The sequence below is a fragment of the Taudactylus pleione genome, unplaced genomic scaffold (genome assembly GCF_031769625.1).
Source record: "Taudactylus pleione unplaced genomic scaffold, aTauple2 ptg000486l, whole genome shotgun sequence".
Lineage (NCBI taxonomy): Eukaryota > Metazoa > Chordata > Amphibia > Anura > Myobatrachidae > Taudactylus > Taudactylus pleione.
Window position 1 is genome coordinate 1230641 of NW_028284888.1, and position 144179 is coordinate 1374819.

Below are 144179 nucleotides of genomic sequence, written 5' to 3' on the forward strand. Positions count from 1 at the left end.
TTAGGCTACAGGAGGGGAGGTTAGGTTCTAGGAGGAGGGTAGGCTATGGGAGAGGTTAGGTTTTAGGAGCAGGTTACAGGAGGGGAGGATAGGGTTAGGCACTAGGAGGGTTAGGCTACAGGAGGGGAGGGTTAGGGTTAGGCACAAGAAGGAGGTTTAGGCTACAGGAGGGGAGGTTAGGCTCTAGGAGGGTTAGGCTACAGGAGGGGAAGTTAGGGTTAGGCACTAGGAGGAGGGTTAGATTACAGGATGGGAGGTTAGGCACTAGGAGGAGGGTTAAACTATGGGAGAGGAGGTTAGGCACTAGGAGGAGGCTTAGGCTACAGGAGGGGAGGTTACGGTTAGGCACTAGGAGGAGGGTTAGGCTACAGGAGGGGAGGTTAGGTTCTAGGAGGAGGGTTAGGCTATGGGAGAGGTTAGGTTCTAGGAGCAGGTTACAGGACGGGAGGATAGGGTTAGGCATTAGGAGGAGGGTTAGGCTACAGGAGGGGAGGGTTAGGGTTAGGCACAAGAAGGAGGTTTAGGCTACAGGAGGGGAGGCTAGTCACTAGGAGGGTTAGGCTACAGGAGGGGAAGTTAGGGTTAGGCACTAGGAGGAGGGTTAGATTACAGGATGGGAGGTTAGGCACTAGGAGGAGGGTTAAACTATGGGAGAGGAGGTTAGGCACTAGGCGGAGGGTTAGGTTACAGGAGGGGAGGTTAGGGTTAGGCACTAGGAGCGTTAGGCTACAGGAGGGGAGGGTTAGGGTTAGGCACTAGAAGGAGGTTTAGGCTACAGGAGGGGAGGTTAGGCACTAGGAGGGTTAGGGTACAGGAGGGGAGTTTAGGGTTAGGCACTAGGAGGAGGGTTAGGCTACAGGAGGGGAGGTTAGGCTCTAGGATGAGGGTTAGGCTACAGGAGGGGAGGTTAGGGTTAGGCACTTGGAGGAGGGTTAGGCTACAGGAGGGGAGGTTAGGGTTAGGCACTAGGAGGAGGGTTAGGCTACAGGAGGGGAGGTTAGGGTTAGGCACTAGGAGGAGGGATAGGCTACAGGAGGGGAGGTTAGGGTTAGGCACTAGGAGGAGGGTTATGCTACAGGGGGGAAGGTTAGGTTAGGCACTAGGAGGAGGGTTAGGCTACAGGAGGGGAGGTTAAGCACTGGGAGGAGGGCTAGGCTACAGGATGGGAGGTTAGGGTTAGGCACTAGGAGGAGGGTTAGGCTACAGGAGGGGAGGTTAGGGTTAGGCACTAGGAGGAGGGTTAGGCTACAAGAGGGGAGGTTAGGCACTCGGAGGAGGGCTAGGCTACAGGAGGGGAGGTTAGGGTTAGGCACTAGGAGGAGGGTTAGGCTACAGGAGGGGAGGTTAGGGTTAGGCACAAGAAGGAGGTTTAGGCTACAGGAGGGGAGGTTAGGCACTAGGAGGGTTAGGCTACAGGAGGGGAGGTTATGGTTAGGCACTAGGATTAGGGTTAGATTACAGGAGGGGAGGTTAGGCACTAGGAGGAGGGTTAAACTATGGGAGAGGAGGTTAGGCACTAGGAGGAGGGTTAGGCTACAGGAGGGGAGGTTAGAGTTCGGCACTAGGAGAAGGGTTAGGCTACAGTAGGGGAGGTTAGGCTCTAGGAGGATGGTTAGGCTACAGGAGGGGAGGGTTAGCGTTAGGCACTAGGAGGAGGATTAGGCTACAGGAGGGGAGGTTAGGTTCTAGGAGGAGGATAGGCTATGGCAGAGGTTAGGTTCTAGGAGCAGGTTACAGGAGGGGAGGATAGGGTTAGGCACTAGGAGGGTTAGGCTACAGGAGGGGAGGGTTAGGGTAAGGCACAAGAAGGAGGTTTAGGCTACAGGAGGGGAGGTTAGGCACTAGGAGTGTTAGGCTACAGGAGGGGAGGTTATGGTTAGGGACTAGGAGGAGGGTTAGATTACAGGAAGGGAGGTTAGGCACTAGGAGGAGGGTTAAACTATGGGAGAGGAGGTTAGGCACTAGGAGGAGGGTTAGGCTACAGGAGGGTAGGTTAGGGTTAGGCACTAGGAGAAGGGTTAGGCCAGAGGAGGGGAGGTTAGGCTCTAGGAGGAGGGTTAGGCTACAGGAGGGGAGGTTAGGGTTAGGTTACAGGAGCGGAGGTTAGGGTTAGGCACTAGGAGGGTTAGGCTACAGGAGGGGATTGTTAGGGTTAGGCACTAGGAGGAGGTTTAGGCTACAGGAGGGGAGGTTAGGCACTAGGAGGGTTAGGTTACAGGAGGAGGGGTTAGGGTTAGGCACCCCTAAAGGAGAGTTGGGGTTAGGAAGGAGAATAGGGTTAGTTATACCTCCCTTTTTAGCTGTCGGGATCTTCACCCCTGCCAGGCTTCCGCTGTCCGGATTTGAACTGCTGGCCATGTGGCCGGTGGTATTACATACTGATTCTGGGAGGTTAGGGTTAGTCATACTTACGGAAGCACCGCAGGATCCACCAGAAGTCATCAGGACGTCTCCATCGGACCCAAAAGACACGGCTGGAGTCCCTGGTTTAGATAAGTCACCTCATGACTACCAGGGACGTTTTGTGGATATTCTAATGAATGTCGACTTGCTGCATGTTGACATTAAGACCATTTCGACCGTCTCATGTTGACATCATCGATGTTGATAAAATACACCATACACCCTCACAGACATTGGCACACAGGGCAGAAAAACTATGTGCGCATTAGTTTTGTGGATCCCTAAACAGCACTCACAGCTGCTGGGGCCCATTAGCGGATTCGTTTTGTTTTTTGTTTGTATATTATGTTTTTTAAATGCAAAGCCCTTTAAGTCCTACTGGGGGAAAATGTTATATAAATACCATTATTATTATTACTGGTCGTGCAGAGCCTGCATGTCAATGATCCTATACAGGAGTCCGTCATTAAAAACTCTTAAAATAAGTACAATGCAGAATGTAGTATTAATTATTTTCCAGCCAATACAGTATATGGATTCCTACCTACCTATACCTTCTAAAATTGTCGCTATTTAGCATAATGAGTCGCACAAGAAATAAATGCTTTCAGACTTTGAGTGTGGTTTCAAAGCACAAAAAGTTATTATTCAATATAAAAACAGATGGTTACAGGTTGTGATCTAAATACAATTAGCGCAAATAAATCATACAGACCCAAGGTACAGATGTTACATACGCACGTGCTCTGGACCCAGATACCAGCATCAATATAGAAACCTCCGTCAACAGCAAGGCAAGAAGACTGGCATCCAAGTTTAGAGAGCCCATATAAATACTCTTACAGGGATAGGCAATACAATAGAACAGCTTGGCATGATTCCATTGGTTCTTCTTCCTGGTTCTTCTGTTACAGTATAGTTCATAGGTCATTTCGAATGGACACAAACCAGCCTCCAACAGCCCTTTGTGTCCTTTTTCCCGCTGCATACTAAATCTAAGCTGGTAACATTACAGAGTACATTTTAATGTTTAACTCTCTATAGTCCATAGTTTGCAGACACATGTTGCGATCTTCTCACCGATGGTACCAGAAATCTGCAAAGACACAGTGGATCAGTACAACACCAAACATTCTGCTTACCATGTACTAAACCTTAGATATCAAATTACATTTATTTCACAACATTAATAATACTGAATAAACCTTGAATATTAAATTTTAATATTAGGGAACCTTTTATGTAAGTGTGCAGTGTGTAAGTATTGGGGTTTTGGAAAAAGACGCTAGCTAGCGTTGTGCGACTACGTGTTTGTGGAGTACACCTTCGTACGTGTTTTACAGGGTTAATCATTGTATACGCTTTAGTGACTGTCTGTATTTATATGGTGAGGACTTTCAACTTCTTTCTATTGCATGGGAATCGCATGACGCTAAATAATAGCATCGCCGTATTTACTTATAATGGGCGATGTTCACTAAAATGGCGCTGGGCGGCCAGTTGCAAAATGCCGTCTCATTGCCATTCGCAAAATGGCGTTGCGCAGATTTAATTTTAAACCGATCCTGTCTCAGCCAATTATCCGGCTTCGACAAGTATATGTTGTAGGTTTAGTTCAGATCGTGCGCTCTTATTTATTGTGTAAGCAGCTGTCTAATAAATTTAATCAGTAAAACTAATTACCTAAATTCCAAGATCTCACTATAGACGCGCTTGTCTTATGAAAGAAAAAATGTAGCTATTTGATGAAGTGTGAGATATTCTCAAGTGATACACTGTGATAAAATATAACCACTATGTCACTGCGATGATTAATTAATAATAATCAGTGGGGTAAACGTAAAAAAATAAAATTAAATTAAATATAATAAAATAAAACAAAAAACAACAATATGTATAAGTAATAATAATAGACCGGCAATGCCTGACAACCTGTGCGCTAAATATAGGAATAGAGGAAGTTTCAGCACACGAGGAAGAAGACTCCCGATTTCGGCGTGACCCAAAAAGCCAGGGAGAAAGCATACCCCGGACCAGCACGAGCGGGACACTCACAGCGTGCAGCAGATCACACTTCCTCTGACAGCTGTTTGCCCATTACAGCTCATGCTGCCGTCAGGGAAAGATAGGGTGAGTCCGCCGGTGCTCCGGATCCTTTTAACAATTTACAAATACGGGACTCCCTAACTGACAAACAATTCATCGAATTAATTTATGTTTTATATTTAGCGCACAGGTTGTCAGGCATTGCCGGTCTATTGTTATTACTTATACATATTGGTTTTTTTTTGTTTTATTTTATTTTATTTTGTTTCATTTTTTTTTTTTTTACGTTTTGCCCAGTGATACTTTATTAATCATCGCAGTGACATAGTGGTTATATTTTATCACAGTGTATCACTTGAGAATCTCTCACACTTCATCAAATAGCTACATTTTTTCTTTCATAAGACAAGCGCGTCTATAGTGATACTGTATGTTGTAGGTTACATTTTTATCTAAGTAAAGAAAATGACTTTCTTCACATCTAAAATGACCAAGATATAATTTAAATTAATACAATCAACAAAAAACTGAAGCCTATAGGTGCATACACACACAATGATTTTTTGAACGATTATCGATAACGATATCGTTTATCATTGAAAAAATCGTTCACTTTCTGAGTTAAAACGATGAACGATTATCATTCATTCGCGTTCACATTTGGAGTTCAATCAGACTGACCAAATCAAAGATTTTCAGTAAGGGAATATGAAAAAATCTTTGTAGTTCAAAAAAATCGTTCATTACATTTAGTACATGAACGATATTAGTAAACGATTTTCGTTCATTTTTCCCTTGAAAAAAATGAACGAAAATCGTTTACTAAAATCGTTCATTTACTAAATCGTTGTCTGTGTATATGCAGCTTATCAGTTTAAATGACGTTACAGTTATTAAACATCAGTAACTCTTGTGTGCTATGAGGACCTGCAGCACGTTTAGCCCTGTACAGACAACAGAGCAGGAAGTCGCACCACTTCTGAGGCCCAGTGCTAGTTATATCCAGTCCTGGGATACACTAACAGCTCATGTTATTCATATCTCCTTGCTGGAGCACAGGTGTATTCACTACTGACTGCCACAATTAAAACATTCCATAGATGATTACAATATAATTGTGGGTCTTTGAGGAGATCTGGAAAACATGCACTGTTAATGTGTCCTGAAGACTGTATTTGAGAAGCACTGGTTTAGAATATAGATAAAAAGCACACGGGACCCCTGGGTCTAGGGGGGCCCATACCGCACACCTTGCAGCCACATAATTATACTTACCGATCCGGAGCCCCTTTGGCACTGCAGCAGCAGAAATCACTGGAAAAATGGCGTGCCGCCTATTTTTCACGGAGATTTGTGCATGCGCAGTAGAGAAGCCTTCGGGAACAAGGAGGGGGCGCCATGTTCCCAGAGACCCGCATATGCGCAGTGCGACACAATGCCTGAGTCTACTGCACTGCATGGGGCCTGCACACGAGCCCCCTCCTCCGCTAAAACCACCCCTGGTAATAGTGCTGTGGTACGTGCACTCAAGTGGGACATACTTACATCCATATGAGTGGGTAAAGCTGGCAGAGCTGGCAGGCTGCACCTTGGCATTTATTCCATACACCCTGATAGCAGTGACGAGTCTTTTGCTTTGACAGCCTACACTGGCAGAACAGGATGCTGTTTAATGGGAAAAAAGCTTTTTAATCAACATGACCAACTTTTTGATGGAATGTCCAGTAACCAGGGATAATAATTATAAAGACTGGCATATGAAGAACAGTCCGATCATCCGGAGTATCAGCTCCTCAGTGCCCCCATGGGTATATTAGAGGGTCCTAGGATCCCTTCCTCCATCAGGCAGATGTCACCGAGTTCCTTGGAACATTTAGGACAGAGAGTAAAACTTACACAGGGCCCGACGCAGAGCTGAACTTTGCCGCTTTATGGAATGCAAAGTGCGAATATTGCACCTTGCAGGCCCACAAAGAGAGGGCACGCCTATGCCCCTATCAGAATTGCGCACATCTTGCATTTTCTCCTTCAGACAACAGGATCGGCAGAACGGAGGACAGAAGGGGCATTCACGCACTTTCTATACTACATTTACTCAGGGGAGTATAGAGGGTGGTTCCAGTGGAGCATGAGCTCCGGGCGAAAAAATGGACAGAGGGCGCCATTCAGGGTTCCCGAATTCATAGGGCGCTGCACAGTATGACAGCCACCTGTTATTTTTATCTTGGCTTCTTTTCTTTATATTCCAAATAAGTTACAGATCTGAGATTACCTCCCGTCCGGCCCTCCCTCCTCTGTGATCATCTTCTGTTACCTCCCCTCCGGCCCTCCCTCCTCTGTGATCATCTTCTGCCACCTCCCCTCCGGCCCTCCCTCCTCTGTGATCATCTTCTGTCACCTCCCCTCTGGCCCTCCCTACTCTGTGATCATCTTCTGTCACCTTCCCTCCGGCCCTCCCTCCTCTGTGATCATCTTCTGTCACCTCCCCTCCGGCCCCCCCTCCTCTGTGATCATCTTCTGTCACCTCCCCTCTGGCCCTCCCTCCTCTGTAATCATCTTCTGTCACCTCCCCTCCGGCCCTCTCTCCTCAGTGATCATCTTCTGTCACCTCCCCTCCGGCCCTCTCTCCTCTGTGATCATTTTCTGTAACCTCCCGTCCGGCCCTCTCTCCTCTGTGATCATCTTCTGTCACCTCCCCTCTGGCCCTCCCTACTCTGTGATCATCTTCTGTCACCTTCCCTCTGGCCCTCCCTACTCTGTGAACCTCTTCTGTCACCTCCCCTCCGGCCCTCCCTCCTCTGTGATCATCTTCTGTTACCTCCCCTCCGGCCCTCTCTCCTCTGTGATCATCTTCTGTCACCTCCCCTCCAGCCCTCCCTCCTCTGTGATCATCTTCTGTCACCTCCCCTCCGGCCCTCTCTCCTCTGTGATCATCTTCTGTCACCTCCCCTCCGGCACTCCCTCCTCTGTGGTCATCTTCTGTCACCTCCCCTCCGGCCCCCCTCCTCTGTGGTCATCTTTTGTCACCTCCCCTCCGGCCCTCCCTCCTCTGTGATCGTCTTCTGTCACCTCCCCTCTGGCCCTCCCTCCTCTGTGATCGTCTTCTGTCACCTCCCCTCCGGCCCTCCCTCCTCTGTGATCGTCTTCTGTCACCTCCCCTCCGGCACCCTCTCCTCTGTGATCATCTTCTGTCACCTCCCCTCCCTCCTCTGTGGTCATCTTCTGTCACATCCCCTCCGGCCCTCCCTCCTCTGTGATCGTCTTCTGTCACCTCCCCTCCGGCCCTCCCTCCTCTGTGATCGTCTTCTGTCACCTCCCCTCCGGCCCTCCCTCCTCTGTGATCGTCTTCTGTCACCTCCCCTCCGGCCCCCCCTCCTCTGTGATCATTTTCTGTCACCTCCCCTCCGGCCCCTCTCCTCTGTGATCATCTTCTGTCACCTCCCCTCCAGCCCTCCCTCCTCTGTGATCGTCTTCTGTCACCTCCCCTCCGGCCCTCCCTCCTCTGTGAACATCTTCTGTCACCTCCCCTCTGGCCCTCCCTCCTCTGTGACAATCTTCTGTCACCTCCCCTCCGGCACCCTCTCCTCTGTGATCATCTTCTGTCACCTCCCCTCCGGCCCTCCCTCCTCTGTGGTCATCTTCTGTCACATCCCCTCCGGCCCTCCCTCCTCTGTGATCGTCTTCTGTCACCTCCCCTCCGGCCCTCCCTCCTCTGTGATCGTCTTCTGTCACCTCCCCTCCGGCCCCCCTACTCTGTGATCGTCTTCTGTCACCTCCCCTCCGGCCCCCCCTCCTCTGTGATCATCTTCTGTCACCTCGCCTCCGGCGCCCCTCCTCTATGATCATCTTCTGTCACCTCCCCTCTGGCCCTCCCTCCTCTGTGATCGTCTTCTGTCACCTCCCCTCCGGCCCTCCCTTCTCTGTGATCGTCTTCTGTCACCTCCCCTCCGACCCTCCCTCCTCTGTGATCATCTTCTGTCACCTCCCCTCCGGCCCTCCCTCCTCTGTGGTCATCTTCTATCACCTCCCCTCCGGCCCTCCCTCCTCTGTGATCATCTTCTGTCACCTCCCCTCCAGCCCTCCCTCCTCTGTGATCATCTTCTGTCACCTCCCCTCCGGCCCTCCCTCCGTGATCTTCTGTCACCTCCCCTCCGGCCCTCCCTCCTCTGTGATCATCTTCTGTCACCTCCCCTATGGCCCTCCCTCCTCTGTGATCATCTTCTGTCACCTCCCCTCCGGCCCTCCCTCCTCTGTGATCATCTTCTGTCACCTCCCCTTTCCTGTCACAATGATTACATTCACTTCTAACCTCTTTACTTCCCTCCCCTCTACCCTGTGATCGGCTCTTTGCCCCTGTCCACTCCTTTCTTATTGGCCTCTGTCACCATCCCTCTCTGATCAATTCTTTGCCCCTCCGCTCTTTTCTAATTGGCTTCTGTCACCTCCCCTGTCTGATATACTCTTTTCCCCTCCCCTCTCCTTTCTTATTGGCTTCTGTCACCTGCCCTCTCTGATCGACTCTTTGTCCATCACCTCCCCTCTCCTTTTCTTATTGGCTTCTGTCACAACTCCTCTTTGATCAACTCTTTTCCCCTCCACTCTTTCCTATTGGCTTCTGACACGACCCAATCTCTGATCGACTCTTTGCCCCTCCCCTCTCCTTTTCTTATTGGCTTCTGTCACCTCCCCTCTCTGATCGACTCTTTGCCCCTCCCCTCTCCTTTTTTATTGACTTCTGTCACCTCCCCTCTCTGATCGACTCTTTGCCCCTCCCCTCTCCTTTTTTATTGGCATTTGTCACCTCCCCTCTCTGATCGACTCTTTGTCCTTCCCCTCTCCTTTCTTATTGGCTTCTGTCACAACCCCTCTCTGATCGACTCTTTTCCCCTCCCCTCTCCTGTCTTATTGGCCTCTGTCACCTCCTCTCTGATTGACTCTTTGCCCCTCCCCTCTCCTTTTTTATTGGCTTCTGTCACCTCCCCTCTCTGATCGACTCTTTGCCCCTCCCCTCTCCTATCTTATTGGCTTCTGTCACCTCCCCTCTCCTATCTTACTGGCTACTGTCACCTCCCCTCTCTGATCGACTCTTTCCCCCTCCCCTCTCCTTTCTTCTTGGCTTCTATCACCTCCCATCTCTGATCGACTTTGTCCATCCCCTCTCCTTCTTATGGGCCTCTATCACCTCCCCTCTCCTTTTCTTATTGGCTTCTGTCACAACTCCTCTCTGATCGACTCTTTTCCCCTCCACTCTTCTTTCTTATTGGCTTCTGACATGACCCAATCTCTGATCGACTCTTTGCCCCTCCCCTCTCCTTTTCTTATTGGATTCTGTCACCTCCCCTCTCCTTTTTTATTGGCTTCTGTCACCTCCCCTCTCTGATTGACTCTTTGTCCCTCCCCTCTCCTTTCTTATTGGCTTCTGTCACAACCCCTCTCTGATTGACTCTTTGTCCCTCCCCTCTCCTTTCTTATTGGCTTCTGTCACGACCCCTCTGATCGACTTTTCCCCTCCCCTCTCCTATCTTATTGGCTTCTGTCACCTCCCCTCTCTGATCGATTCTTTGCCCCTCCCCTCTCCTGTCTTATTGGCCTCTGTCACCTCCCCTCCCCTCTCCTTTTCTTATTGGCTTCTGTCACCTCCCTTCTGTGATCGATTCTTTGCCCCTCCCCTCTCCTGTCTTATTGGCCTGTCACCTCCCCTCTCTGATTGACTCTTTGCCCCTCCCCTCTCCTATCTTATTGGCCTCTGTCACCTCCCCTATCTGATCAACTCTTTGCCCCTCCCCGTTCCTTTCTTATTGGCTTCTGTCACCACCCCTCTCTGATCGACTCTTTTCCTCTCCACTCTCCTTTCTTATTGGCTTCTGACACCACCCAATCTCTGATCGACTCTTTGCCCCTCCCCTCTCCTTTTCTTATTGGCTTCTGTCACCACCCCTCTCTGATCGACTCTTTCCCCTCCCCTCTCCTTTCTTATTGGCTTCTCACCACGCCTCTCTTATCGATTATTTGCCCCTTTCCTCTCCCTTCTTTTTGGCTTCTGTCACAACCCCTCTCTGATCGACTCTTTTCCCCTCCCCTCTCCTTTCTTATTGGCTTCTGTCACCTCCCCTCTCTGATCGATTATTTGCCCCTCCCCTTTCCTGTCTTATTGGCCTCTGTCACCTCCCCTCTCCTTTTCTTATTGGCTTCTGTCACCTCCCCTCTCTGATCGACTCTTTGCCCCTCACCTCTCCTATTGGCTTCTGTCACCTCCCCTCTCCTATCTTATTGGCTTCTGTCACCTCCCCTCTCTGATCAACTCTTTGCCCCTCCCCTCTCCTATCTTATTGGCATCTGTCACCACCCTTCTACTTTTCTTATTGGCATTCCCTCTCTGATGGCGCTTTCCTCTCCCCTCTCCTCATTGTGCTTCAATGGACTTAATAGTTACACATCTGAGGTAAAATCCTAAACTTCAATTATAAGGTAGGAGTATAAAGAAAGTCACTGCTTTGCTATGTAATGTAATGAGGTGTCCCCAGCCATGACCACACAGTGTTATTTGAAAGGTCTTTTAAAAATTTCTAGAAGACCTGAAATAATAATTATGGTGGTAGACATGACATGGTTAGTAGTACTCACATTAACATAGGCGCAATGTATATATGTAAAGTAGGAGCATAGCTGAGAAGGGAGCTTCCCATAGGTGTCCCCACTCCAGTGACAGCTGCCTGGGGCAGTAATTGCAGTAATAAGCTGTGTACCCTGTGTAATCTCACTCTACCCATTAATGTGAGATTCTATTCCCCCAATGGGGCCTCCATGCCCCAGCATAATACTGTCACTGTTTGCGGTTTTTCTCTTCACTTCAGTATTCCCCTACAGGCTGGCCATACCTCACTGGCACAGGTCAGTACAGGGAGGGGGCGCTATGACATGCACTTTCTCCAGGCACCATGGTCCCACGCTACTCCTCTGCATTTACTATTTGTGTCTGTGCAGGGAAAGCAGCTTCCCGACTGTCTAATCCCGGCAAGGGTTGAATGTCGAAATACCGACGCCTGTCATCTTCCCTAAGCCGAGAGCCCGACACGCGTGTTCCGATCAAAGGTAACCCAGGCGCCGGGCGTGGACAGCTGTGGAAAAGGGGGGGGGGTTAAGTTTAGGGTTCCCTGGGGGAAGGGACTTAGGGTTAGGCAACCCCCTCGGAGGTTAGGTTTAGGCTAGGGGAAGGGACGGTTAGGGTTAGGTACCCCCAGGGGAAAATTAGGGGTAGGCACCCCTCTGGGGAGCTTAGGCAGCAGGGAAGGAGGGGGTTAAGTCTAGGTACCGCCAGGGGAGGTTAGGGTTAGGCACCCCCTGGGGGATTTAGGTTTAGGCACTTGGGGGGGGGGGGGAGGTTACGGTTAGGCCGGCGGTGAATCATACTAAATCCCTGTGCAGTCCTACTGTACACACGGTATACACACTACAGTCCTACTGTACACACGGTATAGGGAGCAGTAGAATGGACTAGGCCGGGCTTACTACTGTACACACGGCATAGGGAGCAGCAGGATGGAATAGGCCAGGCTTACTACTGTACTAACGGTATAGGAAGCAGTAGGATGGACTAGGCCGGGCTTACTACTGTATACATGGTATAGGGAGCAGTAGGATGGAATAGGCCGGGCTTACTAGTACAGGGAGCAGTAGGATGGAATAGGCCGGACTTACTACTGTACACACGGCATAGGGAGCAGGACGACGGACTAGGCCAGGCTTACTACTGTACACACGGTATAGGGAGCAATAGGACGGAATAGGCCGGGCTTACTAGTACAGGGAGCAGTAGGATGGAATAGTCCGGGCTTACTACTGTACACACGGTATAGGGAGCAGTAGGATGGAATAGGCCAGGCTTACTACTGTACACACGGCATAGGGAGCAGGAGGACGGCATAGGCCGGGCATACTACTGTACACACGGCATAGGGAGCAGCAGGACGGAATTGGCCGGGTTTACTACTGTGCACACTGCATAGGGAGCAGCAGGACGGAATAGGCCGGGCTTACTACTGTGCACACTGCATAGGGAGCAGCAGGACGGAATAGGCCGGGCTTACTACTGTACACACTGCATAGGGAGCAGCAGGACGGAATAGGCCGGGCTTAGTAGCTTTCTGTCTGTATTTCTCTAATTCCTTTTATTGTTTTTCAACCCAGATGAATAATGTGCTGCCGCTGCCTTGCTGTCACCTTTATGTACATGGGGCTGATTCATTACGCATGCAGACGGACGATTGTTGTGTACTCACAGGGAGCGTGCGTAAAGGCATCACTGCAGTCACAGAGACCAGGCAGACCCATCGTAGAGTGACTGACAGGAAGTGTTTGGGGGGGGGTGACGGGGGGCGGTGAAACGCAGACGTGTCAGTGCAATGAACGCCCTTACAGGGTCGTGCATAAATTAACCACTGCGATGGGCTACACAGCCTGAGCTCTCACTGCGTACTGGAAGGTTCGTCATTTCTGACCTTGTGTAATTGTGCGTGAGGCTCCGATGGTACCGATGTTTCTGCAGACTTGCAAAGTATTACGGATGTGAGTAAGCGAAAGCGGGCATCTATGTTGGCCTGCGTCGGCATAGCGATTGCAAACATTAGCATATTTTCACAGCACATCTGCGTAATCACAGCTGCGATACATAATGAGTCAGAAAGAACTAAACATGTTCCATGGATCTCTTCAGCAGCAAGATTCCCCTCTGGCCGCCAGCATTCATGCAGATGTCATCTGTCCAGGGGTCGAGCCACGACCCCCTCCCCGCGGCCTCCGCTGCAAATGGGCGGTTGGCCGATCGCCTGGACACACAGCACGATGTCCCAATATATCTGCAGACATATTGAGCATCGGCTGTGCAGGAAAGCCGAAGTGATAGGTCTGTGACCGACGTCATTCACAGACACATCGCTGGTACACACTGGCCAACGCAATTGATCGGCCAACATATCTGCCAGTGTGTACCGAGCACAAGACGACCAATAGGCTCCAGACCAATCAAAATGTAGACTACATAAAAGGACCCAGCATATGCCTCAGCCCCGCCTCTCACTGTCTGACCCCGCCCCCTCTCGTCTCTGCATGAGCCCAGCAGACTCCAGCACTGTGCCAGTCTACCATGCATGCGACGACCTCTGGGACCGTGGCATTTTCCCCATGATCGCTCCACTGCGCTTACACATCTCTCTGGAATCTTGTGGCTGACAGAGAGATTTTGAAAAGGAGATAATTTGTAGGCTATCAGATGCATGATTAAAAAGGATACTTCACGTGCTATTTAAAAGAGAAAAAAAAAATATATGTGGGAAATTCTGATTGGGACAACCGGACACGTGGCCACCTGATGCGGGCACCCAGCACTTACCTTCTATTCCCATCACAGGGTACAGGGTCTCTACTATGGAGGTCTAGGTGCCTCCAGTTCAGTATTCTTCTCTGGGATCCAGTCTGAGTGGCTGCTGGCACCTTCCTCTAAAGCAGGGCGCACGACTCACTGCTGAACTTCAACTTGAGGCCTCATGACCATTAGGCACCAGTGGCACCAAATTCCAATCCAGATCACACTGGGCAGCATTTGGTGGCAGAATATTAGGTTCAGTCCTTCTTCTATCCTGCCGGTGGTATCGGGGTACCAGACTATTGCCTGTCCTCTCAGTCACGATCCTACGCTGACATTTGTTTGTGTACTGTTTGTGACCCTGTACATTGCGCTGCTCTATTTGTGCTTTGCAGAGAATTGTCACCTGGCCGCAGGCTCCCGGGTGCAAAGACCATACCACCCTGCATTAGTTGTTGCTGGAGACCAGGGAGCTTGCTAACCACAACCCCTTGAGCACTGCTAGTGAACACCCTAAGATGCTGATTAGAATCCATCAAACCCGTCCGCGCGTGACCCTGCTTTAATGCGTGTGAGAGTTTATGTATCTATTGCTCCATGTTACTACATGCTTCATTCAATTTCAATGTTTTAATGCACGTTTGAAACCAACTCAAGCCGAGGTAACTTCACAGCAAGATTTATTAATACATCCAAAAGAAATGAATCATTTTGTCACACTATATACAGATAATACACATTTTTTATACACATATTACATTGGGGATTGTTATTTTTTTTCTCTCTCTCCCATTTTCTTTCATTTCTTACACAAGAAAAAAAATATACATAAAAATGTAAACTTCTGTGTACAAAAACCCTCAAACTAAAACAAAGACCAGATAAAATATTCTTTTTTTTCTGCAATTTTTCATTTAAAAGGAAAGATGTTACATTCGCTGCCAGAATAGTTGTGAAATGCTGAATAAATGACATTACGAAGCAGACTACGTGAAGGAACCGATATACTTCCTTATGCAGGCAGGCGCTATAGGTAGTAGGAGTACTAACCCCCTTCCTCGTCAGTGCCGCTACATAGCCATTAGCGGCCTCACTTTAGCGCAGATGGTAAAAATCAACGACGCGTTTTACAGCAGGAGCGTAGAACACACTTGGATGTACGTAGTACGCCTTCTTATAAAACTATGTTAATACATTGATTAAAATAAACTGGAGGTGAACCATTCAAAATGTTTAAAGCTCCCCAAGCCCACATTGTAAAAGCAATCGATCACCTCACAAGACAATATATGTACCATGACCAACTTTTAGCCGATTTAGGGCATCCACTGGCACCAAATAGCATGTAAACTGGTATGGCGATAGACTCCATGGGTTAACACGACTCCACCGTGCCTTGGAGCATGCATTCAACGTATACTGGTTTCTGCGGTCACCCTACAGGGAACTACATTTATCACTTCCAACAAAAGTTCAAAGCTCGCTCAAGTATTCGTCGCCTACGCATGTGAAAAGCAACCGATGTATGGCGATACTGATATTTAACGCAACATCAGTGAGTGACCAGCCTGGAGCATCGGTGGTTTATTTCCACATTTGCTGGCTAAAGCCAAAAGTTCCAGAGGCCAAATAAGTCTAACAAAGAAGAAGTTATTCGCAAAACAAAATAATTATTTTCAGTTTAATAGGTGCTTGGATTTGCTTTTCGGTCTTTTGTCAAACAGTAACAAACCCCCCCCCAAAACACTGGACACTAACAGTTCAGGGGTTACGTCAAGTGCAATTGACAATTTGTTTAAATTAATTTTCTGCTAGAAGTAGAAGCCTCAGCGCATACACGTAAAGGTACGCCACCCGTGTGTTTCCAGGCGGTGCCCGAGTACACTGCAGATTGGGGAGCAGTAGGCTACAACTGGCATCGAAGGGTTAACACACAAACCATAGCAGAAGTCTGGCGTAAATGCAATATTATATCCTTGCTACCATGCAGCTAGTTCATCATTTATCCAAACAAAGGAATCCATTATTTTATTCAGTGGATTACAATACTAATTTTTATTCCCATTGGCATTCTATAAATGAAACCAGATAAATTAAAATGGCACATATAGAATCATTGAATAATAATAATAATAGATTGTTTGCATTAATGGTTTTTGAGAATTCAATTCTCAATTAAAATGTTAAAGCAGCAATCCCATGATAAATAAAATTAAAAAGGTAGTATTTACCATTTTAATAGATTTTCTTTTTTTTTCAGACTGCTATGATTGGTTTATGACTTTCAACTACAATGGCAACCGTAGTCACATGGCACACGATACAGAGAGCAGAGATGCTTTGGAACAGCCCTCTTCGCTCTAACTCATAGGTTCTCAAAACTCGGTCCTCAGGACCCCACACAGGTGACGTTTTCCAGGTCACCTTGTTGGTGCACAGGTGTACTCATTACTCACTGTGATCTTACTTAACTGTGACATCACCCCCCCCCCCCCCCCCAAATATGGGATTGCTGCTTTAATTAAATGTATCTCCTGTCTCCCATTGTGGAAGAAATAAGAGCACGGCTTCACAGGGTGCTATGCACAACTACAAGTGTTGTAAGCTACAGGATCCAGGCATTGCCTCTTATTACCCATACTGTACCCTGAGAAGCTGCATTCTGTGTGTTACAGTATCAGGCATTGCCTCTCATACTGTACCCCGAGAAGCTGCATTCTGTGTTACAGCACCAGGCATTGCCTCTTATTACCCATACTGTACCAAGAGAAGCTGCATTCTGTGTGTTACAATATCAGGCATTGCCTCCCATACTGTACCCTGAGAAGCTGCATTCTGTGTTACAGCACCAGGCATTGCCTCTTATTACCCATACTGTACCCAGAGAAGCTGCATTCTGTGTTACAGCACCAGGCATTGCCTCTCATACTGTACCACGAGAAGCTGCATTCTGTTACAGCACCAGGCATTGCCTCTCATACTGTACCCCGAGAAGCTGCATTCTGTGTTACAGCACCAGGCATTGCCTCCCATACTGTACCCCGAGAAGCTGCATTCTGTGTTACAGCACCAGGCATTGCTTCTCATACTGTACCCCGAGAAGCTGCATTCTGTGTTACAGCACCAGGCATTGCCTCTCATACTGTACCACGAGAAGCTGCATTCTGTGTTACAGCACCAGGCATTGCCTCCCATACTGTACCCCGAGAAGCTGCATTCTGTGTTACAGCACCAGGCATTGCCTCTCATACTGTACCCCGAGAAGCTGCATTCTGTGTTACAGCACCAGGCATTGCCTCTCATACTATACCCCGAGAAGCTGCATTCTGTGTTACAGCACCAGGCATTGCTCTCATACTGTACCACGAGAAGCTGCATTCTGTGTGTTACAGCACCAGGCATTGCCTCTCATACTGTACCACAAGAAGCTGCATTCTGTGTTACAGCACCAGGCATTGCCTCCCATACTGTACCCCGAGAAGCTGCATTCTGTGTTACAGCACCAGGCATTGCCTCTCATACTGTACCCCGAGAAGCTGCATTCTGTGTTACAGCACCAGGCATTGCCTCTCATACTATACCCCGAGAAGCTGCATTCTGTGTTACAGCACCAGGCATTGCTCTCATACTGTACCACGAGAAGCTGCAGTCTGTGTTACAGCACCAGGCATTGCTTCTCATACTGTACCCCGAGAAGCTGCATTCTGTGTTACAGCACCAGGCATTGCCTCTCATACTGTACCCCGAGAAGCTGCATTCTGTGTTACAGCACCAGGCATTGCCTCTCATACTGTACCCCGAGAAGCTGCATTCTGTGTGTTACAGCACCAGGCATTGCCTCTCATACTGTACCCCGAGAAGCTGCATTCTGTGTTACAGCACCAGGCATTGCCTCTCATACTGTACCCCGAGAAGCTGTATTCTGTGTGTTACAGTACCAGGCATTGCCTCTCATACTGTACCCCGAGAAGCTGCATTCTGTGTTACAGCACTAGGCATTGCCTCTCATACTGTACCCCGAGAAGCTGCATTCTGTGTTACAGCACCAGGCATTGCCTCCCATACTGTACCCCGAGAAGATGCATTCTGTGTGTTACAGCACCAGGAATTGCTTCTCATACTGTACCCCGAGAAGCTGCATTCTGTGTTACAGCACCAGGCATTGCTTCTCATACTGTACCCCGAGAAGCTGCATTCTGTGTTACAGCACCAGGCATTGCTTCTCATACTGTACCCCGAGAAGCTGCATGCTGTGTTACAGCACCAGGCATTGCCTCTAATACTGTACCGCGAGAAGCTGCATTGTGTTACAGCACCAGGCATTGCTTCTCATACTGTACCACGAGAAGCTGCATTCTGTGTTACAGCACCAGGCATTGCTTCTCATACTGTACCACGAGAAGCTGCATTCTATGTTACAGCACCAGGCATTGCCTCTCATACTGTACCCCGAGAAGCTGCATTCTGTGTGTTACAGAACCAGGCATTGCCTCTTATACTGTACCCCGAGAAGCTGCATTCTGTGTTACAGCACCAGGCATTGCCTCTCATACTGTACCCCGAGAAGCTGCATTCTGTGTGTTACAGCACCAGGCATTGCCTCTCATACTGTACCCCGAGAAGCTGCATTCTGTGTTACAGCACCAGGCATTGCCTCTCATACTGTACCCCGAGAAGCTGCATTCTGTGTTACAGCACCAGGCATTGCCTCTCATACTGTACCCCGAGAAGCTGCATTCTGTGTTACAGCACCAGGCATTGCCTCTCATACTGTACCCCGAGAAGCTGCATTCTGTGTGTTACAGCACCAGGCATTGCCCCTCATACTGTACCCCGAGAAGCTGCATTCTGTGTTACAGCACCAGGCAATGCTTCTCATACTGTACCCCGAGAAGCTGCATTCTGTGTTACAGCACCAGGCATTGCCTCTCATACTGTACCCCGAGAAGCTGCATTCTGTGTGTTACAGCACCAGGCATTGCCTCTCATACTGTACCCAGAGAAGCTGCATTCTGTGTTACAGCACCAGGCATTGCCTCTCATATTGTACCCCGAGAAGCTGCATTCTGTGTTACAGCACCAGGCATTGCCTCTCATACTGTACCCCGAGAAGCTGCATTCTGTGTGTTACAGAACCAGGCATTGCCTCTCATACTGTACCCCGAGAAGATGCATTCTGTGTTACAGCACCAGGCATTGCCTCTCATACTGTACCCCGAGAAGCTGCATTCTGTGTGTTACAGAACCAGGCATTGCCTCTCATACTGTACCCCGAGAAGCTGCATTCTGTGTTACAGCACCAGGCATTGCCTCTCATACTGTACCCCGAGAAGCTGCATTCTGTGTGTTACAGAACCAGGCATTGCCTCTCATACTGTACCCCGAGAAGCTGCATTCTGTGTTACAGCACCAGGCATTGCCTCTCATACTGTACCCCGAGAAGCTGCATTCTGTGTTACAGCACCAGGCATTGCCTCTCATACTGTACCCCGAGAAGCTGCATTCTGTGTTACAGCACCAGGCATTGCCTCTCATACTGTACCCCGAGAAGCTGCATTCTGTGTTACAGCACCAGGCATTGCCTCTCATACTGTACCCCGAGAAGCTGCATTCTGTGTTACAGCACCAGGCATTGCCTCTCATACTGTACCCCGAGAAGCTGCATTCTGTGTGTTACAGCACCTGTACTTGAAGTTGCCTACACACCAGCTTTCATAAATGTTCCCCTCTATGTTTTACTTCATAATAAAAATCTTCTTCTAGAGTTTTCAGAGATCTGGGGAACGATACTGCTGTGGGACATGGCAGGATTTGGCACATCATGTAGAAGTTGTTGCACAGACATATCTTCTAATAATATCAACATGAATTCACACACAACAAATTAGCACCACTTTACATACACACGCATACATTAAAACTACACAGTCTCCAATACCTCTTGCATTTTATATAAATATATATTAAAAAAAAACTTTACCTACACATTTTAAATTGTTGGAGCTTTCAGTCAAGACTGATGAGATTTTTTAAACCAAATTATCAATATATATTTCACGATTTTTTATTTTTTTTTTATTATTTTTTTTTTGGGGGGGGGGGGGGTTAGTTTCCCATAGCAACTAATCAGCTCCTCCATATCATTTTATAGAATGTGCCGATTGGTTACGATGGGCTGGAATAATAAATCTTCACTGAGCTCCAATATTACATTTATCCTGCAGAGTATACATGAAGTTTTAGCTGACCGCCTACAGATGTGCTAAATACTGATACACACCACATAACAATGAGCAATGCCACCTGGCCGTAAACCCATTTATAGCTGCAAGTACAGATCCCCCCAAACAGATCTGCAGGGTAGCAAGGAGGACACTTACACCTTGACACGGCGTACCGTAATTCCAGTGTAAAAAAAATGTTTTTTTTTTTTTTTTTTTTCTTTTTATATCTCAAAAGTAAAATAAAAAGCTTGTTTATAGATATTTTAATATAGTTATCAAATACACATATGCAACATAATTCAATACACTCAATACAGCTTTAGTATAAAATGTATAATTTACGAGGCAATGTTAGCATAAATTAATATAACTTTTTCTCTCTTAAAATCTAATTTAGGTATTCAGAAAGTTCAAGACAGGGGAACATATAAGGGGATATCCTTAAATAAAACATTAAAGCTGAGAAAAAAAAAAATATAGAAAGTTAACCTGAAAAATAGAATGAGTGACAACCACAGACAACCGCCACACACAGCCACACACAGCCACACACAGCCACACACAGCCACACACAGCCACACACAGCCACACACAGCCACACACAATCTCATACACACCATAGCAAAATTAATTAAAAAAAAAAATTTTGTTAACATTGTAACTGCCCTTGTTTCCACCAAGGGGATTCCCTGAGAGACACCAAATTCTACAGCAGCTACTGGGGTACAAACGTCACACCTTCAGCACCCTGGGAAGAGGCAGATCATGGTAAAATAACACCGCACCCCGGCCACGTCCAGGCAACATGGCGCTGTCAGAGAACAGCAGACCACCCGGTTCCTACCAAACCATGAGAAAATAAAATCACTGCTATAGTGTAAAATTCACCTCAGGTGCCAAAGACTGGTGATATAATGACGGCACGGCTCTAGGTCATTGTAGTGTTGCAGTCCCCATTCTGTAAAAGGCTTTGAAAATGCAACGTTCCCACAAAGAAGAGAAACAATATGTTGATCACTATTTCACTTTAGGTTTGTTTTACTATGGGACTAACCATGTGTTATTTATATTTATCTTAACTTCAAAATTGTATTTACTATTAATATTCACAGGAACACTTAAAATAAGATTTGTTCACTTAAAACTTTTGTTCCGAAAATTCAATTATTACAAAATTATATTTATATATTTTATTTTTTTTTTATTAAAGGGTGGCAGCGAAAGTCTGTGTGTCAGAGAAACTCAAAGCAAGGGTGGCGCTAAGTGACAGCTACATCCTTCACAGGCGCATACAATGCAAGCACTCGGAGGCGCAATGGTTTACCCTGTATCTGCACATGTTTTGCCTTGTAACTGTGACGCACATGAATAATTTATCATTCAATATTTTCATATATATCTATTAAGTTTTATTTTAACAAAACACCTATTTCGTATTTCTAGATTAATAGCTTCGGGCATGGCTTAAAACACATTGTAACACAATTTATTTAATATCTTAAAAGTACACGTAAGTTATAGCGCTTGGGGGATGGGTGGCAGGGGTTTAAGATCCATTTAGAGTGTGCGTGCACAATATACAAAATATATATATACGCGACATTATAGACAGTAGTATCTTCCACGAAATAAGGACAGGAGTCTGATCTCTGAAAGTATGAAGGGGATAAGGGGTGTGTATGTGCCGTTATAATTACCATAATTCTATATACAATTTTCAACCAGAAAACCATTCAAAATAAACCCAAAGTAATTATATGAAGCAGTATTTAGCGTAATCCACAGATCGCCATGTATAGGAGTGTACAGTGTTTATATGGCCAACACAGATTTCTTTTCCTGTGAGTACGATCTGTCACGGCCATAGATTCTGACTACACAAAGATACAAAAGAGGACAAAGAAACATTACAGAACATAATGAAGGTGACAAAGGGAAGTAAGATGCAAGAAGCTTTTTGAAAAGTCGGAAGACCTGGGGGTAGATTTACTAAAGCTACTTAAACAGACAAGTGGTATCACCCATAGCAACCAATCAGATTATTTCTATCATTCACTATCATAGAGAAATTACAGCTGGACTGTAATTGGTTGCTATGGGTAACGCCACCCCTTTTAATTTTTAGAAACTGTAACAAATCTCCTCCCTGGTCTTTAAGCGGACTACACATTTGCTAATACGCTCTTGGCCCATAATACAGTGTTTGGCCCTAAAATAAGATTGTTGCCCGTCAGTCATTTGTTAGGCACGTCACAAAGATTACGGCCATTGGCCGCGGAATGGGTCTCATCTAACAATCACGCTAACAGGCTCCAGTGTCATCTGAGAAATGAGCAGCCAGATCTCAACCAATGGAACCACCCGGCCCTGGCAAAATTGTACAGCGATCCCATGAGTGGTAGGAGCTTTGGGCACAGAGGTTTAATCAATGCTACTAGAGGCCGCGTTCTCCCTCAGATTAATTTCACGGGTGCCTCCATCGAGCTGCGCTTACGTTACTGGGACAGACACTGTAAGAGTTCCCTCACCCATCTTTAAAAGGCAGGGTGGGGTTTGGATTTAATAATGATTTAATATAACGTTGTTATTCTCTAGTTCGAATCAATGTAAGGAAGTCAACCGTTTTCATTATTGCACATTATTATACTGCCCCCGAAAGGCTACTTAATGTCACCTGCCTGCAAAATGTGCTGGGGAGAACACTGCACTTAAGATGGGCTGTAAGAAATCCTGTAGAAGACAGATGTGCAGTAAAACCTGGAGAATAACGGAGGTTCCCATGAGGAGAGTAAGTCAGCGATTCCATAGGGTACATTTTGGTTTTGGAGGCATTTGGACCCACTTCTATTTTTCTTTAGAACCGTGTTTTCAAAACTTTACTAACATCACTATACTAACCTGTAACTCTAGTATCGCTTAGGGACTTTCATGTTTTCATAGTGGAAAACTACATCCAAAGCATGTTTAATATAATAGGAAAATAAACGCTCAGATATATTTGTAAAATCTTCCAAAAAAAAGATGAACATTTACATGGGGTCATGTGGGAACATCGGGCATCCCCTCAGTAAAATGCTGGAAGGACGGAGCTGAGAGCTTGTAAAACCAACTACAATATGGAGGTCTACAGCGTTTCATTCTGCAACATATGTTACCAATGTTTCAGAAATAAATTATTTCATTTGCACTGTTAAAAAAAAAAAAAACGTCCAAAAAAAATGGCAGCCACAAGCTTTGCTTTACACATGAGAATCTGAAATGGTGCAATTGTGGCAATGAGGAACTCAATAATAATCGTGTAATGTCTGTCCCGTCTCTAACACACGTGTGCCCCGGCGGCTCCCACTGCTAGGGAGACGTGCCGCTGGGAACACGGTTAAATATAGGAGCATGACAGTGTGCCTAGGGGGTGCGTTTCTGTGTGTGGGGGAGGGCAGAGGGTGACACAGGAAAGGGCAGGGAAAGATTTGGGTACATTACAGAGCAGAACCGAAACACACTGAGGTGACCCAGCTTATGCCGGGTCATTCAGTTACTAAAGTGTAAAATGCAAAACACCTACGTGGTAAAAACACAGATTCTTTTCTTTTAATACGCCACAAGAAGCGATGCATTTCCATACTTCTATTGTTTACCATTGATTTATAATCTACAAATGTTGTTCTGTTTCTGTACAGCAGGGGGTGGGGAACCTTTTTTTTATGTCTAAGGCCATTTGGATATTTATAACATTATTTGCAGGCCCAGTGCAGACCACGCCCCCTCTGGGTGACATCACACGGAGGGGGAGGGGCCACAATCGCTGGTGATTATAGCAATGTCTGGAGCATCCTGAGGATGCTCCGGGGAGCTGTAAGGGCAGCGGTGTGACCGTCTGAAGTGTCCTAAGGACGCTCCAGATAGCACTGCTGCATTGCTTCTGGCTGCAGGGGGACATTCTAAGCACCCTGCAGGCCAGATGAGGTTAGCAGAAAAAAGCTCCTAGATTTATTGAATTTCGAGGGCCAGACTAAATGATTTTGCGGGCCTTGTACGGCCTGCGGGCCGGATGTTCCCCACCTCTGGTGTACAGGCATCATTGTAGTTAGGAACAGTAAGGGTCACCAATGGGGGCTTAATGAAAAGTAAATCCCAGTAATTTTTAGAAAATAAAAAAATCTGCTTTAACATTTATTAGAACATTTGCCCATTTTATAACTTCCAAATATCCCAAATCACCGAATCCAGGAGCTTGTGTCATCATGTTTCTGTTAGCACCACATCAGCTATATAAGCTCTAATGCCAAGCATGCCCTAACCCAGAGTTCTAAGGTCCGCATGCCAGCTATATAATATTCTAAATCATGCAACATCCACACCTGCCACATGCGGATTAGTGAATTCATGTCATCTGCCTTCAGAAACAGCAAACCCAAATTCTCTTTGTGATATGGTCTTATCTATATTTATATATGTATATACACAAATATAACATTTGCATAATCAATAATATTTAAACACTATATAGTGCATTTTCAGATTCCCCGATTCTGGCAACAAAGCGATCCTCCTTCATTTACAATCATTACACCAATATGTCAAATGTGTCTTTATGTGATGTATTACGCAGTCTGTGTGTCTGTTTTTATAGACAATTATTAGGTTTGTAGAGTGATTTGAGAAATGAGCAACAAAGTGAACAAAAGCGTAAAATAAAATTAACTAGTTTATTCTGGATACCAAAGTAAGAATTCCATATGAATAAATGTAAAGCTGCACGAGGTGCTAATCCTGTGTCGGGCACGGCGTTTACTTTACATCGGTCATGTATACATTGGACGCAAGACGTGTGGAAACGCGTGGGGTCATCAGAAGAACGGGCTGAAATCCAGCACTAGGTGCACACAGAACAGGTGTACTAATTACTAGAGCAGGACGCTCGCAAGCGGGTCGATGCTCCCCCACTGCGCATGCGCACGACGGAGGGAGCTCCGTTGTGCGCATGCGCGAGACACGGCGAGCGACGGGCTCTCCATCACTCCGGGTCTCGCACCAAAGGGGGCGTGCTGTCGATGTTGTTTGACAGCACGCCCCCTTTGGTGGGCGTGCCGGGGGCCTACCGTCTGAATCCAGCCCCACTGACATCACTAGTGATGTCAGTGGGAGTGATTTTGGCTCTGATAGAGCCAAAATCACTCCAGGGCTTGCGGCAGTGAGACCCTACTGCAGGGTCTCCGTCGCAAGCCCGTTGGTCGCGATGGTGAAGACCATCGCGACCATCATCATGGACGCTCGCATATGCTGTGGGTGGTCACCCACAGCTATGTGAGCGGCCAGGAGGCCGCTCCATTTTCACGGAGGAGGGCCCTGATTCAGAGCGAGTGCTCTGGTCAGAGCGTTCAGGTCTGAATCAGGCCCAAAGTTTCTCAGTAATTGCACATATTCCCATAAGCAGACCACCACAAGAATCACCCCCAGCCCCCCATTGTTTCCGCTAGGTATAGTCTGGAATCGGTGTGAAGTGTTAAGTCTCCCTTTGGAGAGTTTATCTTCCAGGCAGATTTGTGTATAGTCAATGCCCTTAGAATTAAATGGCCGACAAGACCGTCTATGTACTGGATGCGGTTCTACCTACACATCAGGGTTCTTTTGTTCTACCCAAGAGAAATGAAAAATAGGGACATTATTGAAAAAAAAAAATCTTACCAAGACATTTTATCAAAATAAGAAGCGTGTGCTGTAATTTCCCGGCCTTTAATAACGCAAGAAAACAGCCGACTGACGATGTACTCTTAGGTGCATAATTACTAAAGTGCGGGTTTTTAGAAATAGAATATCTACTAGAAGGAGCCAGATAAATGATAATAGCTACAATCTGATCGGTTGCTAGGGGCAACATCCCCACTTCTAAACACACCAACTTTAGTAAATATCCCCCTTATTTTCTACTTTTAATTTTTTTGTTTCTTGGAGAGTGCAGGGCTAACCTATGATGACAAAAATATATATATTATTACATTTAGTGCAGTAATATTCTGCTTGCAGAAGTTTCAGTGACAACCAGTGCTGTCCATTCATGTTATATGTAAATATGAAACATGATCTTCCATAAAATGTATTATAAAAACAAAAAAGTAATAAAAAAGCTCCCACAAAAAATGAATTCACAAAGACTAAAGTACACGATGACAATAAGTCGCTTCATATATAAATTAAAGAAAATTATAATTCTAAAATAGAGATAAATAGCAAAATAATGATCTTGAATTTGATGCATTAAAATATGACTTTTCAAGTGTAACTATAAGTAAATATGTAACAGTGTATGTAACTGTTTCTTGTGTGCACAACTGCAATTTATATCTGGATTTATAGACTGCAAATATTATAATTATATTGTTGGATGATTCTCGGCAATGTGTTTATTATGCTGAGGATTATTTAAGATATACTTGTATTACAATATGTCGCTTTCCTAATGGGGGGTATCCACTTAGCGATATACAAATGACAACACGATTGCGACATTGCAATCGTGCTGTCGTTTGTATAGCTAGTGATGTGCCTAGACTGAACGTTCACTCGTTCAGTCCCGGCACAGCCCTCATCCCCGCACATGCAGAACCTGAGGAGATCGTCAGGTTGACCTGCGTGTACGGGCAATGTCGGAAGCGACCTGCGGGCACGCGCATCGCGGGTCGCTTCTGTCAAAAGCATGCCCGATGCATGCGCAATTTGCAAGCGATTGCACGATAACGACATCATTATCGTGCAATCGCTTGTTTAAATCGCTTAGTGGATACCCCCCCATAACAATAAAATATATTAAAAAAAAAATATATGACTTTTTCTTTTGTTAATGTGCGTAGGGCAGGGGCGGCAGAGCAGGACTGACTGACCGGAAGACTAGCAACAAAGCTATTGATCCTTTGTAGATATAAGATACATTACCCAATATTTATTGAGCTGTATTAATATTATTATTAAGTGTCTTATATTGTCCAAAAGTATAGAAATAGCAATTTTACTTTGTAGTTTATAGGGTTTGCATTTTAGTCCAGTAGCTTCACAAGCAGTTCCCACTCTGGAAAGCTGGGTACACGCCTGAACGACGGATCGGCTGAGTGCCCAATGGGCCGACTGATCCAACGATTTGGTAAGTGTTCAGCACAAACGTAGTGTGCCAATCTGCTGGCCGATATGCCTGGCCACAGGAACCGGTAGTGATGTCATTGTCAGCGGTTCTTGTGGCCAGCATATGGGTGGGTCGGCGGGTCGCCTGTACACCTATGCAGATGTACCGATATCTGCAAGATATCTGAACAATGTCGTTAACAGACATATCGCTGTACACACGAGCCGATGCTCTTAGCGATATATTGTTCATCGGCTGTACGAGCGATATATTGCATAGCGTGCACCCAACGTTACGGTTAGTATGGGAAGCCTGATTACGTACATACAGTGAGCCTGGAGCAAAATTGGCATTTCTTACTCATAAGAAGCATGCACAGAAAGAATGCGTATATTCACCTATATACGGAGCTGTAGGTAATCGCGAGGTGTGGCCATATCTGCGGCTACTAGTCATCACCCTGTACCTGCAACCAGCTCTATACTAGGTGCAAAAGAGAATAACTCCAAAATGACGAATTTTCACTTATGTCCAGGTCGGCACAGCCCGCAACTGCGTCAACAGGCACTCACTGAACTTTGTCTACGCGAGAACTCCCAATCACAACCCAGTTCTGCCTCTAAGGTTACAAGTATAGATGGCTCTCCATGTCCAGGCTTGTGTATGCCCATTTTCTGAGCGTGGCAATAGGGCATTTCTGCGCCAGGGACTCTACATTCTTATGTTGGGCGAAGTACTTCTCAGCCTACAATATTTCTTCCAATAAAGCTGAACACTATCCCTCTCTGTAAACGATGATCCCAGTTATGGACGATCCCTACCGTCTGCCCTACGCTATTCATTGAACTTTAGGGCGTCTCGCGATACAAGAAGCTTCCACCCCCCCCGTCTGCTGTTTGGAGGCCTGAACAGGGTATTGTTACAGAACTGGAGGACAGAAGACAATCAGCCCGTCTGCGCAGTGATTTTCAGCGAGACCCAATCCACGGCGTCAGGTAACAGAATTGGACATCGCCTTTATACTTTGTTCAGACTGTAGAGAACATCGTAGAACTATGGGCCTGATTCAGAGCCGCTCGTAAGCGGCCGCTCGTTCGCTCCGAGCGATGTTTGCCCAACTGTGCATGCGTACGGATGGTAATACGCATGCGCGAACCAGTCAGTGCGGCCGAAAATCGTTTGTTCGCTAAATAGTGAATGCCTGCTATTTTGAGTGACAGAAAGAGGCGTATGTGGGTGGTAACAGGGGAAGGTGCTTGAAAACGGGGAGTGGAGATCCGAACGCAGGCGTGCTTAAAGGTCAAAACGGGCGTTTTAAGGGTGTGCATAATTAATACAGCAGCGTCACTGACCACGTCACTGGGTTATTTTATAGTCAGGACTGCTCGCAAGATTGTGGTAGGAAAAACCAACCCCAAGAATAGCGAGCAATTCATACGCTGGTCGATGTACTCGATTAATCTAATAAATAGTGGACATGACGTAGGATGCGAGCGGCCAGGGGGGGGGTATTTTTTCAAAAACGACCGCAAGTTTTGTTCGCTCGTTCAGACAGAGGCGTGAACAGACCGCAAAGAGCGAACGGTTCATTTGAATAGCCACCCCTTTTTTCAGGACGAACGACCACAAATAGCGTCCGGCTCTAAATCAGGCCCTATGTCTGTATATGTAAATCCTGATCCTGGCACAATTAAGCCCTTTCAATTTTTGGGGGGTGGTTTTTGGAGGTACCGATAACAAGAAAAAGGAAGAATGTATTTTCCCTCTAATTAGAATCTGTAATTCAGACTAATCCAATTCAGCGGAAACACAAGACGAGCAGAACACACCCAAATTTCACATCTGAGAATACGAAAGCGTTACCCCACCACACCAGAACATTAGCACAAATACTGTCTAGATCAATGAGGAGTCATTTTTTTTTGGAAATGTTTATGACATTTTTAGAAAGGAAATGAAGAAACAAAGATGGCCACTTCCCTTTTAGTGATTTAGCGCCAGAATGTCCCTTCAGCTGCTCACACGGGGGCCTCCTGACATCTTTCCTAATAATTCTCATGTCCCAGAGACCATAAATATTACAAACCATAGTGCGATAAAAACCATGACATTTTTCTTTTTGACGATTGTTTTGTAACGAAGGCAACATTGCCATTCAATCCGCCCCTTGCGGCTGTACTGTAGGTATCTGCCCCCCTCTTTAGGTCACTGGGGCACCTGTGGGAGCAGATTCCCCCCCCGTAGAACGGACGGGCACAAGAGATCACCTGACTAAAGTACAAACGATGGCGAAATCATTTCTCATGCCTTAAACAAAACATAGTATGGAATTATGTCTGCTGATCCGCGTGTTCCAGGTTTTATTCAGGGCTAGCTTAGCGGACTGCTTTTGCGCACACACACAGGGGGAGATGTACTAAGCCTTGGATACTGATAGAGCAGGAAACTCCCCACTGACATCACTGATGATGTCAGTGCGGCCGCCCACAAAACGGTAGGCGTTTGTAAAGGAACGCCCCCCCCCCCCGGCCCGCCTACAAAAAGGGGCGAGCTGTCGATCAACATCGACAGCCGCCCCTTTTGTATCAAGCTCCGGAACGACAGTTTCTCTGTCATTCTGGGGCTTGCGCACGCGCAGTGCTGGCCGCTGCGCGTGCGCAGGACTAACCATCGAGTCGATTACGAGCGCCTCGGCGCTTGCGACAGACTCTGAATGAGGTCCAAAGTACCAACTAATCAGCTCCTGTCATTTTTCAAACAACTGACAGGAGCTAGTTGGTTGGTATTTTATCTCTCTCCACTTTATCATGTTACAGGGTTTAGCACATTTTCCACACATCCCCCTGTAGGCGTGTGGCGCTGTCGCGGCACAGAGACCACCACCTATCTTCTCAGCTGAAACGGGTTTGCTGCGGCTTCCTATCGCTGTACTGAACATCGCCTCCATGTCTGTCAGAAAAGACGCCAACCAAAAATAACACCCAAAAAAGGGAGGGCACCAGAGCGGAGGGGGCGATATATATATATATATATATATATATATATTTATTTTATTTTTTTTACTAAACAACAAAGCTCGCCTTACTTTCTTTTAAGAGACTGAATATTACTCTGCTAAACCAAAAATGTTTGAAATTTACTATGATTTCATGATAAAATCACAATAATTTCCCTCTAGGGTCTTCATGACAGCAACTCCGGGTTTATAATTAAACATCAAGGGGATCATTTGAAAACACAAACAAATGTAAGAGGTTCCACGTTTTAAGGTTTGCACGAGACCATTGTTCCTTAAAAAAAAGGAAAGGAATTAGGTTATCAAATATATTTATTTAACAGAGGCAAACTGGCCACCGCCAAAGTCTGCAAAGGCGGAAAAACGCCCCATCAATACTTTCAGTCCATCAGACACCTGCCATCTTCATATAGAAGCCCCCTCACCCTCCAGCCCACATGCATTATCCCCAGCGACAAATCAGGAGATCACATACCATGATGAAGTTCAAATTTTAGCTAAAAGGATTCAGTAGCATAATCATCGTATTTACCACAAATTAACGAGGGCCGATGTGCAAAATCCTGACAAACGCCGTAACGAGGGTGCGCAGTAATGGAGCTTTGTATTCAACGCATCAAACAGCTCATTACATGCCGGCTCCCCCCAATCACTGAGGTCGTCCATGTCCTAAATGTTACTGTGACGGCTTAGTCCGTGTTACGATCGGAGCACTTAGTGGAAAGTCCAAAAGACAAACAAAGAATTGATGCAAAATTTGGAACAAAACATCTGGTGATACCTAACCCCCACCCCACCCCACCCGGAACTTTTCTATGACACGCGCACATACATACACACACATACATACATGCACACAGCACAATATAAGATTAGCTTAATTTCTGGAGGAAAGAAGACTGGGCTCATACTGCCTTACATAGGAGTGTCAGGTAATGCACGCTCTTCCTGTTACACACCAGACTCATTTCCCCGGGGTGACAATCTGCCTGTACACACCGACCGATCCCTATGCACTATGTACGGTCAGAATACAAAGAGCGGCTAGCACAGAAATGAGGCATCGGAAGTCACGTGAGAACCCAACGCCATTCCTCAGGGAGAGGAAAAATGGGGGAGCCAACAAACAAGGGTCATAGGAGCACCAGTGCTATCAAAGCACAAGGACATTGCAGAGGACAAACTACCCCCCACCCTCCCCCCTCCCACCCATCGTCAAAGTGAACAAAAATTATTTCAGGGTCAACGTGATGAGCGCAAAAAAACAAGGAGCATAAAATGATCGTCATTTCCCAGCCAACATCTCTATTTACGAAACAGGCGGAGAGGATCAATTGGGTTTGGTGAAAGAGGAGGAGGTGTTGTTGGTACTAGTAGCGGTGGCACCCGTTACGGCGAATCCTGCCGGGGGAGCGATGGAGCTATGGCTGGGTTGCAGGTCTTTGGGGATGCCACTGTGAGAAGTCAGCTGATGGCCAAAGGTTGCGATAAACTGAGGGAGCTGTTGTTTGGGAGATGCGGAGTCCATGAGTTCTGAGGGTGGGGGGCTTAGGCCGCTGAAACCGGTCTGCGGTAACCCCGGAAGCATGTTGGAGCTGTTAGGGGTCACAGTGGAGAAGGTGGGCTGTGCGGCCTCTGAATGAGAGACAGCCTGAGGGGTGGACAGAGACGTGGAGAGGAGGTGCCCATCGGAGCTGATGAAGGTGCTGAATGCGGATGGGTCGCTAAGGTTCACCGGAAGGTTTCCCCAGTGAGTTCGGGGATTTACCACCCCGCTTAGAGGTACCTCCATCTGGGTGGTGAGCAAGTGCTGTGTAATAATGGGAACCTCTGAAGAAAAGGTAGCGGCTAAGCCATCGCCAAAGGCAGCGGCATGCGGGGACGTCATTTGGTCGCTATATGGTGACGGCACATGCTCGCTGTCATAATGGCTTCCGTGGGGGGACGAATGTGAATGGTCGCTGCTGTATTGCTGCTGCTTTGAGGTGATTACATTTTCTGCTTTGCTCATAATCTCTGCAGGTAGAGGCCTCTGGGACGCATGGCTGCTGTCATGTAACCCATGATATGTACCCGTGAAAGACCTCTCTTCAAGCGAGCTGTGGCTTATCAGAGTGGCAGAAGTAAGGCCAACATTGACGGAGGATGGGAACTGCCTCTGAATATGTCCGATCAGAGGCGCGGAAGGGCTGGACAAGGTAGCGCGACCGAGGAGGTTTTCATCCAGTTCCAGACTGGTAAAGTTTTCGTGAACCATGCGCCCATTGAGCAGCTCTCCGAGGTCCGCGTGATCTCCGCGGCTCAACGACTGGATCTCCGGGCCCCCAGCACCTGTAGAGAATGACGGCATCCCGCGATCGGAGAGGTCCTGACTAGCAGCGCCATCGGCCTGGGCCAGCACCACTATGGAACTCAGGCATTCCAGAGATGTGACTGCTTGCAGAGCCCTCTCCAACTCTTCAGCCTCCTCGGTAGTAGGGAGAAGTTCTCCATTCTTACCTACAAGACATCGTTTAAACCAGATGTTAGATCATAACAAAAAAAAAACCATTAAGAAACGTTTGGACCGGGTGTTGCCGTGAAAAAAAGGCAAGGAACTAGGGCGCCGCCATCTGCGAAAGCATGGGAACCACTGCATTAGCTAGATTTAAATAAGGGCTCAGACCATGAACTATGATGTGTTTAGATAAACTTTTACAAACAGAGGAGCTCATTCAGAGCCGCTCGCAAGCGGCCCGATGTTTGCGCACTGCGCATACGCCGCGTCCGGCGTGTGCGAGCCCCGCTGAGCGACTGAAGTTCAGTCGCTACCGGGCTCGCAACAAGACGGGGCGGCAGTCGTTGGTGAGTGACAGCTCGCCCCGTTTTGTGGATGGGTAGGGGGGGGTGGCTGGACAACAGCCCAACAGTGTTGTTGGGCGGGCAAACTGACATCACTACTGAGCAGGGAGTCCTCTCGGCCTTGCGGCAGCCTAGACCCTACCGCAGGGTCTTGTCGCAAGGCCGATGGTCGCGATTATCGCAATGGTCTCCTGGCCGCTCGCGCAAGCTGTGGGTGGTCTCCCACAGCTTTGCGAGCTGCTGGAGGAAAAAAAAAAAAGAAAACGCCCACAGACCCAGCGAGCGGCCAGCGACTGCGAGTGGGTCTGAATCAGGGCTCGAGTGTACAATGATAAAGGAAAACAACCTTTGGTTAATGAATTGCCCTGTACTGGGCAATTAGCGTCTTTAGAAATGTATTTGGTTTAGAATGTTGCACTTGCATTCTCCTAATGGATGTACAGCCACCTACAAAGGACTACAAAAAAAGGTTCAGCTTTAAAAACTAAAATAAAAAATAAGACGAAAACATTAAATAAAAAAAACAAAAAAAGAAATCTTACGTATAAATTTAAACTGTACATACTTTATATTATTTTAGCAAAGGTTTAACTAGTTGTTCAACTAAACAAGACACAGTCCAACAAATAGAGTGACTACTGGCATAGAACACGACAGCACCTTCAAAGAAATCAAAGTCTTGGAGGTCGTCAGGCAGACGCGGGAGGACATCCGAAAAATCTTCCTGATTTAGTTCCAAATCATGGGGAATGTCTGTGATCTCACTAGTGATGTCATCAGGTAGTTCTTCTGCACTTAGCTCCGGAGTGGACGGGCTCCTGCAATACAGCAATATTATCGCTTCACCTTTTCACATGCAGGAAAGAGAAATACAGTTTAACAAACACCTGGGTAAGATTTAGGGGCCAGGCCGTCCTTAGGCACAAAATTAATGGCCACCCTCATGCCCGATCTTTATGGGTGGGCCACATGGGCAACCCTCTAATAACTTGGCAGGGACCTGCCAATCCAGCCTGCTAATTGGCCAGCCCCCAGGCCAAGTGCACGCTAATTGGTTCATCCATTTCTTAGTAATTACAAAATATTTCCATGATGATGTACCGAATGTATACCCTACCTGTCCACACTGCACTCAAGATAAAAGGACCTGTTTCAGAGGCGCTCGCTATTTGTGAGCACTCGCTCTGAATCAGGGCAGGCCGTTTTTTTTTTCTTACCCTAGCCTCCAGGCCGCTCGCTAAGCTGTGGGTGACCACCCACAGCTTTTGCGGGTGGCCTGGCAATGGTCACGATTATCACGACCATCGGGCTTGCGACGAGACCCTAGTAGTAGGTGTCAGTAAGGCCACCCACATACGGCAGGCGTTCCTAAGGGAACGCCTCCGTTTGTGCAGCCACCCCCCCCCGACCCGCCTACAAAACGGGGCGAGCTGTCGATCAACATCGACAGCCGCTCTGGGGCGCGAGTGCGCACTGCCCGACCATTGACCCGCTTGCGAGCGTCATGCGTTCGCGAGCGGGTCTGAATCAGGCCGAAAGTACGGTGCGGTACGGTGAAAATATGGGACCGACAGGAATAAAACAAGCATCCCCCAGTAGATGGCGTCCGGTGGCTCCGGCCTCACATTTCTAAAGGGAAATTCACCACTCCCAAGATCTGCATGAAATAGTGGTGATAAACAATGCCTGACAACCAACCAATCAGAAAGCAGCCAGCTTAAGAAGAAAAAAAAACAAAACATAAAACTTTTGGGCCACGATTCCCAATGCTATATATAAAAAAAAAAAAAGCTACATTGTCCTTTCCTTAACTCACTGCATGAAGTAAATCAACTAGGATTCCATGGGCCAAGAGGATCTGCTGGAATCTCCCCGGCTAGCTAGGAAGGAAAGCTCGCCCGTTTTTGCCGGAAGGTGCAAGCCAAAACAAGCAGGGTATTCCGTCCTGTAATCACACACATGGGGTGAGCTGCTCAGTTAAATCTACCCCTTAGTGTCCAAAGCTACAGTGTCAAAGTGGAAATGACATTTCTTGAGCAGTTCACTCTTCTTTTATAGGATGTCTACTGATTTTGGGTTCTTTTTGGCTCTCTTCGCCTCTAGGGTGGTCCTGGGTGGAATGTATCTCCAAGATATAAGCTGGGCTGTGGTATATCCGCCTATATCTTTAGGAGAACTACCGCTTTCTTTGTATGTACCAATGTGTAATTTTGTATTCCATTGTGTGGAGTTGCGGACACATATACAGTCAGGTGCATAAATATTGGGACATTGACAGAATTTTCAGATTTTGGCCTCTATTCACCACCACAATGGCTTTGATATGAAACAAACAAGATGTGCTTTAACTGCAGACTTTCAGATTTAATTTGAGGGCAATTACATCCAAATCAGGTGAACGGTGTAGGAATTACAACGGTTTCTATATGTGCCTCCCACTTTTTAAGGGGCCAAAAGTAATGGGACTATCAACTCAAAAGCTATTTCATGGACAGGTGTGAGCTATTCCCTCGTTATTTCATTGTCAATTAAGCAGGTAAAAGGTCTGGAGTTGATTCTAGGTGTGACATTTGCATTTGGAATCAGTTGCTGTCGACTCTCAATATGAGATCCAAAGAGCTGTCACTATCAGTGAAGCAAGCCATCATTAGGCTGAAAAATCAAAACAAACCCATCAGGGAGATAGCAAAAACATTAGGTGTGGCCAAATCAACTGTTTGGAACATTCTTAAAAAGAAAGAACGCACTAGAGAGCTCAGCAACACCAAAAGACCCGGAAGACCACGGAAAACAACTGTGGTGGACGACAGAAGAATTATTTCCCTGGTGAAGAAAAACCCCTTCACAACAGTTGGCCAAATCAAGAACACTCTCCAGGAGGAAGGTGTATACGTGTCAAAGTCAGCAATCAAGAGAAGACTTCACAAGAGTGAATATAGAGGGTTCACCACAAGATGTAAACCATTGGTGAGCCACAAAAACAGGAAGACCAGATTAGAGTTTGCCAAACAACATCTAAAAAAGCCATTACAGTTCTGGAACAACATCCTATGGACAAATGAGACAAAGATCAACTTGTACCACAGTGATGGGAAGAGAAGAGTATGGAGAAGGAAAGGAACTGCTCATGATCCAAAACATACAACCTCATCAGTGAAGCATGGTGGTGGTAGTGTCATGGCGTGGGCATGTATGGCTGCTAATGGAACTGGTTCCCTTGTATTTATTGATGATGTGACTGCTGACAAAAGCAGCAGAATGAATTCTGAAGTGTTTCGGGCAATATTATATGCTCATATTCAGTCAAATCCTTTAGAACTCATTGGACGGCGCTTCACAGTGCAGATGGACAATGACCCAAAGCATACTGCAAAAGCAACCAAAGAGTTTTTTAAGGCTAAAAAGAGGAATGTTATGCAATGGCCAAGTCAATCCCCTGACCTGAATCTGATTGAGCATGCATTTCACTTGATGAAGACAAAACTGAAGGGAAAATGCCCCAAGAACAAGCAGGAACTGAAGACATTTGCAGTAGAGGCCTGGCAGAGCATCACCAGGGATGACACCCAGCGTCTGGTGATGTCTATGCGTTCCAGACTTCAGGCTGTAATTGCCTGCAAAGGATTTGCAACAAAGTATTAAAAAGTGAAAGTTAGATTTAGGATTGTTTAGTTTGTCCCATTACTTTTGGCCCCTTAAAAAGTGGGAGGCACATATAGAAACCGATGTAATTCCTACACCGTTCACCTGATTTGGATGTAATTACCCTCAAATTAAATCTGAAAGTCTGCAGGTAAAGCACATCTTGTTTGTTTAATTTCAAAGCCATTGTGGTGGTGAATAGAGGACAAAATATGAAAATTCTGTCAATGTCCCAATATTTATGGACCTGACTGTATGTATACACTTATATATCCTTTATTGTACATTTGACTACTGTAAATTGATGTGATGCTTAAATAAAAGTATTTGGGAAAAAAAAAATATATATATATCTATATATATATATATATATATATATATATATCTTGAACAATAGCCACAATGTACAAAGTTATAATAAATAAAAATAATAGTTTGGATATTTACTAAAAATCTATGTAAAATTCATGCTGGCGATACAGTGGGGACAAAGGCCCATCTGCTGGTTCCACTACGCCAGTCGCTTGGACATTTCAAGTGAAAGCGCTGTGTGTAGATACGGGGAGGAGCAGGAATGTTAACGTGGTCCTGGTCTCCTGAACGGGTCTCTCCTGGCACGCGCTCCCAGTACTGACCTTATACTGGCGACCGCCACTGGCAGTGACAGGCTGCTGGGCATGCAGAGGTTTCCTTGGGGCACTGCGGGTGGAATGGGTTTCTGAGGCCTTCTGGGACCCCGCCTCCTCTTTTTCTTGTGTTTTTTGGTAAGCGCAGGGGGCTTGGTCTTTTTTCTGGGTTTCCGCTGCTGCTGGTGCTGAAGTTTACGTGAATTGTCCCCTCGGAGGAAATTATCCTGGTAATGAGACAGGAGACGGATGAGTATTAGTCTCCGATATATGTGCTAAGCAGACTCCTAAAGTTACTACTTGTAACATAGGGTGTAGTAGGTATTACCGCAGGCCGCAATAAGGAAGCCCGGCAGGGTTGAAGATCCCGAACGTCAAAATGTAAGTATTAACTAACCCTATTCTACCCACAAACCCTAACCTTCCCTTCCCCGCAGCCTAACCCTAAGTCTCCTGGGGGGGGGGGTGCCTAACCCTAAGTCTCCCGGGGGGGCGCCTAACCCTATCCTCACCCCAGGGGTGCCTATCCCTAACCCCCCCCCCTTCCTTCCCCTAGCCTAACCCTAACCTCCCGAGGGGGGTGCCTAACCCCAAGTCCCCCCCGGAGCCCCCTAACCTAACCCCCCCCCCCCTGTGGCTGTCCGTGCACGGCTTACCTTCGATCGGTAAGCCGGGTGTCGGGATCCCGGTGTAGGTCTAATGACAGGCGTCGCGATTTCGATGCCTGTCATTAGTACCACGCCGGGATCAGAAAGTCGGGAAGCCGGCAGTCGGGATTTAGACAGTCGGCTTCCTGACTACATCCCGTATCATAGAAGAATAATCATCTAGTTACCATAAAGAATGTAACATGTAATCCAATTACAGGGTAATAGAAATGTACAATACACGACAGAAATACATATAAAATAATAAAGCTTAAAGCAACGGACGGCGAAGTTGTGTATTATATGTGGCATAATGTTCTCCCTTTGGGCTCTATTTACTACAATCCGCATTTAAAATGCAGATTGTAGTGTGAAATTACCGACTGAATTCGCATTGCGAATTCAGGCAACATCACAGGGATTTATTAACAATTCCTTGTAGGGACAGAGCTTGCGATAAAGCTCTGTCCCCACGAATCCCCTCCGCAGGCTCATCACTGTATTTTTCTGAAAAAATACAGTGACGAGGTGTCGCGCGTGCGCCAACCAGCCGATGCTACCCCCATCCCCCCACCCTGCCCCCTTCCCCCCGCACGCGAGCAACCCCCCCCACCCCCTCCTGATAATATCACATACCTCAGCAGCTGACCGGATCACAGTGCAGGATGGGAAACAAGCTGACCGGAGCAACAGGGCACCAATCTCCGGTCCCTGGATGCAGGTAAGTTTTTTTTTTTTACTTTTTTTTTTAGCAGTGATCACCGTGTGGTGTGTGTAGCAGTGATCAGTGTGTGGTGTGTGTAGCAGAGATCAGCGTGTGGTGTGTGTAGCAGTGATCAGCGTGTGGTGTGTGTAGCAGTGATCAGCGTGTGGTGTGTGTAGCAGTGATCACCGTGTGGTGTGTGTAGCAGTGATCAGTGTGTGGTGTGTGTAGCAGTGATCAGCGTGTGGTGTGTGTAGCAGTGATCACCGTGTGGTGTGTGTAGCAGTGATCAGTGTGTGGTGTGTGTAGCAGAGATCAGCGTGTGGTGTGTGTAGCAGTGATCACCGTGTGGTGTGTGTAGCAGTGATCAGTGTGTGGTGTGTGTAGCAGTGATCAGCATGTGGTGTGTGTAGCAGTGATCACCGTGTGGTGTGTGTAGCAGTGATCACCGTGTGGTGTGTGTAGCAGTGATCAGCGTGTGGTGTGTGTAGCAGTGATCAGCGTGTGGTGTGTGTAGCAGTGATCAGCGTGTGGTGTGTGTAGCAGTGATCAGTGTGTGGTGTGTGTAGCAGAGATCAGCGTGTGGTGTGTGTAGTAGTGATCAGCGTGTGGTGTGTGTAGCAGTGATCAGTGTGTGGTGTGTGTAGCAGTGATCAGCATGTGGTGTGTGTAGCAGTGATCACCGTGTGGTGTGTGTAGCAGTGATCAGCGTGTGGTGTGTGTAGCAGAGATCAGCGTGTGGTGTGTGTAGCAGTGATCAGCGTGTGGTGTGTGTAGCAGTGATCAGCGTGTGGTCTGTGTAGCAGTGATCAGCGTGTGGTCTGTGTAGCAGTGATCAGCGTATGGTCTGTGTAGCAGTGATCAGCGTGTGGTGTGTGTAGCAGTGATCAGTGTGTGGTGTGTGTAGCAGAGATCAGCTAATCACTGGGACCGGCTTCGGACTCTGGCCCCCCCGTTAGAGCAGAGTAGGAGCCCGGTAACCGGGGGAGACCCTGGATAACGCCACCTCCAGGTGACGTTATTATCACAGGGCTTTCCCAGGTATTTTTTCACAATTTATTTTTAGTAACTTTGTTCAGATCACATTTCTTATTACAATTATGGGAAATGTGATCTGATTACTAAAAATAAGTGATAATTAGGGGTTGGAGTAGAATTTTACTAATTCTCCTCCAAATGCCCTTTAGTAAATATAGGTGATACTAAAATAATGTAAAAAGGGTGTGAAAGCACAAAACAGCCTTTATCACTTTATTTTAGTAAAAATAATTGTAATAAATAGAGGCCTTAGTGTGAGTAATATGGATAACAAGAGATATGGTAAGAACTTACCTTTGTTATCTCTGTTTCTACGAAGTCCATAGGGTCCACAGGGTTGACCTTGGGGTTATAGCTGGAACAGGATCCATGGGCACCACACAGTTAAGCTTTTAGCTCCCAGGATGCACTTGGGTCCTCCTCTATACCCCGCCCCCGAGCCACAGGCACCCCAGTTGGTAAGCAGCCTAGGCCGGAGGAGAATATGGAACAGAGAGAAGGAAGACTGGAACACACAAGAAACCATACTCACAGCAATAGGAGACGGAAAACCGGTGACCAGCCACACAGCCCATTTGAAGCCAGGTGCGTCAGGGCGGGCGCCCTGTGGACCCTATGGACTTCGTAGAAACAGAGATAACAAAGGTAAGTTCTTACCATATCTCTTGTTTTCTACTTCAGGGTCCATAGGGGGTCCACAGGGTTGACCTTGGGGATGTCCCAAAGCAGTACAACTAAGGGCGGGGACGCTCCTGTGCTGAAAGGAGTACCCGGCGCCCAAAGGATGCATCCTGAGAGGCAAAGGTGTCAAACGCATAGAACCTCAAAAACGTTTGAATTGAAGACCAAGTGGCCGCCCTACACAGCTGAACAGCAGAAGCGCCACGTCTAGCAGCCCAAGAGGGACCCACAGAACGAGTGGAATGAGCCTTAACAGAGGCTGGCACAGGTAAGCCCTCCTGTGCATAAGCCTCACAAATAACGGAACGAAGCCAACGGGCTAACGTTTGTTTGTTGGCAGGCCAACCCCTCTTGTGAAAACCAAAGAGGATAAACAAGGAATCAGACTTCCTAACCGAAGCCGTCCGGTCTACATAAATTCTAAGCGCCCGGACCACATCTAAGGAAGTCTCACCAGCTGAAAGATCAGGGGACTGAAAAGCTGGCACAACAAGTTCCTGATTAATATGGAACTTCGAGACCACTTTGGGCAAAAACTCAGGACGAGTGCGGAGCACCGCTCTGTCCTGGTGAAAAATTAGGAAAGGAGGGCGACAGGAAAGCGCCCCCAATTCAGACACCCTCCTGGCCGAAGCAATTGCCAGGAGAAAAACCGTCTTAAATGTCAGCCACTTGAGCTCCACCGCCTCAAGAGGCTCAAACGGAGGACCCTGCAGGACCCGTAGCACCACCGCCAAGTCCCAAGGAGCCACCGGAGGCACAAAGGGAGGCTGGATCCTGATAACACCTTGGAAAAAGGTGTGAACGTCTGGTAGTATTGCAATCCGCCGTTGAAACCACACGGACAAGGCGGACACATGAACCTTCAGAGATGCAAGGCGTAAGCCAAGATCCAATCCTGACTGAAGAAATTCCAAGATCCTAGAAACTCGGAACACCTGAGGATCATAAAGTCTGGACTCACACCACTGAAAGTAAGTGTGCCACACTCTGTGATAAATCCGTGCTGAAGCAGGCTTGCGTGCCCTGAGCATCGTACCAATAACCGAACTGGAGAAGCCCCGAGACCTCAAGACGGCTGTCTCAAGAGCCACGCCGTCAAAGACAGCCGACCCAGATCCGGGTAAAGGCAGGGCCCCTGAGACAACAGGTCCCGACGTTGAGGAAGAAGGTACGGAACGTCGATGGAGAGGCTCCTCAGATCGGAGTACCAAGGACGTCTGGGCCAGGCCGGAGCTACCAGCACGAGCATGCCGCCGTCCTGCTTGAATTTCCGCAGAACCCGAGGAAGCAGGGATATCGGAGGAAACAGATACGCCAGGTGAAACGTCCATGTCAGCGACAGCGCGTCCACCAGACTTGCACCTGCGTCTCTTGTCCTTGACCCGTAAACGGGCAACTTGTGATTGTGACGGGAGGCCATCAAGTCCAGCTCCGGCAGTCCCCACCTGTCCACGAGTAGCTGAAACACCTCTGGGTGAAGCGACCATTCCCCGGGATGCACGTCGTGACGGCTGAGGAAGTCCGCCTCCCAATTGAGGACTCCGGGGATGAAGACCGCCGAGATCACTGGAATGTGACCCTCCGCCCAAGACAGGATACGAGACACCTCCGACATCGCTGCCTGACTGCGAGTTCCGCCTTGGTGATTGATATACGCCACCGTGGTGGCGTTGTCGGACTGCACCTGTACCGCCCTTCCGTGAAGAGCGGGGCCGGACGACTGCAGGGCCTTGTATACTGCCCGCAGTTCCAGGATGTTGATGGGGACAAGTGCTTCTTCCGCTGACCAACGACCCTGAAGCGACAAAGAGCCGGTCACTGCCCCCCAACCCCGGAGACTGGCATCCGTCGTGAGCAGGACCCAGTCCGGGACCCAAAATGGGCGCCCCTCGACCAGATGAGCTGTCTGAAGCCACCAAGCCAAAGATAGCCGAACGTCCGGAGACAACACCAGCACCTGAGAGCGGATCCGGTGAGGTAACCCGTTCCATTCTGATAGAATCAGCCCCTGCAGGGGCCGGGAATGGAACTGGGCAAATTCCACCATGTCGAATGTCGACACCATGGACCCCAGAACTCTCATAGCCGAATGGACCGACAGGCGGCAACGGCTCAGGCAACTGCGTATCCGCAGCTGTAGTGAGGCGACCTTCTCCGGAGTCAGGAAGATCCTTTGCTGACGCGAATCCAGCAGGGCTCCCAAATGAACCATCCGCTGTGATGGAATCAGGGAGGACTTTTTCCAATTTATCAACCACCCGTGTGCTTGCAGGCAAGCGATCGTCAGGTGGAGATGTTGAAGCAGTACCTCCGGGGAGCTCGCCAGCAACAGGAGGTCGTCCAGGTACGGTAGTAGCCGTACATTCTGGTTCCGAAGATGTGCGGCCATGACCGCCATAATCTTCGTGAACACCCTCGGTGCCGTGGAGAGACCAAAGGGTAGCGCCCGGAACTGATAGTGGTGTTGAAGGATAGCGAACCTCAGATACCGCTGGTGTGAAGATGCTATCGGAACATGGAGGTAGGCGTCCTGGATGTCCAGGGACACCATGTAATCCCCCGGTTCCATCGCCAGAATGATGGAACGTAACGTTTCCATCCTGAACTTGGGAACTCTGAGGAATTTGTTCAGAGACTTCAAGTTGAGGATAGGGCGATGAGAACCTTTGGGTTTCTGCACCAGAAACAGAGACGAATAATACCCCGTCCCTCGTTGTGATAGAGGAACGGGAACAATGACCCCTGCTTTCAGCAAGGACTCTATAGCCTCCTGAACCTGTAACGCCTTGGTCTTGTCCTGAGGACTTGTGCAGAAAAACTGGTGGGGTGGTCTGTGCCGAAAAGACAGGGCGTACCCCTGGGAGACCACTTCTCGAACCCAGGCATCCGTGGTGGTATTGTGCCAGCACTGGGCAAATAGAAGAAGTCGGCCTCCCACTCTGAGGTCCCCCAGAGGGAGGCCCGTCCCATCAGGCCGCAGGTTTATCTTCCTGCTTGGAAGAAGGGCGCCGAGCACTCCAGGCTTGCTTCTTGGGTTTAGAGGCCGTCTTACTCGCAGACTGTCTCGGGAAGGACTGACCTTTCGCCTTACCCTGAACCCGAAAGGAACGAAAAGCCGAACTCCGAACCTTAGCAGGCAGTGCCGCCGAAGGGAGGAAGGCCGACTTGGATTTAGCCAGGGTGTCCACTATTTTGTCCAAGTCCGGACCAAATAGTAATTCCCCATTGAAAGGTAAGGCCTCCAGACCTTTCTTTGAATCAGAGTCCGCTCTCCAGGACCGCAACCATAAGGATCGGCGGGCAGACACCGCTGCAGCCGATACCCGCGAGGTCAGCAGACTAGCATCTAAAGAAGCTTCTCCAATGTAAGAAGCGGCGTCCCTCATTTGTCCCAACAACGCCCGCTGGACATCCGGAGCGTCGTCCGGGAAGGTATCTTCCAATGCATTGGCCCACCCCTCAATGGCCTTGGCCACCCAGGAAATGGCCATGGACGGTCGGGCCACCGCCCCGGAGAGAGAGTAAATAGACTTTAAGCAAGTCTCAACTTTCCTGTCCGTGGGATCCTTCAGCGAGGATATCGACGGTAATGGTAAGGTGGCGCCCCGAGTTAAACGGGTGACATGGGAATCCACCGCCGGTGGAGTTTCCCATTTTTTACAATGTGCCTCAGGGAAGGGGTAATTAGAAGCCAACCGCTTCTGAGGAAGGAATCTCTTACTGGGCGCCTGCCAAGCTACCGCCATATGATCCGTCAACTGATCAGACAGGGGAAACACCGCAGAAGCCACCTTAGTTTTTTTGAAACTAGGAAACTTCGACCTAGGAACCGGTGCCTCATCCTCTATAAGAAGAATAGCTCGCACCGCCCTAACTAGTGCTCGCACATTAATGGACGACTTGGTATCCATTTCCTGGACCGAGGCGTCCGAGTCAGTGTCATCAGGGACCTCCCCATCATCTGAGGAACCCTCTGAGTCCGATACCTGAGCAGCCCGTGCCATGAGTTTAGAAATCCTAGAAGGCATGTCAGTCTGCAACATTGACTGAAAAGCCGAGGAAGCGGCCGCCAAATTTTGCACGGAGTTGGAGAGCACATCCACCCATGGTGGAGGCGTTGCCATAGGGGCCTGAAAAGGTACCACAGGCTGCTGCGGCACAGGGGAAGCCTGCATATACATAGGCAACCCCCCAAAGGGACCAACTGATTGAGACCCAGGAGGACTCCGCAATAACTGCGGGACACCCGGGGAATGGGGGATGGTCGGCTGGGGCACCGCCCTAGTAGGGAGAGCAGTCGGGACCGACAGACGGTCCGCAATAGACACCAGCACTTGAGAAAACATCGCCCACGGTGGTTCCTGCGCCAGAGAAGGTCTGGATGGGCCAGGAGCCACCTGGCATCGACTACACAGGCCATCCTGTGACAAATCCTCCCTATCTACTCCTGCAGAACAGCGTCCGCAGGAGGCCAACACCGGAGCCACTGAGCGCTCAACCTCCTCGTCTGACATGACAGAATATATTATATATCTGGCACCAGGGTAGAAGTAAAACGCACTCACCGGTGTGCTGAACAACAGCCCACAATATGGCACTGAGTAGCACACAACTGTATGTGACGGACCTCACAAATACGTGATCTATATAAGTGAGGTCAGTAGAAACGCCCCTCCCCCACACACCTGCAGGGCTTGTAGGAGAAGTAAAGGGATAGGTATAAGCTGACAGTAAGCGGAAAATAAGCACAGACAGGCAGCACTAGCAAAAAGTCACATACCATGCAGGAAGATATACTCACTGCACCTTTACACTACAATCAACCTGCCCAGATTCAGTGTCTGGGAGGGCTATAGTGCTGTGTACGCTGTCCTTAATCAGGGGAGAGGTACACAGGGGGACCGGTCCGCGTGCTCCCTGAGATCTGCGCTGCCACTGGGAAAATGGCCGCTGGAGACCTCAGAGGAGGAGTGGCCGAGGAATCTGCAGCTCAGCGACGCCAGACTACGTGCTGAAAGGCGCGCTGAGCTGAGGGGAGGAGCCGCTGACAGGGAAGGCTTCCTCCCCTGGCTGGCCATTAACCCCAGGGATGCTGGCTTCCCGCTTGCCGGTTATCCCTGGTGGTCTAGTGGTCCCACGGGTTATGGGGGGGGCCCGCCGCCACTGCCAGCAGCCTCCGGTCTGTCCCCCGGACCGGAGGCTAAAGGACTGCATTTAAGGCATTCCGCGCGCCGCCGCTAGCCAGCGACGCGCGGCTTACCTGAATCCCCGGCGACTCCGGCAGCAGTCCTGGGAGGTAGACAGAGTCCGGCTAGTACGGACTCTGCCCTCCCGCCGCGATCCCCAGATCAGTACTGGCGTCGCGGCGCCAGTCGGGGATCAGAGCGGCAGCGTGGGCGTCTGTACAGACAGCCCTTCGCTGCCGTCTGTAGTAAAAATAGATTAAAAATAAATAAAATTTAACTTAAAATAAAAGCTTTTGGGGGCTGCTCCTGCAGCCCCCCTGCGCGGTGACCGACTCCGGCCGGGCACCAGCTTACACTGGGGTGCCTGTGGCTCGGGGGCGGGGTATAGAGGAGGACCCAAGTGCATCCTGGGAGCTAAAAGCTTAACTGTGTGGTGCCCATGGATCCTGTTCCAGCTATAACCCCAAGGTCAACCCTGTGGACCCCCTATGGACCCTGAAGTAGAAATAAGAAGTCACAGAGGAGTTATGTATGTGACCATATAGGAATACAGGTTGAGTCTCCCATATCCAAAATGCTTGGGACCAGGGGTATTTTGGATAATGGAATATTCCGTATTTTGGAATAATTGCACACCATAATGAAATATCTTGGGAATGGGACCCCAATATACACACAGAATGCATTTATGTGTTATATACACCTTATACACACAGCCTGCAGGTCGTTTTATACAATATATTAAATAATTTTGTGGTTCAAACAAAGTTTGTGTACAGAAATGAAATTCATATATGTTTCATTATCTCAGTCATGCCAAAATGATTCCGTATTTCGGAATATTTGGATATGGGAGACTCAACCTGTACAACGTTATGGGCCAAGAGCTTTTATACAGGTCACCGAAAGCAGAGGAGACTTCTAATCCCATAGTTTACACTAGTTATTCCTTATAATACACATCGGATTTCATGATACGCTGTGAAATCAGAACGCGCAGTATACACAGATATTGCAATCAGGTATACAGATATCACCAGCACTTCTGCAGTAGAAAGGAATAGTGTATCCCATAGTAAATAGAAAATATATTTACTGGGCTGAAGGCCCCCATACATCAGCAATCTAAAGACCACAATTGAACAATTTGAAGATTTATTGCCCGATCTTAGGATTTCCCAATCGCGCAATCTGCGCCCATACACTACAGATCTTTTTCAGTGATTTGCAGATCGATTGCAGCAAACACAGATCTGGCAATCTTGAAGGACCCATCATTTCGCTAGAAACGGTCTGCAAATCTGCTGATCATGTCCATACACTAGCAATCTACAGCCCCAATCATTCTGTGAAATCCAACATGTTGGACAATCTGATTAAACAATTCCAATCACTTTTTGGTTGCAATCTGCGATCTGTGAAGCCCATACATTGCAGATTTTTATACGCAATCGATTGCAAATTGCAGGATTGCCACAATCGATTGCTGATGTATGGGGGCCTTCAGTCTGTAAATCTGCTGATCATGGCCATACCCTAGCAATCTACAGCCCCAATCCATCTGTGACATTCCAAACACATTTTGGTTGCAATCTGCGATCTGTGAAGCCTCATACATTGCAGATTTTTATACACAATCGATTGCAAATTGCAGAATTGCCACAATCGATTGCTGATGTATGGGGGCCTTAACTGGCTAATCTCCAATACATTGGATACAAATAGCTATTACAAATAGCTTATTGCAGGTATTTTACCAAGAAACAGCTCACTTGGGGATTCCTTTTAAACTATCCACAAAATGTAGTATATTTGATAAGACCAGCTGTTTAATGCAGTGGCTACATGGAGAAAGATGTAGAGTTCAGCACATAGAGCACGTCGGGTAGCTTACAATAGCTTATCAAAGGAGTGACTTAATGAATGAATGCACCTTAGTCTTTCTCACTGTGAACGTCCTGTGTGCACATGATAATATCCGATTCCTGGCAGTAAATGCTGCCCGCAGCCCGGGTGATGAATCGGGCTGTCCAGGTGCAGCGTAGTGACGTGTGAGTCTCCGGTTTCTGCGGCTGATAGCGGTGAGAGGCCTGTAGCGATGCAGTACAGGTCACCGCGTATGAGTCGTAGCACAGAGATGATCAAACGGAACCCCCAGTGAAGACAGCAGAAACGTTTTTTTCCTATATAAATTTGCTACTGTTATCCAAATTGCAGCTTGGCAATTAGGAGAATTGAAAATATCTTTGTGTCCTCTTTTGGCTCATTTAACCTTTGCTGGATACTTATTGTTGCATTGAATTTTATGTTTTTATAAAATAACTGGAGTCTGATCAACTCCTTTTATGATGACGATTACTATTTTATTCTAAGGAATGTTTACATGTTTCCCTTTCTAAAGATTTGTTTGTATGTATGTGACACTTGGTACAAATTGCAATATTACTATACCTTGTTTGCTTATCTATTGATGAAATATTGTGCTAAAAAAAATAATTGTTTACATTGGTTTAATTGATGTCCCAGGAAGGGCGTGTAAGCGCAGTTTTCTGTGTTTTTGGTATGAAAATAACGTCAGTTTTTTTACTCTCCTTCTCCCAGGTGTAGGTAACAGGAACAGTGCGTCCTGCGGCCACGGCTATATAATAAACGTACATTAAAAATGCTTAGTTTCAATAGTTTACTTCTAGCATACCATCTTCTTGGCATGTTCTTCACATAGAGGCGTCTGATGTGTGATGTCGAAGACGGGCACAGAGCACTGCTGACCATCTGCAAACTTTGCTGTGCAACTGGTGAAGAGCTGCTGGGAGCTGCTGGACAGGATATCTGTGGTGCCGTTATGGACAATACTCTCAGCTTCTGTCATTGGGAATTTATTTCACTAGACATATATTGTTATTAATCAAAATGAGAAAGCAAACAATTATCAACAGCAAATCGCGTCTCCATAGCGCGTCTCAGGACGGCGGCGATTCTGTAATTTATGAAAATATCTACACTGAAAACGCGGTTTCCCAACACAAAATTGTTTAACACTTTCACACTGTAAGTGTGCAATTTTATCCCATCTAGATCCGGCTTTATCGAAGAAAGGACCCTGATGATGATGATAATACTATCCCAGACATGCTACCACAGCATCAGGGTACCTTCACCTAGAGAATATACAAATTCCCAAAGTGAAATCACTCTACCAAGTATGGAGGCCAAAATACAATGGACAAGGCTAATGAAGGCCCCCATACATCAGCAATCGGAAAAACAAGAGATATGGTAAGAACTTACCTTTGTTATCTCTGTTTCTACGAAGTCCATAGGGTCCACAGGGTTGACCTTGGGGTATAGCTGGATCTGGATCCATGGGCACCACGCAGTTAAAGCTTTGCTGCTCCCAGGATGCACTTGGGTCCGTCCTCCTCTATACCCCGCCCCCGGCCACAGGCACCTCAGTTGGTAAGCAGCTAAGGCCGGAGGAGGAGACTAAACAGAGAGAAGGAAGACTGGAACACACAAGAAACCATACTCACAGAAATGGGAGACGGAAAACCGTTGACCAGCCACACAGCCCATTTGAAGCCAGGTGCGTCAGGGCGGGCGCCCTGTGGACCCTATGGACTTCGTAGAAACAGAGATAACAAAGGTAAGTTCTTACCATATCTCTTGTTTTCTACTTCAGGGTCCATAGGGGGTCCACAGGGTTGACCTTGGGGATGTCCCAAAGCAGTTCAACTAAGGGCGGGGACGCTCCTGTGCTGAAAGGAGTACCCGGCGCCCAAAGGATGCATCCTGAGAGGCGAAGGTGTCAAACGCATAGAACCTCAAAAACGTTTGAATTGAAGACCAAGTGGCCGCCTTACACAGCTGAACAGCGGAGGCGTCACGTCTAGCAGCCCAAGAGGGACCCACAGAACGAGTGGAATGAGCCTTACCAGAGGCTGGCACAGGTAAACCCTCCTGTGCATAAGCCTCACAAATAACGGAACGAAGCCAACGGGCTAACGTTTGCTTGTTGGCAGGCCAACCCCTCTTGTGAAAACCGAAGAGCACAACCAAAGAATCCGACCTCCTAACCGAAGCAGTCCGATCCACATAGATTCTAAGTGCCCGGACTACATCTAAGGAAGCCTCACCAGCTGAAAGATCAGGCGACTGAAAAGCTGGCACAACAAGTTCCTGATTAATGTGGAACTTCGAGACCACTTTGGGCAAAAACTCAGGACGAGTGCGGAGCACCGCTCTGTCCTGATGAAAAATCAGAAAAGGAGGGCGACAGGAAAGCGCCCCCAACTCGGACACCCTCCTCTCAGAAGCAATTGCTAGGAGAAAAACGGTCTTGAACGTCAGCCACTTGAGGTCCACCACCTCAAGAGGCTCAAAAGGATGACCCTGCAAGACCCGTAGCACCACCGCCAAGTCCCAAGGAGCCACAGGAGGCACGAAGGGAGGCTGTATCCTGAGAACACCCTGGAAAAAGGTGTGAACATCCGGTAGTGTAGCAATCCGTCGCTGAAACCACACGGACAAAGCAGACACATGAACCTTCAGAGAGGCCAGGCATAAGCCGAGGTCCAAACCTGATTGAAGGAACTCCAAGATTCTGGAAACCCGGAACACCTGAGGATCATAGTTTCTGGATTCACACCACTGAAAGTAAGTGCGCCACACCCTGTGGTAAATCCGTGCGGAGGCAGGCTTGCGTGCCCTAAGCATGGTACCAATGACTGAACTGGAGAAACCCCTAGACCTCAAGACGGCTGTCTCAAGAGCCACGCCGTCAAAGACAGCCGACCCAGATCCGGGTAAAGGCAGGGCCCTTGAGACAACAGGTCCCGACGCTGAGGAAGAAGGTACGGAGCGTCGATGGAGAGACACCTCAGATCGGAGTAGCAAGGACGTCTGGGCCACGCCGGAGCAACCAGCACGAGCGTGCCGCCGTCCTACTTGAATTTCCGCAGAACCCGAGGAAGTAAGGATATCGGAGGAAACAGAGACGCCAGGTGAAACGTCCATTTCACCGACAGCGCGTCTACCAGACTGGCGCCTGCGTCTCTTGTCCTTGACCCATAAACGGGCAACTTGTGATTGTGACGGGAGGCCATCAAGTCCAGCTCCGGCAGCCCCCACCTGTCCACGAGTAGCTGAAACACCTCTGGGTGAAGCGACCATTTCCCGGGATGCACGTCGTGACGGCTGAGGAAGTCCGCCTCCCAATTGAGGACTCCGGGAATGAAGATTGCCGAGATCGCTGGAATGTGACACTCCGCCCAAGCAAGGATGCGAGACACCTCCGACATTGCTGCCCGACTTCGAGTTCCTCCTTGGTGGTTGATATACGCCACCGTGGTGGCGTTGTCGGACTGCACCTGAACCGCCTGTCCGTAAAGAGCGGGATCGGACGACTGCAGGGCCCGATAAACCGCCCGCAGTTCCAGAATGTTGATGGGAAGAAGACTCCATGGAGCCCAAAACCCTCATAGCCGAATGGACCGACAGGCGGCAACTGCTCAGGCAACTGTGTATCCTCAGCTGCAGGGAGGAGACCTTCTCCGGGGTCAGGAAGATCCTTTGCTGCCGAGAATCCAGCAGGGCTCCCAAATGAACCATCCGCTGAGATGGAATCAGGGAGGACTTTTTCCAATTTATCAGCCACCCGTGCGCTTGCAGGCAAGCGACCGTCAAGTGGAGATGATGAAGCAGTACCTCCGGGGAACTCGCCAGCAACAGGAGGTCGTCCAGATACGGTAGTAGCCGTACATTCTGGTTCCGAAGATGTGCGGCCATGACCGCCATAATCTTCGTGAACACCCTCGGTGCCGTGGAGAGACCAAAGGGTAGCGCCCGGAACTGGTAATGGTGTTGAAGGATAGCGAACCTCAGATACCGCTGGTGCGAAGGTGCTATCGGAACATGGAGGTAGGCGTCCTGGATATCCAGGGACAGCATGTAATCCCCCGGTTCCATCGCCAGAATGATGGAACGTAACGTTTCCATCCTGAACTTGGGAACTCTGAGGAATTTGTTCAGAGACTTCAAGTTGAGGATAGGGCGATGAGAACCATTGGGTTTCCGCACCAGAAACAGAGAAGAATAGAACCCCGTCCCTCGTTGTAATTGAGGAACGGGAACAATGACCCCTGCTGTCAGCAAGGACTCTATAGCTTCCTGAAACTGTTAAGAATTGGTCGTATCCTGAGAAGGACTCGTGCAGAAAAACTGGTGGGGCGGTCTGTGCCGAAAAGACAGGGCGTACCCCTGGGTGACCACTTCTCGAACCCAGGCATCCGTGGTGGTATTGTGCCAGCACTGGGCAAATAGAAGAAGTCGGCCTCCCACTCTGGGGTCCCCCAGAGGGAGGCCCGTCCCATCAGGCAGAAGGTTTATCTTCCTGCTTGGAAGAAGGGCGCCTGGCACTCCAGGGCTGCTTCTTGGGCTTAGAAGCGGCCTTGGTCGTCGACTGCCTCGGGAAGGACAGACCTTTTGCCTTGCCCTGAACCTGAAAGGACCGAAAAGCAGAGCTCCATACCTTGGTAGGAGCAGAAGCCAAAGGGAGGAAGGCTGATTTAGACTTAGCCAGAGTGTCCACAATTTTGTCCAAGTCCGGACCAAAAAGCAACTCCCCATTAAAAGGTAAGGCCTCCAGTCCCTTTTTAGAGTCAGCGTCAGCTCTCCAAGACCTCAGCCACAAGGACCGACGCACCGACACAGCTGCAGCCGACACCCGAGAGGTTAGCAGGCTTGCGTCTAACGATGCTTCCCCAATGTAGGAAGCCGCATCCCTCATTTGACCTATCAACGCTCTCTGGATCTCCGGAGCATCTTCCGGAAAGGTATCCTCCAAAGCATTGGCCCAGCTCTCGATGGCCTTAGCCACCCAAGAGATGGCCATAGACGGACGGGCCACCGCCCCCGAGAGAGAGTAGATAGACTTCAAACAAGTCTCCACCTTCCTGTCCGTGGGATCCTTCAGGGAGGAGATCGACGGCAAAGGCAGCGTAGCGCTTTTAATTAAGCGGGTAACGTGGGAATCCACCGCTGGAGGAGTTTCCCACTTCCTGCAATGAGCCTCCGGAAACGGATAGTTCGAAGCCAACCGCTTCTGCGGTTGGAACCTCTTGCTGGGCAACTGCCAGGCCCCTGCCATATGATCCGTCAATTGATCGGACAGGGGAAAAACCATCGAAGCTACCTTGGCCTTTTTAAAATTTGGGTATTTTGACCTGGGGGCAGGCACATCCTCCTCAATGTGAAGGATGGCCCGCACCGCCCTAACCAATGCCGGCACATTAATGGAAGACTTAGCCTCCATCTCCTGGGCCCCGGCATCCGAGTCAGAGTCTTCATGGATCTCCCAGTCATCCGAAGACACGTCCGTGTCCGTGAACTGAGCCGCCAGTGAAGCCGGAACGGAACGCTTGGACGCCCGTGGGGGCAAATCACTGTGCAACATATGTTGAAAAGCCGATGACGAAGCCACCAGACTCTGAACAGAGCTGGAGAGGACGTCCACCCAAGGCGGGGGTACTGCCTGAGGATACCCCTGAAAAGGTACCATCGACTGCTGCGGCACCGTGGGGGTTTGCACGTCCACAGTCTGAGACCCGGGAGGAGACTGCACCAGACGAGTCACACCCGGGGAACGGGGCATGGTAGGCTGTGGCAACGCCCTAGAAGAGGCCGCAGTCGGGACCGCAAGTCGGTCCGCGATTGACGCCAGCACTTGCGTAAACATTGCCCACGGAGGATCCTGCGCCACCGGGGGTTTAGAGGGTCCAGGTACCAACTGGCACCGCCCGCACAGACCGTCCTGAGTCAAATCTGCCCCGTCAACCCCTGCCGAACAGCGTCGGCAGGAAAACAACACAGGAGCCTCGGAGCGCTCATTCCCCTCATCAGACATGACACAAACTTTTTTGCAAAAAAAGTGTCTCACCGAAACGAGGTAAGGCGTATAACACCCACGCACTCCCAAGTATGCAACACAAACATCCCACAATCTGGTACTGAGTAGCACACCGCAGTATGTGACGGACCTCACAAATACGTAGATTTATATAAGTGAGGTACACAGAAAGAACACCCCTCCCCCACGCACCTGCGGGCCGTAGGAGAAGGAAAGGGATAGGTATAAGCTGACAGTAAGTAGAAAATAAGCACAGACAGCAGCACTAGCAAAAAGTCACATACCATGCAGAGAAGTTATACTCACTGCACCTTCCGCTACAATCAACCTCCCAGATTCAGTGTCTGGGAGGGCTATAGCGCTGCGAACACCGTCCTTTGCAGGGGGAGAGGTACGCAGGGGGACTGGTCCACTGGAAGCCTGCCTGGGAGCTCTGCGATGCTGCCTGAGGAAGATGGCCGCCGGAGAGCTCTGAGGAGGAGTGGCCGAGTGAGAACAGCCCAGCGACGCCAGCACACATGAGAGAAGGTGCGCTGGGCTGAGGGGAGGAGTGCTGAAGCAGGGAAGGCTGCCTCCCCTGCTAGTACTAAACCCCCGGGGGCCAGCGGACATGCGGGGTATTCCTGAAGAGGGGGAGCCCGCCGCCGCTACTAGCGCCGCCGGTCTGTCCCCAGAGACCGGCGGCATGAAGACTGCATTTTCCCCGCGTGCAGCGCTGACAGCGCTGCACGCGGCTTACCTGGCCCCTTCAGTCCGGCAGCAGTCCTTGGGAGGTCCCGAAGCCATGCTAGTACTGACTCCGAGGTCCCGCTGCGATCCCCGGATCAGTACCGGCGTCGCAGCGCCAGCGGGGCTGTTGGAGCGGCAGCGTAGACGTCCAGATGGACAGTCTGATGCTGCCGCTCTGAAGACAGTAAAAATAAAATAATAAAATCTTCTTCTTTTTTTTTTTTTTTTTTTTAAATAAAGAATAAAGCTTAGGGGCTGCTTATGCAGCCCCACTGCGCAGGGTGACCCGACTCCGGCCGGGCACCAACTAAAACTGAGGTGCCTGTGGCCGGGGTATAGAGGAGGACGGACCCAAGTGCATCCTGGGAGCAGCAAAGCTTTAACTGCGTGGTGCCCATGGATCCAGATCCAGCTATACCCCAAGGTCAACCCTGTGGACCCCCTATGGACCCTGAAGTAGAAACCACAATTGAACAATTTGAAGATTTATTGCCCGATTATAGGATTTCCCAATCTAGCAATCTGCGCCCATACATTACAGATCTCTTTCAGTGATTTGCAGATCGATTGCAGAAAACACAGATCTGGCAATCTTGAAAGGCTCCATCATTTTACTGGTCACGGTCTGCAAATCTGCTGATCATGGCCATACACTAGCAATCTACAGCCCCAATCCATCTGTGAAAGGAAACATGTTGGACAATCTGATTAAACAATTCCAATCACTTTTTGGTTGCAATCTGCGATCTGTGAAGCCCATACATTGCAGATTATTATACACAATCAATTGCAAATTGCAGGTTTGCCACAATGGATTGCTGATGTATGGGGGTCTTTAGGCTAGAGTACACAGGGACATATAGGCACAGCTTGGGTAGGCGGGGAAGGTACCAGCAAGATTTTGGGGGAATTACTTTGCTTTTGGTTTCCATCCTGCTCAGCATACATAACAAATTTAAATATGGGAAACAAATAACCTTATTTCCTTCTTAAAAGGAATGGACAGCACCCCTCCTGGGTACAATGGCATTTATGTATAGCAATATTTTTATCCATTTCTAGCTTATTGAATGCCAGAGTGCCAAAATAAAGGTACAGGGCTCGCATGTAAGTCAGCAGCAATTACATTCGCACTGGTCAAAATGTGAATATCGGCCTGTATACAGGGCTCTACGTACCTATATCCGATCCATGCTCGTCACTACCAGCGCTATACCTGTGTACAAGATCCATCTGAAATCAGACGGAAACCTGTGTGCTCAGAACTCTGCATAAACCGTAAATGTGCCAACATGGCAATGGAACACCAATGATACGCCAATGACACGGCAATGATACGCCAATGACACGGCAATGATACGCCAATGACTCACTACAGCTACGTGCAAACGCCCCTTTGCAGTCAGGTTATCACCAAGATGTTATTATTTTGGCTCATGTTATGAATCACAACAAATGGATGCATACCTCACTGTGTTCCGAATATGACAGGTGGAGGGAAATAGCTGGAATAATGTTATAATCATTAAGAGGAATGCAGTAACTTACCTGGTGACGAGGAACTTTAATTATACTTCTGTACCTGGTCAGTGCTGTATACAGTCAGGGAGAGGCGTGTGAGGACCTGGTCAGTGCTGTATACAGTCAGGGAGAGGCGTGTGAGGACCTGGTCAGTGCTGTATACAGTCAGGGAGAGGCGTGTGAGGACCTGGTCAGTGCTGTATACAGTCAGGGAGAGGCGTGTGAGGACCTGGTCAGTGCTGTATACAGTCAGGGAGAGGCGTGTGAGGACCTGGTCAGTGCTGTATACAGTCCGGGAGAGGCGTGTGAGGACCTGGTCAGTGCTGTATACAGTCAGGGAGAGGCGTGTGAGCACCTGGTCAGTGCTGTATACAGTCAGGGAGAGGCGTGTGAGCACCTGGTCAGTGCTGTATAAAGTCAGGGAGAGGCGTGTGAGGACCTGGTCAGTGCTGTATAAAGTCAGGGAGAGGTGTGTGAGGACCTGGTCAGTGCTGTATACAGTCAGGGAGAGGTGTGTGAGGACCTGGTCAGTGCTGTAATACAGTCAGGGAGGTGTGTGTGAGGACCTGGTGAGTGCTGTATACAGTCAGGGAGAGGCGTGTGAGCACCTGGTCAGTGCTGTATAAAGTCAGGGAGAGGCGTGTGAGGACCTGGTCAGTGCTGTATAAAGTCAGGGAGAGGTGTGTGAGGACCTGGTCAGTGCTGTATACAGTCAGGGAGAGGTGTGTGAGGACCTGGTCAGTGCTGTATACAGTCAGGGAGGTGTGTGTGAGGACCTGGTGAGTGCTGTATACAGTCAGGGAGAGGCGTGTGAGGACCTGGTCAGTGCTGTATACACTCAGGGAGAGGTGTGTGAGGACCTGGTCAGTGCTGTATACAGTCAGGGAGAGGCGTGTGAGGATCTGGTCAGTGCTGTATACACTCAGGGAGAGGTGTGTGAGGACCTGGTCAGTGCTGTATACAGTCAGGGAGAGGTGTGTGAGGACCTGGTCAGTGCTTGTCTGGATGTGAACAAGCCTCTGAACAGGCGAAACGTACGTCATCAGTAAGAGTGGTCATGTGATCTGGGAGGCAGGGCACCCTCCCGACTGATGCACACAGGGATTTCCCTGGAGCGCACCGCCGCCCAATCACAGTACGGCAGCCGCTATTTCCTGCCCTATACAAGGGTTACATATCCGGAAGGCAGGGCATCCTCCCGACTGACGCGCACTTGGGATTTCCCCAGCACTTCACCGCCGCCTGGACACAGGACGGCAGCCGCGACCACATGTCCTGTATGGACACATCTCATTAGAAGTTGCCCTGATCTGCACGCTGTGCAGCAGCACAAGGTATTTCAATCCCCGCACTTTGAGACATCTAACGGAGCTGTACGGTGATTACAGCATACCTGTCCGGGACTCAGTCATTACCTATGGACTGTAATTATATGGACACACTATATCAGAAGCTGCTCTGATCGAGTATCAGCAAGGGGTTATTTAATCCTTATACCCACAAGCAGTATATGGAGCTATGTGGCACATGCCCTTTATATCCAACACATGTGAAAGCAGCTATTCACTCTACTTTCACTAATTCACCATTTGCTGAAATTATCTGACTAAAATATCAGCTAAAAAAATATATATGCAAATTTCCTTATATTATGTGGAATTAAACTGCAATCTTATGCTACATTTTCATTGTTATTTTTCGCACTCTCTCATCAGCCGACCGGCCCTGCCTGTCCTGCAATGTCCCTGATATCAGGATAGCCGGGGTTTGTGCACACTGACAGCAGAAGTGCTCATTTCCTTCCTTCCCACCAGCTGCCAACCCCACTCTCTCATCCCTTGTCCTCTGTCCGATACAAGACTAGGTGACAGCAGAAGTGGGGTAGTCAGGATCTGGGCACCTCTCCTTTATTCTGAGATAACTCTGATAAGGTATACCTACTGAATCCTCAGAGAATTAATCTGATATATTAGACCTAATCCAATCTTTGCTCCATAGGTGACAATTTTTGCTGCTTAATATCCTATTCTTCCAATTGGGATTGATATATTGTTATATTGTTATACTATTATATTTAGATTATTTCCAAATTATTTAAAATATCTATACATGCTATGTTATTGTCAACCCTTTTCCCACAGGTATTAGAATATGACATATTTACCTTCTTATGTTACACTGCAAGTTGGTACATGCGGGACTCTCCGTAACATCCAATGCTGACATATGGGATTGATATACTGTAAATTCCTTACACTGTGGTTATTTACAAATAATTTGGAATATTTATGCATGCTATTCTATTTCCAACTATCTCCCACAGGTATTAGGATATGACGCATTTACTTGCATATATTATATTGCAAGTTAGTGCATGAGGGATTTTTCCACTATATTCTATACTAACAAGTGGGACTGTTATACTACAAAACTCTTATATTGTGCTTATTCACAACATATTTGGAATATCTATGCATGCTACCTTAGTATTTTTAGTCCACAGGTATTAGGACATAACATATTTATTTATGCATATTATATTGTGAGTTGGTGCATGAGGGATCCTCTGTGCATGTGGGCACTCTATATGTGTACTTATTCACATCATAAACGTCAATTAGTGTTCTGGCAATTTTTCGATCTAATAGGATCTATAATTATATATGGTTACATTTAATTATTATATAGATCTGAAATATCTTCCATGAACAAATTGACCTTTATTATTCAATATTCGCCATTATTGAGTATATTTTACTTCATGAGAATTAATCTCACCAAAGTTTCCCTTTAGATATATATCTGTCAATAGGTACAGATAATAACATATATGTCATATGAAATTTTTTTATATATATTATACAATGTACGTCTATCCTACATTTTAGAAATATTATCAATAAAAGTTAAATTTTATAATCTTTAATTTCAGTTATATACATATTTTTTGAGTGCCTCCAAAAAAGAGTCTTCTTTCTCTCCGTTTTCTACATATTCAGTGCTGTATACAGTCAGGGAGAGGTGTGTGAGGACCTGGTCAGTGCTGTATACAGTCAGGGAGAGGTGTGTGAGGACCTGGTCAGTGCTGTATACAGTCAGGGAGAGGTGTGTGAGGACCTGGTCAGTGCTGTATACAGTCAGGGAGAGGCGTGTGAGGACCTGGTCAGTGCTGTATACAGTCAGGGAGAGGCGTGTGAGGACCTGGTCAGTGCTGTATACAGTCAGGGAGAGGTGTGTGAGGACCTGGTCAGTGCTATATACAGTCAGGGAGAGGTGTGTGAGGACCTGGTCAGTGCTGTATACAGTCAGGGAGAGGCGTGTGAGGACCTGATCAGTGCTGTATACAGTCAGGGAGAGGTGTGTGAGGACCTGGTCAGTGCTGTATACACTCAGGGAGAGGTGTGAGGACCTGGTCAGTGCTGTATACAGTCAGGGAGAGGTGTGAGGACCTGGTCAGTGCTGTATACAGTCAGGGAGAGGGGTGTGAGGACCTGGTCAGTGCTGTATACAGTCAGGGAGAGGTGTGTGAGGACCTGGTCAGTGCTGTATACAGTCAGGGAGAGGCGTGTGAGGACCTGGTCAGTGCTGTATACAGTCAGGGAGAGGCGTGTGAGGACCTGGTCAGTGCTGTATACAGTCAGGGAGAGGTGTGAGGACCTGGTCAGTGCTGTATACAGTCAGGGAGAGGCGTGTGAGGACCTGGTCAGTGCTGTATACAGTCAGGGAGAGGTGTGTGAGGACCTGGTCAGTGCTGTATACAGTCAGGGAGAGGCGTGTGAGGACCTGATCAGTGCTGTATACAGTCAGGGAGAGGTGTGTGAGGACCTGGTCAGTGCTGTATACACTCAGGGAGAGGTGTGAGGACCTGGTCAGTGCTGTATACAGTCAGGGAGAGGTGTGAGGACCTGGTCAGTGCTGTATACAGTCAGGGAGAGGTGTGTGAGGACCTGGTCAGTGCTGTATACAGTCAGGGAGAGGTGTGTGAGGACCTGGTCAGTGCTGTATACAGTCAGGGAGAGGCGTGTGAGGACCTGGTCAGTGCTGTATACAGTCAGGGAGAGGTGTGTGAGGACCTGGTCAGTGCTATATACACTCAGGGAGAGGTGTGAGGACCTGGTCAGTGCTGCTGTATATGCAGAATAAAGCCTAACCTCTATTTATAGACATGGCGGCCGTTTTGCAAGGGGGAAGGACCACCCTAGGCATGGATCCCTGTAAAGGTTTAGGTCTTACCTAGGCGTCGTTCAGACCATGACAGAGCTCACACAATATACAGCTGCCTGGACTACGGTAAACGAGCAAGAAACATGAGGTCAATCATTGTGCAGCCCCCTTACAGGAGAACAGAATCAGGTCGTCTCTCTTGGAAAGGATACGCTGAAAGCAGTGCCTGGCGTACGGGAGCGCTCGGTTTGCGCATGCTGTGCTCCTCACAGTTGCGCTGCAGAGCGTTGGTTCTGTTTCTCTGAGTTCTGGCTGAATAGGTCTGTAACTGAAACAACTCAAATCGTTAGTTCGAATGAAATCTACAGACGTCAGCAGAAGACTGAAACACGCAGCTGGTCTATAAGGTGAGAAAGAGAAATCCGTATCAACATGTATAAAATACAGTCCAACCCCCATTGTAAGCTAAACCCAGAATGCTCAGCCACCACCAGTTTATTTTATCTGGGCCAAAACCAGGATTTGGCAAAATTATGAGAACTCTGCAACAGACTGCGGAATGGATCTAGCCCAGGCCGGTTCCACCAGAGAAGCGGCAGGTCCTGTGGGCATGTGCTACCGCCGTCTGTCATCTGCACATAAGGTATCAATGCCCGTCTGTCTGCTGACCAGCTTTGCAGGATATTATAGGCAGGTAGAAATGGTCATCAAAGAAGAAGCCCCCCAGATCTTGGTCAAAGCATGAATTATTTTTTCGACAGGACTGACGCAAAACGGGGATAAAAGGCAGATTCAGGGTAAACGCAGTAGAGAAAGTGACCACTGTAAACAGACATACACAGATGCACACACACAGACGCACGCACACACACACACACCCCGGCTATAGAAATGATTGCCTGACGTTTGGGGTACACAGCAGAAGGAGGAAGAGCTGCTGCTGAAGACAAGTCTTGTAGCTCGGCTGCAGCGTACACACTAAGGAGCTGATTCGGACCCGCTCGCTACGGCGCGATCGCTCGCTGTGAGCGATTTTCGCCCATCTGCGGATGCGTATATTTTTCACAGTGCGCGTGCGTAAGCCATTCGTTGCTATCTGATTTAAGTTGCTCGTAAGCCTCTCTCAGGTCGCTGCTTTGAGTGACAGATAGCGCCGTTTGTGGGTGGTAACAGGGGAAGGTGCTGCGAATGCAGGAGTGTCTGCCCATCAAAACGCTGTTTAAAGGGCGTGCATAATTACCAAAGTAGCGTCACTGTACACGTCACCTGCATGTATTTCAGCCCGCACTGATCGCAGTGCTTGCGGCAGGCTAAGGCAACCCCAAGGACTGCGAGCAGCTCCGATGGCTGACGATGGTTCCGATTAATTATTTATAACCTGGAGATGACGTGTGTTGTGAGTGGGAAGGGGGCGTCTTCAGACACTTGCGAGCGCACTTTGCCGTAGCTCGCTAACACACAGTGGGTATCCTTACGCGACGCAGTGCGAGCGCTTAATTTACATATCCGGCCCCTTTTTGCCAGCGAGCAATCGCAACTTGCGAGCGTGTCTGAATCAGGTCCTAAAGCCCTCCGGGGAGACGGCGTTCGGCAAATTACACGCAATTGTATGTGTATGTCTGTAGACTGGAAACATGGGGGTAGTAATATTATTATTATAAACAGCAAAAGCTACAAGTGTTATTCTGTGTCCCCTCACCTGGTCCTGGAGCAAGGAGCCCTGTGAAGATCCTGCATCATCTGCCCGGTACACTCAGGCTCGCTGCTGGCCGCTTTCTGCAACACTTTCCGGAATGTGTGGCGGTATTTCTTCTGGCAGGAGTCTGCCCGCTCCAGGCGGCAGAGGTGCTTGTATTTTTGTTGAAAGTAAGTGCAAAGTTGTGCAACCCTGGAGCTCCTGCTGTGCGCTACCTCAGCGTCATACCTGCAATCACATGGCAATATGCGCAGCGTCAGCTTCCTACTAAAACACATCTGACCAGAACTAGTAAATCTGTTGTAGGAGAGAGGAAGGTAAATTATAATTTCATTCATTAATTCACTTATTACATAGTATTAGCGGATGAAAAACAACGTGTACATTTCATATACCTGGTACGCAGAGGCGTGCGGTGAGATCAGTGGCTAGTGACGCACTGGCTAGTATCAGAGCAAGATTTACACACACACACACACACACACACACACACGCACGCACGCACGCACGCACGCACGCACGCTCTTGGGGTGTTCGACCAGTGCGGTCGAACAGGGACGCCACCCCATAGAGGGTGCACCCCTCCCCAACATCCCGATTTCAGTGGGACAGTATTGTCCCGGTGCCAGACCCCAGAGTAGCTGAATAGTTGCTGCGCGCATGCGTGCGGCATCCATTCAGTGCCGGGAGAGGGCTGGGGGTAGCCCAGCTACTGACGGAGTGCTGGGCTTACCCCCAGCCTGACGTTATTTGGAGGCGTGCCATGCGGGCATGCCTTCAAATAGCGTCACTTAGGGGGTGTGGCTTATTGTGATTAGGCCACACCCCCATTTTCAGTAGTATTAGTATTGGGCGCTATTAACTGAGCCGGCACAGGGTGCTCTGACCCCTGGAGCCGGCCCTGACACACATGATGATACACACATGATGATACACACATGATAGTGAGTGTACTGAATGTATTATACTAAACCCTCACATGCTGCCTGCCTGGGCCCAACAGACTGCTGGCACTCTCCCAGTCACAGAGCACAGCACAGACACTGTCAGTGCTGGATCTGATGCCCAATCACATCTGCCTACTGACAGGGAGGGGTGTGCTTTGATGTGGGCTGAAAGCACGTCCCTGTCAATGAGGCTCTTGTAAAGATGCCGCTTCTCCTGCTTTTTGAATGGGCTTTTACTGTCTGCGGCTTGGCCCAGTCTCCTGCTTCATCTCCTCTGCTATTAATCATTAATGACAGGCTCTGCCTCCCCTGACTGCACGTCCCTGATATAATTCAGTTATCCCTAAGGAGGTACTCCTATTGCGATATACAGTCAGGTGCATAAATATTGGGACATTGACAGAATTTTCAGATTTTGGCCTCTATTCACCACCACAATGGCTTTGAAATGAAACAAACAAGATGTGCTTTACCTGCAGACTTTCAGATTTAAATTGAGGGTAATTACATCCAAATCAGGTGAACGGTGTAGGAATTACAACGATTTCTATATGTGCCTCAAACTTTTTAAGGGGCCAAAAGTAATGGGACTATCAACTTAAAAGCTATTTCCTGGACAGGTGTGGGCTATTCCCTCATTATTTCATTATCAATAAAGCAGGTAAAAGGTCTGGAGTTGATTCTAGGTGTGACATTTGCATTTGGAATCAGTTGCTGTCGACTCTCAATATGAGATCCAAAGAGCTGTGACTATCAGTGAAGCAAGCCATCATTAGGCTGAAAAATCAAGACAAACCCATCAGAGAGATGGCAAAAACATTAGGTGTGGCCAAATCAACTGTTTGGAACATTCTTAAAAAGAAAGAACGCACCGGAGAGCTCAGCAACACCAAAAGACCCATGAAGACCACGGAAAACAACTGTGGTGGATGACAGAAGAATTATTTCCCTGGTGAAGAAAAACCCCTTCACAACAGTTGGCCAAATCAAGAACACTCTCCAGGAGGTAGGTGTATACGTGTCAAAGTCAACAAGAGAAGACTTCACAAGAGTGAACATAGAGGGTTCACCACAAGATGTAAACCATTGGTGAGCCACAAAAACAGGAAGACCAGATTAGAGTTTGCCAAACAACATCTAAAAAAGCCATTACAGTTCTGGAACAACATCCTATGGACAGATGAGACAAAGATCAACTTGTACCAGAGTGATGGGAAGAGCAGAGTATGGAGAAGGAAAGGAACTGTTCATGATCCAAAACATACAACCTCATCAGTGAAGCATGGTGGTGGTAGTGTCATGGCGTGGGCATGTATGGCTGCCAATGGAACTGGTTCCTTTGTATTTATTGATGATGTGACTGCTGACAAAAGCAGCAGAATGAATTCTGAAGTGTTTTGGGCAATATTATATGCTCATATTCAGTCAAATACTTCAGAACTCATTGGACGGCGCTTCACAGTGCAGATGGACAATGACCCAAAGCATACTGCAAAAGCAACCAAAGAGTTTTTTAAGGCTAAAAAGTGGAATGTTATGCAATGGCCAAGTCAGTCCCCTGACCGGAATCTGATTGAGCATGCATTTCACTTGATGAAGACAAAACTGAAGGGAAAATGCCCCAAGAACAAGCAGGAACTGAAGACATTTGCAGTAGAGGCCTGCCGGGAGCATCACCAGGGATGAAACCCAGCGTCTGGTGATGTCTATGCGTTCCAGACTTCAGGCTGTAATTGCCTGCAAAGAATTTGCAACAAAGTATTAAAAAGTGAAAGTTAGATTTAGGATTGTTTAGTTTGTCCCATTACTTTTGGCCCCTTAAAAAGTGGGAGGCACATATAGAAACCGTTGTAATTCCTACACCGTTCACCTGATTTGGATGTAATTACCCTCAAATTAAATCTGAAAGTCTGCAGTTAAAGCACATCTTGTTTGTTTCATTTCAAAGCCATTGTGGTGGTGAATAGAGGCCAAAATATGAAAATTCTGCCAATGTCCCAATATTTATGCACCTGACTGTATAACATTCAGTGCCTCAGCCAGTGAACAAATACATTTGGTTGATTTAGGGATTATTGTGCAATGTTCAAAAATATGTGTCAGAGTGCAGGAGTTTAACACTCCTGTGGCAACAGCAAGGTACTGGGCACTTTACAAACGAAAGGATAAGTCCACTTGGCACCCCTCTGTTGCCAGTACATGCAGTATTAATATGTATTTGCTGTTTGATGGGTGTTCAAATAATTTGAGTTACTTTTCTTCAGAGTCACCTGGCAGGCGTCACTAGATTCCCAAACATGTTTCCAGTAAGAGCTGCTTTTATTAGGAGGCCTGGAGATACCTAGAAGAGCCCAACTCTAGCTGGGACGTACTCCACTAGAAGTCATCCACGCTGTCATGGAAATTTTAAACTCCAAAGACTATTCTCCCAACTCAGCTCCCTAACATCAAATTTGTCGGAATATCTGGACCTCTTCCTGCAATCATATGCACAACAACCACCATCATCATACTTACAAGATAAGACACAGACTCTAAATATACTACAAGATACCGCTTGGGACAATCAGTCATGGTTAGTGACGGCTGACATAACATCATTATATTCAATCATAGAACACAAACAAGGAATTGAAAGTATAGATGATCATCTAAAGAAAGACCCAGAGATGACAGACATCCAACGACAATTATGCTTCAAGATGAAATTTACGCTCTCCAATATGAATTATGTCTGGTTCCAAGATAGCTTCTTCCTACAAACCACCGGCACAGCAATGTGTACGAGGTTTTCCCCAAGTTACGCAAACTTGTTTAGGAGTTGGTGGGAGGACCATGCGATATGGTCCAATGACAAGCTTGGGGCAAACCTTGTACTCTGGTGAAGATACATCGACGATGTACTCTTCATATGGAGAGGCAAACTTCATTGATATTCACTACAAATCACAGCAGAACTAGTGTTGATCCTCGATCTGAGGATTTTCATAGAGGACAACCAGATTCATACAAATACTTTCAGGAAAACGGTTGATGTGAATAGCTTTATTCTGTCCATCAGCTAGCACCACCCTAATTGGTTAAGAACAATACCAAAAGCACAATATATAAGACTCAGAAGAAAATGTGCTAAAATAGAAGATTACAGGAAACAAGGTGAGAAACTAACAATACAATTTCAAGAAAAAGAATGAGGAATCTCTACTCAGACAGACTTTCAAGGAAGTAGAAGAAATAGAAAGAGGGAATCTACTAAAGTACAAAAGCAAAGAAAAACACAGATAAACAAGGTGTACTTCATAACCGATTATTCGAGGGAAGCCAAGCAAATATAGGCAAGTTTGAGAAAACACTGACCGATCTTAATAGAGGATGAAACATTGGCAGATCAACTATCAACAATACCAAAAGTAGTATTTAGAAAAGCTCCGGATATAAGACAAAAATTGGTAAAAAATATGAGATATGGTAAGAACTTACCTTTGTTATCTCTATTTCTACGAAGTCCATAGGGTTCCACAGGATACCTTGGGGTATAGGTGATGACAACAGGCATCGGGCACCATAGAGTTAAGTTTTCAGCCTCCCAGGATGCATTAGGGTCCCCCTCCTATACCCCGCCCCCGAGCCAAGGCATCTCAGTTACGTACCAAGCCATAGGCCGGAGGAGTAGAAGGAAGAGAAAGAAAAAAGATCTGGACAAACACAAGAATCACATTCTCACCAGAGGGAGATGGAAAAACCGGTGACCAGAACAAAGCAGCACAGGTGCGACAGGGTGGGAGTCCTGTGGAACCCTATGGACTTCGTAGAAATAGAGATAACAAAGGTAAGTTCTTACCATATCTCATATTTTCTACTTCAGGGTCCATAGGGTATCCACAGGATAGTATCCTTCAAGGGTGGGGATGCTCCTGTGCTGAAAGGAGAATCCGCCGCCTGAAGGAAGCATCCTGAGAGGCAAAGGTGTCAAACGCGTAATACCTCACAAAGGTATGGACAGAGGACCACGTGGCCGCCTTGCAGATCTGGACTGCAGAGGCACCACGTCGAGATGCCCACGAAGGACCCACAGACCTAGTGGAATGAGCCCTCACCGAAGATGGAACCGGCAGGCCTTCATGAAGATAAGCTTCTGAAATTGCCATACGGATCCAGAATGCCAAAGTTTGCTTTGAAGCAGGCCAACCCTTTTTACTGAAGCCATAGAGGACAAACAAGGCGTCAGACTTCCGAAACGAAGAAGTGCGGTCAACATAAATCTTTAAGGCCCACACAACGTCCAAAGTGGCCTCACCCATTGAAAGGTCAGGTGAGTTAAAAGCCGGCACAACGATTTCCTCGTTGATATGAAACCGGGAAACAACTTTGGGAAGAAAATCATGACGAGTGCGCAGCACCGCCCTGTTCCCATGAAAAATCAAGAAAGGGGGTCTACAAGATAGAGCCCCTAAATCAGAAACACGTCTGGCCGAAGCGATGGCCAGAAGGAAAACTGTTTTGGCTGTCAGCCATTTAAGATCCACTGAGCCCAGTGGTTCAAACGGCGGTCCCTGGAGAGCCCTCAGGACCACCGTCAAATCCCAAGGCGCCACAGGTGGTTCCTCCTTGCCGATTTATGTAAGCCACGGTGGTGCCATGACCGCCATAACCTTGGTGAACACACGTGTTGCTGTCGCCAAGCCAAAAGGTAACGCCCGGAACTGGAAGTGATCGTTGCGGATTGCAAACCTGAGGAACTGTTGATGGCGCGAAAGAATAGGGACATGCAGGTAGGCGTCCTGTATGTCCAACGACACCGTGTAATCCCCAGGTTCCAGCGCAAGAATGATGGGCCGTAGGGTCTCCATCCGAAACCTCGGCACCCGCAAGGACTTGTTGAGTGCTTTGAGGTTGAGGATCGGACGGTACGACCCATTGGGTTTCTGCACCAAAAACAGATTGGAATAGAAACTCAGGCCCCTCTGAGAGAAAGGAACAGGCACTATAACTCCAGCCTGGAGCATAGTGTGCAAAACCTTCCGCAGTTCTGTGGCTTTGTTCCAGTCTGATGGAAGTCCCGTGGTGAAGACGGGGGCCTGTGCCGGAAGGAGAGGGCATACACGTGAGAAACCACCTCGTGAACCCAACTGTCTGTCGTGGTGACCGACCAACACTGGGCGAACCGTAGCAGGCGGCCACCCACTTTGGGATCCCCCAAAGGGAGGCCCGGACAGTCAGGCCGCAGGTTTGTCATCAGACTTAGGGGCCGGACGTCTGGTACTCCAGGCCTGCTTCCGGGGCTTGGCCGATTTCTTGGGGCCAGCCTGTCGGGGAAAGGACTGAGCCTTCGGTCTACCCTGGGCCCTGTAAGCCCGAAAGGACTAGGTACCTGAACTGGAAGGAACTGCAGCAGACGGAAGACATGCTGATTTGGCTGCCGCCAGCGTGGCTACAATTTTGTCCAGATCCAGACCAAATATGACTTCTCCATTAAAAAGCAATGCTTCCAAGCCCTTTTTGGAATCAGCGTCTGCCTTCCAAGATCGCAACCATAAAGTGCGACGAGCCGCCACCGCTGCCGAAGAAATCCGAGAAGTCAGGGTACTGATATCCAAAGCCGCTTCATTAATGTAAGTGGCCGAATCCCGGAGATTGCCCATCAACTCGGTCTGTTCAGCCAAACAGTCGGAATCGAAAGACGCCTCTAAACTATCTGCCCAGCGCTCCATAGCTCTGGCTACCCAACAAATGGCCATAGCCGGCCTGGCTGCCACCCCCACGAGGGAATAAACGGACTTTAGGCAGATTTCCACCTTACGGTCCGTAGCATCCTTTAAGGAGGACATGGAGGGCATGGGCAACGTGGCACTTCGGACCAGGCGGGTCACATGGGAATCCACCTGTGGCGGGGATTCCCACTTAGCAAAATAATTGTCCGCAAACGGATACGCCACTGCTAAACGTCTTTGAGGCTGATACCGTTTGCCTGGGTGTTTCCACGCCTCCTCTAAGTGGTCCACTAATTGACCCGAAAGAGGAAACACTGTGGCGTCACCCTTAACATCCTTGAAAAAGACATATTTGGATTTTGATACCGGAGGCTCATCATCCTCAATAACTAAAGCTGTGCGGACTGCACGAATAAGGCCAGGAATATAAACCTTAGACTTAGCGTCCGACTCTTTAGAACGGAGAGGTTCTTGGTCAGATAGATCCAGAATCTCCCCATCATCGGACGTCCCGTCGTCATCCTCATAAGGAGCAGACAGAGACGCCACCGGCCGCTTGTGAGGCCGCAAAACAGACTCCCCTTGTAACACGTCCGACAAATGCTGTACAGAGCTTGTTAGCGAATTAACCTACGTAGGCTCCTGAGAGACCTGAGGAGGGGAAATAGGGAGACTGTGGGGTACCATCAATTGTCTCGGGAAACCCTGCACGGGTGACGACACCACTGACTGCTGGGACAATCCCATCAGTGGAAAGGCAGGCTGCGGAGCTAACTGGCCCACGAGGGTTGTAAGCGCTTTGGCGAAACAAGCCCTGGGCGGCTCCTGTACCGGAGCCGTGACAGTAATTGGCCGCGTCACTAAATAACACTGCCGACATAGCCCCTCCGCGTTACCCTCCCCCTCCGCTATTGGTACATTGCACTTAGTACACATAAGCTGGAGAGGAAATTCACTCTCAGACATGATGGTAAGTATGTGACCCCTCTCACTGATACTCGTTAGTATAGTGGGAGAACCACCCTGAAATCACCGCACCGCAAGGGCTTTAGCAGAAGAACAGGGACAGTGAAAAAGCTGACAGTAGAAAGTGAAAGTACAGGCAGCAGACGCTAGCATAGGTCACATACAATGCAAAGAAATCAATTCCTGCACTATCAGCGCTGACACTCAACTACGCAGACACAGAGCCTGGTTGGACACAGAGCTGCATACACAGACCTGAACCAACGGAGGAGAGGTATGCCAGGGGACCCAGACTGCGATGCCACCGATCTTCAGCGTCCAGCAGCGCTCACCATGCTTCCAGCAAAAGATGGCCACCGAGGAGCAGAGAGGAGGCCGGCCTGGGGGAGGAGCGCTGCCACAGGGCCAGTCAGCAGAGCGGAGAGGGCTGTGTGCAGCGGGGGAGGCGCCAGCTGTGTTACAGGGAAGGCTCGCTCCCCTGGCATGCAATTAACCCCTGGGACGCCTCAGCGCTACCGCTCAGCCGCGGTCCGCTGTCCCAGGGGGGTAGTGGAAGCGCAGGTTAGGTGCCTGGCTCCACGCTGCAGCCAGTCCCCAGGGAGCCCCCTGCCTGGGGACTCTGGACCATGTTTCAGCGGGGACCCACCACGGGACCCCACTGCCCCCTTGAATCCGGCCATGGTCCCAGACATCTGGGGTCACCGCTAGCTGTGACCCCAGATGCCTACCAGCATCCCCGGTTCAGTACCGGCGTTCTGGTACCGGCGGGGGTGTAGGAAAGACAGCATGGACGTCAGTACTGACTGTCCCTGCTGTACATCCAGATGAGCAGCCACAGCTGCTTGTAGAAAACTTCAGGGGCTAATTCTAGCCCCCCCCTAACAGGTGCATCCGACTTCGGCAGGGCACCAAACGAAGCTGAGATGCCTTGGCTCGGGGGCGGGGTATAGGAGCGGGACCCTAGTGCATCCTGGGAGGCTGAAAACTTAACTCTATGGTGTCCGATGCCTGACGTCATCACCTATACCCCAAGGTATCCTGTGGATACCCTATGGACCCTGAAGTAGAAAAAACCATATAAATTATAAAAAATTCACACAAAGAACCTTAGCGATGAAAAAACTGAAGAACCTATTCTACGCATGCGGGACAAGCCAGGGATGTAAAACTATGGGCTGTCACAGTACCAACCTAGAACAGAATTCCATTCAACAAATACGGGGAAATCATACGCCATCAAAGAAAGACAGCAAAGGACTCATCTACCTTCTTGAATGTCATGCCGAAGGCAATATGTGGGGAGAACGACAAGACCCCTGAAAACCCGTATCACAGAACACATACGAAACATCAGAAAGGGAGTAGAAGACCATAAATTTATCAAGACACTTCAAGGAATTCCACAATAGCAATCCCGAGACACCTTAGGCATCCAAGAGGTGAGGCCAAACTGGAGAGGAGGGAATTACACCCACAGGATAAATGAAATAGAGTTAAGGTGGATGTACGAATTAAAAACCTTTGCACCCAACTGGACTTAATCTTGACAATGAAATAAAAGCAATAACATGCAAGAAATAACAAAGATGATATGCAGACATTATATATGCGAATACCACAATCCAGGTTACCAGGGCAGTATAAAAAGCAACACCAACTGACTGAGGACCATGAAATATGCGGAATACAATTACACTATCACAATAGGAACAACATGTCAAGGGTCAAGAAAGAATATACTAGTTAAAAAGCGTTGGGAGTTGGCGGCTGGGAGCACACCGCACATCCCACGGCATCCATCACGCTAGAGACGCCGGGAGCTCGGTGTTCAGATACACCTGCCGCTACCCGTGAGTGACCTCTTCTCTCCGCGCTGCTATCAGCGCTCCTGATTCCAGCGTTTATGCCCAGGCTGCAGGACGTATTACAGATCCCGGGAGACCATTAGTGGACACTGACCCACCGCAGTACATCGCGGCACACAGGACGGGACGGGCGGAGAGAAGCCGCACTGGTAGGGTAAGATAGGGAGAGTTTTCCTTCCATGGTCCCTAGCTATATGGGACCTACACATTCTGAGAAGAGCTATAAGCATTTTTATGTGATGTTTATCCACTGTGCTTTCTCTTGCTGAGTATTTCATTATTTTATTTCCTTTTTTTTTTTTTTTATATTTTTTACATTTTTTATATTTTATTAGTTGAATTTGTTCATTATTTATTGTGTGGCCTCCGTGGTTGGCAATTATATGCTTTGTTTTATTTTTCAGATTTGGATTTTTCATTTCTCTCGTTTCTATCTCTTATCTTGTTACTTTCTCTAGTTCTAGTGCTGCAGCTAGATTTAGATACTGACAGTACATACTGTAGATAAAATTGCTCATATATGTAACAATTTTTCTTTTATTCCAGACATTACATAGATACAATTGCACACATATGTAGCGCTTTCTCATTTGTTTTTTAATACTGGCAGGCTTGCGCTGTCTTTATAGAAAGCAGCTCACACTAAATAAAAGGAGCGCAAGGGTTATACCTTGTTATATATATTTTATTATCAGTAAATCTGTGTCAAAGTGTATTTATTTGGAGCCTGACCAGGTATGCACTGTGTCTATTTTTGATGGTTATTATAATTTTGTCTTTAAAAAAAATGCTTTAAATCCTGTGGCAAAAAAAATAATAATGGAAGAAAGAAAAACTGCAGGAAATCTGCAATTCTGACGTTATTAAATCAAACCCTTTGCATTTCCTTTTAAAAGACATTCCCTAAAGGCCGCTAAGGTGCTGAGAGTGTTCCTACGCTGAGCTGTGGGTATCACAGACACATATAGCATACTTTTTACAGCCGTGTTGCAGACTCTCTCGGAATGACCAGGCAACGTGGTACGGAGATGCTTGATCCGAGTCCTCTTGTTCCTCACTACTGTCTTCTGACCAGTCCAACCCTGCGGAGAAGGAAACAGAGAGGGTAGTGAAATTCAGAGCCAGGACTCATTAATCTGCAATGTGACCAACGCACCGCGGCAGCTGTATACATAGGAGCTCATTTTACACACATCTTCGCTAATGTTGCAGCTCAACCTGATCAAGTGCATGTTTTCTAGTGCATGGGCGCCAATGATACTGTGCAGGCTTCCAAAAGGTCTGGCAAGTTTGTGTGTTTTTATATAAGAGAAAGGGCTATCTGTTTAGGGGGTATGTAGTCAGGAAGCCGGCGGTCGAAATGCTGACCGCTGGCTTGCCGACTGTGAAATCCCGGCATGAGACTAATGATAGGCGTCTAAACACCGATGCCTATCATGAGCCCCACGCCAAAATCCCGAGCCCCCCCCCCCCCGGGAGGGTTAGGATTATGCTAGGGGAAGGGCAGGTTAGGCACCCTCGGGGGGAGGTTAGGGTTAGACACCCCACCAAGTTCACGCTGCAATCAGAATTTGGTGCTAACCACAACGGAAGTGTAGGCCTATAGTGCCTGGGAGCAATGTTCTGCTTACACCCGGCAGGTACAGGCGCTGGACTAGCAATAACCCTGGCTGCACCCTGCACTCTACACTTACCAGCCCTGGTCGGGATCTTCACTGTTCGGGCTTCTGGCGGCAGTACATACCGATTCCATGGCCATAATGTTGTTTTTCTAACCCTCACAGCAGCCTGACCCTAAATCTGTAATGTTGAAATTGTGACCGTTGACCTCCACAATTTCGACATGAAGTCCAAGTGGACATTGCAAATGTTGACGTGTTCACTGGTGACATTCTGAATGTAGACATAATGACTACATACCAATATTACCTGTCAAAATGTATACTTCCATACGCTCAGTCACTTATTATTACAACAATGGGATTGTTTCCAGATTGATGGCAGCAAGTGATTGACAACATATTGACTTGTATTTGACACATAGGCCCCAGGGTTACAGCAACTTCATAACACATTCACCGATTAATATTGAACAAATATAAACTTGCAAACCAATATCCGATATCAGTCACCAGTGTTCCTGACGGATGAGGAACCACATTGATCAAACACACCAAGGACAACCCTATCCCAGTATCACAACTGGATTATTCCCCTAGATGTTGCATTAGAGCTACATACTGTAGAGGTGGCATCTGATTGGTGGGCATCAGCTCACTGTCAATAAGATGCCACCTTCTATGCTGCTGAAAACCCCCAATGGCCTTGCATAATACCGGTAGTAGTGAGGGCACGGTGGCCATGTACTAAATCACACGCAATTTCCCCCAATATATCTGCAGCATCTTCCCCACATCTGCACCTTGTGGTGTGGTTACCGTTTTCTTCATGTATTTATATGCTACATGATTTAGAGAATTATTGGGCCTGATTCTGAGCTACAAGCAATGGCGCTCTTCACGTAGCTGGGCGATTAATTGTAACTGCGCAAGCGGCACATTTTTCTGAAAACCCCTACGGCGCATGCGTTACACAGAGTGTACGCATACGGGCGCTGTTGCGATCAATTCAGACTGTGGAAAAGTGATGGCCGTTCCTGGGCTGTGGCTGCATGCACAAATGGTCCGCTCGGTGGGCGTGTCATGGGCGTGTCAGTGGGCAGTGACTGGGAGGTGGCTATATCTGCATGCACAAATGGTCCACTCAGAGGGCGTGTCAGTGGGCAGTGACTGGGAGTTGGCTACATCTGCATGCACAAATGGCCCACTCAGTGGGAGTGTCAGTGGGCAGTGACTAGGAGGTGGCTACATGTGCATGCACAAATGGTCAGCTCAGTGGGCGTGTCAGTGGGCAGTGACTAGGAGGTGGCTACATGTGCATGAACAAATGGTCAGCTCAGTGGGCGTGTCAGTGGGCGGTGACTGGTAGGTGGCTACATGTGCATGCACAAATGGACCGCTCAGTGGGCGTGTCAGTGGGTGGTGACTAGGAGGTGGCTACATGTGCATGCACAAATGGTCAGCTCTTAGGGCGTGTCAGTGGGCGGTGACTGGTAGGTGGCTACATGTGCATGCACAAATGGTCCACTCTGTGGGCGTGTCAGTAGGCAGTGACTGGGAGATGGCTACATCTGCATGCACAAATGGTCCGCTCAGTGGGCAGGTCAAGGCAAGCAGCTGCGTTCCCAGACGCACAGCCGCGGGCATAGGAGGCCGTGGTCAGACCGAGAAACTGCACCTGCCAACGGGCGACCAATGGTGACGTATAAGGATGCATCAGTATTATAGCGTGCACGGGCGCTTAAAGTGGGCATTCCAGTACATTCATACGCACTAACGTACACAAGGGACGGAGTTTGTAGGCCATTTTATGGGCGTGCACTAACAGACACTGCTGTGTGCGACTCATGAATTGGGCCCAGTGCTTGTGATAAAGTACCCACAGGTGACAAATGTGCTGAGAAGGCAATCCGGTCTCTGATGTGGACTTACCCAAATGTGGAAAGAGATCCTTGTCCAGCTGGTGTTTGTGCGTCCACAGAGTCATAAGTCTCTGCAACCGGCTCACACAGGAGGAGTACATGGGTAAGGCTGAGGCTGTCACCTGAATCCGGTCTGAACGTGGCGGCTCTGTGGAGGGTGGTGGGGCAGGAAGGGGTCTTTTGTTAGACAGATTCCTTATTTGTGCTAGTGTGTGCGTTACGGGCGACGCTCCCTGTACTGGTAAGCTGGTATTCTGAGGTTGAGGTGACGTACAGGCCAGGTTCTGCGTTAGCCCAGTGGATTTCAGCGATGTCGGCGCTGGTTGTACCGACACGTGCTGCTCTTGGAGCGACAGAGGTTGCAGCTGAGAAGGTGCAGGGTGAGGGCTAAAGTGCTCTTGATGAACTTTTAATATCTCGGTCTCTTTCTGCCGCTGGCGGTTCTGGGCTAGCTTGCTCTGCAGCTTCTTTTTAATCGATGATCCTTTCCGCAGCTCTTCCTCTTCTTCCTCAAAAGTGAAAGAGTCGTCTAAGTCCGTTTCCAGGTAGTGGAGGGGGAGCCTGGCTCCGGGAGGAGAAAGGGTCATACCATCTAGTCCATTGGGCATCTTCAAGGCCAGGGTGGGCACTGTTAAGCTAAAGGCCACGGTTTCCATTTGAGGTCTGGCCTTTACTTCCTCCAGTGCATCATTCTTTTTCTTCCTTTCCTTTTTGGGAATAAAGCCGAGTACCTGCAGGTGACTGTTACAGTACCTGGGAATAAAAGGAGAAAAGAATCAGCAGCAGCAATGCCAATAGCCGGGGAGGTCAGACAGGAGCACTGCGGGCAATACGGCCTGCAAAAATGTAGTAAAGTGAAGTATATTGTGCTACCTGTCATCCCCAGGCTCAGTTATATGATGGGGGCAGGATTGTGCTTCTGTTTGTCCACATATTTACATTACATTAACCATAAAAAATTTATTTGGTGCTGGACTACCAACCTGAGGCACCCCTGCAAGTGTCCTGAGGCACCCCAGGGTACCGCGGCGCAGTTTGGGAACCACTGTACTAGGGGTAATTTTGTTGGGAGCCAATTAACCTACGAGTATATTTTCGGAGTGTGGGAGGAAACCGGAGCACCCGGAGGAAACCCACGCAAGCACAGGGAGAATATACAAACTCCACACAGATAGGGCCATGGTGGGTATCGAACCCAGGACCTCAGTGCTGTGAGGCAGTAATGCTAACCTTTACACCGTCTGTGCTGCCCGTATGAGACAGAAGGGTCTATATGTATTAAGCCTTGGGGGAGAGATAAAGTGGACGGCGATAAAGTACCAGCCATTCCTAGCTGTCACTTTACAGGCTGTGTTTGAAAAATGACTGTTAGGAACTGATTGGTTCGTACTTTATCTCCATCCACTTTATCTTTTCCAATGGTTATTACATAGAGCCCAGTGTATCCCATACCGTAATTGTAAGACTATTGAACGCTACTTTTTTAGCTTCTGATGACTTGTGGGATTTTATACAGGTCATTGAAGCCACATTGTATGAAGTTCACGGATTCCCGCTATACACCAGACAACCTGTGAAGCGGTTATTCAGCGGCTGCTCTCTTTTCAATTACCGGCACTGATTTACAGACTGCACCAGTAGCTAACACTATATTGGCACTGGTTGCCATATACAATCTGGTTTATAACAGTACAGACGTTTGGAGGTAGTAATACCACAAAAGAACCCCGGCAGAGGTTGATGACAGGCGTCTGCCCCAGTGGCCTATCGCTCTGGGACACCCCCTTGGTATCCTGACGGTAATTATACCATTCATACTGTTATTCACGAAAGCACCACCTGCATCTATGATTACTGTATAGAGATTGACGAGGACGACACCGACAGTCCCCACGGTATTATTCCTTTACTTTGCTATATCACCATGTAAAGGCTAATCAGGATTTCTTAAAGCCCCACAAGTTGTGTCGTTTAATACACTGACTGTTATATATTTGAGAGCTTTTGGATCACACGGCCTCATTTTATGAGACTTTATAATTTGGCAACTTTGTTTCTTATAAAGAGACCTACATTATAACTAGCCACAGTGTATTTCTCTTGATTACTATGCCAGGTTCATTATATACCATTCATCTGTGAAACCCTGTAAACAGAGCCGGCCCTAGGCATAGGCACTCTAAGCAAATGCCTAGGGCGAGTGGAATGCCCAGGGGCATTCAGCTCTGCAGCTTCCCCCCAGCCCCGGAGGTCACTCAGCTTTTCCTGCTTTGTAAAACACACCAATATCACGTGAGCTGCTGGCATCCTTTGCAGTCAAAGGATGCTCTGCAGGGGCTGCTGGGAAATGTAGTCCCTTCCACCTCTGTGACCAGCGTTACAGTGATGGAAGGGACTACGATTCCCAGCAGCCCCTGCGGAATATCCTATGCATGATGCAAAGGATGCTGGGTGGCTGGTGTATTCGGGGGAAGGAGCCAGCGGCATGGATACCGGCCCTGGGGGATCTGACTCAGTCTTACCGGAACAGTCACCATACAGCCACTGTCACTGCTCCGTGCTCCAGCAGTGCATCGGGACTAACAACCACACTGACTCCTCCCCAGAAGGTCACATGGTTGTGACATCATCAAGGTTCTTTGCCCATTTGATGGTAAGTACTAACTACAGTAACTCCCCAGCAGTGCTGCCGTTTCCCCCTGTTTATAAATTGTGTGTATAAGCATGTGCTGTATGTATGTATGTATGTATGTATGTATGTATGTAAGTATGTATGTGAGTATGTGAGTATGTATGTGAAGTAAGCCTACATATGTGCCTGTTTTTTTACTGGGACTGTATGTTGTGTGCATGTGTGCTACGTGTGCTTGTGTGCCGAGACTGCATGATGTGTGCATGTGTGCCGAGACTGCATGATGTGTGCATGTGTGCCGAGACTGCATGATGTGTGCATGTGTGCCGAGACTGCATGATGTGTGCATGTGTGCCGAGACTGCATGATGTGTGCATGTGTGCCGAGACTGCATGATGTGTGCTGAGACTGCATGATGTGTACATGTGTGCTGAGACTGCATGGTGTGCTGAGATTACATGGTGGTTACATGTGTGCTGAGACTGCATGGTGTGCTGAGATTACATGGTGGTTACATGTGTGCTGAGACTACATGGTGGTTACATGTGTGCTGAGACTGCATGGTGTGTACATGTGTGCTGAGACTGCATGGTGTGTACATGTGTACTGAGACTGCATGGTGTGTACTGAGACTGCATGGTGGTTACATGTGTACTGAGATTACATGGTGGTTACATGTGTGCTGAGACTGCATGGTGTGTACATGTGTACTGAGACTGCATGGTGTGTACATGTGTACTGAGACTGCATGGTGTGTACATGTGTACTGAGACTGCATGGTGTGTACATGTGTACTGAGACTGCATGGTGTGTACATGTGTACTGAGACTGCATGGTGTGTACATGTGTGCTGAGATTACATGGTGGTTACATGTGTGCTGAGACTGCATGGTGTGTACATGTGTGCTGAGACTACATGGTGGTTACATGTGTGCTGAGACTGCATGGTGTGTACATGTGTACTGAGACTGCATGGTGTGTACATGTGTGCTGAGACTGCATGGTGTGTACATGTGTGCTGAGATTACATGGTGGTTACATGTGTGCTGAGACTGCATGGTGTGTGCATGTGTACTGAGACTGCATGGTGTGTACATGTGTGCTGAGACTGCATGGTGTGTACATGTGTGCTGAGATTACATTGTGGTTACATGTGTGCTGAGACTGCATGGTGTGTACATGTGTGCTGAGACTACATGGTGGTTACATGTGTGCTGAGACTACATGGTGGTTACATGTGTGCTGAGACTGCATGGTGTGTACATGTGTACTGAGACTGCATGGTGTGTACATGTGTGCTGAGACTGCATGGTGGTTACATGTGTGCTGAGATTACATGGTGGTTACATGTGTGCTGAGACTGCATGGTGTGTACATGTGTGCTGAGACTACATGGTGGTTACATGTGTGCTGAGACTGCATGGTGTGTACATGTGTGCTGAGACTGCATGGTGTGTACATGTGTGCTGAGACTACATGATGTGTACATGTGTGCTGAGACTGCATGGTGTGTACATGTGTGCTGAGACTGCATGGTGTGTACTGAGACTACATGGTGTGTGCATGTGTGCTGAGACTGCATGATGTGTGCATGTGTGCTGAGACTGCATGGTGTGTACATGTGTGCTGAGACTGCATGGTGTGTACATGTGTGCTGAGATTGCATGGTGGTTACATGTGTGCTGAGACTGCATGGTGTGTACATGTGTGCTGAGACTACATGGTGGTTACATGTGTGCTGAGACTGCATGGTGTGTACATGTGTGCTGAGACTGCATGGTGTGTACATGTGTGCTGAGACTGCATGGTGGTTACATGTGTGCTGAGACTGCATGGTGTGTACATGTTTGCTGAGACTACATGGTGGTTACATGTGTGCTGAGACTGCATGGTGTGTACATGTGTGCTGAGACTACATGATGTGTACATGTGTACTGAGACTACATGATGTGTACATGTGTACTGAGACTACATGATGTGTACATGTGTGCTGAGACTGCATGGTGTGTACATGTGTGCTGAGACTGCATGGTGTGTACATGTGTGCTGAGACTGCATGGTGTGTACATGTGTGCTGAGACTGCATGGTGTGTACTGAGACTGCATGGTGTGTGCATGTGTGCTGAGACTGCATGATGTGTGCATGTGTGCTGAGACTACATGGTGGTTACATGTGTGCTGAGACTGCATGGTGTGTACATGTGTGCTGAGACTGCATGGTGTGTACATGTGTGCTGAGACTGCATGGTGTGTACTGAGACTGCATGGTGTGTGCATGTGTGCTGAGACAGCATGATGTGTGCATGTGTGCTGAGACTGCATGATGTGTACATGTGTGCTGAGACTGCATGGTGTGTACATGTGTGCTGAGACTACATGGTGGTTACATGTGTGCTGAGACTACATGGTGGTTACATGTGTGCTGAGACTGCATGGTGGTTACATGTGTGCTGAGACTACATGGTGGTTACATGTGTGCTGAGACTACATGGTGTGTACATGTGTGCTGAGACTACATGGTGGTTACATGTGTGCTGAGACTACATGGTGTGTACATGTGTGCTGAGGCTACATGGTGGTTACATGTGTACTGAGATTACATGGTGGTTACATGTGTGCTGAGACTGCATGGTGTGTACATGTGTACTGAGACTACATGGTGTGTACATGTGTGCTGAGACTACATGGTGGTTACATGTGTACTGAGATTACATGGTGTGTACATGTGTACTGAGACTGCATGGTATGTACATATGTGCTGAGACTGCATGGTGTGTACTGAGACTGCATGGTGTGTGCATGTGTGCTGAGACTGCATGGTGTGTACTGAGACTACATGGTGGTTACATGTGTGCTGAGACTGCATGGTGTGTGCATGTGTGCTGAGACTGCATGGTGTGTACTGAGACTGCATGGTGTGTGCATGTGTGCTGAGACTGCATGGTGTGTACTGAGACTGCATGGTGGTTACATGTGTACTGAGATTACATGGTGGTTACATGTGTGCTGAGACTGCATGGTGTGTACATATGTGCTGAGACTACATGGTGTGTACTGAGACTGCATGGTGGTTACATGTGTACTGAGACTGCATGGTGTGTACTGAGACTGCATGGTGTGTGCATGTGTGCTGAGACTGCATGGTGTGTACTGAGACTACATGGTGGTTACATGTGTGCTGAGACTGCATGGTGTGTGCATGTGTGCTGAGACTGCATGGTGTGTACTGAGACTGCATGGTGTGTGCTGAGACTGCATGGTGTGTGCATGTGTGCTGAGACTGCATGGTGTGTACATGTGTACTGAGACTGCATGGTGTGTACATGTGTGCTGAGACTGCATGGTGTGTGCATGTGTGCTGAGACTGCATGGTGTGTACATGTGTGCTGAGACTGCATGGTGGTTACATGTGTACTGAGACTGCATGGTGGTTACATGTGTGCTGAGACTGCATGGTGTGTACATGTGTGCTGAGACTGCATGGTGTGTACATGTGTGCTGAGACTGCATGGTGTGTACATGTGTGCTGAGACTGCATGGTGGTTACATGTGTACTGAGACTGCATGATGTGTGCTGAGACTGCATGGTGTGTGCATGTGTGCTGAGACTGCATGGTGTGTACTGAGACTGCATGGTGTGTGCATGTGTGCTGAGACTGCATGGTGTGTACATGTGTACTGAGACTGCATGGTGTGTACATGTGTGCTGAGATTACATGATGTGTGCTGAGATTACATGGTGTGTACTGAGACTGCATGGTGGTTACATGTGTGTGAAAACTCTCAGTCCATAACTCTGTGCCCTCTGCCTGGAGCAAACCCAGCATAACAGATATTTGAAAAGTTAAAATAATGTCCCATATACATTATAATGGGGAGCTGTGTCACTTTGTGGTTATCAGCTCCCTGTTCTTAGTGTATTGAGCTTACCTCTGCAGTGTGCTTGTATAAGTGCGGGCATGGGGTTATCTGTGCCCCTTTCTGTACGGACATGATGGTTATCTGTGCCCCTGTCTGTGTGGGCATGGTGTCACCTGTCTGTGGACATGTGCCCATCTGTACAGGCATGGGCGTACCTATTTCCTTGTCTGTGAGGGTATAGGCGTACCTGTGTCCTTGTCTGCGGGCATGTGGTTACCTGTATGTGCCCCTGTCCGTGAGGGTATAGGCGTACCTGTGCCCCTGTCCGTGAGGGTATAGGCGTACCTGTGCCCCTGTCCGTGAGGGTATAGGCGTACCTGTGGTTACCTGTATGTGCACCTGTCTGTGGCTGTTTTGTTAATCTTTTGTATTGTATTTTGGGGACATATTGACAGACTTATATGATGGAGTCCAGTAAGAGAACATTGTTTCATCTGCACCAGACATGTCATACTCCTGGGCCGCGTGTGGCTGCTATTGCATATTTTTGTGGCCCGATTTAGCTATACTAGCGAAAGTGCAATGAATTCCGGCTGCCGCTGGACTGGAGGAGGGGACCATACAGTGATATATAAGGGGGAATAACACAGGTTTTTTTTTTTCTTGCGCCACACACACTCATATCTTTAGGTGTGTATACAATCTCTATCTGTCCAATCTGGTGGGAAGGAAAATCTGGTTCATTTTCCAGTGTTTGGGAGCAAATTTCTATTATTATTTGCTCCCATACATTACCAGATTTTTCTTCCCACCAGACAGATTGGACAGATATATCTGTAGGTGTGTATGGGCCTTTAGACCATGAATATTTGCCCTGGCTGGGATTTTGAGTTTGACATGCCTGATCTACACCTTTCTGTTCACTATTACCCCCTTCTGACCAAGCCGTTCTCCACTAGCCTCTACCTTAATCCCTTTCGGTACCCCATTTCATACGATCCATTTGTCCGTAATTGTCCCTCCCCGGATCTGCCACTGCTCCTACTGGTCCTGTTCCTTCTCCTAGTTGCCAGCAATCCTGCCACAACCTACAATTTCAGTTTCCCCTTAATTGTGCACTTTTTGGAAAGTTAGATTTGTCTTTAAGAATCTGGCCTCCATTCATAATTTTTTTCGGGCCTGCATGTAGGTCCTATGGGCAATGTTGCGCGGGAGTGCGCATCGTCAGCGACAGAGCGGGTACACACTAGACAAAGTGCCCAATATGTCATCCGAGCTGGCCGTATTGGATGTCATATTATCTAGTATGTACCCGGTATAAGATTGGTGATGGGATTATCTACTAGGGGGCACCAGCCAAAATTTCGCCTAGGTCACCAAAATGGCTAGGGCCAGCTCTGCCTGTAAATGTTGTTTGGGACGCACTTTTGCAAAATAAATATGCTGTTTTTTATACTCCCGGAGAATACATGTTATATAAATGTAATTATAATAAAATATACATTGTATTTTTTATGCTTTTTTGCACATTTAGCAGCGCACATGCTGTGTTTCCAAATACATCTGCGGATATATGGCAGCGCGGCAGGGAGAGAGAAAAGGGGGAGGGGCACTTTACAAACGCAACCTCTGCCTGCACAGGTACCAGGAGGGTCCCCCCCCCCTGCACACAGGTCTCCCCCCCTGCACACGGGTCCCCCCCCCCTGCACACGGGTCCCCCCCCCCTGCACACGGGTCCCCCCCCCCTGCACACGGGTCCCCCGCCTCTCTTACTAAGCATCTCAGCAATGACTGAAGTGATGGCAACATTGAACATTCCGTTACATATGGGACAGTGCACTGACTACTGTAGCTTATATGTATATTAGTTGTCATGTTGTGACCATTTACAGTACATTACAGAGCCAGAGGTCCCCTCTACTAATCCATAAACATTACAATTATGGGGCAATTTCATTCATTTATATTTTTTTTTTTTTATAAAACAGTAGTTTTCTCAGTGAACGTGGACTGATGATGTCAGAGCTCGCTACTTATACAAACGCCATACGTATAATATCTTGTAAATGATAAGATCACTTGTGCATGGTAAAGATATGAAATTCCCAGAAGTGTAATAGAAGTGACAGCAGAATGTACATATGGTGTGGGGGGGGGGGGGGGGGAGTATAATTTTACCATTACAGCAGGCAGCGGTCAGCGCCCAACATACCTACGGTCCTCTGATTTGGGGATGGGATTAGTGCAGCGCTGGCTGTTGTACTTGGCCACATATTCACATTGCTTGAAGGGGGCGGTCTTGTCCTCCAGAACGTGGCGGATACAGAAGGCGTAGCCGTTGAGTCTTCTCTGCTTGCAGAGTTTGGGGCTGTAGGAGCATAGGGGCTTATTATCAACCTCAGAGAAGTGTATGTGTTTGCCTTCATACATCACGTGACTCGGTTCCTTGTGAACATCAGCTGGGAAAACAAAGAGGACAATGGTTGGAGGTAACAGGTGACTCCATTGTGCGGTGAGGTCGCCCCGAGGAAATTAACCCCGTACACATTAGGAAACCGACGCCCACTGGACGTACCTTACCTGATTTTAAACCTTATGCATCTTCCCTGTGTTATAGATGATGCGCCCCCCCAAGGACACCTCCACAAAGGACTGTTCCAAGAGGATTCCTAAGGAAACATGAAGAGTTACAATAAGAGCTCATGACCATAGAGAGTAACCACATGGACACAGACATTAAAGAGCCGAATCAATAAGCCAGGAGACGGGCGAAAATTACATAATGCGGGTTAAAAGCTGCGGCCGCAACAATTTGCTATTCAGTTAGGAGGGCGCGTTAGGGTAACGCGAGTCTCAATGGGGGTTACAGCGAATTTTAGTTCACAGTTTCAGACTAGGGGAAAAGTAGGAAAACCCCTTTTTTACGGGAAAAAATGTCAGGACACAGTGCAGGACCCCTGGGACACCCTCCCAATGAGCAATTATGAGGTTTTTAAATAAGAAAATATGATCAATAAAAGAAATTTTTCAGAGGATTTTCTCTATTAAGTATAACAATTGCTCGAATGATGTGGGACATAAAAACATAGAATATGACGGCAGATAAGAGCCACTTGGCCCATCTAGTCTGCCCCCTTTTCATTTATCCCTTTGGTAACTTCAACGTTATTTGCTCCTTAGGTCTCTCTTAAGGATACTCTTATGTCTATCCCAAGCGGGTTTACATTGTTCCACCATCTTTGCTTCAACCACCTCTGATGGGAGGCTATTCCACTTATCCACTACCCTTTCTGTGACGTCATATTTCCTCACATTTCCTCTGGGTATGCAGTTGGGAAGCCGGCTGACGTAATCCCGACAGCCGGCTTCCCGACTGCTTTATCCCGGCGAGGGTTAAATGACAGGCGTCTAAATCTAGACGCCTGTCATTTTACCGATGCCGGAAGACCGGCGCCCGGCATCCCGATCGAAGTGTTTCCTGGAGCGCCGAGTGGGAACAGCCACGACGGGTTGGGTTCAGTTTAGGGCTCCTGGGGGGGGGGACTTAGGGTTAGGCACCCCCCCGGGAGGTTAGGGTTAGGCTAGTGAAAGGGAGGGTTAGGGTTATGCACCCCCGGGGGGAACTTGGGGTTAGGCTCCCCCCCCGGGGGACTTAGGTTTAGGTGGCGGGGAAGGGATTAGGTTTAGGCACTTAGAGGGGGGATTAGGTTTAGGCACTGGGGGGAAGGTTAGGTTAGGCACCCCTAAGGAGGGTTAGGGGAGGGAATTAGGTTAGTGAATACTTACCTTAGGGACGATTGGGATTTTCACCCATGTCGGGCAGCTGCTGTTGGGATTCCAATCATACCAGTTCCTTCCTCTGAGCCTACTTCCCCCCAGTCTCAGTGCATGTCCTCGTGTTCTTGTACTTCTCTTCCTATGAAGAAGGCTTCCCTCCTGTACCTTGTTATAACCCTTCATGTATGTGAAAGTTCCTATCATGTCCCCCCTTTCCCTTCTCCAAACTATACACATTAGGATCTCTTAGTCTTTCCTGGTAAGATCTGTGCTGTAGGCCTTGCACCACTTTAGTTGCCCTTCTTTGTACAGTCTCTAATGTATTTATATCCTATGGCCTCCAGAACTGAACACAGTAATCTAGCTGAGGCCGTACCAAGGACTAATATACAGTGGTATTATCACTTCTATCTTCCTGCTACTGACTCCTCTCCCTATGCACTAGCACTTGCCTTCCTCATTGCTTTGGTGCATTGCTTACCTGCCTTCAAGTCATCTGAAATGGTGACTCCTAAATCCCTTTCCTCCTCTGTATTTTCCAATACTGAGTCCTTGATACTATATTTAGCCTTTAGGTGACTGAGACCCAAACGCATGATTTAGCATTTTTTTTTTTACATTAAACTGTAGTTGCCATGTTCTTGCCCATTCCTCTAGTCTACCCAAATCCTCAGTCATTTGGGTACTTGTGTACTGTACAGACTCATTGCAGAGAGAACCCAATGAATGTTTTAAATGGTACTTGTGTACTTTACGTTGTCCCCACCTAAAGAAGAAAGTTGTGCGCTCGCCACGCCTCGGTGGCTCGCAACAAGGTTATATTCCCCCTCTATGCCCACTTGGATGGCAGGGAATGACACTGGTTGATGACGTCAGGGTCCACTCCGTGAAGGGGATTTAGACATTACCATGATGGATAATAATAATAATATGAGTGTAGGACACTTGGGTTCTCTCTGCAATGAGTCAGTAAAGTACACAAGTACCATCATTTGTTTTACCCCTCCTAGTGTGTCTACCCTGTTGCATACCTTTGTGTCATCTGCGATGCATGTATGTAGAGGTGTAATGATATAGGACATGTATGTAGAGGTGTAATGATATGGGACATGTATGTGATGTGGGGCATGTATGTAGAGGTGTAATGATGTGGAACATGTATGTGATGTGGAACATGTTTGAAGATGTGGAATGATGCATGTATGCATAGGTGTAATGATATGGGACATGTATGTGATGTGGGGCATGTATGTAGAGGTGTAATGATGTGGAACATGTATGTGATGTGGAACATGTATGAAGATGTGGAATGATGCATGTATGTAGAGGTGTAATGATATAGGACATGTATGTAGAGGTGTAATGATATGGGACATGTATGTGATGTGGGGCATGTATGTAGAGGTGTAATGATATGGGACATGTATGTGATGTGGGGCATGTATGTAGAGGTGTAATGATGTGGAACATGTATGTGATGTGGAACATGTATGAAGATGTGGAATGATGCATGTATGCATAGGTGTAATGATATGGGATATGTATGTGATGTGGAACATGTATGTAGATGTATAATGATGTGGGACATGTATGTTGGGTGTTGTATTTATGGGCATGGGGTTTTTGAACTTGTAGATGGAAGTTACGTTTATTTTTATTTACTCAAACTTGTATATACACACTTATACAGTATATCAGCATAGGTACATCAAAATACTCAAACACTTATTTGCTGAAATACACTTGGTTGCGATCAACCCTGTGACTCCATGTAACAGCCTGCAGTACTTTGCTCATGGACACTAACAGCCTCCAGTACTTTGCTCATGGTCACTAACAGCCTCCAGTACTTTGCTCATGGTCACTAACAGCCTCCAGTACTTTGCTCATGGTCACTAACAGCCTCCAGTACTTTGCTCATGGTCACCAACAGCCTCCAGTACTTTGCTCATGGTCACCAACAACCTCCAGTACTTTGCTCATGGTCACTAACAGCCTCCAGTACTTTGCTCATGGTCACTAACAGCCTCCAGTACTTTGCTCATGGTCACTAACAGCCTCCAGTACTTTGCTCATGGTCACTAACAGCCTCCAGTACTTTGCTCATGGTCACCAACAACCTCCAGTACTTTGCTCATGGTCACTAACAGCCTCCAGTACTTTGCTCATGGTCACCAACAACCTCCAGTACTTTACTTATGGTCACTAAGGGTTCCGGACTATAGATGCAGTAAAAAGATTGACAATATCTAGATAGACACCAATAGGTGTCCTGGGACAAAAAGGCCTACACACTAAAGGTAGATATGTAAGAAGGTTGACAGGTACAAATGGTCAACTGTCAAAAGGTAGGCATAAAAATGGTCGACCCATGATTTTTTTTTTTAGGGTTAGGTAGTTACCCCGACAGTGTAGGGTTAGACACCAGGAGGGAGGGTTAGGGTTAGGTACTTACCCCGACTGTTAGGCACCAAGAGGAGCGTTATGGTCAGGGTGAAGATTAGGGCTAAAAAGCATAAAAAAGTGTCGACCATTTTCATGTTGACCATTTGTACCTGTCAACCTTCTTACATGTCTACCCTTAGTGTGTCGATATATTGTCCCAGTCGACTTATTGCATTTGTAATCTAACATCTGGTGTCTATCTAGACACTGTCAACCTTTTTACTATCTGATAATCCACACCTGGCTGCTAACAGCCCCCAGTACTTTGCTTATGGCCACCAACAGCCTCCAGTACTTTGCTTATGGCCACCAACAGCCTCCAGTACTTTGCTTATGGCCACCAACAGCCTCCAGTACTTTGCTTATGGCCACCAACAGCCTCCAGTACTTTGCTTATGGCCACCAACAGCCTCCAGTACTTTGCTTATGCCACCAACAGCCTCCAGTACTTTGATTATGCCACCAACAGCCTCCAGTACTTTGCATATGATCACTAATAGCCTCCAGTACTTTGCTCATGCCCACCAACAGCCTCCAGTACCTTGCTTATGATCACCAATAGCCTCCAGTACTTTGCTTATGGCTATTAACAGCCTCCAGTACTTTGCTTATGTCACTTTCTGGGGGGGGGAGGGGGGGGGAGAGTCAGAATGATTTCCCCACTCTATCATGTATGTTGCATAGGGCGCACACTGCAGAGTTAATATGCGACATCTGCGACTTGCTGTTTCTAAGTAAATTGCCTGGTTAGCATGAGTGCGCTTCATAAAAATATCCCACGTAATGCAGGTGGTAATGTTAATCCCTGCGCACAAGGCTAATTATATAGGTCCCTAAATGAGGCTCTGCTTTCAAAAATTGGTTTCCACGTTTATTATCGTTTACACAAAGAAAACTGAAGGTGTTTTTTAGGGATGTGCAGGCTCGGATAGGTTCGAATTGGCATGCCATGTTCGGATTTTTCCTTCCAAAAAACGGGACTCAAAAAGAGGCAAAACATCATCTTGCATGGACAAACATCATCATTCCTAGACAAAAGTCCAGGAATGATGATGTTTGTCCATGCAAGATGACGTTTTGCCTCTTTTTGAGTCCCGTTTTTTGGAGGGAAAAATCCGAACTCGGCGTGCAAACTCGAACCTATCCGAGCCTGCACATCCCTACTATTTTTCGATCTATCTATTCTACTCTCCCATGTCCTCGGTTACAATAGAGGATATCAGGCTCACATGCAACATGTAACAGGCAATAAGATGAGAGGGGATTTGGGAAACCAGCGGGTGATACAGTGAATACACAGAACGATCTCTCTGCAAGTTCCGAGGCCACAAAAGGTTCTAAGTTTAGGTCTATACATCAGCCATACTTTAAAATAACCTCAATCTAATGGAATCAGCATGAAATACCGGCAGCCGCATGGCCGGCGGTCCGATTTCCGGCAGCGGCAGCCCGACAGATGAACAGATCCCGGCAGCGGCAGCCCGACAGCGCTGGAAATCCCGATCGCCCTCAGGTAAGTAATAACTAACCTAACCCCCCTAACCCTCCTTAGGGGTGCCTAACCCTAACCTCCCCCACAAGTGCCTAACCCTAATCCCCCCTGTAAGTGCCTAACCCTAACCCCCCCTTCCCCGCTGCCTAAACCTAAGTCCCCCGGGGGGTGCCTAACCCTAAGTCCCCCCCGGTGCCTAACCCAGATATGCCGATCACCATCAAAAAATTATCGGCGGGCCACCCGAGATCTGTCGGGTGGCCCGCCGACCGGTGGGAGCTGTTCCCTGCAGCCAGCCAACAGGCTCCATTTGCCGGGCGCCCGCTGAGATTTGTTACCAGCGGGCACCCGGCTTCCTACCTGCGCCACACCGCCAGCTGGAGGCTGGAGCTCATCCTCTCTCTCATAGTCCAGACAGAAGAGCAGACGCGGGAGCGGAGTTTAAGGCAAGTAGTATTTTTTTTTTGTAAGCGGCTTCACTACTGAGGGCACTACTACCAGGGGGCATTACTATTAGAGGCACTACTACTAGGGGGCATTACTATTAGAGGCACTACTACTAGGGGGCATTACTATTTGGGGCACTACTACTAGGGGGCATTACTATTAGGGGCACTACTACTAGGGGCACTACTACTAGGGGGCACTACTACTAGGGGGCACTACTACTAGGGGGCACTACTACTAGGGGGCATTACTATTATGGGCACTGATATTAGGGGGCATTACCATTAGGGGCACTACTACTAGGGGGCATTACTATTATGGGCACTGATATTAGGGGGCATTACCATTAGGGGCACTACTACTAGGGGATATTACTATTGGGTGCACTACTACTAGGGGGCATTACCATTAGGGGCACTACTACTAGGGGGAATTTCTATTAGGGGCACTACTACTAGGGGACATTTCTATTAGGGGCACTACTACTAGGGGGCATTACTATTAGAGGCACTACTACTAGTGGGCATTACTATTAGGGGCACTACTACTAGGGGGCACTACTACTAGGGGGCACTACTATTATGGGCACTGATATTAGGGGGCATTACCATTAGGGGCACTACTACTAGGGGGCATTACTATTATGGGCACTGATATTAGGGGGCATTACCATTAGGGGCACTACTACTAGGGGATATTACTATTGGGTGCACTACTACTAGGGGGCATTACTATTATGGGCACTGATATTAGGGGGCATTACCATTAGGGGCACTACTACTAGGGGGAATTTCTATTAGGGGCACTACTACTAGGGGGCATTTCTATTAGGGGCACTACTACTAGGGGGCATTTCTATTAGGGGCACTACTACTAGGGGGCATTACTATTAGAGGCACTAATATTAGGGGGCATTACTATTATGGGCACTAATATTAGGGGACATTACTATTAGGGGCACTACTACTAGGGGGATTACTACTGGGGGCACCACTAATGGGGGCATTGCATAGGGGGCAATGTATAAGGGACATCACTTCTGGGGGCACTAAAAAAGGGAAACTACCACTACTGGGGACACTGCATAAGGGGCATTACCACTGTGGGCTCTACATAAGGGGCAGCACTACTGGGGGCACTGAATAAGGGGTACTACCACTAATAGTGGAACTACATAAGAGGCATTACCACTGTGGGCACTGCATAATGGGCAGCACTACTGGGGGCAGGGAATAAGGGGTACTACCACTACTGGGGGCACTGCATAAGGGGTAGCACTACAGTGGTCACTGCATTAGGGGCACTACTGCAGTGGACATTATGTGTAAGGGGCACTACTGTTGTGGACGTTATGTGTAAGGGGCACTACTGCTGTGGGCATTGTGTATAAGGGGCACTACTGCTGTGGGCATTGTGTAAAAGGGGCACTACTGTGTGTCATACATGAATAAGGGATACTACTATGTGGTGTAATGTGAATTGGTTGAATCAAGATTGTGCTACTGTGTGGCGTATAGCTTAGTGGCCCTCGGGCTTCGTTTAGTGGCCCACACTGTGTAAAAGGTTGAAGACCCCTGCCTTACAGCAACATTAGAATAGGACAGCCTTGCCTTGTTTTTTTTTCATTTTATGGAAAGCCAAGCTCTTATAGTAACACAAATCCACCCTTAAAATAGTCATGTTGACATCTTAAGTAAAAAATTTCAAAAATCGATAATTTAAATCACAATTGAATTTAAAGGCAGCGCATTGGGGCTCCCTGTTACAGGGTGTGCAGAGAATCCTGCCGACAGGAAGAAAATTATTGTTGCAGAAATATAAGTACGTGTCCCGGCTGCTACAAGAACCATGAAAGGTTACCAGATGCACACTGTCCTATGACAACTATTTGGGACATTAATTAAATTTGGGTAGATAATAAAAGGGCAGATAGAAAGTGTTGGTGCATCATTAGTCTTAAACGACACTTAATTTATTTTTACTTTAGATTCAGATATCAAAACGAAAACAAGACCCTGAATGGGAGCGATGTTTCGTCTTACAACAGTGAGCTCCCAATAGAAGCACAGACGGGGCATCTGTGGCCCTCTCCGTTACATGCCCTGCGACACTTGAGAGGTTAGAAGTAATCATCCGTCCTTTGTTAGTTCCAGGGTTGTCCCGGACCACAGGCTTTACACATGGATGCCTGTATTCAATAGCCGGCTAAGTGGCTATGGAGCTTTGTATCAGATGGGACAGTTGCTGGAACAAACAAATGTCGGCCACACAGCTGACATAAATAGACCCATACCCTGAAGACTGCCTTGGGCATAGAAGGAGCGCAGACGACATTGTGCGTGACACTTAGCGCGCTGCAGTTTAATCCGGACAGATTTGTGAACGTTAGGTGCCATCAAAGCAGGACTAAAATCGGTCCAAATAAGGATACATTGTATCAACTGTGCGTGTTAAATGTTACACTGAACACCGAAAAAATGGCTACATATTGCACAATGATATAATGGGATTCACATGTACAGTAGTCACATCCCCCCCTCCCTCCAAAAGGGACACGCTTAATAACAGCGCATTACTGGCAAATTAAAGCAGTTCACTAATTACCCTTTTGACCTCTAATTTATTACAAAAAAAACCCTGGTTCCCTCTGGCTTGTGCCGTGTGTGCGATCTTTTATGCCGGGTATGAAAGTGGACAAAGGTTTATAGTCACGCCTATAGATAGCCAATTGGAATGCTGGGATGCACGTTGGTCAATACCATCTATAAAATTCACTGTTCCATCAAAAGAAACACATTAAAACCATCAATTTCTACATAAATGGGGATTTTTTTTGTGGAGTCTCCGCTCCAATTTTGTTATTAAAAAAAATAACAATAATAACTGTTTCCAAAAAAATCTAAAAAGTCACAATGACCAAAACACAAGATGATATTTTTGTACAATAAATCGTATTGCCGCTTGCTCGTTTAGTGGCTGCAGCCTAAGTAACAAGGAAATCTTATAAAACCGAAAAGGCGCAGACCTTTATACTAGGCTTTTAAACAATAACCTTAAATAGTATACTGTAACCTACTATTCCAACTCATAATAATGTAACTATTTAGACATCAAACTTGACTGCTCAAAGCCACCTCAGGGAGCAAATAATTTAAGCTGGGCATACACTATACAATTATCTGTCAGATATCTGTCCAATCTGGCTGGTTGGAATGAAAACCTGGTAATGTACGGGAGCCAATGATAATCATCCATTTGCTCACAAACACTGGAAAATAGCCAAAAATGGTTGTTCAGACAAATTGGTTAACAACACACAATATTAACCGGGAAACAGCCGGGAAGCCGGCGGGCAAATGCCAACCGCCGGCTTCCCGACTGCTAAATCCCGGCAAGGGTTAAATGACATGCTTCGAAAAGTCGACGCCTGTCATTTTACCTACACCGGGAGATTCGCGCCCGGCATGCCGATCGAAGGGATGCCGGGCGCGGACAGTCGCGGGGGGGACAGATGCGGGTTAGGTTTAGGGAGGTTAGGGTCAGGCTAGGGGAAGGGGGGGTTAGGCACCCCTGAGGGGATTTTAGGGTTAGGCACCCCCAGGGGGACTTAGGTTTAGGCAGCGGGGAAGGGGGGGTTAGGCACTTGGGGGGGAGGTTAGGGTTAGGCACCCCTAAGGGAGAGTTAGGGGGTAGAATAGGTTAGTTTATACTTGCCTTCCGACGTTCGGGATTTCCACCTGTGTCGGGCTGCCGGGATTTGAACCGCCAAATCCATTTAACCAATTTTAACAATTTTTTTGTCCTTTTTTCAGTGTTTAAAACCATATGATCGACTGTCATTTGCTCCCATACATTACCAGGTTTTCATTCCAACCAGCCAGATTGGACAGATATCTGACAGAAAATTGTATAGTGGATGCCCAGCTTTATGCTAAGGCTTCAACCAACTTATGCCCCAGACAGGACTGAGCTCTGGACAGAGATCTATATGTGCTGCTGCGAGAGGCGTTATAAGCTCCGTGCTCGCTCCTCCTTCTCCCACACCAGTAGCCAGGAAACACTACTCCGTGTAAGGGGCAGTAACGAGAGACTCCATGATGAAGCCCAGATTTCTGACCAACAAGGAAGCTCTGGGTAGTTTGTGGAGAGCAATATTCGTCACTGGGAAGCCACCGGCCCCCAGGGGTTAAAATTTGTGAGTAGCTGAGTGGTGACCTTGGCGCGTGCTGTCTTGGCCAACCAATGTTTAAAGCATTGGCAAAGAGCGGGCGTCACTAACAGCACAATCTCTCCTGCTGTGGATTCCCGCTACACACCCAATATCATGTCTCGCTCACGAGCATCTGTGCCCCAACACAGCTCAGCACCATCGTCTCTGGAAATACTCTGCGCTGCGATGAGCAGTCTGGTAAACGTAGGAGATGCCAGTGTGTGTACACCTCTAAAGAACCCAGGATTAATCTTACACACAGGACCCCTTTTGTACACCGAGTGGTCAAAGTATTAAGACTACTGGGTTAGTTCTCTTTGTTGAGTCACCTTTTGCCCTAAACACAGCTTAAATTCTTCTAGGCATGGATTCTACGAACTGTCCACACGAATCCGAGGGCCCAGATACTCCCATGTTTGCAGCAGATAGCAATGGCGTACGGCCAGGCCTTCTGCTTCTATAGTCCATATAATGAACGTGCTGCGTACCGTTCACTGAGAGGCCACCTGATTGGCCCCCGATTCAGATTATCCATTATTTGAAGCACTGTTGCCCATCTGAGGGACTGAACAAGTCTGTCTGCTCTCCATTCTGCTTGGACCATTGTAGTGTTCACTCTGGGTCCGGCGCCGGACCTAGAAAGGGGCACTCCTGCGGTGCGCGCCCAAAAAGGGGATGTGGCCACTAGAAAAGGGGGCATGTTTTTTTAGACGAACCCCCTTTCATTAATCTTGGGGACGTGCCCAGCACTTACGAACATGCTAGGCTGCCCCCAAGCTTCTCTGTGAATAGATACCGGGCGCATGCAGCCCGCTGGGCGCTGCCATAAGGGCACCTTTGCCTTTCTGTTCTTTTACAGATTCATCCACGTCTGCATTTTCTGTGAAACAGCTACTTCGCATAAAATCGCCTGGTGGTCATAATAATTGGGCCACTCCCTGTACAATGGCAGCTTGTTCAGTTTATAAATCTAAATTATAATTACGGAAATCGTGTAGAAGCATACCTCACTGTAATATTCAGCACTGATATACAGTATATCAGTAACTGGACTTCATTCACACAAAAGCGCTTTACGCATTAAATACTCGCAGACCTGGTTACATTAATAGCAGGGAGATCTTTAGTTTACCTGTGATAGCCTAAGTGGGGTACACACAGACCACTACAGACAGGATTACCGCACGGTCTAATAAAGCAATACAGCAGAATGTATTCATTACAATCTTAACCAGTACTGCATAATGCCAGTACTAATCTAGAAGTAGTTAATGCTGTGTGCCAGATATTTTTCGGGAGAATATGGGTCACATTATTCAGAGACTTGATCCTACTTATAGTTCAAATTTTTATATATACAGGTTGAGTCTCCCATATCCAAATATTCCGAAATACGGAATATTCCGAAATACGGAATATTTTTGGCATGACTCAGATTATGAAACCTTTGATTTTTGATGGATCAATGTACACAAACTTTGTCTAAGGCACAAATTATTAAAAATATTGTCTAAAATTACCTTCAGGCTGTGTGTATAAGGTGTATATGATACATAAATGAATTTCATGTATGTACACAAACTTTGTTTGAGCCACAAAATTATTGAAAATATTGTATAAAATGACCTGCAGGCTGTGTGTATAAGGTGTATATAACACATAAATGCATTCTGTGTGTATATTTGGGTCCTATTCCCAAGATATTTCATATGATATGGAATTATTCCAAAATACGGAATATTCCGTTATCCAAAATACCCCTGGTCCCAAGCATTTTGGATATGGGAGACTCAACCTGTATCATAAAATGTGACATGAGATTTTGAATTGAATCGGACGGCCTCAGAATAGCCCTGATGGGTAACATATAGCCATGCTTTGCTGGCTTCATAACTGCTTTAAACATTGGTTGCAGGCAGCTCACCTCCAACCTAATTGTGGAAATCTATGGAACTGTATGTTACAGTGGTTTCCATTGACAACCAGGCATGTGAACAGCTCCTGTAAGCATCACACAGAAAATAAAAACTAGTGGTAGTGTTATGGATGGGATGTAAGGGAAGCCACCGAGTCATTTACAAAACATAATGAACGTGCACGCCACGCAAACCAAATCCCAGAAATGTAATTGGACTTAGCAGAGCACATGTCATATTGGCTTTGCAACTTAATAAAAGCCGGATTTCTACCAGGGTTGATCCTAGCACCCTTTCAGCTAAAGGACCCGGATACGCCATCGAGTGATGACGGAAGTGCGGTTCCATGCCCTGTCAACTGTAGTATCTGGCTACCAAGAGTAACATTTTGTACCGTCGATTCACTCGCTACAGATCATTATTCCAGCTCTATGTCCACGTGGATAGAACCTGATGCAGTCAGGGTCCTGTAGCTGAAGGGGATCTAGCTTCTACCAGAGCACAGCAGATTTAGGTCCACTTCCAACATGCATACAAATTAGGAAAATTAGAAACTTCCCTTAACCTATTTGAGGCTGTGAAGCCAGCATGAACTCACTAAACTATGGTAACCTTAACTTGGAGATGATCCCTGAAAGAAAAAGAAAGCAATAGCCATATTTTGCATAATTAGGCAGGATAAAGTATAATTAAATTATGTAACCTGAACAAAACTACAATACACCTTACCAAATCTGTCTGAGTGACATGGGCTATTTCTGTGCGTCTCTAGGCCTAAATGCTAGATGGATAAGTACAACAAACTCACTCCAATACAGCTTTCTGTCTCTCCATACCACCGTAACTGCCCTCACCAAGGTTACTGAATACCTCCCCTCAGCAAAATCAAGGGTCTTTTCTCTAAACTTGTCCTCCAGATCCTCCACTCCGTCAGCCTCCCCAGTACAGCACTCCCTTGGTTCCCCTCCTAAGTGTCCAATAGCTCCTACACTGTCTCCATAGCTACCTCCATTCCACTAACAACCCCATACTCATTGGTTTCCCTCAATCTTCTGTCTTTGGCCCCTTATCTTACCACTCTACACCTCTTCCCTCAGGGAGCTTAATTGTTCTTTCAGCCTGCAATAGCTCCAGTATTACGACGATGACCACTCCTACCTACATCACCTACTGTTGGTTAGCCATCATCTTCTGGATGTTCAGACGCTTCTTTAAGATCAACATATCTAGAACAGATGGCATGGTCTTTTCCCCTGCTAAGGTTCCGTCTCCACTGACAATGTCTCCCGCTCATATGACCCCAAAGTCCGCTGCCTGCGTGTTATCCTCAACGCTGGCCTCTCTTTCTCTCCCCACATTCAGTCCCATTCCTAATTCTGCCAATTCCGCCTCCATAATACCTCCGGAATCAGGGCTCCTCTCTCCCTGGAAGACACTAAACCCTCATTCACCCCCACATCATCACTCACCTAGTTTACTATAATCTACTCCTCTACAGCAGGGGTGGCCAACCAGTCAGAGTCCAAGAGCCCAAAAATATCTGTATGTATATCAAAGAGAGAGATCATGCGCGTGCCGAAGGCGTACATGCAAAAAGGGGTATGGCCTTGTGCCAGCTAGGCCACATCCCTGGCATGATTGTTGTAAGAGTATGTAAAAGCGCATGCATGCAATCACCATGGAGGTAACTATTAAAAGGGAAAGAAAGAGCCAGAACAATATAAAAAAAAACATTGAAGAAAACAGATCAACATAAAATACACTGAAACAAGCCAGATCCGCATAAAATACACAGAAACAAGCCAGATCCACATAAAATACACAGAAACAAGCCAGATCCACATAAAATACACTGAAACAAGCCAGATCCCCATAAAATACACAGAAACAAGCCAGATCCGCATAAAATACACAGAAAACAAGCCAGATCCGCATAAAATACACAGAAACAAGCCAGAGCCACATAAAATACACAGAAACAAGCCAGAGCCACATAAAATACACTGAAACAAGCCAGATCCACATAAAATACACTGAAACAAGCCAGAGCCACATAAAATACACTGAAACAAGCCAGAGCCACATAAAATACACAGAAACAAGCCAGATCCACATAAAATACACTGAAACAAGCCAGATCCACATAAAATACACAGAAACAAGCCAGATCCACATAAAATACACAGAAACAAGCCAGATCCGCATAAAATACACAGAAACAAGCCAGATCCGCATAAAATACACAGAAAACAAGCCAGATCCGCATAAAATACACAGAAACAAGCCAGAGCCACATAAAATACATTGAAACAAGCCAGATCCACATAAAATACACAGAAACAAGCAAGAGCCACATAAAATACACTGAAACAAGCCAGATCCACATAAAATACACTGAAACAAGCCAGAGCCACATAAAATACACTGAAACAAGCCAGAGCCACATAAAATACAATGAAAAAGCCACTTCCACAAAATATATATTGGAAAAAAAAAACAGATTCACATAATACAATCCAGCCCCTCCATGTGTAACTCCAGCGGCCCCTGACGTGTCACAACAGCAGCCTCTCCATGTGTCCCTCCAGCAGTCAGTGTCAGTCAGGGGAGCCGCATCAGGACAATGGAAGAGCCACAGGTTGGCCACCGCTGCTCTATACCCTTCCCAACACCCACTTCAGTCTATCCATAACTCTGCAAACCTGCCTCATTTTCCTCTCTCGTTGGTACCTCTTCTGCCAGTCATTCCATTGGCTCCTTGTTCTCTGCATAATCACAGCGCAACGCTTCACACTCACCTACAAAGCCCTTCACCACTCTTACCTGCATCTCCAGCCTCACCTATGTGCATATTGCTGTTTGTTTTATCACTATGTATAGAGCTACAGAGCCCCTGCAGTGTATTATAAATAAAACATAATAAAATACAAATCTGCACCTAACCTACAACTTCAGCATTTATCTTTGATCACCATGCATACAAGTCCTTTGATCAAGTCCTCTTCTTATCTCTATCAGAACTAGAGCATGCCAAGTGAAACAGGGAAATTATATTTTTAGATCTTCGCAATAGTGTGTAGTTAGTGAAGAAAACACGATACCCATTTTCTGGCCATGTTCCTATTTAAAAGGATAACGCCACTTACCACTAAGAGGGGGAATTCAATTCCAATAATCCATGCAATGTGCTGTTCCGGAACGGCACATCGCATCCTGTTGGTATCTCAGGTTTACTATGACTATGGGAAAGGAGGGGAAATAAATAGTAGAAGGACTAATGGTCCCAACAACACAGAGAAAAGCGTAGCTTGGTCCGAGAGGCTGCAGCGATCCTTAGATGGCGGTAGACGCTTTACGCCTATGGAGGCATTTCTGGAGGAAAACTATTCGTCACCCGCAGCCTCCGTCTGGCACTGAGGAGCTTCACATACTGACACTGTGCACATGCGCGTTTCAGTCACTGTGGAGGAGTCTTTCAAAAACACGAATGACTCCTCCAATGTGCCGGGAAGTATTGAAACTGCTGTCCCTGTAGAAATTGTTAGTACATAGCAGGAATAATAATGTAAAAAACTATTATTCCTGCTACGATATGGCTCGAAATAAAATTGTGCCACTTTCACAATCTCTAATACATGGGCCCCTTATACCCCTTTCAGACATACGACCCGGGAAATTTCCTGCTCAGACCCGGGAATTTATCCTGTGCAAAATCCTGGGTATTTGGTCGAGACCCCCTTTCACACTACAGAGTCTACCCGGGAAATTCCCAGGTAGACCCCTTTCAGACAAGAGCAGGGTTTTATAGATTACCTGCATCTCCTCTGCCATCTGCCCCTCCTAGTCTATCCCCTCTCCGGCTGCCGCTGATGAGGTCATCAAAATGCACCAGCCAGTCGGCCACTCCCAATCCAGCCATTTTTTTTATTTCATTTTATTAATAAACTATTTGTTTTATATCCCTATATTCCGTACCCTCCCCCGAATGGGGAAGAGATAGAACACCTTTCATTAATGTACTGCCCTGGTGGTCCAGCGGGGAAGCGTACGGCCTGCTGTGCCAGAGACCTGTCGGCGGTCTCCAGCGCTGGCGGGTGTCCCCGGCGTCCGGCTGGGGTCCTCTGTGTCGCGATCTGCAGCGACACAGCCATCGGCGCGGGGGGTGGTGAGCGGCAGCGCTGAGTGTCCTATAGGACGCTCTGCGCTGCCAACTGAAAGCAGTAGCGCTGAACATCCTATAGGACGCTCTGCACTGCCAATTCAATGTAAAAGCTGCTTGGTGCAGTCCGGGAATAGTAAATTCCTGGGTAGCTCCATTCAGACATAAGAAGGTTAAGTTCCCGGGACTTAAGGCTGGGAAATTCCCTGGTCGATTGAAGGGTCGGCTACCCGGGAACGTGTTCCCGGGTAGGTACCTATCAGACATACGCAGCAACCCGGGAATTTGGCTGAGGCAGGCCAAATTCCCGGGATTCTCAGTATGTCTGAAAGGGGTATTAGTGAATTGGGTTGCTAGACTGAAATAGGACAACCTAAAGGGAACGAGACTTATCCTGCTCCTCCAAAAGAAAAAAAAAAAGAGAGACAGATATTTAGAGAAGTCCTGGAAGAGGGTTAGTCCCTTTCTGTCCAGTGACAACTCTTCTGGCTAATTAGAAATGTATTCAGCGATCAATTATATGAAGATACAGATAGCATCAATAGCCACTAAGATCAATAAACTACCCACATAGAGGGGGGGTTAAAGTAGTTATCCTTAAAAAATAAAAACAGATGTTTGACATCTTATTCTATATGGCTCTGTCATAAGGGACTATAAACCTAGCGCTGCTAACTGCAGGGACACAAGCTGCACCACCAGCTCAGATGCACAAAGACTAGATCTGTGGTTTGCCCATATACATGCATGCATAAATAAATATGTTTACATGATGGAGAATAGTTAAAACAAGGAGATGGACTACTTACAGAGAATAGATAAAACAAGGAGATGGACTACTTACAGAGAATAGATAAAACAAGGAGATGGACTACTTACAGAGAATAGATAAAACAAGGAGATGGACTACTTACAGAGAATAGATAAAACAAGGAGATGGACTACTTACAGATCTGGACACCTATGGTGCAATTACTGTTGATTCCTTGTTTGTATTGGTGGACTCTCATCCCAGTATTTAGTTTTTGCCAATTTACATTATTTTTTATTTGAAAATAATTGTTTGAGATAGGGTGATATATTGTGGGCGATGAGCACTCCTTTTAGACATATTTTATTAAAACGTGATGTTTAATGTTTATGTATGTTATTTACCATGGTTTATTGCTGCTGATGATTCTATTGGTGCAAGGTCACATGACCTATCAGTTAGGTATAAATAGCTGACATGGGCCCTCATTCAGAGCCGGACGCTCTGAGCAGAGCGCTCGCTCTGAATGAGGGCCGTCCTCCATAAAAATGGAGCGTCCTCCTGGACGCTCGTATAGCTGTGGGTCACCACCCACAGCACATACGAGCGTGCAGGATGATGGTCGCGATGGTCTTGACCATCGTGACCATCGCCAGTGCGACCAGAAGCCTGTGGTCGGGGTTTTCGACCACAAACCCTGGAGTGATTTTGGCTCTATCAGAGCCAAAATCACTCCCACTGACATCACTAGTGATGTCAGTGGGGCCGGCTTCAGACGGTAAGCATTCCCTTGGGAACGCCTCCGTCTGGCAGGCACGCCCCCGGCACGCCAACTAAAGGGGCCTGCTGTCAATCAACATCGACAGCACGCCCCCTTTGATCAGACACAACGAGCGAAGGAAAGTCCTTCGCTCGTCGCGTCTGGCGCATGCGCACGACGGAGCTCCCTCCGTCGTGCGCATGCGCAGTGCACACCATCGACCCACTTGCGAGCGGACAGCCGCTTGCGAGTGGGTCTGAATGAGGCCCATGGTTTGTTATTCTATACACCATGAGGAAGGATTATATATCTGAAACGCGTTGGTGCTTAGAGAAGGACACCCCTAAAACCTTTTCCACTGGGATTAAGTATACCATATTGTTTATTCCAACTTTTAGCCCTTTTTATTCTATCTATATCCGCCATCCCGTTCCTATACCCGGGCAGAGACGGTGGGTGAATGTCCCTATTTGTGGCTAATTATCTTATGGTATAAGATGGAACAAACCATCAGGCTTGGGGTGTCATATGTAATTTTTAGATATATGTTTTTATATATATGATTGGTTTTATATACATGATCCGTTTTTTTGTGGAGCGACTTCTATTACTTGTTTCAATTAACTTTTTTAAGGACTGTTACTTGTGGAGCATATGTATTGACTCAGTTCTTTGAATAAAATACTTTTTTGAATCAAAATTGGAGAACTCCAAGCGTTCCGTTGGATATACCCTAATAAACTAGTAAGCTGTGAGAACCCCTAACACTAAAGAAACCTTTATATGAACGTCTGCGACAAGTAGAAGGTAAGTGTTATTTTATGTGGGGATTGAAGTGCGATATTACCGTCATAAGAGTTAGAAGACACAATGAAACCTATTGATGAGCGCATTTAATTTTATTTTGGTGAGTCTAAAGGTTCCTTTCCTGAGAACGATTGTTGTCTCTATATACTTGACAAGATTTCCCCTTAATAGTTTTTGGAGAAATATAGGACGTCTTCAAAGAAACCTTCAGTGGAACAGAGTGAATCGCTGACTTTATGGCTAACGGCGCTTGTGGGACCACGCCGTTCCTATTAATGTCTACATATATGGCCTTTCTAAACAAACAACTTTGCATTTTGGTGGGGATATGATCAAATGCATACACCAAAGGTTCCCAAATTTTTTTGAATCACGGCGCCCTAGAGTATCGGCATTTTTTCCACGGCACCGCTGGGCCGAAAGTTTCTTATTGAGAGATTCAGCAAAAATTAAATGAAGTAAATTTTCCTTATAGGTCACCCTTAAGCTGCATACACACAACGATTTTTTGAACGATTATCGTTTAACGATAATCGTTTGAAAAAATCGTTCACTTTCTGAGTCAAACGATGAACGATTATCGTTCATGCGCGTTCACGTTTGTAGCTCAGTCAGACTTGTCAACTCAACGATTTTCTTTAAGGGAATATGCAAAAATCGTTTGTAGTTCAAAAAAATCGTTCATTACACTTTAAAAAAATCTGACAGATAATCTGACAGAAAATCGTTCATAAAATCGTTGTGTGTGTATGCAGCTTTAGGGTCAGTTGTGTGGTGGTTGATAGGGCTGCGCTTATTTTTGTCCACATATTTTTTTTTTAATTGGCTGTCATTAGCACTGGTGTTGCCTAGCACACCGACTAAAAATCATTTTATTTGGGACTGGACCACTAACCTGAGGCACCCAGTTCGGAATCACTGGTATACACTAATCTGATTAGAATTGCAGTTTTTTCAGTCAGTCCAATCAAAATGAGGTTTGTCAACACACAAGCATAACCAAATCAAAGTTTGTAACACTATTTCTCCATGGCAGCAGAAAACCCATTACTGAATGTAATTATAACTTTAAAAAAGACCAGTTGAAATAGCCAAACCTCCATGTTGTTAGAAAGTATTGGGCAGTAGAGCCAGGGCTACTAGGGCAGTCTTGCTATGTTATAACAACAGCTGCATGGCAAGATGTCATTGAAACATTGCAGGAGAGGTGGGGTACCATCTGTGTGGAGTCTGTATGGTCTTATCTTGTTCACATGTGTTTTCTCCCCAGATTAAAATAATATACTGATAGGTCCAGGGCCGTTACTAGGGGTGAGAACTAGTGCCACTGCCAAGAACACAAGGTTGAGGGGGCCGACACAGTCCCTGCCCCTTTGTCAGGTCTGGGATGCCTGTAAGGGCACACCACTGCTTGGAGAGGTGGCACCATCCTTCCGGCACCTCTCTGCCACGACATCACATGTGCAGGGGGCGAGTAGAGTGGGCAGCTAGCACAGGGAGCTTGTTCTGCAGACCAGCTGAAGATGGGCTCCATGCTGACATGGGCTAATCGTATGACCCTACCAGATCATCCCATTAAGAGCCATGTATCAAATTAATTAATTTGATTATATATATAATTATAATATATATAATTAAATTATAGCATATTTAGGAGTCTTCTATTAACCAGGAGGAGACTCACCCCAGCAGTAAGTGTGCCCGTATAGCACACACACACCAAACTTGCAGATATTTGTTCCCAGCGCCATATTAGGCGTGTGTACAGAGATCTGCATGTACGTGACATCGGGACGCAAGGTGCTGTAGCAACAGCAATTCGCCCCCTTGCGACTAACCAAATAATAAGGGGGTCACCCTTATTAGCGTTTATTACATACATATCATTTGCGGGAAATTACTTTTTTAGCAGCTACTTTATGGGAAATGAGAATGATTTGCCGCGTATCCTCAGTAACCCTGGCAGCATAAAACCTGTCACATACACTCCAGAGGGCCGTAGCTAGGGTAGTGCGGCTGGTGCCATCGCACAGGGCACCACAGGTCAGGGGGCGCTGTTTGGGCCTGTCAAATTTCTGTTTTTCATCATTCTTGCTTGATTGTAGCTTCCTCTTATTTCATCCCCAGCATCTCCTGGCCTCCCCTATCTCTTCCCTGGCCCTTCCCCATGAGGCCATGGCCCTCTCTCAGGTGCACTATATTATGTCCCTATTTATCCCCAGCATCTCCTGGCCTCCCCTATCTCTTCCCTGGCCCTTCCCCATGAGGCCATGGCCCTCTCTCAGGTGCACTATATTATGTCCCTATTTATTCCCAGCATCTCCTGTCCTCCCCTATCTCTTCCCTGGCCCTTCCCCATGAGGCCATGGCCCTCTCTCAGGTGCACTATATTATGTCCCTATGTATCCCCAGCATCTCCTGGCCTCCCCTATCTCTTCCCTGGCCCTTCCCCATGAGGCCATGGCCCTCTCTCAGGTGCACTATATTATGTCCCTATTTATCCCCAGCATCTCCTGGCCTCCCCTATCTCTTCCCTGGCCCTTCCCCATGAGACCATGGCCCTCTCTTAGGTGCACTATATTATGTCCCTATTTATCCCCAGCATCTCCTGGCCTCTCCTATCACTTCCCTGGCCCTTCCCCATGAGACCATGGCCCTCTCTCAGGTGCACTATATTATGTCCCTATTTATCCCCAGCATTTCCTGGCCTCCCCTATCTCTTCCCTGGCCCCTTCCCCATGAGGCCATGGCCCTCTCTCAGGTGCACTATATTATGTCCCTATTTATCCCCAGCATCTCCTGGCCTCCCCTATCTCTTCCCTGGCCCTTCCGCATGAGGCCATGGCCCTCTCTCAGGTGCACTATATTATGTCCCTATTTATCCCCAGCATCTCCTGGCCTCTCCTATCTCTTCCCTGGCCCTTCCCCATGAGGCCATGGCCCTCTCTCAGGTGCACTATATTATGTCCCTATTTATCCCCAGCATCTCCTGGCCTCCTCTATCTCTTCCCTGGCCCTTCCCCATGAGGCCATGGCCCTCTCTCAGGTGCACTATATTATGTCCCTATTTATCCCCAGCATCTCCTGGCCTCCCCTATCTCTTCCCTGGCCCTTCCGCATGAGGCCATGGCCCTCTCTCAGGTGCACTATATTATGTCCCTATTTATCCCCAGCATCTCCTGGCCTCTCCTATCTCTTCCCTGGCCCTTCCCCATGAGGCCATGGCCCTCTCTCAGGTGCACTATATTATGTCCCTATTTATCCCCAGCATCTCCTGGCCTCCCCTATCTCTTCCCTGGCCCCTTCCCCATGAGGCCATGGCCCTCTCTCAGGTGCACTATATTATGTCCCTATTTATCCCCAGCATTTCCTGGCCTCCCCTATCTCTTCCCTGGCCCCTTCCCCATGAGGCCATGGCCCTCTCTCAGGTGCACTATATTATGTCCCTATTTATCCCCAGCATCTCCTGGCCTCCCCTATCTCTTCCCTGGCCCTTCCGCATGAGGCCATGGCCCTCTCTCAGGTGCACTATATTATGTCCCTATTTATCCCCAGCATCTTCTGGCCTCTCCTATCTCTTCCCTGGCCCTTCCCCATGAGGCCATGGCCCTCTCTCAGGTGCACTATATTATGTCCCTATTTATCCCCAGCATCTCCTGGCCTCCTCTATCTCTTCCCTGGCCCTTCCCCATGAGGCCATGGCCCTCTCTCAGGTGCACTATATTATGTCCCTATTTATCCCCAGCATCTCCTGGCCTCCCCTATCTCTTCCCTGGCCCTTCCGCATGAGGCCATGGCCCTCTCTCAGGTGCACTATATTATGTCCCTATTTATCCCCAGCATCTCCTGGCCTCTCCTATCTCTTCCCTGGCCCTTCCCCATGAGGCCATGGCCCTCTCTCAGGTGCACTATATTATGTCCCAATTTATCCCCAGCATCTCCTGGCCTCCCCTATCTCTTCCCTGGTCATTTTTTAAGGTGCATTATGTCCCTTTGAAAAATGAGGGGTGCCAATGCTCTTTCTGGCACAGGGCACCAAAAAGTCTAGTTACGGCTCTGCACTCCAGGTCCCATTCTCTATCCACCTCCGAACACTTCCACAAACGTGCAATAGTCACATCCCCGCCAGAATTCCAGTATGGCATGTACACAGTACCCACACATTAATATCAATAGGTTAAAAAACCAGATGCAGCGGCTAATAAATGATAGATAATAAATAGCAACCAGGAACTGAAGTCCCGCTATAGTATGCACTGTACTGCAGCAGCTACAGAGGGAAAATCAGCATGCATGAAGAACAATAATGACAATAATAATGATAATATTGCACATCTATAGAAATGCTGCATGCAATCCTGATTATGCACAAACATTGCAAATAACTCATATAATCACATTACAGAAAGGGGGGGGGGGGGGTAACAGCAATTAGAATCAGCCTAAAAGACGACTTCCTGTCACCTATGTACAGTGCATTAGATACAGTAACAGGACAGGGAGCATGAAATGCAATAACCAGAACAAGATTGGGCTCTGTGACATGATGTGCCAGCCGGGGGCCACAGGGGCCCGAGGTGGTCAGGGGGCAAAGCAAGGCAGTGAAGCAGCTATATATATATATATATATATATATATATATATATACACACACACAGCAGAGGAAGGGTCAGCAGAGGGGTGACATTAGGAGCCGGTCAGGGCCCCGGGCGGCAGAGGGGTGACATTAGGAGCCGGTCAGGGCCCCGGCAGCCGGTGGTCAGGGCCCCGGCAGCCGGTGCCAATACTCCCCCTCCTCACACAGGTACAAACCGGCCCCTAGCTCCTCACCGGGGCCCTCACTGGCAGCACACGTACGGCCACAGGGTGCAGGGTGAGGAGAGAAAAGAACCGCTATCCCCGGCCTACTGAGGCCTCCGGATCCCCGGCCTCCCGTGCAGCCCGCGCCCGCCCCAGCCGCACCTCCCGCCGGCCTCACCGCCCCACTTTAGCCCGGGGATGCGGGGGCGGCCCTGTGTTCTCCGCTTACCTTTCCCAGCTGCCTCCTCTCCTCCCGTCTCCCCCCTCTTCTGTTTGGCTGTCAGATGGCAGGAACCTCCCCAGCCGGCTGCGCTCAGGACCGGGGGGCGCTGCTGCTGCTGCTACCGCCGCCTCTCTGGGTCTCCTCCTCCCGCACAGACCCCCCCCTGTGGTGGCGGCACGATCCCAGTTACCGGGGGGAGAAGGAGGAGGGGGGGAGGTCACCAGGGGCAGCCAGTGACGGTGCAGCAGGCACGGGGGGGGGGGGGGACACACTCTGCGGCGGCGGCACCGGGGGAAGGCTGGGCACCAGCAGCAGCAGCAGCCGCCTCCTACAGCACCACTACCGGCGCACAGGGGACATAGCAGCAGCAGCGGCGGCGGCACCGGGGCTGCTCCCTCCTCCCTGCCGCCCTCACCGCGCACGGGAGCAGCCACCTCTCTGCCATCTCCTCACCGGTGCCCCCCGCTGCCTGGCACCAGGTAAGTGCCCAGATGCTGCCCCCACACAGACCAGCCGCAGGGGCAGCACATGGGGTCAGGAATCCCGGGGTGAGTGCTCCCCTGATGCAGATATAGATAATATTATTGATTGTTTTTCCCTGACCCCTCATATGTACAGCATCACTGGGGGGATGATGAGCTGGGCACTGTACAGCGATCAGTAATGCTCTTGTATTAATGGTGGCGAGGAGAGGATGTCATGTAACAATGCAATATATACTTCTGCTGGTGATTAATGCTCTTTATTGCAGACTTGGCAGTGCCACGGGGTGTGTGCCCCCCCCCCTCTGCTGACTGCTATATACAGGAGCCCCCAACACACCTGAGAGCTGACGGATCAGGGACATCTTCCTGGTTTCCAAAAATAATCCGATTTTGTTATATGAATGTTCTCCAGAAGTGAAACCCCAGAAAATGTTTCCAGCCGGATGGCATCAAGCACGACGGAATTTGTTGCGCTATATAAGAAACTAGCGTTCCCGCTAGGCTGTTTTAGCGGGGCGCGGCGCCCTGCCCTCCAGAAGGAGGGCAAAAAGCGCCCTGCCCTAACAGCCTGCGGGAACCGTCTTCACCCGCGGGTCGCAGTGTCCCGCGGGTGAAGAAATGTGCGGTGACCCGGTCACCGCCGGAGAATAGACCCGGCATCTATTCTCCCTGTCTGCAGGGCTTGGGGGCTGCCCGGCGTGTCCGTAAGTGCCGGGCACGCCCCCAAGAGTGACGAAAAGGGGATGCGTCTCGATGACCACGCCCCCTTCTCGGTCGCGCGCGCGCCAAAGGACATACCCTCTCTAACTCCGGCGCCCTGCCTCGCACCGGAGCTAGAGGGAACACTAAGAAACTGTTAATAAATAAATAATCAAGAAGTAGCCGGGTGGCATCAGGAAGTAGCCGGTGGGGGCCTTCGCAATAATAAAATGTTTTAAACCCTGACCTGACCGTATAATGATTTAAACTTGAAATAACATTTTATATATTAATTCTCTTCTTCTTAGAGGCTCAGTCGTCTGTAGCACTTTCATAATCAAAGTCTGGAGGATCTGGTCCCTCTAGTGACCTCAGCATCAGGTTATTTAGTGCTGGCACCACAGAATGACTACAGGTCCCAGATACACTGACCCCACAGATTCTCTCTTCAACTCCTACACAGACAGAGGGGGTCAGTCAGAGTCTGGCGCAAGCGCTGAGCGCTTGCAATCAACTCGATGTTGCCCCACTGGCCATGCGCACGAAGGAGCCAGCTCTGTCGTGCGCATGCGCGAGACCCGGCTAGCGACGGACGCTCTGTCGCTAGGGGTCTCGCAGCAGACGGGGCGAGCTGTCGATGGTGAGTGACAGCTCACCCCGTTTGGGAGGCGGGCAGGGGGCGAGCCTGCCCAAACGGAGGCGTTCCCGCCGGAACACTTGCTGTTTGGGGGTGGCCCCACTGACATCATTGCTGATGTCAGTGGGGAGCTTCCTGCTCGATCAGAACAGGAAGCTCCCTGGGGCTTACGAGTGCCCAGACCCAACCTTAGGGTCTGGTCGTAAGCCCCGATGGTCTTGACCATCGCGACCATCACCCATGTCGGTCGCTAGAGCTATGGGTGTGTACTTGTGTACTTTACTGACTCATTGCAGAGAGAACTCAAGTGTCCTACACTCATTATTATTATCAATCACGGTAATGTCTAAATCCCTTTCACGGAGAGGACCCTGACATCATCAGACAGTGTCCAGCATCATTCCCTACCATCCAAGTGGGCATAGAGGGGGATTATAACCTTGTGGCGAGCCACCGAGCCTGAAGCGTGGCGAACACACAACTTTCTTCTTTAGGTGGGGGCAACTTTCGGTACTTGTGTACGTAAAGTACACAAGTACCATTTAAAACATTCATTGGGTTCTCTCTGCAATGAGTCCGTAAAGTACACAAGTACCAAATATTGTGGGAAAGGGACCCTTATCTAAACACAGAAGCATTTATGTATTATATCCATCTTATACACACAGCATGCAGGTAGTTTTATATAATATTTTCAATAATTTTGTGGCTCAAACAAAATTTGTGTACATACATGAAATTCATTTATGTTTCATGTACACGTTATACATAGAGCCTGAAGGTAATTTTATACAATATTTTCAATAATTTTGTGCCTTAAATAAAGTTTGTGCACTTTGAACTTTTAAAAAGCAAAAGTCATGCTAAAAAAAAAATCTGTATTGCAGAATATTTGGATATGTGAGACTCAACCTGTATGTGTGTGTAATAGATTATATATATATATATATATTTCTACTTCAGGGTCCATAGGGTATCCACAGGATACCTTGGGGTATAGGTGATGACGTCAGTCTTCAGGCACCACAGAGTTAAAGTTTTCAGCCTCCCAGGATGCATCTGGGTCCCTCTCCTATACCCCGCCCTCGGGCCAAGGCATCTCAGTTTCGTCGGTGCCTGGCCGGAGTCGGAGGCACTGTGCAGAGGGGGGCTATGAAGAGCCCCTGAAGTTTCTTTTAAAGGCAGCGCTGGCTGCACATCTGGGAGTACAGCATGGACAGTCAGTACTGACGTCCATGCCATCTCCCCTACACCCCGCCGGTACAGATCCGGGGATGCTGGTAGACATCTGGGGTCACGGCTAGCGGTGTCCCCAGATGTTTTGGACCATGGCCGGATCCAAGGGGATGCAGGTAAGCAGCGGGGTCCCGCGGTGGGTCCCTGCTGGTCACATGGTCCTGAGTCCCCAGGCAGGGGGCTCCCTGGGGACTGGCTGCAGCGTGGAGCCAGGCGACCAACCGGCGCTTCCACTACCCCCTGGGACAGCGGGCCGCTGCTGAGCGGCATGCGCTGCGGCGTCCCAGGGGTTAAATGCATGCCAGGGGAGCGCGCTTTCCCTGTCTCACAGCCGGCGCCTCCCCTGCTGCACACAGCCTCTCTGCTCTGCCTGATTGGCCACAGTGTGTCAGCTGTCCTCCCCAGGCCGGCCTCCTTCATCTTCTGCTCCTCGGTGGCCATCTTTAAAGCATGGTGAACACTGCTGGAAGCCTGTGAGCGGTGGCATTGCGGTCTGGGTCCCCCAGCATACCTCTCCTCTGTTTGTCACAGGTCAGTGTATGCAGCGCTGAGTCCTACCAGCCTGAGGGTCTGAGTAGTTGAGAATCAGCGCTAATAGTGCAGGGATTTGTTTCTTCTGCATTGTATGTGACTGAACTGCTAGCCTGCTGTCTGTACTTTCACTTTCTACTGTCAGCTTTATTACTGTCCCTGATCTTGCTCTGCTCAAAGCCCTTGCGGTGCGCGGTGTGCAGGGTGTTATTCACACTATACCAATACGTATAGGTGTGAGTGTCACATATTTACCATCATGTCTGAGACTGATTTTCCTCTCCAGCTCATGTGTACTAAATGTAAGGTACCAATAGCGGAGGGAGAGGGTAACGCGGAGGGGTTATGCCCCCAGTGCCTGGCACTGTCACGGCCGATTATGGTCACGGTCCCGGTACAGGAACCTCCCTGGGCTTGTTTCGCTAAGGCGCTTACAACCCTTGTGGGCCAGCTAGCTCCGCCACCTGCGTTTACCCAGACGGGTTTGTCCCAGCAGTCAGTGGTGTCGTCACCCATGCGGGAGTTCCCGAGACAATTGATGGTACCCCACAGTCTCCCTGTCCCTTCCCAGGTTTCTCCGGAGCCTGCGTGGGTTAATACTCTTAACTACATCGGTTCAGCATTTGTCCGATGTTTTACAGGGGGAGTCTGTGTTGCGGCCTCATAACGGCCGGTGGCGTCTTTATCTGCTCCTTATGGGGATGACGATGAGACGTCAGATCATGGGGAGATTCTGGATCTATCTGACCAAGAACCTCTCCGTACCAAAGAGCCGGACGCTAAGTCCAAGGTGTATATCCCTGGTCTTATTCGAGCGGTCCGCTCGGCTTTAGTTATTGAGGATATTGATCCTTTGGTGGCCACATTCATATATGCCTTGTTAAGGATATTAAGGGTGAGGCTACGGTGTTCCCTCTTTCTGATCAAGTAGTGGATCATTTAGAGGAGGCGTGGAAAAATCCAGGTAAACGGTTCAGCCCCAGAGACGCTTAGCCGTGGCTTATCCGTTTGCGGTCAATTATTTTTCTAAGCGGGAATCCCCTACGCAAGTGGATTCACATGTCACACGCCTAGTCAAAAGTGCCACATTGCCTATGCCTTCGATGTCATCCTTGAAGGATGTCACTGACCGCAAGGTGGAGATCTGCCTCAAAGCCGTTTATTCCCTTGCAGGGAAGCATCCAGACCGGCTCTGGCCGTGTGTTGGGTAGCCAGAGCTATGGAGCGCTGGGCGGATAATTTGGAGGCGTCTTTGGACTCTGACTGTTCGGCTGAACAGACCGAGTTGGTGGGCAATCTCCGAGACTCGGCCACTTACATTAATGAAGCGGCCTTAGATATTTGTATGCTCACCTCTAGGATCTTCTCTGCAGCCGTGGCTGCTCGTCGCACCTTATGGTTGCGTTCTTGGAAAGCGGACGCGGATTCCAAAAAGGGATTAGAAGGTCTGGACAGGTACTATTTGGTCCAGATCTGGACAAAATTGTAGTTACGTTGGCAGCAGCAAAATCTGCATGTCTTCTGTCTGCTACGATTCTTTCTAGTGTTGGTGGGTCGTCCTTTTGGCCTCACAGGGCCCAAGGTAGGCCTAAAGTACAGTCCTGTTCACGGCAGGCTGGGGCCAAGAAATTGTCCAAGCCCAAGAATCAGGTCTGGAGTACCAGATGTCCGGCTCCTAGGTCAGATAACAAACCTGCGGCCTGACGGTCCAGGCCTCCTTTTGGGGGACCCCAAAGTGGGGGGCGTCTGCTTCAGTTCGCCCGGTGCTGGTCGCAGTGCATGTTCCAATTTCCCAGAGGGGCCTGGGTTTCTATTCCATTCTATTTTTGGTGCAGAAACCCAATGGGTTTTACCGTTCAATACTAAACCTAAAGGCCCTCAGCAAGTCCTTGAGGGTGCCTCTGTTTCGGATGGAGACCCTGCGGTCCATTATTCTGGGGACTACATGGTGTCATTGGACATCCAGGACGCTTACCTGCATGTCCCTATTTTTTTGCGCCATCAGCAGTTCCTCAGATTGGCAATCTGCAACGAACATTTCCAGATCCGGGCACTGCCTTTTGGCCTGGTGACTGCTCCACGGGTATTCACCAAGGTCATGGCGGTCATGACGGCTCTCCTGCGGACGCAGGGAGTCCGACTGTTGCCTTATCTGGACGACCTCCTGTTGATAGCGGGGTCTCCAGAGTTTCTTTTACACCATCTGGATCTGACGATTGCGGTACTGCAACGTCACGGCTGGTTGACAAACTGGCAGAGGTCCACTCTCACCCCGTCTCAGAGGATCCTGCACCTCGGGGCCTTATTGGACTCCAGGCAGCAGTGGATCTTTGTGACGGAGGAAAAGATCCTTGCTTTGTAGTTGAGGGTGCGCAGTTGTCTGCAGTGTCGTCGAGTGTCGACACACTTGGCAAAGAGATTATTGGGCTCAATGGTGTCGGTATTCGACATGGTGGAGTACGCCCAATTTCACTCCAAACCTCTGCTGCTATTGATCCGGTCCAGATGGAATGGATTGCCTCAGTGTCTCAAGTCCCAGACGATGGGGCTCACTCCGGATGTTCGCCTGTCTCTAACCTGGTGTTTGCAGACGCCCGTTCTGGGTGGCGAACTGGGTCCTGTTAACAACGGACGCCAGTCTCCGGTGCTGGGGAGCTGTCACGGGTCCACACTTGTTTCAGGGCAGGTGGACTCGGGCGGTAGCGGAGCTTCCAATAAACATTCTGGAGCTCCATGCGGTGTCAAGAGCTCTCCAGCGGGCACAGCCGGTTCTCCAGGGTCACCCTGTGCAGGTCCCGTCGGACAACGCCACCACGGTGGCCTATTTAAACCAGCAAGGAGGAACCGGGAGAGTGGTCTTTATACCAGGACGTCTTTCGGAGTCTGGTGGACAAGTGGGGTCTTCCAGAGATAGACCTCATGGCGTCCCGGCACAAAAACAAGTTGCCGGTGTACGGGTCTCGAACATGAGACGAAAAGGCGTCTCTGGTGTATGCCCTGTCCGTCTAGTAGATGTTCCAGTTTGCCTACCTTTTCCCTCCGTTTTCCCTTCTTCCGCGGGTATTACGGAAATTCAAATCAAGAAGGAGGTACGCTACTGTTGATAGCTTCCGAGTGGCCCAGACGGCACTGGTTCTCCGACCTCCAGAGTCTGTCAGTAGACGTTCCTCTGAGGTTACCATTACGACCGAATCTGCTGTCATAGGGTCCTTGTCTTCACCCGGACCTGACTCGGTGTGGCTGTTGAAACGGTCATGCTAAGGTCCAGAGGGTTTTTCTAGCTCCGTGGTGCAAACCATACTAAGAGCTTGTAAACCTTCCTCGGCAAGAATCTACCATCGTGTGTGGCATACTTTCTTCCGGTGATGTAGACCTAGAGGTTATTCCCTTAGGGAGTTCCGCCTGTCTAGGGTGTTGGCTTTCCTACAGGCTGGACTGGATCATGGGCTTCGCCTGGCTTCTCTGAAAGTGCAGGTGTCTGCCCTGTCAGTCTGGTTTCATCGTAGGATTGCTGCGCTCTCTGATGTGCACACCTTTATGCGAGGTGTTCTTCGCATTCAGCCACCTTTTGTTCCACCTGTGGCGCCTTGGAATTGGGCTGTGGTCCTGAGAGTTCTCTAGGGACCGCCGTTTGAACCACTGGACTCAGTGGACTTTAAATGGCTTACAGCTGAAACCATATTCCTTCTGGCCATTGCCTCGGCCAGACGGATGTCGGATTTAGGGGTTCTCTCTTGTAGACCCCCTTTTCTGAATTTTCATAGGAATAGGGCGGTGCTTCGCACTCGTCCGGGATTCCTTCCCGAAGTGGTATCCAGTTTTCACATCAATGAAGAAATTGTTGTGCCGGCTTTCAATTCACCTGGACTTTCAGTGGGTGACGCCACTTGGGATGTTGTGCGGGCATTGAGAATTTATGTTGATCGCACTTCTTCTTTTAGGAAGTCGGACGCCTTGTTTGTCCTCTATGGCTTCCGTAAAAAGGGTTGGCCTGCTTCAAAGTAGACTTTGGCAGGCTGGATTCGTATGGCAATTTCAGAAGCTTATCTTCATGAAGGTCTTCCAGTTCCCTCCTTGGTGAGGGCTCATTCCACTAGGTCTGTGGGTCCTTCGTTTGCAGCTAGACGTGGTGCCTCTGCAGTTCAGATCTGCAAGGCTGCTACGTAGTCTTCTGTCAATACCTTTGTGAGGTATTACGCTTTTGACATCTTTGCCTCTCAGGATGCTTCCTTCGGGCGGCGGATTCTCCTCTCAGCACAGGAGCGTCCCCACCCTTAAAGGATACTGCTTTGGGACATCCCCAAGGTATCCTGTGGATACCCTATGGACCCTGAAGTAGAAAATATGAGATATGGTAAGAACTTACCCTTGTTATCTCTATTTCTACGAAGTCCATAGGGTTCCACAGGACTCCCGCCCTGTCGCACCTGTACTGCAGATGGGCTTTATTCTGGTCACCGTTTTTTCCGTCTCCCTATGGTGAGAATGTGATTCTTGTGAGTGTCCAGATTTTTTTTCTTCTCTCTCTTTCTTCTCCTCCTCCGGCCTATGGCTTGTGACGTAACTGAGATGCCTTGGCCCGGGGGCGGGGTATAGGAGAGGGACCCAGATGCATCCTGGGAGGCTGAAAACTTTAACTCTGTGGTGCCTGAAGACTGACGTCATCACCTATACCCCAAGGTATCCTGTGGAACCCTATGGACTTCGTAGAAATAGAGATAACAAGGGTAAGTTCTTACCATATCTCATATTATATATAATATATATATATATATATATTTATTATCTATCTAAAGGGCAGCTTGATGTGGTTATGCATGAAGTGTGGTTAAAACCAAGTGTGCTTTCTGAGCAGTTACAAAAACAATTGAAAAACATTGACTAACATCTAGACCACGTAAATAAAATATCATTTCTTTAAATAAATTTGTATTTTGCCTAATATAAAAAAAACACAATGTATCAAAAATTTCTATTTATTATCTCACTGCATGGAATCATCTCTAAGGATACTACATCCTTTACTCTCCCTGCAGCTCATCCCTCCGTGCATATTGCTGCCTCATTAATCTTCTCTCCTCTTACAAACACACATGAGCTTTTAGCTTCTCTATACACACTGACAATAACACCCACAACCTGTCGCCAAAAAAATCTGTCATACAAATCCCACAACTTTATTTATATCTCTCTCCTGCTGCTTCTATTAGCTGGTGACATATCACCAAATCCAGGCCCCACACACATGCCACACCCACAGCGAGCTATAAATCCAACCTCATAAACATTGCGTGCCTCCCTTCACCATCCAAGTCACTACAATGTGTCTTATGGAATGCACGCTCAGTCTGCAACAAACTAACATCCATCCATGACCTCTTTATTTCAACTAACCTCAACCTTCTGATAACAGAAACATGGCTCACTCAATCAGACACTGTCTCCCCTGCAGCGCTCTCACATGGTGACCGACACTTCTCACACACCTCCACGCCTGGTAATTGTAAAGGAGGTGGGGTAGGAATATTACTGTCCCAATCTTTCACAGTTCTCCCACAGGTACCGTCACTCACATTTACATCATGTGAAGTACATTGTATCAGGACTTTCACCCCTTTCTCTCTGCGAGTTGCTGCTATCTATTGCCCACCTGGGCCACCTCAACAATTTCTGGAACATTTTTATGCCTGGCTCCCTCACTTCCTATCCTCAGACGTCTCCACCATCATTATGGGTGATTTCAATATCCCCATTATCAGTCCACAATCTCCTCATGCCTCCAAACTACTCTCTCTAACCTCCTCTCTTGGCCTCTCCCAATGGACTGACTCCGCTACTCATCAGGATGGCCACTGCCTTGATCTTGTATTCACCAGACTATGCTCCGTTTCTGATTTCACTAATGCTCCTTTCACTCTCTCAGATCACAACCTAATCACCTGCACACTCTCCTCCATTACATCAACATCATTTAAATTAACCAAACCTAAACCTAAAACCTGCCGAAATATTAATGCTATTAAATTTCAACAACTATCTACCTCTCTACAACAGCGACTCTCACCAATTTCTACATTCATTTCTACTGAGACTGCTGCATCACACCTAAACCAGATTCTAGAAAAAGCCCTCGATGAAGTAGCTCCAGCTACCCATCACACACCACGTAGACTTAGACGTCAACCGTGGCATTCTAAATTAACAGGGTATCTACAAAAACTCTCATGTAAAGTTGACCGTCAATGGCGAAAGTCTCCTACTCCAAGTGACTTCCTCACATATAAGACTATCTACAACTCTTATCGTACTGCTCTGGACACTGCCAAACAAACATATTTCCAATCTCTAATCTCTGCTCAAGCCTGTAACCCCAAGCGACTTTTTAATACATTTAAACTGCTTCTTACCCCTCCCTCACCCAAACCACCTGCTACTATCTGTGTGCAAGATCTTGCTTCCTATTTTAGGGACAAGATTGATGAGATCTGAAATGAAATGGTATGCTTTTCCTCAGCTAGTGACCTGCTCAATTCCCTACCTGAAGCGTCTGGCACATTCTCTTCATTTGATCTCACAAACGAAGATGAAGTATCTACACTCTTCTCATCCTCCCACTCTATTACCTCTCCTCTAGATCCTATACCCTCACAAATCAGTAAAGATCTGTCTCATGTGCTTATCCCAACCCTAACTAAAATATGTAATCTCTCCCTCTCTACTGGCATCTTTCCATCTCTGTTCAAGCATGCAGTGATTACTCCCATTCTAAAAAAAACAAAATTCTGACCCTAACACTCTCGCTACTTGAGAGACTTGTCTACACTCGCCTCACACACTTTCTTAACTCACACAACTTATTGGACCCACTTCAGTCCGGCTTTTGTTCCCAACACTCCACAGAGACAGCACTGATTAAGGTAGTAAATGATCTGGTCACTGCCAAGGCTAAAGGCCATTACTCACTCCTAATTCTTCTAGATCTCTCTGCTGCTTTTGACACTGTTGACCACTTGCTTCTCATACAAACACAGCAATCCCTAGGTCTTAAGGACACCGCTCTTTCTTGGTTCTCTTCCTACCTATCTGATCGCTCTTTTACTGTTCGTTTTTCTGATTCTGCCTCCTCTTCGCTACCTCTATCAGTTGGAGTACCACAAGGCTCTGTCTTAGGTCCTTTGCTATTCTCAATCTATACCTACTCTCTTGGCAAACTAATCCGCTCTTTTGGATTTCAGTACCATCTGTATGCGGATGATACTCAAATCTGCCTATCCTCCCCAGATTTATCTCCATCTGTATTGGTCCGTGTCACTGAATGTCTTTCTGCCATTTCGTCTTCGATGTCATCTCGCGACCTGAAACTTAATATTTGTAAAACAGTATTAATTATATTTCCACCGGCCAATAACAGTTACCAACCTGATCTATCACTGTTAATAACTCGACAATCCACCCCGCCCCACAAGCTCGCTGCCTTGGTGTCCTCTTGACTCTGAACTGTCCTTTGTTCCCCACATTCAATCTGTCTCAAAATCATGTTACATACATCTAAAAAACATCCAAAATTCGACTATATCTCACACAAGACACTGCAAAAACTCTAATCCATGCACTCATTATTTCCCGCATTGACTATTGCAATAGTCTCCTTACTGGTGTTCCCAAAAACAGGCTATCGCCATTACAATCCATTATGAATGCAGCTGCAAGGCTTATCTTCCTTGCCAAACGTTCATCGTCTGCTGCCCCGCTCTGTCAGTCCCTCCATTGGTTGCCGGTTTTCTACCGTATTCAATACAATATAGTTTTACTTACACATAAGGCTATTAACAAAACCACACCAACATACATCTCTTCGCTCATCTCAAAATATCTTCCAACCCGACCTCTCTGCTCAGCACAAGATCTGTGACTCTCATCCCCACGCATTACGTGCTCCCTTTCACGGTTACAGGACTTGCTGCGGGCTGCACCCATTCTATGGAATGCCTTACGACACACAACAAGACTTACCTCTAGTCTCCAATCCTTCAAGCATTCCCTGAAAACTCACCTCTTCAGGCAAGCTTATCAGATTCCAGAACCGACCACATAACCTTCATAGCTTCCATGTCTTATTACATCCCCTCTCACAGTCCACACATTGGCCCTCATTCAGAGCCGTACGCTCTGAGCAGAGCGCACGCTCTGAATGAGGGCCGGGCTCCATTTTCATGGAGCGTCCTCCTGGACGCTCGTATAGCTGTGGGTCACCACCCACAGGCTATACGAGCGTGCATTGTGATGGTCGAGACCATCGCGACCATCGAATTTGCGAGCCGGAGCCTGCGGTTGAGGTTTTCAACCGCAAGCTCCGGAGTGATTTTGGCTCTATCAGAGCCAAAATCACTCCCACTGACATCACTAGTGATGTCAGTGGGCCGGCTTCTGACGGGAGGCGTTCCCGTGGGAACGCCCCCGTCAGGGAGGCACGCCCCCGGCACGCCCACCAAAGGGGGCGTGCTGTCAATCAACATTGACAGCACGCCCCCTTTGATCGGACACAACGAGCGAAGGACTTTCCTTCGCTCGTCGCGTCTGGCGCATGCGCACGACGGAGCTCCCTCCGTCGTGCGCATGCTCAGTCCATAACATCGACCCACTTGCTGAATCAGGCCCATTGTCTTTGTTTCACATACTCCTGACAATTGGCCGACATTCCTGTGTGACTGGATCATGCAGCCCACCAAGAAACTGTGCATTCTGGCTGGACCAAATTGCAATATATAGCACCTATCCTTGTGTATCAATGCCTATTTCCCTATAGATTGTAAGCTTGCGAGCAGGGCCTTCCTACCTATATCTCTGTTATTACCCAGTTTTGTTCAATTAATGTTCACAATTGTAGAGCGCAACGGAATATGCTGTGCTATATAAGAAACTGTGTGTGTATATATATATATATATATATATATATATATATATATATATTATTTATTAAGTCAGGTGTATAAATATTGGGACATTGACAGAATTTTCATATTTTGGCCTCTATTCACCACCACAATGGCTTTGAAATGAAACAAACAAGATGTGCTTTAACAGCAGACTTTCAGATTTAATTTGAGGGTAATTACATCCAAATCAGGTGAACGGTGTAGGAATTATAACGGTTTCTATATGTGCCTCCCACTTTTTAAGGGGCCATTGTGGTGGTGAATAGAGGCCAAAATCTGAAAAGTTGTGTACAACTTTGTATTGGAAATAGGCCGACTTTACACTGTGCCTGAACTGTAAGGGGCCCATTTATCATTATATATTTGCAGCTTAATCCCCCAAAACACCCATTTTCAGGGGTGAACTGCAAATATTTAGTTTCCCCGAGATGTATGACAGAGGGAGTGCCGCCGATATCTCCAGTACCTGCTGTGATCCCTCCATTCTAGGGGGAATGCAATGCTGCCAGATTTAACAATTTCCAGAATGCAAAGCATTCCAAAGATTGGCCCCCGAAGCTACCGCCGTCTGAAGATGGCAGTAGCCCATTGTACCCAATGGACAACACATCGCAAATTCAGCCGGCAGCATTTGGAGCACATCGCAAGGATGGTCTGTTTCGGAGCCCCTGTCCCTGACGATGTAATCGCATTCTGCAATGTGATCATAGACGCTAATATCGCGCCCGCATCGCAATGTAAATGTGATTAATGATAAAGGCCTTTCATTGAGCAACCAATTAAACAAAAGTTAAGGTGTTTTATAATAGTTGTATTCAGTCTAGGGGTAGCTGTGGGTGTTTGGCAGCTGTGGTTAAATGCACGAAGTGTTAAATCAAAAAAGTTTGCTAACGTAACAGTTAATAACACAGTTGAACAAACATTGACCAACATCTAAGGTAATTTCAGATTAAAAAACTGATTTCTTTAAATTCTGTCCAAAAATTACTTACCGTATATACTCGTGTATAAGTCGACCCGAATATAAGCCGAGGTACCTACTTTTACCACAAAAAAACTGGGAAAACTTATTGACTCGAGTATAAGCCTAGGGTGGGAAATGCAGCAGCTGGTAGTGCCCCCAGTAGTAATTCCCCCTGGTTGTGCCCCCAGTAGTAATCCCCCCTTTCAGTGCCCCAGTGGTAATCCCCCCCTTTTAGTGCCCCCTGTAGTAATCACCCCTGGTAGTGCCCCCTGTAGTAATCACCCCCTGGTAGAGCCCCCTGTAGTAATCGCCCCCTGGTAGTGACCCCTGTAGTAATCGCCCCCTGGCAGTGCCCTCTGTAGTAATCGCCCCCTGGTAGTGCCCTCTGTAGTAATCGCCCCCCCTCCCCCCCCAGTAGAGAGAGACGTAATAAGACTAAAAAAAAAATCACTTACCTGAAACCCCTGCTCCTGGTCCCGCCGCTAACAGCTCCTCCGGCCGCTTTGCATGGGAGAGACGACATTACTCATGACGTCTCTCCCATTACCCACTGCGGGAGCCGGAAGATGGCTCCCGCAGTGGGAGCAGCAGCCACTGAGAGTCTGACAGACTCTCAGCGGCTGCTGATTACAGCAAACACACAGCTTCCGGTTCCGGTTTCTGTGTGTTTGTGCTTGTAGCGCTGACCGAACTCCGTCCGGTCAGCGCTACACTTCACTCGAGTATAAGCCGAGGGGGTACTTTTTCAGCACAAAAAATGTGCTGAAAAAGTCGGCTTATACTCGAGAATATACGGTATTTAAAACTCACCATGTGCTACACATTTCTTTTCATCAAATCACTCCATTGTATTTTATCTAAGGATATAAGGGGGAGATGTATTAACGGCGACATCGCCGTTGCGGTACATCCCCCCCGACTTCGCGTAAATACTGCGGTTCATTACCGCGGTATGTACCAAGGATTTCGCAAAGGACAGCTCTCTCGATGAGAGCTGTCCTTTGCGGTGCTGCCGGGCAGAGGGACTTCCGGGTGCATGCGCAGAAGGACGCGGGCCGCGGGGGCTCATGGGAGGGATCCGATCGGATCCCTCCCAGCCCCGAGCGTCGCGCTAAGAAGCCCATAGGCTTCTATTGGGTAACGCCACCTGAAGGTGGCGTTACCTAGCGACGCGAAGCAGCAGAATGCAGCGCATTCTGCTGCTTAATACATACGGGGAATGCGGTAAAACCCCCGAAAACTGCATTTTCGGGGGTTTTGCCGTTAATACATCTCCCCCTAACATCCTTAACTCTCCTGGTGCTCATTGCAGCCCTATTGATTTACTCCCCTCCTCTAAAAACTCATGAGTTTTATTCTTTGCATCATACAATGACTATTACAACCTCATCGTGTCACCATAAAAACTTTTACACACCTCCTACAACTATATTTACTTCTCTCCCCTTCTGCTTTTATTAGCTGGTGACATATCACCAAATCCAGGCCCCACACACATACAGCGGATTTACTATGGAATAAAAGAATCCTGCAAACCTCACGCACAGCATGCATCTCCCATCACCCTCCAAATCACTAAGGGCTCTATTTACATTTGAAATGCAGATTGTAGTGTGATATTTTCAACTAAATTCGCATTGCGAATTTAGGCAACATCACAGGGATCTATCAAAAATCCCCGGCAGGGACAGAGCTTGTGATAAACCTCTGTCCCTCCGAATCCCATCCGCAGCCATATGACTGTATTTTTCGCAAAAAATACAGTGAAAAGGTGCCGCGCATGCACCGACTGGCTCACCATACCATCCTTCCTCCCCCCTGAACTTTCACTTACCTTCGGTGGTTGGTGATGTCCTTTGGAGCTCCGGTCAGCTGGTCTCCCATCCTGCATTGTGACCCCGGTCAGCTGTTCTATACAGCAGCTGACCAGGGTCACAGTGCAGGAGCCGGGAGACCAGCTGACCGGAGCCCCGGAGGACATCACCGAGCATCCTGGATGCAGGTAATGGAGCATACACACGGTCAGATTTGTCAGACTTGTCAGATTTGTCAGATGAACGATTTGAACGATTTTACCAAAGTTTTGAACGATTTGAACGATTGAACGATTTTTGACTGCATTAAAATGAATGGAATCGTCCAAGTCTGACTGCAAACCCATCAGATGTCAGAAATCGTTATCTGACCATCGGGAACGCGCATCGTTGATCGTCCATCGTTCAGGCATGTCAGATATGAACGATTTTCCTTCAGATATGAACGACTGAACGATTTTTAAATCATTATCGTTCATATCTGAAGGAAAAATCTGATCGTGTGTATGCACCATAAGTGATTGATTGTTTTTGCGGTGATCAGCTTATGGTCTATTTAGACCACACAGCTGATCACTGAGGCCGGCTCTGCTCTGCTTGTTAGAGCAGATCAGGAGTTGGGGAACCAAGGGAAACCCCCATGTATTTTTTCACAATTTATTTTTAGTAACTTTGGCCAGATCACGTTTCCCATTACAATTATGTAAAAATATGTGATAATTAGGGTTTGGAGTAGAATTTTACGAATTCTACTCCAATTTCCCTATAGTAACTTTAGGTGATACTAAAATAATGTGAAATGAGTGTGAAAACACAAAACCGCCTTTTTCACTTTACTTTAGTAAAAATAATGTTAATTAATAGAGGCCTAAATGTGCCTTATAGAATCCACACTCTGTCACAACTTAACTTACCGCCTCTCGACAACAAAATAATGTCTCCAATTTCTATATTCACTTCTCCTGAGACTGCTGTGCAGGGAGAGCTGACCATGCTCCTACACATGATGGGCTGTGCTGTGGCTGCAGCAGGATGATAGATATAATAGTGCAGTATACAGTTACTAGTAATAACGCTCCTTATACAGAGTGTGCAGGGAGAGCTGCACATGATGGGCTGTGCTGTGGCTGCAGCAGGATGATAGATATAATAGTGCAGTATACAGTTACTAGTAATAACGCTCCTTATACAGAGTGTGCAGGGAGAGCTGCACATGATGGGCTGTGCTGTGGCTGCAGCAGGATGATAGATATAATAGTGCAGTATACAGTTACTAGTAATAATGCTCCTTATACAGAGTGTGCAGGGAGAGCTGTACATGATGGGCTGTGCTGTGACTGCAGCAGGATGATAGATATAATAGTGCAGTATACAGTTACTAGTAATAATGCTCCTTATACAGAGTGTGCAGGGAGAGCTGCACATGATGGGCTGTGCTGTGGCTGCAGCAGGATGATAGATATAATAGTGCAGTATACAGTTACTAGTAATAACGCTCCTTATACAGAGTGTGCAGGGAGAGCTGCACATGATGGGCTGTGCTGTGGCTGCAGCAGGATGATAGATATAATAGTGCAGTATACAGTTACTAGTAATAACGCTCCTTATACAGAGTGTGCAGGGAGAGCTGCACATGATGGGCTGTGCTGTGGCTGCAGCAGGATGATAGATATAATAGTGCAGTATACAGTTACTAGTAATAACGCTCCTTATACAGAGTGTGCAGGGAGAGCTGCACATGATGGGCTGTGCTGTGGCTGCAGCAGGATGATAGATATAATAGTGCAGTATACAGTTACTAGTAATAATGCTCCTTATACAGAGTGTGCAGGGAGAGCTGCACATGATGGGCTGTGCTGTGGCTGCAGCAGGATGATAGATATAATAGTGCAGTATACAGTTACTAGTAATAATGCTCCTTATACAGAGTGTGCAGGGAGAGCTGCACATGATGGGCTGTGGCTGCAGCAGGATGATAGATATAATAGTGCAGTATACAGTTACTAGTAATAACGCTCCTTATACAGAGTGTGCAGGGAGAGCTGCACATGATGGGCTGTGCTGTGGCTGCAGCAGGATGATAGATATAATAGTGCAGTATACAGTTACTAGTAATAACGCTCCTTATACAGAGTGTGCAGGGAGAGCTGCACATGATGGGCTGTGCTGTGGCTGCAGCAGGATGATAGATATAATAGTGCAGTATACAGTTACTAGTAATAACGCTCCTTATACAGAGTGTGCAGGGAGAGCTGCACATGATGGGCTGTGCTGTGGCTGCAGCAGGATGATAGATATAATAGTGCAGTATACAGTTACTAGTAATAATGCTCCTTATACAGAGTGTGCAGGGAGAGCTGCACATGATGGGCTGTGCTGTGACTGCAGCAGGATGATAGATATAATAGTGCAGTATACAGTTACTAGTAATAACGCTCCTTATACAGAGTGTGCAGGGAGAGCTGCACATGATGGGCTGTGCTGTGGCTGCAGCAGGATGATAGATATAATAGTGCAGTATACAGTTACTAGTAATAATGCTCCTTATACAGAGTGTGCAGGGAGAGCTGCACATGATGGGCTGTGCTGTGGCTGCAGCAGGATGATAGATATAATAGTGCAGTATACAGTTACTAGTAATAATGCTCCTTATACAGAGTGTGCAGGGAGAGCTGCACATGATGGGCTGTGGCTGCAGCAGGATGATAGATATAATAGTGCAGTATACAGTTACTAGTAATAACGCTCCTTATACAGAGTGTGCAGGGAGAGCTGCACATGATGGGCTGTGCTGTGGCTGCAGCAGGATGATAGATATAATAGTGCAGTATACAGTTACTAGTAATAACGCTCCTTATACAGAGTGTGCAGGGAGAGCTGCACATGATGGGCTGTGCTGTGGCTGCAGCAGGATGATAGATATAATAGTGTAGTATACAGTTACTAGTAATAACGCTCCTTATACAGAGTGTGCAGGGAGAGCTGCACATGATGGGCTGTGCTGTGGCTGCAGCAGGATGATAGATATAATAGTGCAGTATACAGTTACTAGTAATAATGCTCCTTATACAGAGTGTGCAGGGAGAGCTGCACATGATGGGCTGTGCTGTGGCTGCAGCAGGATGATAGATATAATAATGCAGTATACAGTTACTAGTAATAATGCTCCTTATACAGAGTGTGCAGGGAGAGCTGTACATGATGGGCTGTGCTGTGGCTGCAGCAGGATGATAGATATAATAGTGCAGTATACAGTTACTAGTAATAACGCTCCTTATACAGAGTGTGCAGGGAGAGCTGCACATGATGGGCTGTGCTGTGGCTGCAGCAGGATGATAGATATAATAGTGCAGTATACAGTTACTAGTAATAACGCTCCTTATACAGAGTGTGCAGGGAGAGCTGCACATGATGGGCTGTGCTGTGGCTGCAGCAGGATGATAGATATAATAGTGCAGTATACAGTTACTAGTAATAATGCTCCTTATACAGAGTGTGCAGGGAGAGCTGTACATGATGGGCTGTGCTGTGGCTGCAGCAGGATGATAGATATAATAGTGCAGTATACAGTTACTAGTAATAACGCTCCTTATACAGAGTGTGCAGGGAGAGCTGCACATGATGGGCTGTGCTGTGGCTGCAGCAGGATGATAGATATAATAGTGCAGTATACAGTTACTAGTAATAACGCTCCTTATACAGAGTGTGCAGGGAGAGCTGTACATGATGGGCTGTGCTGTGGCTGCAGCAGGATGATAGATATAATAGTGCAGTATACAGTTACTAGTAATAACGCTCCTTATACAGAGTGTGCAGGGAGAGCTGCACATGATGGGCTGTGCTGTGGCTGCAGCAGGATGATAGATATAATAGTGCAGTATACAGGTACTAGTAATAACGCTCCTTATACAGAGTGTGCAGGGAGAGCTGCACATGATGGGCTGTGCTGTGGCTGCAGCAGGATGATAGATATAATAGTGTAGTATACAGTTACTAGTAATAACGCTCCTTGTACAGAGTGTGCAGGGAGAGCTGCACATGATGGGCTGTGCTGTGGCTGCAGCAGGATGATAGATATAATAGTGCAGTATACAGTTACTAGTAATAACGCTCCTTATACAGAGTGTGCAGGGAGAGCTGCACATGATGGGCTGTGCTGTGGCTGCAGCAGGATGATAGATATAATAGTGCAGTATACAGTTACTAGTAATAACGCTCCTTATACAGAGTGTGCAGGGAGAGCTGCACATGATGGGCTGTGCTGTGGCTGCAGCAGGATGATAGATATAATAGTGCAGTATACAGGTACTAGTAATAATGCTCCTTATACAGAGTGTGCAGGGAGAGCTGCACATGATGGGCTGTGCTGTGACTGCAGCAGGATGATAGATATAATAGTGCAGTATACAGTTACTAGTAATAATGCTCCTTATACAGAGTGTGCAGGGAGAGCTGTACATGATGGGCTGTGCTGTGGCTGCAGCAGGATGATAGATATAATAGTGCAGTATACAGGTACTAGTAATAACGCTCCTTATACAGAGTGTGCAGGGAGAGCTGCACATGATGGGCTGTGCTGTGGCTGCAGCAGGATGATAGATATAATAGTGCAGTATACAGTTACTAGTAATAATGCTCCTTATACAGAGTGTGCAGGGAGAGCTGCACATGATGGGCTGTGCTGTGACTGCAGCAGGATGATAGATATAATAGTGTAGTATACAGTTACTAGTAATAATGCTCCTTATACAGGGTGTGCAGGGAGAGCTGCACATGATGGGCTGTGCTGTGGCTGCAGCAGGATGATAGATATAATAGTGCAGTATACAGTTACTAGTAATAATGCTCCTTATACAGAGTGTGCAGGGAGAGCTGTACATGATGGGCTGTGCTGTGACTGCAGCAGGATGATCGATATAATAGTGCAGTATACAGTTACTAGTAATAACGCTCCTTATACAGAGTGTGCAGGGAGAGCTGTACATGATGGGCTGTGCTGTGGCTGCAGCAGGATGATAGATATAATGGTACAGTATACAGTTACTAGTAATAACGCTCCTTATACAGAGTGTGCAGGGAGAGCCGCACATGATGGGCTGTGCTGTGGGTGCAGCAGGATGATAGATATAATAGTGCAGTATACAGTTACTAGTAATAACGCTCCTTATACAGAGTGTGCAGGGAGAGCCGCACATGATGGGCTGTGCTGTGGCTGCAGCAGGATGATAGATATAATGGTACAGTATACAGTTACTAGTAATAATGCTCCTTATACAGAGTGTGCAGGGAGAGCTGCACATGATGGGCTGTGCTGTGGCTGCAGCAGGATGATAGATATAATAGTGCAGTATACAGTTACTAGTAATAACGCTCCTTATACAGAGTGTGCAGGGAGAGCTGTACATGATGGGCTGTGCTGTGGCTGCAGCAGGATGATAGATATAATAGTGCAGTATACAGTTACTAGTAATAACGCTCCTTATACAGAGTGTGCAGGGAGAGCTGCACATGATGGGCTGTGCTGTGGCTGCAGCAGGATGATAGATATAATAGTGCAGTATACAGTTACTAGTAATAACGCTCCTTATACAGAGTGTGCAGGGAGACCTGTACATGATGGGCTGTGCTGTGGCTGCAGCAGGATGATAGATATAATAGTGCAGTATACAGTTACTAGTAATAACGCTCCTTATACAGAGTGTGCAGGGAGAGCTGCACATGATGGGCTGTGCTGTGGCTGCAGCAGGATGATAGATATAATAGTGCAGTATACAGTTACTAGTAATAACGCTCCTTATACAGAGTGTGCAGGGAGAGCTGTACATGATGGGCTGTGCTGTGGCTGCAGCAGGATGATAGATATAATAGTGCAGTATACAGGTACTAGTAATAACGCTCCTTATACAGAGTGTGCAGGGAGAGCTGTACATGATGGGCTGTGCTGTGACTGCAGCAGGATGATAGATATAATAGTGTAGTATACAGTTACTAGTAATAACGCTCCTTATACAGAGTGTGCAGGGAGAGCTGCACATGATGGGCTGTGCTGTGGCTGCAGCAGGATGATAGATATAATAGTGCAGTATACAGTTACTAGTAATAACGCTCCTTATACAGAGTGTGCAGGGAGAGCTGCACATGATGGGCTGTGGCTGCAGCAGGATGATAGATATAATAGTGCAGTATACAGTTACTAGTAATAACGCTCCTTATACAGAGTGTGCAGGGAGAGCTGTACATGATGGGCTGTGCTGTGGCTGCAGCAGGATGATAGATATAATAGTGCAGTATACAGTTACTAGTAATAACGCTCCTTATACAGAGTGTGCAGGGAGAGCTGCACATGATGGGCTGTGCTGTGGCTGCAGCAGGATGATAGATATAATAGTGCAGTATACAGTTACTAGTAATAACGCTCCTTATACAGAGTGTGCAGGGAGAGCTGCACATGATGGGCTGTGCTGTGGCTGCAGCAGGATGATAGATATAATAGTGCAGTATACAGTTACTAGTAATAACGCTCCTTATACAGAGTGTGCAGGGAGAGCTGCACATGATGGGCTGTGCTGTGGCTGCAGCAGGATGATAGATATAATAGTGCAGTATACAGTTACTAGTAATAACGCTCCTTATACAGAGTGTGCAGGGAGAGCTGCACATGATGGGCTGTGCTGTGGCTGCAGCAGGATGATAGATATAATAGTGCAGTATACAGTTACTAGTAATAACGCTCCTTATACAGAGTGTGCAGGGAGAGCTGCACATGATGGGCTGTGCTGTGGCTGCAGCAGGATGATAGATATAATAGTGCAGTATACAGTTACTAGTAATAACGCTCCTTATACAGAGTGTGCAGGGAGAGCTGCACATGATGGGCTGTGCTGTGGCTGCAGCAGGATGATAGATATAATAGTGCAGTATACAGTTACTAGTAATAATGCTCCTTATACAGAGTGTGCAGGGAGAGCTGTACATGATGGGCTGTGCTGTGGCTGCAGCAGGATGATAGATATAATAGTGCAGTATACAGTTACTAGTAATAACGCTCCTTATACAGAGTGTGCAGGGAGAGCTGCACATGATGGGCTGTGCTGTGGCTGCAGCAGGATGATAGATATAATAGTGCAGTATACAGTTACTAGTAATAACGCTCCTTATACAGAGTGTGCAGGGAGAGCTGCACATGATGGGCTGTGGCTGCAGCAGGATGATAGATATAATAGTGCAGTATACAGTTACTAGTAATAACGCTCCTTATACAGAGTGTGCAGGGAGAGCTGTACATGATGGGCTGTGCTGTGGCTGCAGCAGGATGATAGATATAATAGTGCAGTATACAGTTACTAGTAATAACGCTCCTTATACAGAGTGTGCAGGGAGAGCTGTACATGATGGGCTGTGCTGTGGCTGCAGCAGGATGATAGATATAATAGTGCAGTATACAGTTACTAGTAATAACGCTCCTTATACAGAGTGTGCAGGGAGAGCTGCACATGATGGGCTGTGCTGTGGCTGCAGCAGGATGATAGATATAATAGTGCAGTATACAGTTACTAGTAATAACGCTCCTTATACAGAGTGTGCAGGGAGAGCTGCACATGATGGGCTGTGCTGTGGCTGCAGCAGGATGATAGATATAATAGTGCAGTATACAGTTACTAGTAATAACGCTCCTTATACAGAGTGTGCAGGGAGAGCTGCACATGATGGGCTGTGCTGTGGCTGCAGCAGGATGATAGATATAATAGTGCAGTATACAGTTACTAGTAATAACGCTCCTTATACAGAGTGTGCAGGGAGAGCTGCACATGATGGGCTGTGCTGTGGCTGCAGCAGGATGATAGATATAATAGTGCAGTATACAGTTACTAGTAATAATGCTCCTTATACAGAGTGTGCAGGGAGAGCTGCACATGATGGGCTGTGCTGTGGCTGCAGCAGGATGATAGATATAATAGTGCAGTATACAGTTACTAGTAATAACGCTCCTTATACAGAGTGTGCAGGGAGAGCTGCACATGATGGGCTGTGCTGTGGCTGCAGCAGGATGATAGATATAATAGTGCAGTATACAGTTACTAGTAATAACGCTCCTTATACAGAGTGTGCAGGGAGAGCTGTACATGATGGGCTGTGCTGTGGCTGCAGCAGGATGATAGATATAATAGTGCAGTATACAGTTACTAGTAACACTCCTTATACAGAGTGTGCAGGGAGAGCTGCACATGATGGGCTGTGCTGTGGCTGCAGCAGGATGATAGATATAATAGTGCAGTATACAGTTACTAGTAATAACGCTCCTTATACAGAGTGTGCAGGGAGAGCTGCACATGATGGGCTGTGCTGTGGCTGCAGCAGGATGATAGATATAATAGTGCAGTATACAGGTACTAGTAATAACGCTCCTTATACAGAGTGTGCAGGGAGAGCTGCACATGATGGGCTGTGCTGTGGCTGCAGCAGGATGATAGATATAATAGTGTAGTATACAGTTACTAGTAATAACGCTCCTTGTACAGAGTGTGCAGGGAGAGCTGTACATGATGGGCTGTGCTGTGGGTGCAGCAGGATGATAGATATAATAGTGCAGTATACAGTTACTAGTAATAACGCTCCTTATACAGAGTGTGCAGGGAGAGCTGCACATGATGGGCTGTGCTGTGGGTGCAGCAGGATGATAGATATAATAGTGCAGTATACAGTTACTAGTAATAATGCTCCTTATACAGAGTGTGCAGGGAGAGCTGCACATGATGGGCTGTGCTGTGGCTGCAGCAGGATGATAGATATAATAGTGTAGTATACAGTTACTAGTAATAACGCTCCTTATACAGAGTGTGCAGGGAGAGCTGTACATGATGGGCTGTGCTGTGGCTGCAGCAGGATGATAGATATAATAGTGCAGTATACAGTTACTAGTAATAACGCTCCTTATACAGAGTGTGCAGGGAGAGCTGTACATGATGGGCTGTGCTGTGGCTGCAGCAGGATGATAGATATAATAGTGCAGTATACAGTTACTAGTAATAACGCTCCTTATACAGAGTGTGCAGGGAGAGCTGTACATGATGGGCTGTGCTGTGGCTGCAGCAGGATGATAGATATAATAGTGTAGTATACAGTTACTAGTAATAACGCTCCTTATACAGAGTGTGCAGGGAGAGCTGCACATGATGGGCTGTGCTGTGGCTGCAGCAGGATGATAGATATAATAGTGCAGTATACAGTTACTAGTAATAACGCTCCTTATACAGAGTGTGCAGGGAGAGCTGCACATGATGGGCTGTGCTGTGGCTGCAGCAGGATGATAGATATAATAGTGCAGTATACAGTTACTAGTAATAATGCTCCTTATACAGAGTGTGCAGGGAGAGCTGCACATGATGGGCTGTGCTGTGGCTGCAGCAGGATGATAGATATAATAGTGCAGTATACAGTTACTAGTAATAACGCTCCTTATACAGAGTGTGCAGGGAGAGCTGCACATGATGGGCTGTGCTGTGGCTGCAGCAGGATGATAGATATAATAGTGCAGTATACAGTTACTAGTAATAACGCTCCTTATACAGAGTGTGCAGGGAGAGCTGTACATGATGGGCTGTGCTGTGGCTGCAGCAGGATGATAGATATAATAGTGCAGTATACAGTTACTAGTAACACTCCTTATACAGAGTGTGCAGGGAGAGCTGCACATGATGGGCTGTGCTGTGGCTGCAGCAGGATGATAGATATAATAGTGCAGTATACAGGTACTAGTAATAACGCTCCTTATACAGAGTGTGCAGGGAGAGCTGCACATGATGGGCTGTGCTGTGGCTGCAGCAGGATGATAGATATAATAGTGTAGTATACAGTTACTAGTAATAACGCTCCTTATACAGAGTGTGCAGGGAGAGCTGTACATGATGGGCTGTGCTGTGGGTGCAGCAGGATGATAGATATAATAGTGCAGTATACAGTTACTAGTAATAACGCTCCTTATACAGAGTGTGCAGGGAGAGCTGCACATGATGGGCTGTGCTGTGGGTGCAGCAGGATGATAGATATAATAGTGCAGTATACAGTTACTAGTAATAATGCTCCTTATACAGAGTGTGCAGGGAGAGCTGCACATGATGGGCTGTGCTGTGGCTGCAGCAGGATGATAGATATAATAGTGTAGTATACAGTTACTAGTAATAACGCTCCTTATACAGAGTGTGCAGGGAGAGCTGTACATGATGGGCTGTGCTGTGGCTGCAGCAGGATGATAGATATAATAGTGCAGTATACAGTTACTAGTAATAACGCTCCTTATACAGAGTGTGCAGGGAGAGCTGTACATGATGGGCTGTGCTGTGGCTGCAGCAGGATGATAGATATAATAGTGCAGTATACAGTTACTAGTAATAACGCTCCTTATACAGAGTGTGCAGGGAGAGCTGTACATGATGGGCTGTGCTGTGGCTGCAGCAGGATGATAGATATAATAGTGTAGTATACAGTTACTAGTAATAACGCTCCTTATACAGAGTGTGCAGGGAGAGCTGCACATGATGGGCTGTGCTGTGGCTGCAGCAGGATGATAGATATAATAGTGCAGTATACAGTTACTAGTAATAACGCTCCTTATACAGAGTGTGCAGGGAGAGCTGCACATGATGGGCTGTGCTGTGGCTGCAGCAGGATGATAGATATAATAGTGCAGTATACAGTTACTAGTAATAACGCTCCTTATACAGAGTGTGCAGGGAGAGCTGCACATGATGGGCTGTGCTGTGGCTGCAGCAGGATGATAGATATAATAGTGCAGTATACAGTTACTAGTAATAACGCTCCTTATACAGAGTGTGCAGGGAGAGCTGCACATGATGGGCTGTGCTGTGGCTGCAGCAGGATGATAGATATAATAGTGCAGTATACAGTTACTAGTAATAACGCTCCTTATACAGAGTGTGCAGGGAGAGCTGCACATGATGGGCTGTGCTGTGGCTGCAGCAGGATGATAGATATAATAGTGCAGTATACAGTTACTAGTAATAACGCTCCTTATACAGAGTGTGCAGGGAGAGCTGCACATGATGGGCTGTGCTGTGGCTGCAGCAGGATGATAGATATAATAGTGCAGTATACAGTTACTAGTAATAATGCTCCTTATACAGAGTGTGCAGGGAGAGCTGCACATGATGGGCTGTGCTGTGGCTGCAGCAGGATGATAGATATAATAGTGCAGTATACAGTTACTAGTAATAACGCTCCTTATACAGAGTGTGCAGGGAGAGCTGCACATGATGGGCTGTGCTGTGGCTGCAGCAGGATGATAGATATAATAGTGCAGTATACAGTTACTAGTAATAACGCTCCTTATACAGAGTGTGCAGGGAGAGCTGTACATGATGGGCTGTGCTGTGGCTGCAGCAGGATGATAGATATAATAGTGCAGTATACAGTTACTAGTAACACTCCTTATACAGAGTGTGCAGGGAGAGCTGCACATGATGGGCTGTGCTGTGGCTGCAGCAGGATGATAGATATAATAGTGCAGTATACAGTTACTAGTAATAACGCTCCTTATACAGAGTGTGCAGGGAGAGCTGCACATGATGGGCTGTGCTGTGGCTGCAGCAGGATGATAGATATAATAGTGCAGTATACAGGTACTAGTAATAACGCTCCTTATACAGAGTGTGCAGGGAGAGCTGCACATGATGGGCTGTGCTGTGGCTGCAGCAGGATGATAGATATAATAGTGTAGTATACAGTTACTAGTAATAACGCTCCTTGTACAGAGTGTGCAGGGAGAGCTGTACATGATGGGCTGTGCTGTGGGTGCAGCAGGATGATAGATATAATAGTGCAGTATACAGTTACTAGTAATAACGCTCCTTATACAGAGTGTGCAGGGAGAGCTGCACATGATGGGCTGTGCTGTGGGTGCAGCAGGATGATAGATATAATAGTGCAGTATACAGTTACTAGTAATAATGCTCCTTATACAGAGTGTGCAGGGAGAGCTGCACATGATGGGCTGTGCTGTGGCTGCAGCAGGATGATAGATATAATAGTGTAGTATACAGTTACTAGTAATAACGCTCCTTATACAGAGTGTGCAGGGAGAGCTGTACATGATGGGCTGTGCTGTGGCTGCAGCAGGATGATAGATATAATAGTGCAGTATACAGTTACTAGTAATAACGCTCCTTATACAGAGTGTGCAGGGAGAGCTGTACATGATGGGCTGTGCTGTGGCTGCAGCAGGATGATAGATATAATAGTGCAGTATACAGTTACTAGTAATAACGCTCCTTATACAGAGTGTGCAGGGAGAGCTGTACATGATGGGCTGTGCTGTGGCTGCAGCAGGATGATAGATATAATAGTGTAGTATACAGTTACTAGTAATAACGCTCCTTATACAGAGTGTGCAGGGAGAGCTGCACATGATGGGCTGTGCTGTGGCTGCAGCAGGATGATAGATATAATAGTGCAGTATACAGTTACTAGTAATAACGCTCCTTATACAGAGTGTGCAGGGAGAGCTGCACATGATGGGCTGTGCTGTGGCTGCAGCAGGATGATAGATATAATAGTGCACTATACAGTTACTAGTAATAACGCTCCTTATACAGAGTGTGCAGGGAGAGCTGCACATGATGGGCTGTGCTGTGGCTGCAGCAGGATGATAGATATAATAGTGCAGTATACAGTTACTAGTAATAACGCTCCTTATACAGAGTGTGCAGGGAGAGCTGCACATGATGGGCTGTGCTGTGGCTGCAGCAGGATGATAGATATAATAGTGCAGTATACAGTTACTAGTAATAATGCTCCTTATACAGAGTGTGCAGGGAGAGCTGCACATGATGGGCTGTGCTGTGGCTGCAGCAGGATGATAGATATAATAGTGCAGTATACAGTTACTAGTAATAACGCTCCTTATACAGAGTGTGCAGGGAGAGCTGCACATGATGGGCTGTGCTGTGGCTGCAGCAGGATGATAGATATAATAGTGTAGTATACAGTTACTAGTAATAACGCTCCTTATACAGAGTGTGCAGGGAGAGCTGCACATGATGGGCTGTGCTGTGGCTGCAGCAGGATGATAGATATAATAGTGCAGTATACAGTTACTAGTAATAACGCTCCTTATACAGAGTGTGCAGGGAGAGCTGCACATGATGGGCTGTGCTGTGGCTGCAGCAGGATGATAGATATAATAGTGCAGTATACAGTTACTAGTAATAATGCTCCTTATACAGAGTGTGCAGGGAGAGCCGCACATGATGGGCTGTGCTGTGGGTGCAGCAGGATGATAGATATAATAGTGCAGTATACAGTTACTAGTAATAACGCTCCTTATACAGAGTGTGCAGGGAGAGCTGCACATGATGGGCTGTGCTGTGGCTGCAGCAGGATGATAGATATAATAGTGCAGTATACAGTTACTAGTAATAACGCTCCTTATACAGAGTGTGCAGGGAGAGCTGCACATGATGGGCTGTGCTGTGGCTGCAGCAGGATGATAGATATAATAGTGCAGTATACAGTTACTAGTAATAATGCTCCTTATACAGAGTGTGCAGGGAGAGCTGCACATGATGGGCTGTGCTGTGGGTGCAGCAGGATGATAGATATAATAGTGCAGTATACAGTTACTAGTAATAACGCTCCTTATACAGAGTGTGCAGGGAGAGCTGCACATGATGGGCTGTGCTGTGGCTGCAGCAGGATGATAGATATAATAGTGCAGTATACAGTTACTAGTAATAATGCTCCTTATACAGAGTGTGCAGGGAGAGCTGCACATGATGGGCTGTGCTGTGGCTGCAGCAGGATGATAGATATAATAGTGCAGTATACAGTTACTAGTAATAATGCTCCTTATACAGAGTGTGCAGGGAGAGCTGTACATGATGGGCTGTGCTGTGGCTGCAGCAGGATGATAGATATAATAGTACAGTATACAGTTACTAGTAATAACGCTCCTTATACAGAGTGTGCAGGGAGAGCTGCACATGATGGGCTGTGCTGTGGCTGCAGCAGGATGATAGATATAATAGTACAGTATACAGTTACTAGTAATAACGCTCCTTATACAGAGTGTGCAGGGAGAGCTGCACATGATGGGCTGTGCTGTGGCTGCAGCAGGATGATAGATATAATAGTGCAGTATACAGTTACTAGTAATAACGCTCCTTATACAGAGTGTGCAGGGAGAGCTGTACATGATGGGCTGTGCTGTGGCTGCAGCAGGATGATAGATATAATAGTGCAGTATACAGTTACTAGTAATAACGCTCCTTATACAGAGTGTGCAGGGAGAGCTGCACATGATGGGCTGTGCTGTGGCTGCAGCAGGATGATAGATATAATAGTACAGTATACAGTTACTAGTAATAATGCTCCTTATACAGAGTGTGCAGGGAGAGCTGCACATGATGGGCTGTGCTGTGGCTGCAGCAGGATGATAGATATAATAGTGCAGTATACAGTTACTAGTAATAACGCTCCTTATACAGAGTGTGCAGGGAGAGCTGCACATGATGGGCTGTGCTGTGGCTGCAGCAGGATGATAGATATAATAGTACAGTATACAGTTACTAGTAATAACGCTCCTTATACAGAGTGTGCAGGGAGAGCTGCACATGATGGGCTGTGCTGTGGCTGCAGCAGGATGATAGCTATAATAGTGCAGTATACAGTTACTAGTAATAACGCTCCTTATACAGAGTGTGCAGGGAGAGCTGCACATGATGGGCTGTGCTGTGGCTGCAGCAGGATGATAGATATAATAGTGCAGTATACAGTTACTAGTAATAATGCTCCTTATACAGAGTGTGCAGGGAGAGCTGCACATGATGGGCTGTGCTGTGGCTGCAGCAGGATGATAGATATAATAGTGCAGTATACAGTTACTAGTAATAACGCTCCTTATACAGAGTGTGCAGGGAGAGCTGCACATGATGTGCTGTGGCTGCAGCAGGATGATAGATATAATAGTGCAGTATACAGTTACTAGTAATAATGCTCCTTATACAGAGTGTGCAGGGAGAGCTGTACATGATGGGCTGTGCTGTGGCTGCAGCAGGATGATAGATATAATAGTGCAGTATACAGGTACTAGTAATAATGCTCCTTATACAGAGTGTGCAGGGAGAGCTGCACATGATGGGCTGTGGCTGCAGCAGGATGATAGATATAATAGTGTAGTATACAGTTACTAGTAATAACGCTCCTTATACAGAGTGTGCAGGGAGAGCTGCACATGATGGGCTGTGCTGTGGCTGCAGCAGGATGATAGATATAATAGTGCAGTATACAGTTACTAGTAATAATGCTCCTTATACAGAGTGTGCAGGGAGAGCTCCACATGATGGGCTGTGCTGTGGCTGCAGCAGGATGATAGATATAATAGTGCAGTATACAGTTACTAGTAATAACGCTCCTTATACAGAGTGTGCAGGGAGAGCTGCACATGATGGGCTGTGCTGTGGCTGCAGCAGGATGATAGATATAATAGTGCAGTATACAGTTACTAGTAATAACGCTCCTTATACAGAGTGTGCAGGGAGAGCTGCACATGATGGGCTGTACTGTGGCTGCAGCAGGATGATAGATATAATAGTGCAGTATACAGTTACTAGTAATAACGCTCCTTATACAGAGTGTGCAGGGAGAGCTGCACATGATGGGCTGTGCTGTGGCTGCAGCAGGATGATAGATATAATAGTGCAGTATACAGTTACTAGTAATAACGCTCCTTATACAGAGTGTGCAGGGAGAGCTGCACATGATGGGCTGTGCTGTGGCTGCAGCAGGATGATAGATATAATAGTGCAGTATACAGTTACTAGTAATAACGCTCCTTATACAGAGTGTGCAGGGAGAGCTGCACATGATGGGCTGTACTGTGGCTGCAGCAGGATGATAGATATAATAGTGCAGTATACAGTTACTAGTAATAATGCTCCTTATACAGAGTGTGCAGGGAGAGCCGCACATGATGGGCTGTGCTGTGGGTGCAGCAGGATGATAGATATAATAGTGCAGTATACAGTTACTAGTAATAACGCTCCTTATACAGAGTGTGCAGGGAGAGCTGCACATGATGGGCTGTGCTGTGGCTGCAGCAGGATGATAGATATAATAGTGCAGTATACAGTTACTAGTAATAACGCTCCTTATACAGAGTGTGCAGGGAGAGCTGCACATGATGGGCTGTGCTGTGGCTGCAGCAGGATGATAGATATAATAGTGCAGTATACAGTTACTAGTAATAATGCTCCTTATACAGAGTGTGCAGGGAGAGCTGCACATGATGGGCTGTGCTGTGGGTGCAGCAGGATGATAGATATAATAGTGCAGTATACAGTTACTAGTAATAACGCTCCTTATACAGAGTGTGCAGGGAGAGCTGCACATGATGGGCTGTGCTGTGGCTGCAGCAGGATGATAGATATAATAGTGCAGTATACAGTTACTAGTAATAATGCTCCTTATACAGAGTGTGCAGGGAGAGCTGCACATGATGGGCTGTGCTGTGGCTGCAGCAGGATGATAGATATAATAGTGCAGTATACAGTTACTAGTAATAACGCTCCTTATACAGAGTGTGCAGGGAGAGCTGCACATGATGGGCTGTGCTGTGGCTGCAGCAGGATGATAGATATAATAGTGCAGTATACAGTTACTAGTAATAACGCTCCTTATACAGAGTGTGCAGGGAGAGCTGTACATGATGGGCTGTGCTGTGGCTGCAGCAGGATGATAGATATAATAGTGCAGTATACAGTTACTAGTAATAACGCTCCTTATACAGAGTGTGCAGGGAGAGCTGCACATGATGGGCTGTGCTGTGGCTGCAGCAGGATGATAGATATAATAGTGCAGTATACAGTTACTAGTAATAACGCTCCTTATACAGAGTGTGCAGGGAGAGCTGCACATGATGGGCTGTGCTGTGGCTGCAGCAGGATGATAGATATAATAGTGCAGTATACAGTTACTAGTAATAATGCTCCTTATACAGAGTGTGCAGGGAGAGCTGCACATGATGGGCTGTGCTGTGGCTGCAGCAGGATGATAGATATAATAGTGCAGTATACAGTTACTAGTAATAACGCTCCTTATACAGAGTGTGCAGGGAGAGCTGCACATGATGGGCTGTGCTGTGGCTGCAGCAGGATGATAGATATAATAGTACAGTATACAGTTACTAGTAATAACGCTCCTTATACAGAGTGTGCAGGGAGAGCTGCACATGATGGGCTGTGCTGTGGCTGCAGCAGGATGATAGATATAATAGTGCAGTATACAGTTACTAGTAATAACGCTCCTTATACAGAGTGTGCAGGGAGAGCTGCACATGATGGGCTGTGCTGTGGCTGCAGCAGGATGATAGATATAATAGTGCAGTATACAGTTACTAGTAATAATGCTCCTTATACAGAGTGTGCAGGGAGAGCTGCACATGATGGGCTGTGCTGTGGCTGCAGCAGGATGATAGATATAATAGTGCAGTATACAGTTACTAGTAATAACGCTCCTTATACAGAGTGTGCAGGGAGAGCTGCACATGATGGGCTGTGCTGTGGCTGCAGCAGGATGATAGATATAATAGTGCAGTATACAGTTACTAGTAATAATGCTCCTTATACAGAGTGTGCAGGGAGAGCTGTACATGATGGGCTGTGCTGTGGCTGCAGCAGGATGATAGATATAATAGTGCAGTATACAGGTACTAGTAATAATGCTCCTTATACAGAGTGTGCAGGGAGAGCTGCACATGATGGGCTGTGGCTGCAGCAGGATGATAGATATAATAGTGTAGTATACAGTTACTAGTAATAACGCTCCTTATACAGAGTGTGCAGGGAGAGCTGCACATGATGGGCTGTGCTGTGGCTGGATTGCTCTGAGAGACGTTACTATTTCTGTATATGGATAGAAAGTTATTATCCCGGGATAAACGGTCACATAATCGCCAGGTGTCGGGCAGATGTCGCTCTCCACACGTGTAGACAGACACCAGGGAGAGCGGAGAACCTGGGAGCCCGTATTTACATGATAAAGGTTCTCTTTGTGTTCTGTAATACAATGATCTGGTGACAGCTGGGGGTAATAGACGCTTTTTCTGGCAGCTTATTAAAACAGTGGGGGCAACTATAGAAGTTGAATGGAGAATAATTTTACGTGTGAGATTGTTTTGGGGGTGGGGGTAACCTAGAGGTACCATGGAATTGATTTCATTTTAATAAGTGGTCACCTCCCCTGTAAGTTTACAGCTGGATTGAATTATATGAGGAGTTTGGGAGATTTTATATAAAAGATATTGTATTCCTAATTAAATGTTCTCTTACCTGTCTGGGGGGAACCAGGCACATTACTTCTCTTTCAGGCCAAATATGAACTTTTTATTAGCAAAGTTTTTATTTTTCATTATCCCATGAAGGATGGTTTTACCTTACTACTATTAATAAGACCCATCATTGTCATTAGTTATCACTACAGTCAACATCTTATCCATTTCCTATAGTGTCCTGCGCTGCTTCGACCATTATGAAATAAAGCCGTGTCGGTTACCGCCTGACCAGCGCTTACAGGCAGTCTGTGCATTCCCCGGTCACAAGCTCCCAGCGGTACTCGCCGCTTATATGCGGCTTGTGACCCCTGAGACGCTGTAGATTTGTGCTCTAACTATAGCAACAAAGGAAAAACTTTATTTAAATAAACATTGCATAGACATACAGCCGGGGACCCGTGGACGGAGCAGCACCAGCTGGTGAAATTGAAAGGTACGGCAGACAAAACCGTGTCACTGACTGTTTCATAACTTACATCAACACTTTGGGGTCCTATCTGCTTAATAGTAGCGCCAATAATGATGGGGGCGCATAGTGGGGCAGATGTATTAAGCTCTGTGAAGTGATAAAGTGGAAAGAAATAAACGACCAACCACTCAGCTCCTAACTGTCATGTTATAGGCTGTGTTTAAAAAATGACAGTTGGGAACTGATTGGTTGGTCGTTTATCACTCTCCACTTTATCACTTCCTAGAGCTTCCTACATCTGCCCCATTGTCACAGTCAGATCACTTCCCTGCATTCATACATCTGCCCCAATGTCAGGGGCAGAACTATGGAAGACAATGGAGGCGCCTGCCGCTGGGCTCCAGCTCTGAAGGGGCACCTTCTCCATTGTCCACAACATATTCACCCCACTTAGGGCTGTAACTATGTACCGGGAGTGTACCGTCATGGCCGCCCAATACATGGCACCTCTTCCCGGCACCTGAGAGCCACCATACACTAGTGGAGAGCTCCATGTCAGACCATCAGCTGCTGCCTTCGTCTATCTATAGCCTGTTTGCATGCAAATTGCTACATTACAGTGCCAGCGGCTGTGACGGGAGGTAGGGGGCACCAAATTATAACTTGCCTCCGGGCATCTGGGATGAACTTACGCCACTGCCCAGTGTCACAGTCAGATCACTCCCTTGCATTCATACATCTGCCCCAGTGTCACAGTCAGATCACTTCCCTGTATTCATACATCTGCCCCAGTGTCACAGTCAGATCACTCCCCTGCATTCATACATCTGCCCCAGTGTCACAGTCAGATCACTCCCCTGCATTCATACATCTGCCCCAGTGTCACAGTCAGATCACTTCCCTGCATTCATAGATCTGCCCCATTGTCACAGTCAGATCACTTCCCTGCATTCAAACATCTGCCCCAGTGTCAGTCAGATCACTTCCCTGTATTCATACATCTGCCCCAGTGTCACAGTCAGATCACTCCCCTGCATTCATACATCTGCCCCAGTGTCACAGTCAGATCACTTCCCTGCATTCATAGATCTGCCCCATTGTCACAGTCAGATCACTTCCCTGCATTCAAACATCTGCCCCAGTGTCAGTCAGATCACTTCCCTGTATTCATACATCTGCCCCAGTGTCACAGTCAGAACACTTCCCTGCATTCATACATCTGACCTAGTGTCACAGTCAGATCACTCCCCTGCATTCATACATCTGCCCCAGTGTCACAGTCAGATCACTTCCCTGCATTCATACATCTGCCCCAGTGTCACAGTCAGATCACTCCCCTGCAGTCATACATCTGCCCCAGTGTCACAGATCACTCCCCTGCATTCATACATCTGCCCCAGTGTCACAGTCAGATCACTCCCCTGCAGTCATACATCTGCCCCAGTGTCACAGTCAGATCACTTCCCCGCATTCATACATCTGCCCCAGTGTCAGTCAGATCACTCCCTGCATTCATACATCTGCCTCAGTCTCACAGTCAGATCACTTCCCTGCATTCATGCATCTGCCCCAGTGTCACAGTCAGTCAGATCACTTCCCTGCGTTCATACATCTGCCCCAGTGTCACAGTCAGATCACTTCCCTGCATTCATACATCTGCCCCAGTGTCACAGTCAGATCACTTCCCTGCGTTCATACATCTGCCCCAGTGTCACAGTCAGATCACTTCCCTGCAGTCATACATCTGCCCCAGTGTCACAGTCAGATCACTTCCCTGCATTCATACATCTGCCCCAGTGTCACAGTCAGAACACTTCCCTGCATTCATACATCTGCCCCAATGTCACAGTCAGATCACTCCCCTGCATTCATACATCTGCCCCAGTATCAAAGTCAGATCACTCCCTGCATTCATACATCTGCCCCAGTGTCACAGTCAGATCACTCCCCTGCATTCATACATCTGCCCCAGTATCAAAGTCAGATCACTTCCCTGCGTTCATACATCTGCCCCAGTGTCACAGTCAGATCACTTCCCTGCAGTCATACATCTGCCCCAGTGTCACAGTCAGATCACTTCCCTGCATTCATACATCTGCCCCAGTGTCACAGTCAGAACACTTCCCTGCATTCATACATCTGCCCCAATGTCACAGTCAGATCACTCCCCTGCATTCATACATCTGCCCCAGTATCAAAGTCAGATCACTCCCTGCATTCATACATCTGCCCCAGTGTCACAGTCAGATCACTCCCCTGCATTCATACATCTGCCCCAGTATCAAAGTCAGATCACTCCCTGCATTCATACATCTGCCCCAGTGTCACAGTCAGTCAGATCACTTCCCTGCATTCATACATCTGCCCCAGTGTCAGTCAGATCACTTCCCTGTATTCATACATCTGCCCCAGTGTCAGGGGCAGAACTATGGAAGACAATGGAGGCGCCTGCCGCTGGGCTCCAGCTCTGAAGGGGCACCTTCTCCATTGTCCACAACATATTCACCCCACTTAGGGCTGTAACTATGTACCGGGAGTGTACCGTCATGGCCGCCCAATACATGGCACCTCTTCCCGGCACCTGAGAGCCACCATACACTAGTGGAGAGCTCCATGTCAGACCATCAGCTGCTGCCTTCGTCTATCTATAGCCTGTTTGCATGCAAATTGCTACATTACAGTGCCAGCGGCTGTGACGGGAGGTAGGGGGCACCAAATTATAACTTGCCTCCGGGCATCTGGGATGAACTTACGCCACTGCCCAGTGTCACAGTCAGATCACTCCCTTGCATTCATACATCTGCCCCAGTGTCACAGATCACTTCCCTGTATTCATACATCTGCCCCAGTGTCACAGTCAGATCACTCCCCTGCATTCATACATCTGCCCCAGTGTCACAGTCAGATCACTCCCCTGCATTCATACATCTGCCCCAGTGTCACAGTCAGATCACTTCCCTGCATTCATAGATCTGCCCCATTGTCACAGTCAGATCACTCCCTGCATTCAAACATCTGCCCCAGTGTCAGTCAGATCACTTCCCTGTATTCATACATCTGCCCCAGTGTCACAGTCAGATCACTTCCCTGTATTCATACATCTGCCCCAGTGTCACAGTCAGATCACTTCCCTGCATTCATAGATCTGACCCATTGTCACAGTCAGATCACTTCCCTGTATTCATACATCTTCCCCAGTGTCACAGTCAGATCACTTCCCTACATTCATACATCTTCCCCAGTGTCACAGTCAGATCACTCCCCTGCATTCAT

The 144179-nt window shown here is 47.6% G+C and overlaps 1 protein-coding gene across 2 annotated transcripts; it reads right to left on the reverse strand.

Moving 5' to 3' along the window:
• Window positions 1-30988: 30988 nt before the first annotated feature.
• Window positions 30989-107139, reverse strand: INO80D (INO80 complex subunit D). Of its 2 annotated transcripts, none has more exons than XM_088449490.1 (11): window positions 106862-107139; window positions 83649-83737; window positions 83281-83527; window positions 74585-75327; window positions 72007-72115; window positions 61548-61772; window positions 60061-60170; window positions 48227-48360; window positions 37283-37500; window positions 33666-33823; window positions 30989-32663 (listed from the first exon to the last, which is right to left on the reverse strand). In XM_088449490.1, exons 3-11 carry the CDS (start codon window positions 83496-83498, stop codon window positions 31495-31497), a joined length of 3084 nt encoding a protein of 1027 aa, XP_088305616.1. In that variant the 5' UTR covers window positions 83499-83527; window positions 83649-83737; window positions 106862-107139; the 3' UTR covers window positions 30989-31494. The 2 variants fall into 2 exon arrangements, with proteins under 2 accessions (XP_088305616.1, XP_088305615.1); XM_088449489.1 differs by having other exon boundaries at window positions 60061-60176.
• Window positions 107140-144179: the final 37040 nt, after the last annotated feature.

What these genes read in the sequence shown, in the direction of transcription:
- INO80D (XM_088449489.1), bottom strand. Translation starts at nt 83,498, where the DNA reads ATGTATGAAGGCAAACACATACACTTCTCTGAGGTTGATAATAAGCCC. An exon ending in AAGAACATGCCAAGAAGATG is followed by an intron (nt 37,501 to 48,226) that starts GTATGCTAGAAG and finishes TCTCATTACCAG; the next exon opens with GATAATTTCCTCCGAGGGGA. An exon ending in AGACTTTGATTTCTTTGAAG is followed by an intron (nt 32,664 to 33,665) that starts GTGCTGTCGTGT and finishes GATGTCTTGTAG; the next exon opens with GTAAGAATGGAGAACTTCTC.